Source organism: Mustela erminea, chromosome 9, assembly GCF_009829155.1.
Source record: "Mustela erminea isolate mMusErm1 chromosome 9, mMusErm1.Pri, whole genome shotgun sequence".
Classification (NCBI taxonomy): domain Eukaryota; kingdom Metazoa; phylum Chordata; class Mammalia; order Carnivora; family Mustelidae; genus Mustela; species Mustela erminea.
This window is the reverse complement of record NC_045622.1, coordinates 7151416-7292405: the sequence shown is the minus strand read 5'-3', so window position 1 is coordinate 7292405 and position 140990 is coordinate 7151416. Positions and strand designations below refer to the sequence as shown.

General features: G+C 40.6%; 1 protein-coding gene, 1 long non-coding RNA gene and 1 other non-coding gene across 5 annotated transcripts; 2 read left to right on the top strand and 1 right to left on the bottom strand.

Moving 5' to 3' along the window:
- The first annotated feature begins 11086 nt into the window (after positions 1–11086).
- On the top strand, positions 11087–12608 carry LOC116598270. 2 transcript variants are annotated; one of them, XR_004289019.1, is made up of 3 exons: positions 11087–11127; positions 11959–12164; positions 12264–12608. It is a non-coding gene; the product is annotated as an uncharacterized LOC116598270 (long non-coding RNA). The 2 variants fall into 2 exon arrangements; XR_004289018.1 differs by having other exon boundaries at positions 11100–11134.
- Positions 12609–15705: 3097 nt separating this feature from the next.
- Positions 15706–15838, bottom strand: LOC116600480. The gene has a single exon (XR_004289680.1). It is a non-coding gene; the product is annotated as a small nucleolar RNA SNORA52 (small nucleolar RNA).
- An 8745-nt stretch (positions 15839–24583) lies between these two features.
- On the top strand, positions 24584–112232 carry RDX (radixin). Of its 2 annotated transcripts, XM_032356357.1 has the most exons (16): positions 24584–24693; positions 40561–40629; positions 41273–41344; positions 49149–49232; positions 54268–54363; positions 54883–55157; positions 60326–60409; positions 60613–60759; positions 63440–63536; positions 64028–64191; positions 66782–66912; positions 76776–76936; positions 78045–78137; positions 82778–83020; positions 85117–85277; positions 112136–112232. In XM_032356357.1, the coding sequence occupies exons 3-16, from the start codon at positions 41333–41335 to the stop codon at positions 112200–112202; spliced, it is 1815 nt and encodes a 604-aa protein (XP_032212248.1). In that variant the 5' UTR covers positions 24584–24693; positions 40561–40629; positions 41273–41332; the 3' UTR covers positions 112203–112232. The 2 variants fall into 2 exon arrangements, with proteins under 2 accessions (XP_032212248.1, XP_032212247.1); XM_032356356.1 differs by lacking the exon at positions 112136–112232 and having other exon boundaries at positions 85117–87710.
- The last annotated feature ends 28758 nt before the right edge of the window (positions 112233–140990 follow it).

The window sequence follows — 140990 nt, the reverse complement described above, 5'->3', positions numbered from 1 at the left end:
GAATAACACCCCAAGGCCCGGGCTCTGGTCAACACTAAAATTAATATTCTTTTCCTTAACATTTTAAAGACTTACTGAATGAAGAATAACTTCTAGAAGTCAGCTGGGGAGGAAAAAAGAAGAAACGAGAAAAGCTGATTGGAAACCCTTCGTGCTGAGGCCAGATTGTCAATGGATGGGCCTCAGCACAAGTAGGGGTGCCGCTGTGTCTCTGGGCAGCCCCCCCACATCAGCGGGTGGAAGTCCTGTGCTTAGAGCTGGTCAGTTTCACAGACTGGAAATCCTCCAGTCTCTGTCTGAAGGGTATATGATAAGCCTGCCTCTGCGAATTCTGGGCAATCCCACTAATTATTGTTGAGACTTCAACTTGACCCCCCCAAAACATGCCTTTTTCAGCATGTGGTGGGTCACCCCCACTTTCAGCTATGCCTGGTGTTCCAGAGTTCAAGGCCTATCTGGTTCAGTTTCTCCAGAGAGTGAATGACACCCCCATCTTATGCAGAGGTGAGGGAGGGGTCCCAGGGGAGAGGACCGGATGTGGCTGTTCCACCTGCGCCTTTCTTCCAACTCTCCTGCTGTCAGCCCAGGGCCACACCCCTGCCTTCAAATGTTGCTGAAGACTGCACGCCTGGATCTTTCTGGAACTCAAGGGCAGAATCTACTTCACTTCTTTTTACCTTCTCCCTGTAGGCATTTAAACGATTTGACTGCATGTTCAGAAGAAAAGCCATAAGTCCTTTCTTTTGCTCAGTCTATCATGTTTAACCAAAACCCCTCTTTTTTTTTTTTTTCCTGTACTTCACTTTTTAAAACTTCATCTTTAGCTCATTAAATACTTATTTTGTTGTGTGAAGGGAGATGAGGCTCTAGGTTGAACCGCAGTCCGTGCCAGAGCCAGCCAAAGATGCATCATTTATTCTGCGTCCCCTGTTTCTCTCTTGTTTGTCACACACAAGGGAGCTGAGTGTACTTTGCCTGAAGAAATCAGAAATGGGATCATAAAACATACAACATTTTCTCTCATTTTCTGAAGTGTTCAGGCAGGTAAGGACATGTGGAGGGAAGTTTTGGAAACACCGGAGATGATTCATGGGACTGCATGAAGGGGTGACCGTGGATGTAGAGTGAAAAATAAGGCTGATCAGAAGAGCTTGTACTACACATTAAAGGACATTTGATGCCGTATTAAAAAGTTGGCCTTTATGTGTAGGACCATCGGGTCACAATATAATAAGGTAAGCATCACATTTTAAGACACCCATGAACCACCTTGGGAGGACCTGAGTAAGTGGCCTCATAGTGGTTTCCTTTCCAGTTATATTTAATAAGTCATTTCTTCAGCTTTTACTCTCCCAAGACACTTCTTTGCAATTCTCTCAGCGTCTCATGCGTCTGTGGTTTTTACTTCTTTTTGCATCTGAGTGGGACATTGAAGCATTACTCATCTCCGACGTGCCACGTAAGCTGTCCTCTGACTGGGGAACTACACGGAGGCACAGAGACGACCGGAGAGGGCTCAGTGGAAAGCAAATCCAGGGGACACAGGACCACCGGCCTAGCTTCGATTGTTCTCCTGACCCACCACAGACGGATTAGCAGAGTGTGGGAGCCTCACAGCCTTGGGCAGTTTGACAGCAACCTCTGCCCAGTTTGCTGGCTGACTCCTTGGCTATGCAGATCTCCAATAAACCCTAGGGAGTTAGGCTGAAAGAAATGAAAATTACAATTAAAATCTCAGCAGACATGTCAGCAGCTGCATACTCTGGGGAAAAGAAATTCTGTAGCACTAAAAAAAATTGTCAAAATTTACAGTTGCTACAACGTATTAGCTAAAATGTCCAGTTTTCTACAAAAAAAAAGAGATGTGCAAAGAAACAGGAAAGTGTGACTCATCCTTGAGAGAGAAAAATAGTTGATAGAAACTGACTTTTAGTGAGCCCAGTGTAGGCTTTATCAGGAAAAGATTTTGAAGCAACTATAACAAATACATTCGTATAAGTAAAGGAAATATTACGACAACAATACAACTACTCAAGGATATCAACAGAGAAATGGGAACACCAACACACACACACATACACATACACTCACATTCTAGAGTTGGAAAACACCACACTAACGTTTTGAAAAACTCACTAACTGGGCTCAACACCTGACCTGAAGATTGCAGAAGGAGATATCAGCGAGCTCCGAAGAGAGCAATAGAAATTATTCCGTCTGAAGAACAGAGGGAAAAACAGATTGAAGGAAAACAAAGAGAGTCTCAAAGACCAATGAGATAACATCAAATATCTAATAGGAATTCCAGAAAGACATGAAAGACTGAATGGAGCAGAAAAAGATATTTGAAGATATAACGGCCAAAAACTTCTCAAATTTGATGAAAAACATTAACCTGCAGATCCAAGAAGCTCAAATAATCTTAAATAGGATAAACAGGAAGACGTCTATGCCCAGGCAAGAAGAAACTCTTGAGGAAGGAAAACTTACAGAAGCTTTTCTCTTTGTCTCTGTCTTGGTGTGGACAACTTTGTGACACTTCATGTTCAAAGAGTCAAACAGGTGGAAAGCAGAAGAGTGGGAAGAGATACATAATGCAAGCGAACGATTTGGTAGCGGACTGGATAGATCAGTCAAAATATGCCTTAAGAAATGTATTTATGTATTTCTTATGTATTTCTCGTGCCCTTGGGTTGATAAGTGAATCATGATGTAACACTGTAAAAGGATAATATCTAAAAACAGCCCCAAAATGTGCGAAGCAAAAACTGACAGAAGTGGGGGAGAAATAGACAATTCGAACAGCTGCCACTGGAGATTTCAGTGTTCTTCGCACCGTAATCGATAGAACAACTAGACAGAAAATCAGGTGAAGATACAGACGATCTGAACAGAGCCACCACCCAACTTGACCATATTGATATGTTGAGAACGCTCTACAGATGGTGACTTAGAGTAAAATTTAGAAACTGGGCTATATTTCACCCAAAAGGTAAAGCCTAACAACCCACTCGAGACCAATCAACTAAGCAGAAAGGACAGGATTAGAGCAGAGCAGGACTTGCAAGGCCCAGAGTCATAAAGATTGACCAGGGAGGCGGTGCTGCACATGACCGTCTGAAGACCAGGGGCAGGGTCCTCACGGGTCAGGGAGGGAAATGCTTTTACTGCTTAGAAAGAGAAGCAAAGCTGGACCAGCAGAATCTGGGGAAGGTGGGGGTGGGGTGAGAGAAAATCAGTCGAGCCTCAGGCTGCAGCTGATAAGCCCAGGGCCCATCGCAGAAAACAGACACAGAACCAAGCTCCAGAAGGAACCAAAAATCCTTCCTGAGATTTCACTGGAGATCATTTGTTCCAAAGTATCATTGTTGGGGGTGGGGGGAGCAAAACAACAAAGTAACTTTGGGCCAGAAATCTGAGGAGCTCAGGCCAGCCTCTCCCCTATCTGGCCAGACAGTGTGGAGGCCAGGAAACTGCACCAGACCTCAGCGAACCCCACCAGCAGAGCCAAGCCAACCAGCCTGGACCTCAGTGAGATTGGATAAAAAAACATCGATGTAAACCTATCCCTTTCTCTGCTCTTCTGTTTGCTTTCTTTTCCTTCAGCCTTTTGTTTTGTTTTCATTTTTAATTCCAACCAAGTCCCAGCTGAACCAAGGGGAAACTGATTTCCCACACCTCAATCAGGCTAAACAGTGGCAATGCGCTGGAGGCCACACGGTGGCCACCGTGGCCGTGGCCGTAGAGCAGGGAGCCTGCGGCTGAGAGCAAAGCAAGGAAGTGGGACAGAGAGGGGTCCCGGGCTGTGGGACCTACCTTCCTTCCTAGGGATTTCTACCTTTCCTTTGCGCTTTCCCTGGAAGTCTGCGCCTGCACCGTGGCCTTGGGCACGGGGCCTGTGACTTGCCATTGTCGGGGCAGGAGAAACAAACAAAGGATGGCCTCTGTGGAATTGTGGAATGTTTATTATTCTAAAGAACAGCATCTGTCTTCTCTCACAGGAAATCCTGCGTCATATCTGAGAACGGCCCCCGTAATAAACAATCTTCTGTGCCTTTATTTTGTTCCGACTTTATTGAGGTACGATTGCTTTATCACATCTGTAAGGTTAAAGAGTACAGCACGGTAATTTGATACAAGTGTATATGGAGAAATGATCACCACAATAAGGTTCGTCCCTCATGTTCAGCTGCAAAGTTTCCGGAAGCATGTGAAGGTAGGTGACCCGTCTGAGGGCACCCACCCCGGGGAAGTGGCTCACTGAAAAGCGGGACCCACAGTTGTTCAGGCTTTTGGCCTCGTGACCAGACCCTCTCATGTGATCCCAGTCCTGGTTCCGGCCCTGCCTTTCCTCCTCCTCTTCCCCAGGGAGTGAGGTCAGGGACACAACAGCCTTGAAGAGAACAACGGACTCAGAACTTCACGGACACATATTGCTGTGGAGGAAGCCAGAGAAAGCCAGAGAAAGTTCTCACTGGCGGAGAGTGCCCTGATACTCTAGAGGGACACACGGCCACTTGCACAAGTTTAAGGGACATTTCAGAAGTCTGTTCCTAGCTTTAGAAAAAAATATATTTTCTTCCTTTGCGTTAAGATTTTATGTATTGTCTTCCCTTAATCTCTTCTGCAGAAAATAAGCAGGTTAAGTATGACATTAACAAAAATTTATTATTATTTTCTGTGACTAATATGTAAATATTTATGTTCCTACTTCCTGTCTTTCCCTTCGTTACTTTTCATTTCTGTGCTCACTTTTCAGAAGCTTTCCAAAGGGAATTTAGGAACTGATTGCAAGCTTTATTTGTCTTCCTATTTTCATTGTTCTCCTTTGCAGTCTAGTTTGTAATGGAGATTTATGCACCCAGATCAAAAGGAAACACACTTACAAGTATATATGGGATAATCTGCACGCTGATGTTATCATTGTTTTATAAACCCACATTTAGAGATTGTGAAGATGCAGTTTCGTGGGTTAGAGTCTCACTGAGAAAATCGTTCCTAGTCCTAAAAAGGGCAGAACTGGAGGATTTTGTGATTAAAATGCAAAGAGAAATTTTGGCAAAAGAACTTCCTGAGCCTGGTAGTACAGAACTTACATGGTCCAAAGAGCACAGGACACAATGAAATCTTCATCTTGAGAAGACCGAAGCTGGCAAAGGACTTCTGCAAGAACTTCTCAGGTCCCTTTTTGCTTTAAGGTTCTATAATTTTGTAACACTGTCACCAACTCTGTGTGCTAGATTATTATTTTACGTTTTAACTAAATATGACTTCCTTTAAATAATAATAATTCGTATTTTAGTGAAATCTAAAATGAGTCATTGCCAAATTAAAGAAGGGAGGAAATGTCGCCACCAAAGAAAATGAAGCTGACCTTACTGTTCTACGGTTTTGTAAAACCATTCCACCTGAAGGAAAATTGTAATATTTTCCTCTGTTTACAAATAGCGGACGCTTACCAATTATGTGTGAACCTTACAAATTTTATCAAATATGTGTTTACCACACAAATGAGTTGTCGTTTTGGACAAGGAGAGAGACGTTTAAGCCTCAGACTTGATAAATGGCAGAAGCCCACGTAACTGCTAAAAACCAGTCTGACAGGAATCAGCAACGATAACAAACAGAACAATGAAGGTCCACTATCTCAGAGTTCACAGAAGAATGGCTTGGCTCCTGGCCAGGTGGATAATCAGTCTATTTTAGGGTAAATCGCACAAACCAATGGACTTTTTCAAATAATATTAAATTAGGTGTGGCTGTCTTCTTTCTTTCTTTCTTTCATTTTTTTTAAAAGAGGATTTCCTGGCAATCTGCCCAGAAGTTATGATACTATCTTTGTATATTTTCATTAAATGGTACATAATGCACCTATGATAAGAAACAATGGGTCTTTGGTATCAGCTTTTTTATTCTGGATGTTTGTGGAGTTTTATTCTCAGTGGTTCTTTTGACTTCATTAGTCTACCTCAAGGCTAAATGTACCTTAGTCCAAGTCCCTTAAAATACATCCTTTGTGATGCTGCATCACCACGAGCACAATAAGATTGCCCCGATGCCTCTGTGGCGGATTGGCCTCCACTCAGAGAGGTGTGCGAAGGAGAGACAGTGCTGCTACCCACAGAACCTGAGGTTCCCACACACGTGTCTTTGAAACCAAATATCTGTATTTATTAGCACATTGCAATAATTGCTGCCTAATTAACTTCTCTTCTTGTCAAAATATATCCAAGCTAAAATTTTGTTTGTTGTGGGGAGAAAATGATCCTCAAACTCAAATCACTTAAGATTCTATTATTAAAGCTTCCATAGAGCTGTGAATTTGTTTTTTAATACTAGGGAGAATATTCATTTTTACTAGTTGGAGATACTATAAATCCATTGAAAAATTTACGGAAAGGGTAAATTTTCAGTCAGTGAAACGTTGGCCCTTCGGCTCAGGTCATGATCGCAGAGTTCTGAGATCAAGACCCACGTCAAGTTCCTTGCTCAGTGGGGAGCCTACTTTTCTCTCTGTCTGCTGCTCCCCTTGCTTGTTTAGTATCGACAAATGAATTGATAGAATCTTAAAAAGATATTTGCAGAAAAATTAAGACATGATTTACTCTTATATGTATTTGGTACAAAGTTTAAGGTTATATTAAAGTAATTGCTCAAACTTTGTTTATTTAGTTGTTTTATTTGTTTATTTACTTGCTTATTTATTTAAGTAGGCTCTATGCCCAATGGGAGCTTGAACTCAGGACCCCAACTGAACCAGCCAGATGCCCCATTAATTGCTCAAACTTTAAATAATGCTCAAAATGTTTAAAAATCCAACATTCCTAACAAAACTCTCAGCAAAATACAAATAGAAAGGAATTCCCTCAACCTCATAAAGGACAACCTACAACTAACATCATCATATTTAATGGTGAAGACTGAGTGTTTTTCCCCTAACACCGGGAATGAGACGACAATATCTGTTCTGAGTATTTCTATTTAAGATAGTGCTAGAGATCTTCAGCTTTGCAATAAAGCAGGAAAAATAAATAAAAGGCACACTGATCAAAAAAGAAGAAGTAAGGCTATTTATATTTGCAAGCAACATATGGTTACCTATAGAAAATCCTATGGAATGACAAGAAAAGTTGCTAAAATTAATAATTAAGTGTAACAATGTTACAGATACAAGATTAATATATAAAAGTCAAGTATATTTCTATATACTAGTGAAGAACAATCTCAACTTGAAATTTTTTAAAAAATCAATGACTTCTTTAATAAAGCATCAAAAATATTAAACATTTAGGGATAAATCTGACCAGACATGTTAAGACCTATATGTCAAACAGCATAAAACATTACTGAGGGGCGCCTGGGTGGCTCAGTGGGTTAAGCCTCTGCCTTCGGCTCAGGTCATGATCTCAGGGTCCTGGGATCGAGCCCCGCATCAGGCTCTCTGCTCAGCAGGGAGCCTGCTTCCCCATCTTTCTCTGCCTGCCTCTCTTGTGATCTGTCTCTCTGTGTCAAATAAATAAATAAATAAATAAATAAGTTGCTGAGATAAATTAGGGGGGTCTTAAATTATTGGAGACATGAAGTGCTTTCATAAAATAGAAGAATAAGTATTAAAATATCAAGTCTTCTGAAATTGATCTTTAAATTCAGTGAAATCCCAATCAAAATTAGGATTCCTTTTTTCTGCAGTAGTTCATAAGTTGATTCTAAAATTCATATAAAAATGCAAACTACCTGGGATGGTCAAAACAAGGAATAAAGTTGATAGATATACACCATTTGGTTTCAAAATTATTATAAATCTGCAGTAATCAAAGTTGTGTGGAATTGGCATAAAGTAAACATTTAAGAAGAGAGTGTCCAGAAATAGATGCAATTGGTTTTCCACAAAGTGCCAAGATAATTCAGTGAAGAAAGGAAAGTTTTTTAAATAAATAGTACTGGAATAATTGGATAACCATACCCCTCAAAAATGAACCTCAAACCTACTTCACATCTTAGGCAAAAATTAACTTGAACTGTATTACAGACCTAAGTGTAAAATTAATCTTACAGTAATTCTAGAAGAAAATATAGGAGAAGATCTTAATGACCTTTGGTTTGTTGAAAAGCTCTTAAAAACAATACAAAAAGCATGAAGTGAAAAAGAAAACAAATTAGTAAGTTGTACTTTGTCAAAATAAAAAGATTTTGCTCTTTAAAAGACTGCCCTGAAAGTGAAACAAGAAGACACAAACTGGAAGAAAATCCTCAGAAAACCTTTATCATACAAAGTACCTTATCTAGTATATAAAAATATCTCTTATTAACTAGTCAGAAGATAACCCTTACTTAAAATGTGCAAAACAGGGGTGCCTGGGTGGCTCAGTCATTAAGCGGATGCCTTGGGCTCAGGTCCTCACCCCAGAGTTCTGGGATCGAGCCCCACATTGGGCTTCCTGCTTACCGGGAAGCCTGATTCTCCTTCTCCCACTCCCTCTGCACGTGTTCCCTCACTCGCTGTGTCTTTCTCTGTCAAATAAATAAAATTTTTTAAAAAAATCTTTAAAATGTGCAAAATAATTGAATAGACACTTCAGCAAAAAAGATATATGACCACACATGAAAAGGTCATTGTGAGCCATTAAAGAAATACAAATTAAAATTGTAATGAGCTATCTTACACAACCACTAGAGTGGCAACAATTAAAAAGACTGACAGGGTGCCTGCGTGGTTCAGTCGTTTAAGCGTCTGAATGGCTCAGGTCATCATCCCAGGGTCCTGGGATGGAGCCCTGCATTGGGCTCCCTGCCCAGTGGAGAGCCTGCATCGCCCTCTTCCTCTGCCTGCCACTCTGCCTACTTGTGCTCTCTCTCTGTGTCAAATAAATAAAATCTTGGGGGAAAAAAAAAAAGATAAAAAGACTGACAATATCAAGTGTTAGTGAGAATAGGAAGCAACTAGAATTCTTACATGCTGCTGATGGAAGTGCGAAGGGGTCCAACCACTGTGAAAACCCGCTTGGCAGTTTCTTCATTAGTTGTTCCTATAATTTGACCCCACCTTTCCACTCCTGCCCCAACCACTCTACTCAAGAGAAACGAAAGTACGTTCTACACAAAGATTTATGTACAAATGTTCATGGCAGCTTTATCTACAATAGACAAAACTTTAAGCAACTCAAATGTCCATCAAAATTGGATGGATAAACAAATTGTGATATGTTCATATGGGAAATACATAACAGCACGAATGAATCTCAAAGTAATGATTCTAAGGTGAAAAAAGCATGGCCAAAAAAAAAGTTTCTGCTGAGTTCATTGAAATAAATTACATAAGTTTACATAAATTCTAGGAGATGCAAACTAATATATAGCAACAAAATTTCCAGTCATTGCCTGAAGGTGAGTTGGGGGAAGGGAGAAAAGGCACAAAGAAACATTTGGGGATGATAGCGTCAACATTCCTCATCCACATTGTGGTGATGGTTTCATGAGAGTATAAATATGTCAAAACTCATCACATTTTGTATCTTATACATAAGCAGTTGATCACATGGAAATTGTGTCAATAAAACAAAAAATAATGCTTTGTTAAACACTGTTCTTTTTATTCTGCCCAGTTTGCTTATGAATAAAACCATGTTAGCAATCCAGACTTGCATCGCTTCCCCCAACATTTCAAAATTCTATGCTTCCAGTAGTTAAATGATAGTTACATTGTTAAGTTAAAATGATATTTAAGGTGTCAAAATGTGGTTTAATGATTCTTATTAAAAGTTACTTCAGAAAATGTGGAAAATATTTTTTAAGTATTACGTATATCTCTTACCACTTAGGAGTAACAGCTGCTATTTTTGTTTTCAGACTTTTTCATGCATATATATAAACATAATAATTTCTTTTAATTGGGATTATATTGTATGTCATGTTCTGTATGTAGCATTATATTACAAACATTTTTACATGTAATTGTCAAAATGCAATTTTTTTCTCTTATGTAATAAACATTACATTGTAATGAGTATGCCACAATTTCTTTAACTTTCCTTGTTTGGGGACATTTATGTTGTCCCCAGGATTGCAGTAGTATGTATTTGGCTGTGTAAACATCTGTGTGTGTATGTGTGTGTGTGTGTGTTAAACCATTTCCTTATTTTTCAGTATAAGCTCTTAGAAATGGATTAATGACTAAAGAGCAAGACTATATTGAGGACTCCTGACAAGGTGTCCAACTGGCTTTCAGCAACATGGTACCAACTTCATCTTCACTGGAAATATGTAACAGTATATGAGAGAGCTTATCTTACTATATTCTCCAAGGTGTTGAATCTTACAGTGCTTTTTTATTTTAACACCATTCTCCCCCTCTCATTGTTAAGGAAGCAAGGAAATTCCTTGAAGGAACTTATTATTTTCGTATGACATCCTTCTTAAAATATATGAGTCAGCTTTTCAGAAAAGTAAAAACCAATGCATCACTTTTATGAGATGAGTAGTGGAATTAACATTCATTAACATTGCATTACAATGCTTGTCAATCTCACAATTTTTCTTTTGCTAATATACAAATTACCTGCTCTAAATAATCTCTGATTCTGATCCATGATCACATAAAAATTTTGTAAGATTTATTTTTTTAAGTAGGCATCATACACAGCATGGAGTCCAGCATCAAACTCACGACCCTGAGATGAAGACCTGAGCTGACATCAAAAGTCAGAGGCTCAATTGTCTGAGCCACCTAGGCCGCCTTAAAAGATTTTTAAGGCCCGGTTTGTGAAATGGTGAATTCTTCTTTCTTTCTCATGTAATGTGTTTGGCTTATTTCTTTTTCACTTAATGATAGGTCTCCAGTAAAAACTGTTACCTGGTAAGAAGTGACAATTACTTAGCTACAAATATCAAGTATAATTTTATAGATTTAATAGTTAAAACCAAAGACTTATTCTAGGATCTACAGCCTGTTTAGATCCTTCTTGTAAATAGATATATTTTTTAAATATTTTGTTTATTTATTTGACAGAGAGAGGGAGAGGGAAAAGCAGATTCCCCACTGAGCAGGAAGCCCGATATGGGACTTGATTCCAGGACCCTGGGATCACGACGCAAGCCGAAGGCAGACACTTAACCAACTGAGCCATCCAGGTGCCCTGTAAACAGATTTTTAGATACATCTATATTTAGATAAATCTAAAAAATAGGTTCCCTGTTTTTTAATTGTGTTATATCAGAGACAAAACTAAGACACAGGTTAAGTGCTAGGGTCTTTTCATTTTCGTGAGTTCTACAGAATGCTGAGTCTTCTGGTCTTTCTTTGATGATTCTGACCTTTAACCAAATGACTGATGTGCTCCTGCTGGTCTAGCACCAATGAGTGGTCTAGCCTCAGATAGCCTGTGAGGCAGTAGGGCCCTTGGCCCTCAAGATAATTCGGGCAGGGCCAACATCTAGGGGTCAATGTTAAATCAGCTTTCAGTGGGTATATTCAAGAAGAAAAGTGGTAAAGAAGCAGACAAAAAGTTGTACTGTTTGAAGCCAACGAGGGGTTCAGTATGCTGTGAATGAGGCCTACAGGAGCCTGCCCAGAGGCTGTGATTAAAGGTGATTTAAAGATCAATAATGCATATTCACTAGATATTGCAGGATGTTATCAAACTGTGCTGAGATGATGAAAAGTGGTAGGGAGAGGCTACGTGCACGTCTGTTCCAGCCAGTGCCTGGATGTTTGCAGGCGGAGGTGGCGGTACCTTGGCGTCAAGAAAACAGGTGGAGAGTAAAGCCGCGACCAAGGAAAGACACTTGGACGGGGAAGTTACTGTCAGAACCGCCTGACATGACCTTTGGCATGAAGAATGGCTTGAGGACAGTAAAGAGGAGCAATCTTGAGTTTTCTTTGTCATTTAAATAAATCTGACTTGAGGCTTCCTCAGGTCTCTACGTCAGTATCCGTCAGTGTCCGTACTTTTCCCCACGCAGGCATCCGGAGGAGACTGGGGGCAGTGGGGAGAACGATGCCTTCTGCATCAAAGGAAGCGGATCTCAGAGGTGCCAGCCCTGCGAGGAGGAGATGAGAGATCAGCCGGGTTGTCTGGATCCAGTTTTTACCAAAATGATGGGCCAGAGAAAGAAGGAACCTTAGACAGTCTGACCTAGTTACATTTGCATTTTCCCAGGAAAAATGAGTAAGTGGCGGAACGGTCACACTCTTAAGGCTGCTTCTAAGTTTGAAATTTCTCTGTGATGTTATTTCAACCCCGTATATGCTTTTCTTCTTTTGAAAGCTGTAAAATTCCTCAGAAACACTTGGAGTCGTTTTCTGGCGCAGAGAGGAAGAAGGCGGGAGAAACAATGACACTGCGTTCAGGGCTGAAAAGAGAAGAAAGCTCAACTGGGGAGTGCGGGGCGATGCTAGAAGAAAGCCAGGGTCCCACCTGGCTCCTCTGGGAGAAAAGGATGAAAAAGGGAACTGGCTTGGCAAGGAGACCTGTCCCCAGCCATCTGCACTTGCAGGAGAAGCTGGCCACCAAAGGCACTGCGCGTTCCCAGGCAGGAACGACGGGTGGCACTCGACAGCGGAGAAGAAAAAAATCATCAGATACTGACACGTTCTTTAAGATCATGAAGTTTACTTTCCCCAAAGAATCTTTTTAAAATCCCACACTGATTGGGCAACTTTCTCATTATCATGCCCTGCGGCACAGCAGCACGCAAGCCCTGGGTGGTTTCCTGAGGGGAAATCCCGATCTCCTGGATTACATAAAATAAAAACATACAAGAAGAAGAAGGAGAAAAAGGAGCAGAGGTAGAAGAGGAAGGAGGAGGAGAAGTACAACCTTCTAGCCACGTTTGTTGGGAGGATCCAGTGACTGGGCCTCTGAAGCTCTTAGCGGATTCCCCCGGCCTGGAGCAGGTGTTTGCTCAATGCCGTCGTTGCTTCTACTGACGCAGTTGTGCGAGTATCTCGGGATTAGGCGCTGAGTACCCAGGGCCACACTGGCTTTGTCGGGGAGAGGGTCATCCAAACTCGGTGGAGTGTGGTGGAGACTGCTAGATGTTTTTTGCATCAGACATCTCTTAGGCGATGCTTGAGATCTTTCAGCCTCCTCTGTCTCAGACTTTGGCCTCTTGTCTGGGCCCAGCTGCTGCTGGAGTGTACCAGCTCTGCCCGTCTTCTGACTTCACGCAGATGCCATGTGATGGTCACGCCCCTCAGGACCTGTGCCATTTGAGGGCTGACCCCCCTTGCTGAGGTTTCCCTGTTGTGGAAAGGGTCCTTAAAAGAATGGACATGTCCTTCTCTTTCTCAGAGCATGAGCAGGGGGAGGGCCAGAGGGAGAAGCAGACCCTGCTGAGTGTGGAGCCCAAGGCAGGGCTCGATCCCAGGACCCTGAGATCATGACCTGAGCAGAAGACAGACATCTAACCAATGAGCCACCCAGGCACCCTTAAGAATAGATATGCTTTTCTCTTTTTTTTTCCCCCTCCTGGTTTTGATGTGAGCATGATGGCTGGAGCTAGGGCAGCCCTTCTGGCCACGAAGTAGAAGCCATATGTTGAGGACGGCAGAGCGCAAAGACAACAGGAGCTGGGGTTGCTGCGGAATGGGCAGGCAGCACACCAGGTCTAGACTGCCTATCTGGATATGATTTTGAGAAAGAAAAGTTTCTATCTTTTTAGAAGACTATTATGTGGGGTTTTCTGTCACTCTCTGCTAAGCTGAATCCTAACTATTCAACTAGAAAATTGGCCTTCCATACGAATGAAATGAAGGGAAAGGGAGAAAAAACATCATCAGGTGTGAGTTCAGAAGCATTGAACAGCGGCACTGGATCCAGACGTCAGTGTTTTTTTACCAACATCACATTCTATCATTTCTTCTAAATCGAGGGTATGCAAGCCAGATGCCCAGTGACTTGGTCACCTTTGAGATAACAGAATACTGACATTCCAGACTAGCAAAAAGCAAACAGAACACTCTCCATCCAGAAAGCTGACCTGTCAGTGCTTCTCATCTATGTGTGTTTTTTTTTTTTAAGATTTTATTTATTTATTTGACAGACAGAGATCACAAGCAGGCAGAGAGGCAGGCAGAGAGAGAGGAGGAAGCAGGCTCCCTGCTGAGTAGAGAGCCCGATGCGGGACTCAATGTGGGGCTCGATCCCAGGACCCTGAGATCATGACCTGAGCCGAAGGCAGTGGCTTAACCCACTGAGCCACCCAGGTGCCCCGTTTCTCATCTATGTTAATGTTTGGTATTAGTCGCAGTAGTATTTACTGTGGGTCAGGCTCTGTGCTGAGCTCTCCAAATAGAAAACTCAGGCAACCACGCTCTGTGAAGGATATGTCTGAGAGGGTCAGAGCACTGGCCTGGAATTCCAGTTGAGAAGTTTACCAGCATCCTGGTTAAGACAGTAGCCAAGTTAGGGAGGAGGGGGTGGGCTGTAAGACTCCTTAAGAGATGATATTCACAGGACTTTATGACTGACGGAAGCAAGGGCTGAAGGGGTTCAGAATTATTCTCAGGTTTCTAGGATGGAGGTCTGGCTAGGAGATGGCTTCACAAATTGAGAGGGAACACACACGAAGGAAGAGAAGGAGAAGGAAGGGGGGAGGATGAGGCTTAGCAGAGAAGGTAGAGAAGATGATGGGTTCCACCCTGGGCATGTTGAATGTGAGTTATCCCTGGGCACCAAGGAGAGATGGAAACAAGAAATGAACAGACGAGCCTGGATCTCGGGGAGAAGGCTTGGTTAGAACACTTGTCGAATGATTCTGTAATGTTTTGTTTGTGACGTTGTGCTTCCCAGTAGACTGAGTTTTGTGGGGGAGGAATAGTCTTGCTAATCTTGTATTCCTGGAACTTAGAACTGAGCCTACAACATAGTCAATGCTCTATGAATGTTGGGGCAGTGGTTAGCAGTTAAATAAATGAATGAATGAATTTCAATCCATCAAAAAGTTACACATTTTTGTCATCTCAAGTTGCGACTCCATATATGTTCGAATGGAATCATGTTTACAGAGCTCGGTTGGCTGCAGTGTACCATGGATGGGGTCCATTGTATTTCCATGAGCTCCTGCAGGCTGGCCTCAGCACAGAGCCACCCTTCAGTTATGGCCACAGGAAAAAAGAGAAAAACACCTTTCAAATTCCAAAGAAGCTGATAGCATACCTTTGGACCAAAAGTGACTTCCAAAGAAGCTGATAGCATACCTTTGGACCAAAAGGTCCTTCACTAGTTGGGAAAATTGTTCTTTTGGGTTTTTTCCCCCTGAAGAATTGTCCATAGCATCTAGCAATGCGCCTGGAAGCACTGACTCATGGAGAACTGAGAGGAGGTCAGAGCAGTGGATTGTCACCACTGCATGCATCAGGGCCACCTGGTCACCCTCTTTTCAAGTCAGATCGTTGTGCCCAAAGAAGGAGTTTTGAGGACAGGAACAGAGACACAGCCCAGTGATTTGGAAAATATTCCCAAGACTAATAAGTGGACTAAATCCAGGACCCAAGCAGATTTGCAAAGGGCCTACAGTTTGTGCTCTTCCCCCCTTTCATCACCCGTAGTTATCAGTAACAGCAAAGGATTTCCTGGGAACAGCCAATTCTGATTCAGACCATCTCCAGCTTTTCTGTCATCATTACATAGATGTTATTATCTTCTTGATGAGAAAAGTATTCATACATTCAATTACTAACTTATTTTTTTTTCTTTTCTTTTCCTGAAGTATATAGAAGCTCCCCCAGCACGAGCCCACTGAAGTCTTGCTCATGCCTCTGGGTGAGGCTTCTAGAATACTCTGTCCATGAATGAAACTGGCAGGCCACAGGCTGCCTGACAGGGATGAGGACGGACCGCAGTGACTAAGTCATTAATTCTCATGTTGTGTAAAAGCAATTTGTAGTAAAAGTTGCTTTTGAACTGTTTTGAGTAATGGCAGGTTGTACGCTTTGAGGCTCTCCAGAGAAAAACAGAACCAATAGAGAAATATATGAGAAGATGTATTATAGGAATTGGCTTAGGCAGTTATGGAGGCCAAGAAGTCCCATGATCTGGGGTCTGCCAGCTGGAGAGCGAGGGGAGCCAGTGGTATCCTTTAGTCTGCGTCTGAAGGCCTGAGACTCGGGGTACAGTGGTCTGTCTCCCAGTCCAAGCCTGAACAAAGGGGCTGCTGGCGTAAGTCCTGGAGTCTGGCGGCCTGGGAACCAAGAACTCAAGAAGAGTGCAAGAAGAGAAGATGGATGTTCCAACTCAACAAGAAAGAGAATTAGCCTTTCCTTCACCTTTTGTTCCATTTGGACCCCCAAGAGATTGTGTGAGACCCGCCTACACTGGTGGAGGCAGCTCTCTTCCCTCAGTACCTGGAGCCGAATGTTAACCTCTTCCAGAAACACCTTCACAGACATGCCCCCCGAAATATTTTTTTTAAAGGTTTTATTTATTTATTTGACAGAGAGAGAGATCACAAGTAGGCAGAAAGACAGACAGAGAGAGATGAGGAGAAGCAGGCTTCCCACTGAGCAGAGAGCCCGATGCGGGACTCAATCCTAGCCCCTGGGCTCATGACCTGAGCTGGAGGCAGAGGCTTAACCCACTGAGCCACCTAGGTGCCCGCCCCCTGAAATATTTTTAACCAGTTATCTGGGTACCCCTTAAACCAGTCAAATTGACAAATAAAATTAACAATCACAGATGTATTTCAGGAAATAAGTGGCCAAGTCCCAAAGTAAACAAACCCGTGCGAGCACTTCATTATTTTACTACAGTAACCATACCTAGACATTATAAACCATTGGTGTTGCCAAAAGCAATATTCAAAAAGTATGAGTGATTTTCTCTGCACTTAATAAATGCATTGTGTTGGGACTCAGACTTGAGTACACCAAATTGAGAGCAGCAGATTGTAATTAACATGAGATTTGGAGTCAGGAAATCTAGATTTTAGTCTCACACTAACTTCTCGGGTCATTTCATTCATTCAGCAAATATTTATTGAATATCATATAATGCATCGTGCTAAGTGCTAAGACACAAGAGTGAAAAGAAATTGACATTGTATCCACATTTATAGACTGGTGGTCTAATAGAGAGGACAGACATCAACTTTTTAAAAATCCGTGAATTAACAATACAACTGTTATGAAGTCCTACAAAGACAAGTCACATGAAGGTTGTGCCAGGGTGGCAGGTGGCCCGTGCAGGCTTGACTGGGATTGAGAGCTGAAGGATTATCAGGTGTCAACTAGATCAGTGGGGCAGAGAGAGCTGTATATGCAAACTCCTAGTGGCCCTGGGAGAGGACCGGCATATTCTAGGAATTATGCATGGTCAGAATGGCTTGAGCTTGGAGAATAAACACAAACCAATGACCAATGTTAGGAGGTCAACCAATGGGTCTGGGGAGAGGAAATGGGAAGCCGATGTGAGATAGTCATAACTGCATTTCAGCGCATTAACGATCGGTTCAATATTGGGAAATAATTGTAGGGGGCACGTGAGTTGACATGAGAAGACCAGTTAGAAGCCTATTGCTGGTCCAGGAGAGAACCATCGTGTGATCTGGTTGGAGGTGGTAGAGATGGGAAAGATGAGACTGAGGCAAGAGGAGGTAAGAGCCGTAGGATTAAGGAATAGGTTGGGCATGAAGGAGGTGAAGGAGAGGGCAGTGTTAGGAGGGCTCCTGTATTTCTTGTCGAGACGGAATAATGGAAGCTCCCAGACTGTGAGCTCACAAACTCTGCAGATCCTCATTTCTGCTTCTGCAAAGTGAGGGGCAGACTCTTCTTTGAAGTCCTGTCCAGATTCAAAACTATTTGACTATATTCCAGAATTCAATCACTTTTTGAAACTAAAGATGCCCCAACTTGAGTGGAAATCCTCATAGGTCAATGCTTTAGTTATCTGTCGTTACATAAAAATAGTGCCCAAGCCTTAGTGACTTAAAACAACGTTACCTCCTGATTTCTGTGGGTCAGGGAGTCTGGAGCTGCTGAGCTGGGTGGTTCTGGCGTGGGGGTTCTTTCAAGGGGTGGCATTCAGGTTCTTGGCAGGGGCTGCAGTCGCCTGACTGTTTGCCGGGGCTGGAAGATTCATCGGGTTCCACAGTGGCTTACTCACGTGGCTGTTCGAGGAAGGCCTCCGGTCCACACTGGCTCCCGGCAGGAGGCCTCCAGTTCCTACCATGGATCATCTCCAGAAACTGCTTGAGCGTCCTGGTGATGGGGCCTCTGGTTTGCCCCAAAGCAGGTGATCCCAGAGAGAGCCAATGAGGAAGCTGCAGTGCCTTTTAGGATCTTGTTTCAGGGGTCACATACCATCATTCTACTTTTCTGTTTGTTAGAAGCAAGTCACCATCCAGCCCACACTTGAGGAGGAGGGGAACCAGGTCCCACCTCTGCAGGGAGGGGTATCAGGGAGCCCGCGGATGTATGTGAGAACCACCACAGAAGAGCTTTAAGTCTCCTACGCAAGACCCTTCATGAGGGCCGGACACCTTTCCTCCAATAATAAATAATAACTGTGGTATTACATTTAACTAAATTAAAATACAACTAAAGGGTTACAAACTAGAAAACAGCTGTCTAGAATACTCAGTGCTAAAGTTCTAAAGGGTGAATATTTATTCACTTATTTACTTATATGTTGGGGCACCTGGGTGGCTCAGTGGGTTGAGCCTCTGCCTTCGGCTCGGGTCATGATCTCAGGGTCCTGGGATCAAGCCCTGCATAGGGCTCCTCTGCTCAGTGGGGAGCCTGCTTCCTCCTCTCTCTCTGCCTGCCTTTCTGCCTGCTTGTAATCTCAGTCAAATAAATAAAATCTTAAAAAAAATACTTATATCTCTGTCATGAGAGAAGGACAAAGCTTACTGAGTCATAAACAAATGGATATTTGGGTCAAGTATTATGAAACACTATGAAGTGATTCTCTGTACACAATTACTTTCTGCATAGGTCATAAGATACATAATAAATTCTAGAAATTACTTGTTATATATGAGAACCAAATATTTTACGGGTGAGTCAGAATCTGAATCAGAGTTGAAGAATTTTAGAGCTTGAAGAAAGTATACAGATGGTCAGTCTAATCCAGCTCCCCATTTAATAGTAGAGAAAACTGGGAGTTGATAGAAATTTTTTTAAAAATTGGTTTTTGTTTTTTTTTTCCTAGAGCTTTCACACAGTTAGTGGGTGGAAACCACTTTTGATGGGGTGGCCATTTCCCAGTAATATTGGGAGAGGGGAGTCAATGCTCTTTGAGATCTTCTTCTGGTCCTGAAAATCCCTGAGGCCTTCAGACAAGCTCTAGGCAAGAGGGTCAACATTCTCCTACAACAGGGGTCACATTCTCCTTTGTTTAACACTCTCTGCAAGTAAGTTACAGACTAGCTCATCGCATCTTCCAAGGTCATTTAGGAACTTGTTTGTAGGAATTGGGACTAAAGCCAAGGTTAGGAACTCCCTCATTTAGACTCTCCACTCTTGTTGCTTACCTCTGAAATTCTATTGCCTTTTATCACAAACTAACTGGCTTTTCTATTATACAAGCAGAAAGGATTAAGTAACAACTTTTACCTTGTCATCGTTGAAGAGTAATATGCTCATATCTGCAAACACATTATGAATTATGTACTTACGTAATTTGATCTTTGATAGAGAATAAAGGCAGGAGCAGACCTGCGGTTTCCCGAGTCTTCCTTTTGGTACATTACCCATCAAACCTCTGTTGACTGTACTGAAATTTTATAGCTTATATCAGCAATTAAATTTGTATGGCCTACTAGGCATACACAGCAGATGATAAGATAGTTTTATTTACTTTGTCTCTTTTTACTGAGGGCCATTATATTGGAGAGCACACTGTGAATATGTACTTAAATATGCAGGATAGTGGGAATCGGGTATGAAATACCACAGTTCATAATAGAAAAGTCTATTTTGTGATTTTACATCTTTATAGCTTTTAAAAAATAGTGAATAAATTTTTAATGGAAAAATACATCAGTATATAATGATGCTTAGATTAACTTAATATCTAATATTTAATATTCAAATCCTTGATTTGAACAAAACTGTATTTTCTGAAGACGCAGCTAGAAATAAAAGGCCTGTTTTAAAGATGTTACTGATGTTCATTTATTCAGTGAGAATTTATTGGATGTCTCATTCGCTATAGCTCTGATTTCCAGTTACTGAATATATGCTTGCTCCTAGATTACCCATAGAGACTTCAAATCAGCATCTCTGTAACTTGCCTAATTATCTTCACTGCTCCCTTCTACTTTTTTATACTTCCTATTTATCTTAATGGTACCCATTGGAAACCCTGACATCATTTTCACATATTCTTTTCTCTTACTTCTTGAAGCCTATCTCCAAAAAATTTTTAAAAGATTTTATTTATTTATTTGACAGACGGAGATCACAAGTAGGCAGAGAGGCAGGCAGAAAGAGAGGGGAAAGCAGGCTCCCTGCTGAGCAGAGAGCCTGCTGCGGGGCTGGATCCCAGGACCCTGAGATCATGGCCTGAGCCAAAGGCAGAGGCTTAACCTTAACACTGAGCCACCCAGGTGCCCCTCCAAAATTTTTTAAAAAGATTCTATTTCCAGGTCTTCATCTTTGAAACCTCTCACAGTCAGTCTTCATCCTCTCTGGCCTGGACTTTTACAGCAAAACTAAGGTGTCCCGGACGATCTTACCGATCACTGAGACACAGAACCACTCTTCCAAGTCATCCACGTGGCTGCCTGTTACTTTACTAACACAAAGGGGAACCCATTATTCCCCTTCTGACTACCTTATATGGATTCCTACTTCCTTAAGGATGAAGGGCAAATTCTGATCTTCACAAGCAAATCTCAATTTACCTTTCTGGTCCTAAGCATCCTTATCTCAATATCAACCCTATCTTGCTATACAGTCTTCAGAGTTGATTGCTTTTTCCCCTCTTCCCCCTTAGGGATCCCTCTACTCATGGGTTCAAACCACCCCCCCACCCCCCACTCCCCCTACCTCCCTCCCCCCACCCCCACCCCCCCCCCCCCCGCCCTTCCTCTGAGGGACTTTCTCTTCTCCAGGCAAAGTGAACCACCCTTCTTTTCTGTCTCACTTGATGCAATGTGTCTCTCTTTATTACAGCTCATATGGCACAACTGTTTGTTTGCCTTTCTCATTACAGAATCCAGAGGGCCGGAGACTAGTCTTACTCAAACTACCAAGCGGCATGGAACTCAATGTTTATTCTAGATGGGAAAACCTTCCATTTACAAACCACACTTGCAAAAAGGAGTTTTCTTCAAGAAGGAATTTTATATGTGCTAGTGAGACAAATGCTTTGTAACTATCATTGGACTTCTAGAATCCAGAATTAGTATGTTATGGTGGAGTGCAATCAGATTGTAGCATAGAAAAGTTAGTAATAGGTTGAAATAGATTGCTTTCGGTCTTTTTTTTTTTTTTTTTTTTTAAGATTTATTTATTTGAGAGAGGGGAACTCTCAGGACTCTGAGATCATGACCTGAGCTGAAACCAAGAATTGAACGCACCACCCAGGCGCCCCTGGTCTGTCTTTTTCATGCATATTAGGTAGGGGTTATATGAGTTTTTTTGTAACTACTCATAATATCATCAGATTGTTTTTCTGAAAGAATGTAGTTTCAGCAAATATGTGAACTTACCCCTTGAAATCTGAAATGTTGGGATAAAACTGAGAAAGAAAATTTTCAATTAAGTCACTCATATTTCATTAAAGATGCATATATTTGATGTAAGGAACAAAAGAAAACAATGATGTGTATAGATGACAATTACACTGACCCCTGACTATAAAGTTCTGCCGGTTCAGTTCATTAGTTTTTCACAGAATAACCTCACACTTAGGAAACAGTGGCTTTGCTGCTTTTGTGTCATTGATGATCCACACTATAGTAAAACTAAACTTAAATAATTTTTTTTATACTGTAAAAGTAAGAAAAAAAAAAAACAACCCTGAAGAATAGAATAAAGAAAAAAAAATATCCATAGAAGACTGTGCAGCCAACCCTGGGTTTCAATCTTTTTCGTTTTCCTAACACTTCATACTGGGTTTTTTTTTTTGATAGAGTGAGAGTGTGTGTGTACTTTTTTTTTTTTTTTTTTTTTTTTTTTTGAGAGAGTGTGTGGGCACGGGGCATGGGGAGAGAGGCAGGGACAGAGGCAGAGACAGTCTCAGGCAGACTCCCCACTGAGCACAGAGCCTAAAAACCCTGAGATCATGACCTGAGCCTAAAACAAGAGTTGGACACCCAACCAAGTGAGCCACCAGACCCCTCTTTGTTGTTTCTTTTAAACATATATGTGATCATAATGCATGGATAGTTTTGTAACTTGTTTCCTCCCTCTAATACTACAAAAAATACGCATGTGATACATATCACATTTAAAGTCCTCACCCAAAATGTTACAGAGCATATATGGCTACCTTTAAGATACTTCGTTTCCAAAACAAACAAACAAAAAGACACTTCGTTTCTGTGTTTAATTTTTGCATCTTATAAGTACTATTGTGATCTACAGTTTATGAATAAAGCTTTTGCTCTATTTCGGATGACTTCATTCAGGAAGAATTCCAGATATGGGATTATGGGTTACAAGAGGATGCACATTTTTATAGGTTGAATCACTGTGCCAAATTGCTTTCTAAATAGGTTGTTTCAGTTTACACTCCCACTCACAATGTCTGAGAGTACCCTTTTTATCTCACCACCCTTGAATGTTATCTTTTACTTAAATATTTACTAATATGATAGCCAACTGAAATGTCACATTTTCTGGTCTGTTTGTAGAGTTTAGGATAAAATCAAGGCTCTGGAGTCAAATATAACTAAGTTTGGTCATTGCTCTGCCACTTCCTGGCTGTGTTACAGATTACTTAACTCCTTTGAGGCTCTTTATTCAATGATTTTTTTTAAAAAGGGGGTCAGTGTTAATATTGACCCCAAACATAGGGTTGTTGTAATTATCAAAAGAGATGCTCATGTGAAAAGCCTGTTGCTCTAGTGCCTAGTACGTGACATAGCCTGTTGCTCTAGTGCCTAGCGTGTGACAAACGATAGTGAATCCTTTGTTTTTATTGCAAAAGTATGTAAAAGTGTAGCAACTTCTGCTAAGTATGTATGTTGCATACTTTTGCTTGATTAGTGTACTCTCCAGGAATTTACATAATACTTTGACTATCTTTACTCATGCAGCTTGATTGTGGAAGGTTGAACAATTACCTGGCTGATCCTTGCACCCTGGGGATAAAGTCTGGGAGTAATCTTTTAGTTAAGAAAAAGCACACACCTGGTTCCCATCCTTGAGGCATTTGCCATCTAAAGACCTTAGAGTTTAACTCGAGGGGTTTTTAATTGTTCAGAGAGGTCGCAGAGGGCAATGGGGGAGACTCACTGAAGCTGGGATGGAGCTTAGTGAACCTAATCTGGTGAAAGAGTTTCTGGAAACGCTACCCTCTCAGGGAAGACAAATGCTAAGGCAGGAAGGATAGGAATTATTTGTTCTATAAAAGTTAAGTACACGCTTGAGATTTTGTTATTTGAATCTCAAGTTTGTTCATAAAAGGTAAACTACAGGAAGACTGCAAACGGGGCAAGCTGGACCGATCTGGTTTTGTGCACTACCGTTCATGTTTACTCCTAGCAGGTGTTGCTCTTTGAATCCCAGGAGAAGACACCGAGAGGATGGAAGAACAGGGACTAGGAAGAGTCTGTCTAGTCCCAGCCGCTGACTAAAGAGAGCGGCCTGGGGTTAGGCGAGGACCAACTGTCTAACCTCTAATTCTAGGATAATTTAGGTTTGGCTGCTTTTGGGGGGCCTCAGTTCCAGCTTTTCCTTCTTGGTCAACTCCTTTCAACTGCCCCCCCAAAATGTCGGTGGTAATAAAACATGATCAAATATCCTTGTCTAAAGGATAATAATCTGCACTCGCGACTGGGGACATAACCATCGAGGTTTTGGTGGAGTTATCCGAAAAAGCAAGTTTTCCTAGTTGGGTAAAAACTGCTACAATCATTAGACACAAATTTCTCTAAGATAGGCCGGTTTCCGTCTCCTGGTCCTGCATTCTCCAGCTGAGCGGCCAAGTCACACCCCGATCGGTTCAGGATCCCCTCCGGGTAGAGGAGTCCCTCCTCGGGGGCGATGGAAACGCCCTGGGCGAGTTTTCTGGCACCAGCGGGAGTTTCAAGTTTCCACTCGCGGGGCGGGGGGGGGGTGGTGCGGCGGGCGCCCTCACAGCCCGCGTCCCTCCAGCCCAGTCCCGCCAGGAAGGGCTTCCCGCCGCGCTCCCTGTAGGAGGCCCACCCTCGCGCGTCCCCACCCCGCTCCGCGACCCCCGGCGACGCGGCGTGCGGCGGTCCGGAGCGAGCGCGGGGGGCGGGGCGCGGGCGGCCCTCACGGCAGCGGCGGCGGCGGCGGCGGCGTTGGCGCTCAGGCCGCGGCGCGAGGCCGGCCGGCCGGCAGGGGGAGGCGGGGGGCGCGGGGCAGCCCCGCCTTTCCCCCCGAGGAGCCGCCGGGCGGCCATATTGCGGAGCTGTCTGCGGCGGTGGCGGCGCCTCTCGTCTCCGGCGGCCCAGCGCTTCCCACCGCCGCCTGTCCCTCCTGCCGCCGCCGCGACGCCCGGCGCCGCCGCGCAGCGCCCCAGCCGCGCTCGGGGCGGGAAGGAGCCGCTCGCTCTCAGGGTAAGCCGCCGGCGCCCTCCCTTCCCCCACCCCTGTTCCCCAGGCGGCGCCGGAGACGCTGAGGTGGCGGCGAGAAGTTGCAGGGCCCGCGCTGCCCGGCGGCCGCGCCGCGAGGGCCTCGAGCGTCTCTCTGTTCGCGCCCCGCGGGCCGCGGCGCCGCCGCTCTAACGGCCCGGCGGGCCCGGCCGAACCTCCGGGCCGGCGAGAGCGGCGGGGCGCGGCCCGAAGCAGCCGCCGCGCGTTTCTGCTCCGCTCGGGCGCGCGGGCCGCCTTCGGGGTGGGCCCTGGACCCCCCAGCCCCGCGGGAGCCGCGGCTTCCCGCCGCCTGGGCGCGGCCCCAGCGCGGCCTGGCCGGTGCCTTCAGGGGACTCTGAAAATCCAGCCCGCGCGGGTAGAATTACGTTTTGCAGTGTGTGTGGGGGATTTATTAGAACTTCTTCCCCAACCCACCGCCTCCCCCCCCCACCCCGGCCTCCAGTTTGAAAGTAAGGGTGTTGAATTACTAGAGAGCGTGCGTTCTCCCTAGTGGCAAGAGGGATGTTGCATTCCCGGGTTTGGGGCGCGGAGCGGCTCCCGGCACCCGCACCCGCAAGCGCAGGCCCGCGGCTCCCGGCCGGCCCGCTCGCTCTACCTGCTGCTGCTGCTGGGGCTGCGGCGGCCTCGGAGCCGCCCAACTTTGCCCGGCCCTGCGGGCAGCCCGGCCTGGGGTCTCAGACCCCACCCTCCAAGTTGAGGACCTCACGGTCCGCCCCTCCCGGGACGGCTTCTCAACTTCATTTCCGGGCTCCCTCCGAAAGAGGGGCGCTGGGTTCTGTCCGTTCAGTGAGGCGCCTCGCTTCCCGTACAGGTACGGCAGGATTCTTCAGCCCTTCCCAGCATTTGGTTACCCCCCCCACCCCCCACCCCAAGGAGTGGTGGTGATTGATGAGATTGGGAATGTGAAGTCAGTTTCACCAGAGATAAATTTAAAAATAGAGTTGAGAATGTGTAGAGGACGTTTTAATCAGTCCTGTGGCCCTAAGGCTGGCATGATGCAAATGTAAAAGTCGACGATAATCAGGGTTTATTTGATACAGGAGTACTTGGACATCCACATTGCAATCTATTGTTTTGGAAGCATACATTTTTTAGAACACTAAATACTCTTTTATATTTCAGACGGAGCTCTGAATAAACAATTGCCCCGTTCTTTTGGCTGGGTAAATAAATAATGGCCTAATCCATTCCGCAAAACAGCATTATTAGATTTGAGAAGAGATTACTATTCAGGATTGCACTTTTTTAAAAAAAAATTTTCAGAACTCCGGTGTGTTTTATCTTTCGGAGACTAATAGGATAAAAATGTGACAAATGACAAAGGGTAGAACACTCCTTTTGAAGTTAATAATAATGCTTTAAAAAAGAATTGTCCTGTCTTTATTTCTTTGCTTAATCACTTTTTTATGTAGGATGGAATTTAACAAGCAGTTGATATATTATTATTAAGGAATGAATAGATACGCATTGCAGTTCTTTACAGTTTTATTTCAATGAGGCAAATTTTGATTATGACATTTAGAAATGTTAAATTCTTGCTCTTGTGGATTATACATTGTTTTGTTCCCGCCTGTAGCCCTACACATGGAAGATTGTGTAGGAGAGACTCAGAAATATTTGTAGAAAAAGATAATTAATTTTGGTGTGGGTAAAGTATGTTGAGTCTGTCTTTTGTTTTAGACTTTGTCATTGCTTAACTGGCACTTAAACTGATTATTCTTTTTCCTGGTGGTAAGAGATGACAGACTTGGCTCTTCTCTCCCTGTCAGTAGTCTCAGGGAGGGGAGCAAGGGTTGTTTCTTGTTGATTGCTTTACCATTAGGAAGAGCAGAATTGGATTTTATTCATTTTTATCTTTGGCATTTTGTTGAAATGAAGTCTTTATATATTTTTATTTTAATTTCAGTTCTTAATCTTTTAATATAATTTGTGTAGAGTCTAATTAGAGTCTCCAATGTGGAGTGACGGTGGGAATCTTGTTTTTTCATCCATTTTTAATTTAATGCATTTTAACTTAGGCCATTTAAAAATGGAAAATTTTAACCAATGTTTCCCAAAGACCAAAGCCTAAAAAAAATGTGTCCTGTGAAGATTGCGAAGACTGAGAGACTGAGTTGTGCCAGTGGAGCATACCTGATAGGGTAAAACTAACATAATTTTATGCTACTTCTGTGAATCTGGGAACTCAAGGAAGGCACCCTGTCTTCGAAGTGTTACGCCAGCAGACCAAAAGCTAATGGACACTTGGTAACTACCCCGATGGTACCCATGGGGTGATGGACTCAGGGGACCTGGGTTAAGTTGCTGTGGACTCCCCTCTTACAAGGTTATTTTAAGCCTTGCAGTGTTGTTACTCATGGCTGAGGTTCTTCGGATCATCCCTTATTTTTGCAATCAGTGAAGCTCACCTCTTCCATGATCGAAGTGTCCAGTCTGACCAGAGAGTTCCTTAGTTTTTAGCCTCTTTCACAGACTCCTGCTTTTCTTACTTATTTTAGTTCTTGGTATATTTCTTTATTTTAATTTCTGTTGAACATAAATATTAAACCATTTTTAAAGACTATAAAAGTAATACACTGTATGGCAAACTTTAAAAATCTAGAAACATGTAAAGGGAAAATAAAGTCTCTTCACTCCCCAGAACTACCCCCCCACCTGTTTCCATCATGTTTTTTGTAAGTGATAATTGATATTAGCACTTCCTTCTGTACGGAAAATGACAATACTTAGCAAGGATGAACTTATATTTTATCTCGTATTTGTGATTTTTAAAGTCTATAAAAACAATGTTATTTTGTAACAGACTTTGAAAGGGTATTTGTTTATTACTGTGTTAAACATTAATGTTTCTCAGATTCTTATCAGTTGAATGAAATCACACAATGGGATTTCCTATATGAAATCACACAGTGTGATTTCCTATAATCTCAAAGTGTGTTTACGTGCTTGTGCAAATTTTCTTGCTTAATGATTGAAGGTGAAATTCATTTTTTGCTTTCTCCCTAGAGTATGGCATATGATTGGTAGTGGAAAGTGGTGTCCTTTGAAAATACGTGTCTTTATATTAGGAACTGATTGGAAAGGAAAAATAGTCCATAGGATTTACTTCTTTCCTCATTGCATTTAATACTGAATTCTAGCTTCAGCTTCCTGGAAAAGAAGGGTTCGGTCAGGTTACAAGTTGTATAGTTTTTTTCTTTGAATAACCAGTATAGAAATACTTGCAGATTTACTAATTTAAAATATTTAGTTTTATTCAATAGGTAGATGTTATAAATTTGCATATGCATGTTTTGTATTTTTTCTGTTATAATATGTGTTACTCTATAACAATTCTAAATTGCATTTTGCAGATGTTATATTTAAAGTAAGGTAATGACTTTTTTTTTTAAACATCAAGCACTCTAATATATTTGAGTAGAATGCTCAAGACATGCTGGGTTACTTTTCTACCTAATTTATATACATTTGAAGTAAACTGTTTTTGAGTTTTAGTCAAGTTGATTTGTTTGAGAAAGATACTGTCTTTGCTTTAGTCATTTAGAGGAGAGGTCAACGAACTAGTTGGCAGGCCAGATGTGGCCTGCTTTCCTGATTTTGTAAATGAAGTTTTATTGGAACACAGAAATCCCATTTGGTTACATACTATATATGACTGCTTTTGTGAGCTGTAACGTCAGAGGCCATATATTTTGCAAAACCTAAAGTTTTCATTCTCTGGCCCTTTACAGAAAAAGTTTGCCAACCACTGATTCAGAGGAAAGAAACCTTGTTGAAGGAGTGTCTTAGGTACAGTATCAAAGAAGGAGATAGCAGCACATTGTTTTGTTTTCCCCCCATGATTATAGAATTTGTAAAGTTACAAAATTTTAGTATCAGTAAGTGTAACAGATAGTTTTTTCTGAGTTGTAGGTAGTCTCTATGGGCTTTTGGGACCTTAAATATTTCTTTATTTTTGTGGAAAATTGAAGTTAAATAAGAGTAGCTGCAATGAAACTGTGAAGTGAGCAATCTTTTTTCAAGGACTTCTGTCACGTAAGATACTTTGGCCTCAATAATAGAACATTCTCAACCTGGCTTAAATACTGAGGAAATGTATGATCTTATATAATGAAGTCTGGAGGTTCAAGAATAGCTCAGTAATGACATCAAGGACTCCTCTTTACAGTTCTCTGCTCTGTGGTGTTCCCCCTTAACCTTTATAGTAAGACTGTTTCGTCTTGTTACAATCTGGCTCAGCAGCACTCGCATGCCATCCATACTGCAGTGCTCAGAGGAATGAGAAGGGCTCCCCTTTCCAGAAGCCCCCCAACAGATGTCTTCTTAGTTGCATAGGCTGGGATTGGGATATATTATTCCATACCTAGCTAGTCACTGGTAAGGGTAGTGGGATTGCCCTTTTTTCTTTTTTTAAAGATTTTATTTATTTGTTTGACAGAGAGATCACAAGAGGCAGAGAGGCAGGCAGAGAGAGGAGGAAGCAGGCTCCCCGCTGAGCAGAGAGGATGCCGCTGGATCCCAGGACTCTGAGATCATGACCTGAGCTGAAGGCAGAAGCTTTAACCCACTGAGCCACCCAGGAGCCCCTTGGGATTGCCCTTTCTTATGATTCTCCTCTTACTAGATTGTTTTCCTTATTCATATACCAAGTGTTTTGAATTCTTTCTTTCTCCCCACCCAAAGTCACATCCAGTACTGATCTGTTATACATAATCTGGCATGAATATGTCAGTTCCTATCTTCTTGGGTACTACATTTATTTAAATTAAGAAATGAAAAGCATTGATTTCTGCTAAAATACTTCGAAGGCAGGGGTTGACAAACTGTGGCCTGTTAGCCAAATGCAGCCTATTCCATTTTTATAAATAAAGTTTTATTTGAACACGGTAGTACATTTGTTTACATATTATCTATGGCTGGCTTTCATGCTACAACCCCAGAGTCGTTGCAATAGAGACCATATGGCCTTGGAAAACCCAAGAAGTTTATTTACTTGCCCGTCCCTTTTAAAAAAGATTTTTATTTATTTATTTGAGAGAGCAGAGAGAGAGCACCAACAGGGGGAGCAGCAGAGGGAGAGGGAGAAGCAGGTTCCCTGTTGAGCAAGGAGCCTGATGCAGGGCTTGATTCCAGAACTGAGATCATCAGCTGAGCTGAAGGCAGATGCTTATGAGACTGAGCCACCCAGGTGCCCCTTTACCTGGCCCTTTAGGGAAAAAGTTTGCAGACTTTAAGATAACAAAGGTACATATATACTTCTGTGCCAAATACTCTCTGTATTTGGGGAGTAAGATATTGAGAACTTCACACTAATGGTAATGTAGATGTGCTGTACCATGAAGTGTGGTCACTGCCTAAATGCTCTTGTATGTAGGAACGGGAGTTAATATTTAGTGCATCAGTGTTCTAAGCAGAGTCTTCTGTGATGTGAGATTTGAGTGTTGTTTCCTACTTTATTTTTAAAATTTTCCTATTGTTTGTGTATGTTAACTAGTAACTTTTAATAAGTTGAGTAGGTGTTGTTTATAACCAAAAATCCTGCCTAGTGTATGGAATGAGCGGGCACATGAGTGCAACAAATAAAAGGGAGAATGGGGGTACAGGAAATGTCAGCCATGCTTAATTGAATCTGGAACCGGTTGGCTTTTACTGAGTGTGTAGGGCAGATTAAACTTTGTTAGCCATCATCTGGACTCCTGATATTTAATGATAGAACTGGCATATAACCTTACTGACTGCATGAGAGAGTTTTGTCCAATTTAAGAGATATTTAAGAAACATAATTACTTTATTTCGTCTTGAAAATAAGCTGCTTTAAAGTCCGGTGTTTGGAAACCTATAAAGCGTAGAATTACATGTGAGAATTCAGATCATTTTGGAACTTTGCTTCTTTCCTGCTGCAAAGGTGACTTACGTGAATCTGTTTTTACATCTTTGAAAACTTACTATATTAGTTTTTGGTGTTTTCGTAAGTGTTAAATGAAGTACTTGGACTGGATTTAGCTTTCTTAGCTTTTAGCGTTTAAAATTTATCGATGCAAACGGTAATGTATTGTTTTTCTACCCACCTTGGGAACAATATTGATAAGGTGTTCCTTTGAATTTACAGATTTCTTTTAGAAGAGAATCTGAATTCAGTGTGAAGCTTTTTTTTTTTTTTTAGATTTTATTTATTTATTTGATGGAGAGAGAGATCACAGGTAGGCAGAGAGGCAGGCAGAGAGAGAGAGAGGAGGAAGCAGGCTTCCCGCTGAGCAGAGAGCCCAATTGGGGGGCCCAATCCTAGGACCCTGAGATCACTACCTGAGCCGAAGGCAGAGGCTTTAACCCAGAGCCACCCAGGTGCCCCAAAGCTTTTGTTTTTAATACTGCAATTCTGCTTTATATTTTAAGTTTTAGAAATTTGCTTTGCATTTTCAGTAGCATGTAAAAATTGCTCAAAAATATTGAATATTTCATTTCCTTGAAAATATCCTTGAACAAAAATCACTTTCTACATAAGCAAGTACTTAATACCTTATTTGGAACTGCATATAACCCTTACAGGAAACCCATTTACAGAGGTGATTATACCAGTATTATTTTTTAAGTCGGCTCCTTGCTGGGTGTGGGCTTGAACTCAAAACCCTGAGATCAAGACCTGAGCTGAAGTCTAGAGTTGGACACTTAACCAAGTGAGCCGCTCAGGTGCACTGTGATTATACCAATATTAACCTGTACTTATAATGTTTTTAGAGGTAGTCTTTTGACCCGAAAACAACAGAAGAATGAGCTTTAGCTTTTTGAAAAGCTCTTAAAATTGTTTGAGATGAGCTTAGCTAGAATGTCAGAAAAAAGGCAGAATAGGAAAGCCAGAAGAGCCCTAGGACTAGGGTTTAAAAGGACCTCTGATGGTTAACTAGCTTTATTACTTTGGGCAGGTCATTTATCTGAATATTAAATTCCTTATTAAAAGAATGAGGGATCCTATCTTGGGCAGAGGGAAGAGAGCAGTTATTATGAAGATTAGGTAATAGACGTAAAGATGTCTGGAGAGCGAGTATTCTACGGATACTTTCTTCATTCATGAGCCGTCTCCTTAGTTTTGCCTTTCATTTGCATAATGGAGCTAAAATTTTTTTTGCCCTTTTTGCTTCACTTCGGGAATGACATGGCATTATGTAGCTAAAGGTGCATTAATATTGCTATTAAATTCAGTATTAACACTGAGCTGAAAATACAGTATAGTTCTGTGTATTGTAGAGGTTTTAAGCCTGTGTCTGAACTTGGATAGGGAAAAATGTTGCATCTTTTTAACATGTTTTCTTCCATTATTAGTGTGGGGAACTGGTAGTATTAGCAGTACTACCAATAGAAATTGTAGATATTTTCATAGTCTGTTACTGTTAGAGAAATAAACTCATCATTACTTAGGAGTTTAATCATTAGATCCACTTGTAAATACTTTTATTTAAAGATTAATTAAGCACAGATATTACTGTGTCATAAATGTGTGATTTTAATATTTCGATAATTGCATTCCAATGTAATTGGAATTATGCAATGTTAATGTATTTTATTTTGCTCATTTTAAAATGCTTTTCTAGGAAAGGCTTCACAAGCTTCACCAAAGGGCCCGTCCAGGGGAAAAGTGATTAAGAACTTTTTTATTGTAGATGTTGTTATTGTGTTGGTTTTTGACTTCCAGAGTTACCTTATTAATTTAGTTTATATTTCTCTTTGTCACACTGCTTCCTAATTCCCCAGTAAATTGGCAAAGGAATTCTTTTGTAACTTTTTGGTCTGTGGAGAAATCAGAGCTGGTTCAGAGATTGCTTCTGTGTCTCAGAAGACAGGAAAAAATTTATAGTTAGGCATGGAGGAAAAGGAGATCTTAAGAGTAAAATTAGGCGGTGTGGTATAAATTATTGAAGCTTCAGTATAGGCCAGTATGGATTAGACTTAACACCTGTTTTACCACCTGGCAGGTGGGAAGAGTCTGTTGTGCCACTGACTTAATAGAGCTCAGGGTGTTTAGCACGAGGCTGTTTTTCCATTGTTTGTGGTAGAGAGGAGGCTTGAGGGTCACCCTCAGAGTTAAAGGACAAAAAAGAGAATGTTTCATATAAATGCTTTATCTGTAAACATTGTGTGTATTTTTTTAAGATTTTAATTTATTTATTTGACAGAGAGTACAAGCAGGGGGAGTGACTGGAACAGGGAAAAGCAGGCTCCCTGCTGAACCAAGAGCCAGATGTGGGGCTCCATCCGAGGACCCTGGGATCGCCACCTAAGTGGAAGGCAGATGCTTGACCAACAGAGCCACCCAGGCACCTCTAAACATTGTCTTTAGAGTACATAACCATACAGTTAATTTTCTGGCAATGGGAAATGTGTATGGTCTTAGCGTCTTTTAAAACTACTTGTTGAGTATGTCTTTGCCTTGATTGTGCTTCCTTGCTTCTGGGGGAGTCAGTATGGCAGAGAGATGTAGGGTAAGACCACTTTAAAAAATTTAGGAAGAGTAGGGAGGCGGGAGTAAATTTTTTCTCAGTAATAATGTATTATGAGGGCAGATGGGAGAAGAGTTGATTGGTATTAAGTGTCTCTGATATACAATGGTTTAGGTGATTATATATTATCTTTTTTTTTTTTTTAAGAAAAGAAAGAAAGGAAGACTCTGAAAGACAGTGATTTCAAGATGAATCAGTTAGAGATGGAAACCAAAGACGTATCTCGGTTGTCTTGGTATCTTAGCTCTTTATGTGACATTTTATTAAATTGTCCATTTTGGTACTAACAAATGCTAGTTTCAGGAAAAAAGAAAAAACATAACTAATGCAATCGTGCAAAGATTAGAAATGTATTACTGAGGTTAAATATTATTTTAGTGTTAAGTGTTATATATTTTTCAGTAATAACTAAATACATATTTACATATACATAATACACATACATACTAAAATATATATTTTTCAGTAATAACTAAAAACACAGCAGGATCCTAAAAAGATTTAAAGTGGGATTCTTATATATGTCATATAAGCTCGTAAACTGAGATATAACCAATTTAGAAAATAAGACCCTGATTATTAAGTGGCCAGTTTGTTTCTCAAGATATTTGTAAGGATACCTGTGTTTTACATAATGAAAATGAATGGTTACATAATCACTTATCCTAATGTAAATGTTTATACAATTTGTCATAATACAGAGAAAACCTGTAAGAGTCCATCATGTTATCAGAGTTTCAACATTGTAATTTTAATCATTGGCTTTTATAATGAGTACTGCTGAGAATATCTTGCTACAGATTACTTTCATTTGTATTTCTTTATTTCTTTGGGGTATATTCCAGAAGGAGAAGTTCCTTTTCAGGAAAAAAATTGAGCTTCTGTTAATATTTACAACTTATTTCTTAGAAACACTGAGCCAGTTTATGGTGCTACCAGCAGTATTTATGGTGCTACCAGCAGTATTTATCTACTTTTTTAGCAGTACTGCTTCATCAGCATTGGGATGTGTAATTAATAATTATTTTGCTAGTTTAATGAGATATAATCAGTAATACCTTAAAGCCATTTTGATTTGTGATTTAAATCAGCACAGTTGTGCATTTATTTTTTTTTTAAATTTTTTTTTAAGATTTTATTTATTTATTTGACAGAGAGAGATCACAAGTAGGCAGAGAGGCAGGCAGAGAGAGAGGAGGAAGCAGGCTCCCTGCTGAGCAGGGAGCCCGATGCGGGACTCGATCCCAGGGCCCTGAGATCATGACCTGAGCCGAAGGCAGCGGCTTAACCCACTGAGCCACCCAGGTGCCCTGTGCATTTATTTTGTAAAGAGTTTATAGAGAGTTTGTGTTTCAACCATTTACTGAGTGGGGTCTGAGTGATATCTTTATTAAATATATTAAATTATTTACTTTCCTTAGTAACTTTTTGTAATGACTATTGGATATTTTTTTGTTCCATTACTTCTATTTTGCTATTTATTTTGTTCTATGGGTCTAAGAATTTTAAATAAAATATATTAATCTGTCTTCATCATAAGGTATGTATCTTAGTCATTATTTTCCTCAAAAATTTGAATTTTTAAATTCTCTTTTTGAAAAAAGATTCATCTACTTAGATTTTATTAAATATTATGGTGAATTTCTAGGTCTGACTTCAGTTTATTGGAATAATTTTGTTCTTTCGTTTTAAAGAAAGTGTTTTTCTTATTACAAAAGCTCTACTTTTTTATTTTAGAAATTTACAGATTCGTTTTAATTCATAGAGACTTGATATTTTGGGGTATAATCATACTAGTCTTTACATTAATACTTTAAAAAAAGAAATGTGATGATACTGTACGTGTGGTTTTATAACCTGCCTTTTTAGTAGTTTGTGGGTATGTTCCCATGTCATTTAATATTTTTCTGTAACATTTTGAGGGGCTGCATCGAAGTCTAGCAGAACCTATAGGTATACCATGGTTCACTTAACTAATATCTCAGTATTATATACACTTGTATAAATAACACTGTAACTAGAATCTTTGCAGCTCTATCATTGTACACATTTGTTATTTTCTTTGGGTAAATTTCCACAAGTACTTTTTAAATATCAAGTAGGGAAAGACAGGTGAGTATATAGTAGTCCTCTGGACTCTAGGATAGGTGTCAAAAGACTCTGGCCAGTGATTACCCGCGTGACTGAGAACAAGAAATCTTTGTGCAGTTGTCCTTGTTTCTTAACTATAAAATAGCCATAATGTGACTTGTTTGGTCTTCTCGGATTTTTGTTAGTAGAGAATTAATGTATAAGAGCACACAACTGTGGAGTCTTCTCTAAGTACAGGGCATTGTTGCTCAGTTGGTTAAGTGTCTTCCTTCAGCGCAGGTCATGATCCCAGGGTCCTGAGATCGAGCCCTGCTCTAGCTCCATGCTCAGCAAGGAACCTGCTTCTCCCTCCCCCATACTCCCTGCTTGTGCTCACTGAAACTCTTCTCTGTCAAATAAATCTTTAAAAACAGAACAAAACAAGGTGGAGATTAACCTGATTTTTAAGAGAGAAACAGTATTCTCTGAGAAACAGAAACATAAAAACATGAATTTTTAGATATCCACCAAATCCTTATGGATGGAGGCTTTTGTTAGCCACCCCCACCCCCGCAACTCCCCACAGTTTCGGTTGGGTTAGGTTTGTTGGATTTTTTTTTTTTTTTTTTTTTGGACACACAGATCACAAGCAGGGAGAGAGAGGGAAGCCGACTCCCTGCTGAGCAGAGAGCCCAGTTCGGGACTCGATCCTAGGACCCTAAGACCATGCATGACCTGAGCCAAAGGCAGAGACTTAACCCACCGAGCCACCCAGATGCCTCAGGTTTATTGGAGATTTTGAAAGCTTAGTTCACTAGTGTAAAAAACCTGGTTTTGTGGGTGTTGGCCTATGATACCTTTATTCTTTTATGTCTTCAGAGCTCTCTTCTTAAACCTAAAGCTTTAATTTTTTTTCTTGAAAGGGTCTGGTCCTTTTTATAAAGAGCACAACTTGAAGTAACTCTAGTATTGAAAACTTGGATAAATCATTTTTTAAAGGAAAGGGAAAAAAAGAAAAACCTACCTCTGTTTCATTCCAGTATTAGATTAACCTATAACTTCAGAATTTCTGCAAATCTACATACTTGATATTTATTTACCCTGTGTTTGCTAACTACTTTATCTATAACTTGAGTGCTTTAACTTTGTTTACATACTCTGGCATTAGTTCTTGCTTTCTTTCCCTTGTTCTTCCTTACTGATGAGATTGCACAGGAAGGATGCAACAGGCATGTGGTTTAATAAATAACATGATCGGTGCCTGTGCAGGCTCTCCTGAGTGTCATCAAACTTCTTTAGTGTGTAGCTTTGGCATCAGATATGGTAATGCAATACAGAATGAGAAGTTAAGGTAAAAATTAGCTGAGGGCAATTAAAACTCTTAAAAAAAATCAATCAATTAATAATTAAAGTAATCTCTGCACCCAGTGTGGGGCTTGAACCCATCACCCCAAATCAAGAAAAAAAAATTTTAGGGGCTCCTGGTGTCTCAAGACGGTTAAGCATCTACCTTCTGCTCAGGTCATGATCTCCAGGTCCTGGGATGGAGCCTGCTCCGCAGGGAGCCTGCTTCTTCCTCTCCCTCTGCTGCTCCCCCTGCTTGTGTGCACGCTCTCTCTCTCTCGAATAAATAAAATCTTTAAAAAAAATTAAAAATGATTTAAAAAAAAATTCCTGATACTCTGGTATGAGCAAACCTGAATTAGCTTTGTAGGCTACATGTATAAAACTCAGGGCTTGCAGGACTACTTCATTGGTTAGTGGGTTAGGGACATGAGTCTTCTGTCCTAAATTACAAACTCTATAAAGAAATAAACCATAATGAACTGAAAAAAGGAAAATTTTGTGGTGACAAAAAATAAACATAAGGGGGCACCTGGGTGGCTCAGTGGGTTAAGCCTCTGCCTTCAGTCCAGGTCCTGATCTCAGGATCCTGGGATCGAGCCCCGCATTGGGCTCTCTAGTGGGAAGCCTGCTTCCTCCTCTCTCTCTGCCTGCCTCTCTGCCTACTTTGATTTCTCTCTCTGTCAAATAAAATAAATAAAACCTTAAAAAAAAATAAACATAGGGATCAAAGGAAGATTTAAAACAAATAAAATAGCATAGCATTATTAAATTTTTTTTACAAAGCTGAAAAAATTTCTAGAAGTAAAAATATATAATTACCAAAATGCTGAACTACTGAAGAGATAAAACATTAAAAACAACTGGAGAGAATTAGTGATTCGAGGAATGTTGCAGAGAGAGATAAAGAGCTGGAAAATATAAAAAAGTAGGTTTGGACTAGAGAATAAAATATGTATTATGTGTCCAGTGAGAATTGCTGAATGAAAAGAAAGAGAGACAATGGCTAATAATTTTCCAGAATTTGAGAAAAGCATACATCTTCAGAATAAGGAAAAGCTTACCAAATCCTGAACAAGATAAATATAAGCAAATCCGAAGAATGCCTCCCAGAAAGTTCCTGAAAGCAGAGAGCAAAGGCAGATTATCTCAGAGAACTGAGTTAGATTAACTGTAGATAACACATCAGCAGTAACAGATGCCAGAAAAATCATGTCCTCCAAATCCTGAGGGAGCAACAGTCAATTTAAGAGTTCTGCATGCAGTTGAATCATTACCTTATGGAGGAGGGAAGTATTCACTGGAGAAATATAACAGTTCTAAACCTGTACTCACCTAATAGCATAGCCTTAAAAAATATAAATTAAAAAGTGACAATGTATAAGAAGAAATTAACATGCACAGTCCTACCTGGGAACATTTTAATCCATTTTTTTCTCAAGTTGCTTAAGTAGACTAAAATGAGCAACAGTAGGGAAACTATAAACAAAACATTAAGTACTTGGTCTGGCTTGATCTAATTTATCAAACACAAAACATACATTATTGTCATTTATAGGCAGAAAGTTAGAAATGAAATTTTGTACTAAAGATGAAGTCTGAATGAACTCTTCGGCTATGGTATAGTAAAGTTAGAAATAAATAATAAAAAACACTTTGTTCCCAGACCCATTCCATTTGAAAGTTAAAAAAAGTTTCTTAGTCATGATTAGAGATCAAAACTGGAAAGGGAAATGTGCAGAGCCAATGAAAAAACTGTATATAAAAACCTGGGGGGGGGGAACCACTAAAGTGATATTTAGAAAAATGATATTTATTTTATTTTAATTCAGTTAATTAACATAGAGTAGATTATTAGTTTCAGAGGAAGAGATCAGTGATTCATCAGTTGGATAAAACACCCAGTGCTCATCACATCGTGAGCCCCTCTTCATGCCCATCACTGTTACTCCATCCCTCCACCCACCTCCCCTCTGGCAACCCTCAGTTTGTTTCCTAGAGTTAAAAATCTCTCTTGGGGTTTCTCACCCTCTTTGATTTTGTCTTACTTTATTTTTCCCTCCCTTGCCCTATCATCCTCTATTTTTCTTAAATTCCACATGGGTGAAATCATGTGATAATTGTCTTTCTCTGATTGACTTATTTCACTCAGAAAAATGTTACGGTTTTAAATATAAGGCGAGACATTTTGAAAAATAATCCTGGAAAAGGAGATTTATATTTGTGTTTTTAGGAACTCTGTTGTTGCTTTGTTCTAAAACAGGCACATTGACCTGAAATGCCTTTGGTACATGTGAGTTTGGAAAACTTAGAGAGCTCATTTGGTAGTGGTTTAAGCATTTATTTAAAAAAAAAAAAGGCAAATCTAGAACAGATCTGGATTAAAAGAAAAATACGGTGGTTACACTATAGATATTAAAATACATTCTAACAGTACAAATAGGAAAAAAAAGTTCCCAGTGTTTTATGTGAATGAATAGTGTGGTTTGGGGTAAACTTTTAGTAATAATATTGTATCATTTTGTATTTTATAATATATAAAATACTTATAAAAAGTACTTTTATGATCTGTCTCATTTGTGTGACGAGTTTAAAGAACTTCTGTGTTCTGTGAAATAGATGAAGGAAAAAGTATTGTTTCAATATGTTATAAAGATCATGTTTTTTAATATTTAAGTATACGAATGTTATACCTACATCCTTGATATATTCAAATGATAAAAGTTATTTTAAAATGTTCTGGACAATATGGGGGGATACTTTGTGTATGAAACTGCCTGATACTTGGACATATTTATGACCTTGATGCACATACTAGAAAAGAAAAAAAAATGGGAATTACTTAAAGTTTAAATTTTAGGGCTTAGAAAATGAGCCACAGAGTAAAGCCAACTAACAAAAAGAAAAGTCATGAGGAAAAAGAAATTAACAAAAAAAGAACAATAAAAGAAACAGAAGATCAAGGAAACTAAAAGCTGGCCTTTAGACCAATAAACTAAGCAAACTTCTGGCAAGATTAATCAGGCAAAAGGGAAGGGAAAATTTAATAGTATTAGGAATACTAATAGAAGATTGTGACTGCCAACATAGTAAATACAAACGTCATGAGGAAATACTATGAAACTTTCTAGAAATAACGTCACCAAGACTTGTAGAAAACCAGATTTTGCTATAGGGTAGAGATTTAGCTGTTTTGGCCATGTTACATTTGAGATAATCTAGACATTGAGCAAGGCAAGTTAGCCAAGCATGTTCTAGAAATACAGATTTGAGAATTACTAACTTGTAAATGATGTGAAAAGGTCAGTTTTGAGGATGTTTTAAGACCTGAGATGATGAGGATGAATTAAGACAGTAGTGGGATGAAAAGAAGATACAGAAAGAGAAGATAGGTCTCAAGTACAGTTTAGGTTCATGAAAGCAGGTGACTGACTGTAGGAAGGAGTGTTAAGATTTCCTAGCTAAGACTTAAGGAAATGAATTTCATAGCTCAATTATTAGATAAATATCTCAGGTGAAAGTTTCTTTTAAAGAGAGGTCTCTTTGGCACATGATTGAGTAAAATGTAGGGAAATGATGTTTCACTTTTTTTTAAATTTGGAGAATTTTCTGGTTTATTGTAACATTAAAAAGCAATTGACACTGAAGTTTTAGAACAATTATATATTAATTTAGTTGATGCTAGTATAATGGATGAATTTTCTTGGCAGAGATATTATCAGTGAAAGCTGATTTTCAAGTAGTAATATACCTTACTGAAGGTTTTCGAATTGAAATGATGGGTCATTTTTTCTGAACAAACTAGTAAAGATTAAGAATGTTAGATCCTTCGGTTGGTTTGTTAGCTGTCTTTAAGAACATTTACCCTAAGACAATATAGCATGATGGATTTCTTGGATTAGGATTCACTTGTTTTGCTCTACAGGGAGAAGATAAAATTTAACATTGGCCTCAAGGACAACTCTAAATTTCAGTGAAGGCCATCAGTTTGCTGGTGAGTAGCATGTAGATTGCTAGTGTGTACTCTTTGGCTGTTTAATACACCTTAGGTAAATAAACTACTCAGTTTATTTTAATGTGGTTTTTAAACTTTCAAGAAGAAAAATAATTTTTTTTAAAAGGTTATCTTTTTAGAGTTTATGTTAATCAGAATTTCCTTTTGTCTTTGTCAGTACAGAAGAAAGGTTGAAAAGTATTCTTGAGTTCATCTCTTTTGAACTTGAATCTGTATCTCCCCCTTTTCTGTTCCTCTCCTCTCCCAGGCTGGATGTAGAGGTGAACTGGACACAGACAGAGACAGCATTTGGGTCCTTAGCAGTCTTGATTCGTTGCTATGTGTAGTCTCTGAGTAAATTGAAATTTGGGGTTGGTGATCGGTAGGCTTTAGATTATGTTGTGTGAGATATGTGCTCTTTTAAATCACAGCTATAAATATTTTTAGAAAAGGTGAAATTATAGTAAAAGACATTGAAAATTAGAATAAGACAGTTCTTTTTTTAAAGTTTTTATTTTTAGAGAGCTCTGTGTTAAACTCACAATTTAAAATGTTTTAATTTTTATTCTATACAAATTATTAACATCAAGATATTATATAAAAGTAATAGATATATTATGCTTTCTTTTTTCTGTAACTGCAGGTGACATCAGAATTCATAAAAGTGAATTTTTTTAAAGAAGGTGATAAAAAGAGAAGGAAAATGCCGAAACCAGTAAGTGTATTTTACTTTTACCACTACGTAGTTAATGAAACATCAGTAGCATTAATTTCCTTTTGAAACAAGGCAAAATGTCATGGTAGAGTTGTTGGGAAGAAAAAGGCACGGATACCTCTATTGCTTGTTTCAGAGTAATGTGGCTACAATGAAGTACTCTGAGCCAGTGAAGAAGAGGTAGAGGCAACATTGCAGTGAAGATGGGAATTCGTGGGTTCTGGAGCCAAACTGTCTTAGTTCATATCCTGGCTCTGCTGCTTCCCCTCTGTGACTTTTTTTTTTTTTTTTTTTAAGATTTTATTTATTTATTTGACAGAGATCACAAGTAGACAGAGAAGCAGGCAGAGAGAGAGGAGGAAGCAGGCTCCCCACTGAGCAGAGAGCCGAAGGCAGGACTTGATCCCAGGACCCTGAGATCATGACCTGAGCCAAAGGCAAAGCCTTTAACCCACTGAGCCACCCAGGCGCCATCCCCACCCCCTGCCCCGTGACTTTCGATTGGTTACTTCAGACTCTCCAATTCTTAATTTCCTCCTATAAAAAAAATGGAGACAGTTAGTTACTTAAGGGAGTTTGGTGAGAATTGGTTGAACTTCGTACATATTCACTGCTCAGTATACAGTAACTTCTTGTTACAGGAGGAAGCAATGAGAGGTTGGAAGGACCCATGCATTAATTTTCTCATAATTCTAGCTTTGATGCTAGTGATAACTGATGTTGATATTATGTAGTCTTTTTTTTTTAATTCAAGAGAGAGTATATGATTTTCCTTAGCTTTATAATTACATAGTTCTGAAATGTTTTTAAATTTCATCTAACAATATTGGGTTTTTTTTTTTTTTCAATGTTCCTTTTGCCCAGTTATCTTTTAAGAAAATTATTGGTTATAGCTATTGAAGTTTTCTGGCATGAATATCTCTTTGGGAATACTTTAAAGACTGAGCAGGTAAGGTAACAAACGGTGAATTTGCATTGTTGGAGGAAGAGAAGAAGAATAAACAAAAGGGGTAAACATCAGAAAGGAAGAAGTAAATTTTTCTATTAGTCTGTGGCATAATTGTTTATGTAGAAAATCTTCAGGAATCTGAAAAACAGCTCCGAGAACTATAACTGAACTTAGCAAGATTGTTGGACACAAGGTTGTATTTTTAAAAATCAGTAGTCTTTCTTACATACTAGTAGCAAAATTTGAAAAATGAAGTAAAAAAATCAATTTGTAACAGCATCAAAGTCATAAAATACTTTGGAATTAACTGCTTTGTCTGGGTGTCAGCCAGCAACAAGGGAGGAAAAAGCATAGAGAAGCATGCGCAGTGTTTTATGCCGAGGCTCAGGAGTGGCCTTGTCTCTTCTGTCTGCTCTGTGGGTAAGAACCTAGTCATAGAGCCACATCTAATTGCAGGAGACCTTAAGAAATGTTTACAGCTCTGTAGCCATATACCCAACTGTAATTCTGCTAGAATTTGGGGGTCAAACAGCAAGCAGTCTCTTCTACACTTAATGGTTAAAAGGAGATAAATCATATGAAAAATTCAGAAAGAGGAGTTCTAAGATTGAACAACTATTCATGATTTAAAACAAAACAAAACAAAACAAAAAACAACCCAACACTTCTTAAGCTAGGTATAGAAGAAACCGTAACTGCAAAAGCTCTTTTTAATGTGTTAACAGTGGGAGCTTTTTTTAAAAAAGAAAAATCAAGAACAAGACAAAAGATGCTATCATTGTTGCTGTTTCAGCACTGAACAGGGAAACCTGCACAGAAGAAAAAAAAAAAAAGCTGAAGGACTAGAAGAAACACTATTTGAAGATGTTAAGATTCTTTGTTGTACCAAAAATTGGCAAATTATGGCCCATAGGCCAAATTCAGCTCACCACCTGTTTTTGTACAGTTTACATGCTAATAATGATTTTAGCATTTTCAATGGATTAAAAAAACTACAAGAATAATATTTTACCTGTGAAAATTATATGAAATTCAAATTTCAATGACTAGTTTTATTAGAATGTGGTATGCTTGTTTTTTATCTGTATTATGCTCTAATAGCATAGTTGAGTAGATGAAACAGTCTGTATACCCTGCAAAACCTAAAATATTTACAGTTTGACCCTGTACAGGAAACATTTTCTGACCTCTGAATTATGTAAACACAAGGATTTATGGGTTCATTATAACAATCAGCAAGGGAACTGATAAAATGATCAATATAGAAATCCCTTGCTTTTCTACAAAGGCAAAACAATTTTGGAAAGCTGCTTCATCAAATTCACAATTCTCTGTTTGAAACCCTTTAAGCTAGATGAGTTTCAGTATTTGGAATTTTTTGGATTTTAGAAAAGTGAATATACATATGTCATATGTCATTCTGTCATGGAGCTTCCCTCAAGATCTGGTGTGTCATCTAAAAACATTAATATTTTTATAGGTCATTGTGTGACTGTTCATTTGAAATTGGATAAATTAATCCAACAAATAGTCTCACATCACTTCATGTTAAAGTTTTGCTTATGTAAGGTTATAACCTTGATTTTGATGCTTTTGGGATGTCAAGTGATTGTGGACTTGAATTTATGATAGTGATTTATGAGAAAGTTCTCTAACAAATCATTAGTATGATTTTTATTAAGATTTTCTTTTCTTTTCTTTTTTTTAAGTAATCTCTGCACTCAGCAGAGGACTTGAACTTAAAACCTTGAGATCAAGAGTTCCATGTTCTCTTGACTGAGCCAGCCAGGTGCCCTGATTAATATGATTTTTATGTAGAAAATTATAAACACTGTTTTGAAAGATGCTAAAGAAGACATAAATGCACAGAGAGAACCACAGTCATGGATAAGAATAGTCATTATTGAGAAGCTATTATTTCTCACCTGAAGGGACTGATGACTTTAGTGTAGTTCCAATTTAAATCATAATGGGTTTTTAAAAATATTTTTTAAATTTTTATTTATTTGAGAGAGAAAGTGTGTGCATGAGTGGTGGGAAGGGGCAGAGGGAGAGAGAAGCAGACCTGAGAGCCCCATGTGGGGCTTGATCTTAGGACCCTGAGACCATGACCTGAGCCGAAGGCAGCCACTTAACCGGCTGAGCCACCCAGGCACCCTATGGTGGGGTAATTTAGAAAGTTTATGATTTTGTGTGAAGTCAGGAACAAGAACAAAGAACCAAGAATAGCTCACAAGTTTTGAAGATAATGAGAGGAGACTTTCCCTACCATTTACCAAGACTTATTTAAAAATGTTGTGATTAAGACAGTGTGGTTTTGACAGAACAGTCAACCAGTGCAACAGAATAGAGAACACAAATTCAGACATCATACCTCATGAACATGGGATCTGTGACATAATTGTCTTTAGGAAGCTAATTAACTAATCATTATACATCATTTAGATATTTTAAATCCCCATATCATTATCCTGTAGAGATTTAAAAATGAGATTGGAACTCTACCTTAAATCATAAGCAAAAATCATTGAAGACAAATTAAGAAAAACAACTTTAGGATGAAATTTAAGAACATCTTTATTACTCCAGAGTAATATTCTCCAGAGTAGAGAAGGTTTTCTTAAATATGGCAAAAAAAATTTGATACCTGTATGTAAAACGTTGATAAAGTCAATGTTAAAGTTAAGAATATGTTCACCATAGGGTGCCTGGGTGGTTAAGAGTCTGCCTTCAGCTCAGGTCATGATCCCGGGGTCCTGGGGTTGAGCCCAGTGTCAGGCTCCCTTCATAGTTGGGAGCCTGCTTCCCCTTCTCTGTCTGCCCCTCCCCCATCTTATGTTATCTTTTGCTCTCTCTCAAATAAATAAATAAAATATTAAATGTTTACCATAAAGAAGATGTAGAATGACAAACTATGAACTGGGAAAAGATTTTTTTGTGATTTAAATAACTGACAAAGGGGGGCGCCTGGGTGGCTCGGTGGGTTAAAGCCTCTGCCTTCGGCTTGGGTCATGGTCCCAGGGTCCTGGGATCGAGCCCCACATCGGGCTCTCTGCTCAGCAGGGAACTTGCTTCCTCTCTCTCTCTCTCTCTCTCTGCCTACCTGTGATCTCTATCCGTCAAACAAATAAATTAAAAAAATCTTAAGAAAAAAAAACTGACAAAGGATTAGTATCTAGAATATATAAAGATTTCCTACATAGTAAAAAGAAAAAGACAAACAGTCTAATAGAAAAATAAGCAATAGATGTTAACAGATATTTCCAAAGGTGGGGAGACTGAATGGTCAATAAATGTACCATTTAGTTTTCTGTTAATCTGTGACAAATTACCACAAATTTAGTAGCTTAAAACAATCCACATTTATTATCTCACAGTTTTGTAGGTTAGGAATATGGGATGATGTAACTGGGTTCTCTGCTCAGGGTCCCACCAGCCTGAAATCAAGGTTTAGCCCATCTATTTTCACCTGGAGCTTGGGGTTCTCTTTCAAACTTACTCCTATTGGCAGAATTCATTTTTTTGCAAAAATGATCTATCCTTCTTTACTGGAGGATGAAGTCCCCCCCACTTTTTTTTTTTAAACTAGTTACTGGCCAGGGGTCGGTCTTCGCTCCTAGAGGCTGGTGCTGGGTCCTTGCTCCCCGGTTCCTCCAGCTCAGTAAGGAGAACTCTCTTAGGTCAGATTCCTTCACACTTTGAATTTCTCTGACTTCTTCAACCAGTTAGAGAAAACACTTTGCTTTTTTTTTTTTTTTTTTTTTTAAGATTTTATTTATTTATTTGACAGAAATCACAAGCAGGCAGGGGGCGGGGGAAGCAGCCTCCCCACTGAGCAGAGAGCCCGATGTGGGGCTCAATCCCCGGACCCCGAGATCATGATCTGAGCTGAAGGCAGAGGCTTAACCCACTGAGCCACCCAGGTGGCCCAAACACTTTGCTTTTAAAAGACTCTTGTGAATAGCTTGATTCCACTCACATGATCCTCTCAATTTTGAGGTCTACTGATTAGAAACCTTAAGTACATTTGCAAAATCCCTTTTGTCTTGTGATGTAACATAATCAAAAGAGTAACACTAGGGGATGGAGAGCCTTGGGGCTGTCTTAGAATTCTGCATACTATGTCTCAGCCTCTTTAGGAATCAGATCTCTGCCCAGTAAGACCATATTGAGATATCATTTTACATCCACTAGACTGTAAATATTTTTTAAAAATCTGATAATACCCACTGTTGGTGAAAATATAGCCCCGCAGGAATGCTTGTGAACTATTGGTGGAGTGTAAGTGGGTACAGTCACATGGGAGCCCAGTTCACTTTTACGTGGTAGAGGTGCAGGCTTTCGTGCTTTATCACCTAGGAGTTTGTCTGTGTCTGTACTTCTAGAGAAACTCAGATGTATGTCACTAGGAGACATACACAAGAGTGTTCATAACAGTATTGTTCTTGATAGCCAAAAGATTAGAAATAATTTAATATCCATTGACAAGAAAATGGGTAAATTATTGTTCAGCAGTAATTGTATAGCAGTAAAATTAAATGAATTTCAACGACTCACAGAAAAATCAGTGAAGCTTAGAAATGGTGAAAAAGCAAACTGCCATGTGGTATAATTTCTGTTTAAATTTTTTATTGAAATAGAGTATACATACGGAGATGAATGTATTTGTGTAGTTGATGAGTTTTCATAAAATAAATATAATCATGTAACCATTGCCCACATCAAGAAAGAAGACTTTCTTAGCCAGTACTGTACAATTTTAATACACCTAAAAATCAAGAAAAGCTACTTTACATGGAGATACCTACATCTGTGCTGAAACTATTCTTTTAAAAAAAGGAATGACAAATAGAGAATTCAGGTTAGTGCTTACCTGTGGGGGATTGGGACAGATAAATTCACAAGATACACATTGGGATCTATAGCATTATTTGCCATTTGTAGTTAATAATTTGAATGGTAGATTTATGGGTAACAAAACTTTCTCTGTACTCAAAGTTTCTGTGTAAGTTTTCCACATCAAGCGTTTCTCTACTTCTATGTAGACCTCAGTATTGTATTCTGCAGTTTAACTCATTCTGACACCAGCCACCCAGATTAGCACAGACGCTGCAGGTAGGGGCTCAGACCCTCAAGACCACTGTCCTCTTCAAACACCAATCACAAGTAGTGGGTCCCCATATTACCCACATTTCTAACTTGGCTATGCATTGGGGATTCCCATGATCCCCTCCTCGGGTACTGTAATTCCCTGTAACAGCTCACAGAACTCGGGAAAACACTTTTTGTTACTGGTTAATACAAGGGATATTAGGGGTACTAATGAAAGATAAAGATGAAGAGGAGGTACATAGGTACATAGGGCAAGGTCCAGAAAGGTCCTGAGCACAGGAGCTTCTGTCCTTGTAGAGTTTGCAGTCCACCTTTCTCTTTGAATGTGGATGCATTCACCACCTTGGAGGCTCTATGAACTCCTTTGTTTAGGCTTTTAATGAAGTTTCCGTTATGTAGGCATGATGGATTAAACTCTTGGCCGTTGATGATTAACTCTCTTCCGCTTCTCCTCTCCTTGGAGGTTAGGGTGGGGCTCTCATCACATGGTTGGTTCTTCTGGCTACCTACCTCCATCCTGAAGGTCCAGAGGGGTCCATCATGAGTTATTAGGAGTTACTAGTGTAAACTGAGGTACGGTTGAAAGGGGATTATTATGAATAACAAAAGGCTCCACTTATTTCTATCACGGAGGACATTCTAAAGGTTTTAGGTGCTCTCTGCCAGGAAACGGAATGCAGACCAAATATATATTTATTATATCACAAAAGGTTTTGTGATTTCTAAGACTTGTTTGATTAGAGATTGTATTTCAGATAAAAGCTACATGTGCAGAGCCATGGTTGTTACAATGAGTAAGAAAATAGAAAGGAGGGGCGCCTGGGTGGCTCAGCGGGTTAAAGCCTCTGCCTTCGGCTCAGGTCCTGATCCCAGGGTTCTGGGATCGAGCCCTGCATGGGGCTCTCTGCTCCGCAGGGAGCCTGCTTCCTCCTCTTTCTCTGCCTGCCTCTCTGTCTACTTGTGATCTCTGTCTGTCGAATAAATAAAATATTTAAAAAAAAAAGAAAAAGAAAAGAAAAAATAGAAAGGAGAAATAAGTCAGATTTAGAATTCATGTGAATTAAAGTTAAGAAGATCGAGTTGTACCATATGATGGTGAATTCTAAGTGAAGATGCTACTCCAGAGTTAAAATTATTTTAGTTAAGGCATGCCAAGTTTTGGGTGAAATGTCCAGCTACAAAGGTATTTATAGAAAAAAAGAATTTAAAATAGAATCTAACAAATATAGGTCAATTGATGAATTCTTTTTATAAAATGAATATTTTTGCAATAGGATAAAACAGTATCTGAATCTTGTGTTGAAAAATATGGAATAGTGAATGCCATTCAGAGAATTTGTAGTTAATGTTTCTCCTGAAATACCTGCTCTGCTTTGATATCCCTATGCCCTTGGGTAAGTAATGGGGAACTCTTTTAGTTTCTGTAGACATGACATATTTCCTAGTATTGTCACAGTGGCTTAATGAAAACATGGAAAGCTCATGGCCTAGTGCCTAGTGTATGCCAAGTATTCAATAAATGTTTTTAAAAGAGGACTTTGTAGGCTCTTTCTTTTTAAAACAGATTTAAGATTTCCTGTGATTAAAATCAGACATTATCACTTTAATGAAGAAAATCTTAGGTACAAATATGGTGTAGTTTTTCATTGCCTGCGTATTTACTTTATTTTATAAATCAGATAAAAATATTGCTGCTAAGTATATTTTCTTTCCTAGTGATTTTTCCTTCTGTTTTTATTGTAGATCAACGTACGAGTGACCACCATGGATGCAGAGCTGGAATTTGCCATCCAGCCCAATACCACGGGCAAACAGCTTTTTGACCAGGTATCATTTAGCCACATGAAGTATGCAGCTTTTGACAGCATACAATGTGGAAGCTGTTGCAACTTCTTTGTATGTTTTCCTCTAACTTTACTGCTATTGCAACAGTGTCGCACTTAGAATTTTTCATGGTATCTTTTCAGTTATCTGGAAAGCTATAGAGCTATTATTCTTTCTCGTTTCTAGATGGGAAAGAGAGGACTTTTAAAAGGTAACTATCAACGGATATTTCTTTAACATCCTCTAAGTAAAGCACTGTGATGAGGACTCAAAGAAATGAAAAGATAGTGTCCCTAGCGGGATGGTTGAAAATCCTAGATAGAGGGGATGTCAGGAGCAAGGCCTGGGGAATTACAGTCTACAAGTAGGCACCTGACAGCAGTTCCATGTCATAGCCCCATGATAAGCTAACATGGGTGTCATGTTGAGGAATTTGGACTGCTGGTGCTGTCTTTTTCTCACTCTTGAGTGCACATTTGAGTCACCTGTGGGGCTTTTGAAAGAGAATAAGGGTAGTGCTTACAGACTACATCCAGATACTCTGATTTCAAATTCTCTGGGTCCTACTGGAAATCATTAATATCTTATTTGTTTATTTAAGCTCCCCAGGTAATGCAGTAAGTAATGTTGTAGGTGATGTTTTATTTGGAAGGGAAGGAGAGAGATTGGTGCCCTGAGGCCAAGTGATTAGGAAGGTGACTTGATGATTACAAGTGGAATGAGGGTGATTGGGGGTGAGACTCAGGGGAGGATGTTTACAGGGACTTACATTTGGGCAGAAGAGTAAGGAGTCTATGATCAGACCTCCTTGACCTTAGAGAACAGAACAGGAGGCAGAGTTTCTAGTACACAGCAGTAAATTACCTAGAGATATTTTGGGTTTATTTAGGTATCTCACATAGATCTAAAATACACCAAATTTTAAAATTCCTGGAAAGTTGTTTCTTTTCTTGACAAAATAGTATACGTAATCTTCCTGATAAGTTAATTGATTATCTTGAAAGCCCTGAGAAGGTCTTTTTATAAGATGAAAGGTTTTTGGTAGAGTGAGCAAATTCTTAAAATCATAAGCAGCTACAAGCACCATGCATACCTTGTACATGTTTTACCTTGTGAACTGTGAGCTAGTTCTGTTGATTTCTCTAGGCTTCCTGTTTGTAAATATATCATCTCTCTTACTTGAATATAAATGTGAACGGAGTTAGCATTCATTGTACTTACTTCTTAACAAGTTGAAATCTTATTTATAGTGAGTGAAATGTTTTTGATGGTCAAAAACTAATCAGCAAGTGGGCTTCTTTGGTATTATGAACTGAGAAATAAATTACTTGCTTTTTATCAAGTAGAATTGCTGTAGTTTAGACACCAGGAGAAAGGAAGCCTCATTTTTATAGTGCAGTACTGTGTAGTAGTTAAAAGTGTGGGTTCTAGAGTCACACTGCCTGCATCGGAGTCCCCGCTCTAGCTGTTTGACTTGGAACAAATTACTCTTTGCCTTATTTTTTTCACTTGTACGCTTAGGATGATGATAGTATTCTTCCCTTAGAGGGTTGTTGTGAGAACTAAATGAGAATCTGTGTTAAGTACAGAGGACAGCATTTGATGCACACAACACAGCATTTCATAGTGTAAATGAAGTTCTAGATTAGGGAGTAGTATCTGTAATGTGCTCTCTGAGCAGTTAATTCTTAAAGTCACTGTTTTTCCCTGACAGCTTCTCTTGAGCCCAAATCAAAGGATCTAAAAGCAGGCTTTACCTTGGGTATAGGGAGTATGTGGAGTGCGTTGGCAGGTAGGTAGGTTCAGGGTTAAGGCCAGGAGCAGACTAGACACAGGAGTTCTCTCAAATGAGGGTACATAGCAACATGAGTCCAACTGTAGCAAAGCCTCACTTCTCATCACGATGCCCTTGAGGCTAGCTGCTGTGTGTAGGGGGCTCTGTTTGAGTGCTGGAGGTCCTTTGGTTTGCTCCCTGATTCTTCTACACTGTCATCCTCTTCCAGCTTCTACTTGTGGGATTAGAGAGTATTCTTACCCCTAAGAAGTATTCAACATGATCTGTTAGGATGCAAGAAAAAGGGGCTCCTGGGTGGCTCAGTCAGTTAAGCATCTGTGTTCAGCTCAGGTCATGATCCCTGAGTCCTCGGACTGAGTCCCGCATCCAGCTCCCTACTCAGGGAACCTGCTCTCCCTCTCCCTTTGCCCCTCCCGCTGCTCCTCTGCACTCCCTCGCTCGCTCGCGCTCTCTCTGCATGTTCTTGCTCTCTCCAATAAATTTAAAAAAAAAAAAAAATCTTTAAAAAAAGGATGCAAGAAAAAAATATTAAAATGTTGGTTTATATTTTTATCTTTTTAAAGTTACTTTAAAAGTAAATGCTTTCTAATGTATGTGTGATACAGCATTTTATAGGTAAAAATACATATATTGTCGTTAATGCCCAAGTATTTTTTTATTTATAAAAATATGTGATTGAAAGTTTCTGAGAACGTTGCCAGAAGTAGTAGGGAAAGAATTTCACAGCTGAGCTCTCTTGTTCCTGGTGTTTGTTGTGATGGTCTCAAGCTAGTTACGGTACTATCCCGTGTGCCCACTATGGCAGATCCCACCTTTAGTTCGCCAGCATCATGAATCACACACAACCTAGAGGGAAAAATAGGCTAGAAACTTTAACACTTCTCTTACTTGCTCCTGACCTGTGAAAATTTCCTACTCTACCACTCTGAGCTGGAATCTTTTCTGTGGCTATTCGGCTGAGATAGCCTGTCTTTTGCCAAAGTTGAATTATTTGGGATCTTCTTTGTCTACATTAAGGGGTTGGTGGTTTGGTTTTGATCAGTTTTTGTATCAGTTGGGAGTCCTGATGATGTATCATCCAGAAATTTCTCACTTTTTGTTTTTTTGGTGGTAACTTTTCCTAGCACAGCTAAATGGTTTTTTATTCTTAATTATTTTGGTGTGTGTAATTTCAGTGAAATTTTTCAAGAGAAGGAAAATAAACTTTCTGAAAGGTTCAGTATGCTCTCTTGAAATCAAATGCCTGATAAATTTCCTTAGATATTAAAAAAAAAAAAGCCAAGAGTATTTATCACTTTATTTTTTTTTAATTTAAAAAAAAATTTTTTTTTAAAAGATTTTTATTTATTTATTTATTTGATAGACAGAGATCACAAGTAGGCAGAAGGCAGGCAGAGAGAGGGGGGGAAGCAGGCTCCCCGCTAAGCAGAGAGCCCGATGTGGGGCTCGATCCCAGGACCCCGAGATCATGACCCAAGCCGAAGGCAGAGGCCTAAACCACTGAGCCACCTAGGCGCCCCGAGAATATTTATCACTTTAAAACTAATGTTGAGGGAGCACCTAGGGGGCTCAGTCGGTTAATCGTCCACCTCTTGGTTTCAGCTCAGGTCATGATCTCGGGGTGGTGAGATAGAGCCCTTCATTGGGCTCCATGCTCAGTGAGGAGTTGGCTTGAGATGCTCCCCCCCACCGCTCCTCACATGCTCTCTCATTCTCTCTCTAAAGTAAATAAATAGGGGTTCCTGGTTGGCTCAGTCGTTAAGCCTCTGCCTTCAGCTCACTTCATGATCCCAGAGTCCTGGGATTGAGCCCCACATCAGGCTCCCTGCTCAGCCGGAAGCTTGCTTCTCCCTCTCCCACTCTCCCTGCTTGTGTTCCCTCTTTTGCTGTGTCTCTCTCTGTCAAATAAGTAAATAAATCTTTAAAAATAAATAAATAATAAAATCTTACAGAACTTTATTTTTAAAAAAACTAATGTTGAATCTTTATGTAAAGCTTTAAAAATATTAAAAACTCTCACCTCTCCTGGGTCACTTCCCTCATTTTGTTTTAATATAGATCTAGAAAAAAATAAGCTTTCCAAGCGCTGATACATTCTTGGGTGGGTCCTAGCTTTATTTATTTATTCTGCTACTTTCGAGTACCTGCCACAGGCTAATCATTCTTTAAAAGGGCATGATTAAGATGACTAAGGCAGTAATTTCTGTTCTTTTTTTTTTTTTTTAAAGATTTTTTTATTTATTTGACAGAGATCACAAGTAGGCAGAGGGGCAGGCAGAGAGAGAGGAAGGGAAGCAGGCACCCTGCTGAGCAGAGAGTCAGATGCGGGGCTTGATCCCAGGACCCTGGGATCATGACCTGAGCTGAAGGCAGCGGCTTTAACCCACTGAGCCACCCACGTGCCCCAGTAATCTCTGTTCTTAGTTTTAAGCAGTGAAGGAGGGTAAATAAAAACACTACTAATCATACAGTTACTTATGATAGAGTAAATGTTCTAATAGTATAGATAGAATACTATGGGAACATCAAGGAATGAGTGATTAATTTTATCTATATAATAGGATAGCTTTATTCACAGAAAACATGTTAGTTGAACTGGGGCTTGAGGAATAAATTTTTCAATGGGTGGTAAAAATACAGAAGAAACATTCTAGGCAAAAGAAAAGGCATGAACAGAGCTGTAAGGATAAAATTTGGGCATGTTCCAAGAATGGTTTCTTGCTCAGTGAGGGAAGAACAGAATATTTGATAGTGAAGGGTAGAAGTGGGTGTGAAATCACCAGTTGGATAACCTGGTATGGCTTTTAAATGTCCTCAGAGACTCTTATCACCAAACGGATACTATTTGCCTTGCCTACCCAGTTGTGTAGTCACACTGAAATAGGAAAGTGGGATTAGTTGTGGGGGTACACTGAAATAAGAAAGTGGGATTATGACAGCTTTGTATCTGCTTCCCAGACTTGTTATCTGTTGGGGTCATGATGGGAGATGAGGAAGAAAAAGTGGTATAAAAAAAAGCGTGGATCAAACAAGATTGAAATGACACTACAAAATATAATATATACAAAACCTGAATTTAAGTTTTTAGAAACATCCCTGTAATTAATGTATTAAATTTAAGAAAGAACTCTAGAGCAAAGAAATATACCTATAATACCTATGTAGTTTTGTTTTTCTTTTGAAATATAGTACCATTTACTTTCACTGTGAATGTTGACCTGAAATTGAACTTTTTTTTTTAAGGTGGTGAAAACAGTTGGTTTGCGTGAAGTTTGGTTTTTTGGGCTGCAGTATGTGGACAGCAAAGGTTATTCTACGTGGCTTAAGCTAAATAAAAAGGTAAAATACATATAAAATTCAGCTGATAATTAAATTACTTTGAAGTTATTGTGATCATGAATTTGTATTAGAAAAGCTCAGGGTCTGACTGAATTCAGTCAGACCTCCTTTTACAATTATCTCAATTATTAAACGTTTCATGTCTTTTAATTCAGTAAGTTACCATTAACTCATCTTAGAGAAATGTTGATTCATTTTTCCTGTTTGAAAACTTAACACATAATAAATATGAGGTGTAATTGAGTACTTTGATTTTGGCTCAAACATTACAGGGTAAACTTCTTAGGGGAAGTTTCAACTTGGTTATTAGACAGGACCTGTGAGTTACAGATCACGTTCATTAGCGCATAGAATCTTTTTTTTTTTTTTCACATATCCAATAAGTTTAGAATCTTACACACTAGAGTCTTAGTTATGGATTTAGAATCTTATTTGGGTTTTACATGCTACTTTCTTCTAAAAAAGAATTTGATGTGAATTTAGGATTTTTGTCGATTATGCTTGAAATTACTGTTGCAGGTGACACAGCAAGATGTTAAAAAAGAGAATCCTTTACAGTTCAAATTTAGAGCTAAATTCTTTCCTGAAGATGTTTCTGAGGAATTAATTCAAGAAATAACCCAGAGACTTTTCTTCTTGCAAGTTAAGGAAGCTATCTTAAATGATGAGATATATTGTCCACCAGAAACTGCAGTTCTTTTGGCTTCCTATGCTGTCCAAGCCAAGTATGGAGATTATAATAAAGAGATGCATAAACCAGGATACCTGGCTAATGATAGACTCCTACCCCAGCGGTAAGTGAAAATTGTTTTTTACGTTAAATTGTCTGAAAAAGAAATTTATAAATAGATTAGGACAATTTTTTAAATTGTTAGAGTATATTCTTTTAGAAGTCATGACCTGTAGCTGCATAGATTTCTATATGCTGTAATTATTCAAAGTTTCTACCTCTTCTCCTCATTCCCACGGATAAGCGGTAAATGGAGGTAGTGGTAATTTGGGTTTGGGGGAGGATGTGACTATTGTTGCTTGATAAAAATTCTCACTAAAACAGGCAGATAGATGGTTCTTAAATGCTTTGTGAGTAAGAAGTGTCATGCTTGGGAAAAATAGAAAGTCAGATGAAAAAAGCAACTAAAGTCCTAGAAAATAGTAATATTTTTTTAAAAGATTTTATTTATTTATTTGACAGACAGAAATCACAAGCAGGCAGAGAGAGAGAGGGTGAAGCAGACTCCCTGCTGAGCAAGGAGCCCGATGTAGGACTCGATCCCAGGACCCTGAGATCATGACCTGAGCCGAAGGCAGAGGCTTAACCCAACTGAGCCACTCAGGTGCCCCCAGAAATGTAATTTTAAACTATCCAATAAAGCTGGAGGAGGAAGGGGGAAAAAAAATCAGACGGGAGAAGTGCCATGCTCTATTTCCTCTGTAGAGTTAGAATTCAGTTTCCAACTTTTTAAAAGTTTGTTTTTGTTTTGTTTTTAATGTTTAATTAAGTAGTCTCTACACCCAACATGGGCTCAAATTCATAGCGCTGAGATCAAGAGTCTCATTTTCCTCCAACTGAACCAACTAGGCACCCTGTGAAAGGTGTTCTAAACTCAGTTTTCAGACTCCTAGTCTAGTGCTCTGTCCTCATATGCAGTATATTGCTGCTTCTGTAATCGTCACTTTAAAATAGCATGGCATAGGAAGAAATCATTAGGCAGAAGACCTAGAGTTTGAATGTTAGTTCTGCCCTTTACTACTTAGGTGACCTTACGTGCATAATCTGAAATCTCAGCCTCTGTATCTGAGTATGCGAAGTGGGGATAGTAATCCTGCTATCCTACCTTATGGTTTATGACTATAGAACAAGAACTGTTTGGTTTATAGTTTTAACCGTAAAGTGTGGTACAAGTGTTGGTTGGTAGTAGTATTTATGAGATCTGAGAAGTACAGCATCAAATGTTACTTTAAAATATCTCAATTCATAATTAGAATTGCACACCAGAATGTACATGGAGATCTTTTTAGAACCTGGGAAGAAAGTGTTACTCTCTTAGTCAGAATTCCTGAATTTTAAAATTTCTGTTCAAATGCAAAATTGTGTATTAGTAACCTAAAATTTCACAGTTAGAATACTTAACAGTATTTAAGCTGTTAGATGGTAGTTTCTTTTTCATAGGTCATAAATGTGAAAAAGGGAGACTACTTCATGTCCACTTTTATTCCATTTGGTTGTGGGCATTAATGTTTATTTTTTTGGAGTAAGTTGAGTTAATATATGCTTTATAAGGTATCATTAAGCACAGTAGCTTTAATATTTGATGATTAAATGTTACACTGTTTATTACTGTTACACTGTAATGCTGTTGCAATGATAGTTTTCTTGGAAGGTAAAATAATGCATACTGTTCACCAAAAAATCAGGAATATGAGACACCTTTTAGCCTCTAGGTTTAATTTTGATTCTTATTCCAACTCCAAACTCTTGGTCTCAGATTTTTTTTTAAGCATTGAATTAAATAGCTGGTTACTGGCATAGTAGACTTTCGTTTCAGATAAGGATTAGTTTCTATCTTACTTGAGGTTTAATTTTTTTATATATTTTTATTTTTTATTAAAGTATAATTGGCACACAATGTTACATTAGTTTCAAGTGTACAGTACAGTCCATAGCTCTGTACCAAAATTGAGATATAACTTATGTTTAGTAAAAGGCACAGCAGGTTAGGTTTTAAATCAGCATATAAGGTAAATATTATATATAATCAAAATTGCCCTTGAAATTTCCTAATTGTTCATAAAAGAATAGGCATGTCTTGTCTCAGGTATAACACAGATGGTGGTTCTTTGAATGTGAGATTAGATTGCTGTTTGGTTGAGCATGAAGTAATTGGCTTACTTTTAATAGTTATGTGATTTTAAAAAATACTTTAAATACTGGTATCACACTTAAGCACAATTAAATTTCTTTAATTTAAATGCATGTGTGCTATAACCCACTTTGTTTAAAAAGAAGAAAGATAGCACATGCTCTTTAAGATTTAGTCTTTAATTTTGAAGATCGAGATAGGTGTTCTTCAAATTGGTAGCCTTTGGAGAAGTATTTCAAGGTATCTAAGCTTACTCGTAAGCTTACTCATAAAATCAGAATACTAATTTTTCTATTTAGAATGGAGGAAATACCTTCACAGTGATTTACTTATTCTATGTATGTGGTATAGCATACTTTCTCTCACGATCTTAAGTACCTGAGCCTGGAATTAGTAATCAGGTTATTTGGTGGCCATAAATGACATACAATTTGATGATTTTGATGGATGCTTTTAATTCTTGTAGAGGAAAGAAAAAATTATTATATAGAAAAGTCCAGATAAGCAGTCTGTTCTCCCACAGTACATTTAGCTGTCCTGTCTGGTGGTGTGCATTATCAGTTCCACCAGATAACATTGCTCTCTCCATGGAAAAGAGCTAGATAGACATGAGTTTTTATGTGCCAGGTTTCTCACTTGGACATATAGGTAGCTGGGGTTTAGAGAACCTTTTTCCAAGATAAAGGGAAGAAGAGATACATTTTGGAGAAGATTTCAGTTTTGAATCCACTGGGTTTGGAACCTCTGCAGCATAAGCAAGGAAGATAGCCAGTATTCATTGGTAGGCCTGGATCTGGACCATGGAGAGCAGAACTATACATAGTTTTTGGAATAAGCAGCAAATAGATAATTATCCTATGGGAATGAAAGAGGTGGACCTGAAAGTACGTATAGAATGGGCAAAGGGCCCAGGACAGATTTTGTTGGAACTTAATTAAAAGTACAGGGGAAGAGGCTCCTGTAAAGCAAACTGAGAAAAAATGGCCAGAGAGCCCTGTAAAGGTGCAGACAGACAGATTTAAAGCCAAGTAGAAGGGATTGGCCTTGGCCATGAAGGAAGACTCTTTTCTGGACAGAAGAAAGAGAGCATAGGCATTTTTGAATACTTGCAAACAGGTCATGCAGATGAATAGTACAAGTACATTATGTAAAATGCAAACAAACGAGATTTGAAATGCTGGATGTAAAAAGCTAGAACTTATATAAATCTTAGTGGCATCCAATTGAATTAATCCATATCTCCAGATTTAGTTAATGTCATGGTACCAGCAATTGGCTACACTCATTATGCCCGCAAGGCTGATGGCATTCCTTTTGGTGAGCAGCCAAGGCCAGGCAGCAAAAAATATAAAAATAAGAAAAATGTGGAAACTTAAGTCATATAAGGGGAAGACAGAACTCCTCTCCCAAAAAACCCAAGAGCTTAAAAGAGGATATACTGAGAAAGGAGCAGGGCATAGTAAGAACGTAATAGTGTGTCTGAGACCTCATTAAGGAATCTATTCTAAATAGTAACTTGTGCAAGGAAAGATAACATTCTGAGATTCCTTTATACTACCAAGACATTCCTAGGTTTCATGTAGAATTTTTATACAGCTAAACAGTAATACTTTTTTAAAAAGATTTTATTTATTTGAGAGAGAAATATTTTGAGAGAGAGTACACGATCAGGTAGGAGAGGGAGAAGCAGGCTCCCTGCTGAGCAGGGGACCAGACATGGGGCTTGATCCGAGGACTCTGGGATTGTGACCTGAGCTGAAAGCAGACACTTAACCAACTGAGCCACCTAAGTGCCCCATAAGCAATAATATTTTAATGCCACAGCTTTTATTAGTAGTAATGTAGGATCTGAGGTTTGAACAACAAAGCAAAATATGTAATAATCATTATATGACCCAAAGAGAACAAGTAAATAATCTGTTGTGTGTAGAGCAGGTAAATTGTGTATATGTTGAATTTGCTGATTTGATGTTAAAATATCAATAGTAGAGAAAATATGTTTGGTTATATTTGCATGAGGATCACTGGGAGGATAAAAGAGAAACCAATGAAAGATTATTTGGAGGACATGGGGTGGTAGAAAGTGTAACTTTCCACTTGTATAATTTTATTAATTTTTTTAAAAAGATTTTATTTATTTGACAGAGATCACAAGTAGGCAGAGAGGCAGGCAGAGAGAGCGAGGAAAGGAAGCAGGCTCCCCTCGGAGCAGAGAGCCCGATGCGGGGCTCGATCCCAGGACCCTGAGATTATGACCTGAGCTGAAGGCAGAAGCTTTAACCCACTGAGCCACCCAGGCACCCCCCACTTGTATAATTTTATATAAAATATTGCCTGTAGAGGGGCACCTGGGTGCCTCAGTGGGTTAAAGCCTCTGCCTTCAGCTCAGGTCATGATCTCAGGGTCCTGGGATCGAGCCCCGCATCGGGCTCTCTGCTCAGCAGGGAGCCTGCTTCCTCCTCTCTCTCTGACTGCCTCTCTGCCTACTTGTGACCCCTCTTTCTGTGTCAAATAAATAAATAAAATCTTTAAAAAATATATTGCCTATAGAAAATAAAATTAAATTTGACACCAAGAAAAGTAAATATGTAGAGTAAAAGAAGTTTATTTTCTCTCTCTTCCCTAATTTTTTCTATTAATAATGAAGAAAGTCATTTTCCTTTTTTTGGTCCAGTGGCTTATTTGCTTGAAACAGTTTAATTCCCATAAACAGTCTGTATAACTATCTTAAAAACATATAATCTTTAAAATAATCTCAGGATCCTAGAAACTTGTTGAGATAATTATGGATTCACATGCAATTGTAAAAAATAGAGGGATTCTGTGTATCCTTCTCCCAGCCGTCCCTAATGGTAACATCTTGTATAACTAGTACCGTGTCACAACCAAGATATTGATAGAGTCCACCAACCTGATTCAGATTGCATCGGTTTTATATGCAGTCATTTGTGTATGTATATGTGTTTACGGTTCTATGCAATTTTATCGTGTATATAGGTTTTTATGACAGCCATTACAGTTAAGATATTGAATGATTCTGTACTTTTAAATAAATATTAATTTTGAATCATAGAAACATTTTCATATTTTTTTTCTTACAGTGTTTTGGAACAACACAAACTGACAAAAGAACAGTGGGAAGAAAGAATACAGAACTGGCATGAGGAACACAGAGGAATGCTGAGGTACTTGGGTGGCTGTTGTCTTCGTGTTTTTCTTTGAAGTATTTTTATATCCTAACACTTACTAGTACATCACATTATCCCCCAAAGATCATTCACTTTTTATGAATAAATATAAAGCACTAAATTTTAATCCAAAGTATTTTTGTAAATTGTTTGGTATTACTTTTACTTAAGTTATGTTACAGTAAGCTTTCTTTTAACAGGGAAGATTCTATGATGGAGTACCTGAAGATTGCCCAAGATCTAGAAATGTATGGAGTCAACTATTTTGAAATAAAAAATAAAAAGGGAACTGAATTGTGGCTAGGTGTTGATGCTTTGGGTCTGAATATTTATGAGCATGATGACAAGTGAGTAAATTTAGTTGCACAGTGAACTGGTCATTAATCAGTGATCTCTATGGCTTTAATCTTACGCTGTGTTTGTAAAGTTCTTTTTTGGCTTGATTACTCTTGCTGCTTCTTTTTTCTCCCTACTTAAAAGATTAGTTAATGAGACAAAGTTTTTAGATGTCATGTTTACATTTTTGCAACACCTTGTAGCTTTAGCATTCCGCTCAGCGTATTTATCAGACAGGATTTGGTGTCTCGTGAGTTCTGTCTGGTAATTTAATTGAAACTTATTCCCTTTATAGGTGAAGAATGATTGCTTAAATATGTCTGTCATTTGGGGTGAAATTGAAATTAACATGTATAAGAAATAGCAATGAGACAATGAAATTAATAGATATATGATTTATTATATTTGTAACTTTTTAAAGACATTTATAGGAATTTTGAATATTTTCAGACATCAGTAAAGTAGAATATCACTGTATTAAGAATAATGGACAGTGTTATTTTGTTTCAAAATTAACCAGGTGTTGGGACGCCTGGGTGGCTCAGTTGGTTAAGCAGCTGCCTTCGGCTCAGGGCATGATCCCAGGGTCCTGGGATCGAGTCCCACATCGGGCTCGGCAGGGAGCCTGCTTCTCCCTCTGCCTCTGCCTGCCTCTCTGTCTGCCTGTGCTCGCTCGTGCTCTCTCCCTCTGTCTCTGAAAAATAAATAAAATCTTTAAAAAAAAAATTAAAAAAAACAAAACAAAACAAAATTAACCAGGTGTTAATTTTTATATTATATTAATATATATATTAATATGGAATATGTCAGACTCTCATAGTACTTTAGGAATGCTTTATACTTTCTTTATTTGCTATGCCAGTAATGCCACCTTCTAAGGCATTTCTCTTTATTCTAAAATTCTAGAATTTTAGTTTCATTATTACAAATATCTAATAAGATACACTTTTCTAACACTATATACTTACTAAGTCCAAAAGAGAGCATTTTAATTATTTTACTCTGCTATGTATTTTTTATTTACAAAGCAACTTAACAACACTCTATCATTAAGAAGAAAATATTTTGAAATTTTTGAAAAGCAAAAAGGACTTAGAGCCTAATTTTTGTGGACCAAATCCTTTTTTTACTTTCTTCTAAAAATTATTGAATTTTTATCAGAGTACCCATTATAGATACATTACAGATAAAGATGGGGAATATGAAAGAGAGGGGATTAGCTCAGAATGGGAGGGACTGATACGGGAGATTGGTCTTATCTCTACTGGTTCCCTTTTTTTTTTTTCCCCCTTAATTTATTTGACAGAGAGAGAGCATAAGTAGGCAGAGAGTGGGAAGCAGGCTCCCCGCTGAGCAGAGAGCCCGATGTGGGGCTCGATCCCAAGACACTGATATCATGACTTGAGCCGAAGGCAGAGGCTTTACCCACTGAGCCACCCAGGCACCCCTCTACTGGTTCACTTTTTAAAAAATAATTAAAATCTATTATATTTCCAAAAGATTAAAAAAAACCAAAAAAGTAGGGTACAACTTTAAAAGCTCAGGTTCTTTTACCAGCTCTGCTACTAATTGCCTTTGTGATCCTGGTCAAGTTATTAACCCTCTGAAATTCATATAACTGCCAAGCTTACTTTACAAGATTGTTGTGAGAATTACATGAGGAAATTGCTTTAGAATTTTCAAAGTAACATGTAAATGTAGTATAGCATTACCTTAAAAATGCTATGTTCCAGCAGGCTCCTTTTTAAACTGATAACAGTGACATCTGAAGAGCCATTAGGGGGCAGTATAACGCATAACTATTGAGTAAAGAAAGCTTTATGTAGAAAAATTACTTGGTGTGCTGCAGTTGGTAATCTTAAGACTTAAAAGGACTATTAATAGGTAGAAATTCATACTTTGTTCTTGGAAGACTAACTAGAAAGACACCTTTTGGCTAGCATGGGTATCATAATCATTTTGCACACTGGTTATTGGATAACAGTGACACATTTGATGGGTAGTCTGAAACAGTAAAATTCATGAAAAACAAAAACAAAATTACTAGTCCATTCTGGTTCCTTGAATTTTTGTGTGCAGTGTGGCAAAGTGGTGGTAACTTATATTTCTTAGAGTTGGAAATCCAGCTCTTCCATTTATCCAAACATTTGTGTATGAGAATGTCTTAATTTTTTTCTGTTGAGATACAACTCACATACCATAGAATTAGTGCTTTTAATGTTACAAATCTCATTTTTAAGCTAAACAGAGGAAGGAAATAAATTTAGTATTTAGTAACATGTCCATAATTCACATGAAAACTTACCAAGACTTTTCCTCCCTCTCCCTTCTTAAACACATTTAAACTAATATTTGTAGTAGCTTGAATCTATGAAGAGCTAGTACAGAGCCCCAAGGGAAGTTCAGTTCTACACCTTAGGTTGCTAGTGTTTTTTAGGTAATTTTAAGAAAATAAATGTAATGCTTTCAAGGCTTATGACACATCATGAAATTTTTTGATAGTTTTATGTGGCTTAACTGATCAAATTTCCCCTTAAAAGATAATAATGTCAATAGTATCAGTAAGCTGATGCATTTGAAAATCTAGCTTTCTTAAGACTGGTCATTTAGCTAATTTGGCCCCAGAATGTTTTGCACATTTTGTGTTTTGTTTTCTGCTTTTAATTAAAGGAATGCTTTCATTTTTTTAAGGTTAACACCAAAAATTGGTTTTCCCTGGAGTGAAATCAGAAATATTTCATTTAATGACAAAAAATTTGTTATAAAGCCAATCGACAAAAAGGCACCTGTAAGTAAAATTCTGTTATAAGTGTTTTCTGTATTAACTTTTTAAAAATTTCCGCCATTTTGCTGTGATACCATTTGAAGAGTGGCCTTGTTCGTTTATTGATTTGCTCCTGAGAAACATTCCCTTTTCATAGTTTAACTTTCCTGCTGATAAAATAATGAATTATTAAAAATAGAAGGTTTTGATCTTTTTATAACATGTGCATATTAGTTTTACTTTAATTGAGATTCAGCTGTAAGGTGAGTGATGTTTATTAGGAGGTGATTGAAAATAATCACCATTCCTAAGAAGCAGTTAAAAACACTTGTTTGTTGGTAGCCTTTACAGCTATGTGCAAATATGGCATACTTACTAGGAATTAGGAAATTCTGTGACTTCTAAACTATGTAATATGACATTCGAATTCATACTGCATATTGAAATTTAGTAGAGATTATTGTGAGAGAGGCTGTCCTTCAGGAAGATTTTAAATTCAGAAACTTTATGTTTAGGATTTTGTTTTTTATGCTCCTCGTCTGAGAATCAATAAACGGATTTTGGCTTTATGTATGGGAAACCATGAACTATACATGCGAAGAAGAAAGCCTGATACCATTGAAGTGCAGCAGATGAAGGCTCAGGCGAGGGAGGAGAAACATCAGAAGCAGTTGGAAAGGTATGGAATTTAAGGTTTTGATTCCTAATTGAGTAGGTGGTTTAAAATTTAAGAATGCTGTTTCTTTCTCCTTTTTTTTGTCACATTTTTATTACTTACTTATTTTTTTTAAAATTTTATTTATTTTTTCATTAACATGTAATGTATTATTAGCCCCGGGGGTACAGGTCAGTGAATCGTCAGGCTGACACACTTCACAGCACTCACCATAGCGCGTACCCTCCCGGTGTCCATAACCTCACCACCCTCTCCCTACCCCCCTACCCCCAGCAACCCTCAGTTTGTTTTGTGAGATTTAGAGTCTCATATGGTTTGTCTCCCTCCTAATCCCATCTTGTTTCATTTAAAAAGAATGTTATTTCTTTAACATACTCTGAGTTTACATTTTTACATTGTTTTCATCGTATTAAAATTGAGTGTTATGCTTATACTCTTAAAATGTTTTACTTTTCAAATTGGAAGTCTTTGGTATTTTTGAGAAAGTAGCTTTTTATGAATTCATAGATGTGCTTTATTTTTTAAACATGCTTGCTTTTCACTGATTGACCTCGGTTTGGGTAGTTTGGGATTTTTCAAGTTTGTTCTGCTTATGACTTTTACTTAATTTTTCAGAGTAAGAATTGCTTGAATAAAAAAATCTGCCTTATTTTTGTTTATTTTTTAAAAAGTATTTTATTTATCTGTTGAGAGAGAGAGTGCACATGCACAAGCAGGGGAGGGAGGAGGAAAAGAAGACTTGGTGCTGATCGTGGAGCCTGATGTGGGACTTGATCTCACCACTGTGACCTGAGCTGAAATCAAGAGTTGGACACTCGACTGCCTGAGCCACCTGGGTGCTCCGCTGAATATTTTGCTTTAAAAGTGTCGTTGACACTGTAGAACTCAAGTGAAAAGTTACTAAAAAGTTTGCAAAGCACCTGGTGTTTAATAAATAGTACCTCGTATAATAATTCTTAATATCATTAATGCATAGTCTGATTAGAAGCTGAATATAAATTAGCTTTTAATTTTCACTTAAGAAAAATATATTTGGGTTCATCTGATATTCTTTAAAAACATTTTCTGCATGTTAGTCCAGGGAATTCATAGTTTATTAATATGTTATTTCTGCTCAGACTACGTGGTCTTTGTGCCTGAAATTCAGATGGCAGTGATGTCATTTTTGGGGAATATTTAGATGTACTCAGATGAGTATCAGAGATGAAATCATAACTGATTTTAAGCTAAAAAAAAGTTATTCCCATTAAAACAAAGGGAATATTGAATATTGATTAAATTTGTGAAATAGATAATATTACCTGGTAGTGCTTCATCTAATTCTTACTCATATTTATATTTCTTTATAAATAGAGAGTCTTTATAGAGTCTGACCAATGGTAGGCTCTTGGTAGTTATGTGATGAGAGTCTGGCTATGTTTAAAACAAACAATCTCTGGGGCGCCTGGGTGGCTCAGTGGGTTAAGCCACTGCCTTCGGCTCATGATCCCAGGGTCCTGGGATCGAGTCCCGCATCGGGCTCTCTGCTCAGCAGGGAGCCTGCTTCCTCCTCTCTCTCTCTGCCTACTTGTGATCTCTCTCTGTCAAATAAATAAATAAATTCTTTTAAAAAAGGAACAATCTCTTTAGGCCCCTGGCGGTTGCCGCTGAGGGAGGGAGGTGGTCTTTCCCGTGAGCTCTCAGGTGGATCTGTCTTAAGCAGCATTTGACATCTACTGTCATTCTAATGGAGTTGTCAAAGGAGATAAAACTGGTTTGCCATTTGTATATAAGATTAAATTGGTACTACCTTAGGAATTAATAATGTGTCAATTCATGTTAGTGATTGAAAATTCTTATCCTCCCAGGTTACTTTACTTAAACTGCCTAAAGTAAAATTATCTTGTGTGCTCCCTTCCAAGCCTTTCTTACTTCTCTCAGTGGGAAATGTGCAGTTAACTGCTTTTGTGCTGGCCTGTGATTTATTGTCAGAATTCATCAAGGATACACGTGATAAATCTCCTCTGATTTTTTCCCACATTCAAGTCTGCCTCAAAAACATGCTTTGCACACAAGGGGTGTATTTGACAGTTTTACTTTCCTAGTTGTTCTGTAAATTTATCGCTTGAAAATATTTCCAAATTGTCTTAAGTTTTTACTATCTTTTTTTTTTTTTTTTAAGATTTTATTTATTTTGAGAGAGAGAGGGAGAGAGCACTAGTTGGCGGAGGGGCCTAGGGAGTGGAAGAGGCAGACTCCCCTCTGAGCAGGGAGCCCAACGAGGGGCTCTATCTCAGGACCCTGAGATCATGACCTGACCTGAAGGCAGATGCTTAACCAACCAGGTGCCCCTTTTAACTTTTGAAACAATCCTAGACTGCATATTCCGTGACCCCACAAAAAGAAATGCATTGTATTCCAGTGTATGTGCATGTAACAGGGCAGTCCTGTATTTTTAACTGGATGGGTGTTTTTTTAAAGTCCAGCTGAGTATAATGGAGATTCTTAAAATATTTATACTACGTTTCTTTTTAGTGGACTCAACAGTACTTGGGTTTCATGTAAATATTTCTGTGTATTCATTTGTAACTGAGCAATTCTAATTCCTCTTCAGGGCACAACTAGAGAATGAAAAGAAGAAGAGGGAGATAGCAGAAAAGGAGAAGGAAAGGATAGAGCGGGAAAAGGAGGAGCTGATGGAGCGGCTGCGGCAAATCGAAGAGCAGACGGTGAAAGCCCAGAAAGGTAGCAGTTTCCTTTTGACATTGTGTTCACCCTTGTTCCTCTTTGTCCGATACTTCCTCACTGCTGGATAATCTCATTTGTCCTTACAATAATTGCACTTAATTGTCACATTAATACTTAATGGAATCACATCAGAAACATGTTTAAGGGACACGCAACATTCATGTGCTAGTTTCTCTTTCATTTACTTAAATACACAGGTGTTTTCATGTGAAATGACTGTAGATATTAATTTATTCCTCTTACGGTTCAGGGTTCCATAAACAAACACGCAGGTTTAGTACTCGCCAGCATTTAAACAAAAGCCGTTCTATTTGATGCTTTATGGGTATGTAAATATTTCAAAGCATCTGAATACTTAAAGGCATTTTAAGCTATTCTGACTATAATAAACTCTTTCGGAACTCAGTCTCTAAATTTTATTTTGGTGTATTAAAAAAAATACACAACACATAGAAGTGGGTTGGTTTTTGGTAACACCTTGGTCAGAACCTACTTCCTATGAAGAGTGTAACCAAAATGCTACAGTGTATAGAAAGGGTACATTTGGTTTCCAGAGTGGTTTACAGTAAATAACTCTAGGATATGCTGCTTTCAAACAACAAATCGTAGGAAGAACAGAAGAAAAAAGGTATTGAGCAAAATAAGATTTTTTTCCTTCTTAAGCAGTAGAGGTTCATGGGGGGGGTATAATATGAAATATATACTATTTGTAAAACTAGAATTAATACCTGCTTTCCTGATAACTAGTAGAAGCAGCCATTAGTTTTATTATTCTAAGTAGAATAATAACCTTAAAGTTTATTAAATAATAACCTTATTTAAGGTTATTTTCATTCCTTACATCAGGCTACCATAGTGGGGAGATGCTCTTGAGCAGTGGGGAGAATAATTTGCAAATGGGTAACTAGAGGAGGAAATCATGGAGATTGCTATAAACCCACAAACTGGTAGATCATTCTAATTTCAAGAGGATTGGAAATAATATTTCTAAGAGAAGAAATAGGAAAACATACAAACTAGGCTTTATTCTGACCTTAGAAGCCTCACTTCCCAGAGCTAGAAAAGACCTAGAAAATTACTTAGTTCAGGGGTCAGAGGTATTAAACAGATGTGCTTGCAGACTGTAACACCAAGGCAGAACTTGTTTTCTGAATTCCAGCTTCATCCTGTTTCTACTACTCCAGATGCCTTTTTCATCAATTAAAGTAGACCTTTATGAAGTGCCTACTTTGTGCTGCATTTTAGGAGTACAAATAAATCGGATGCATGGGAGGGAAGTCTGTGTGGTTGGCAGAAATAGATAAATTCATAAAAATGTAAAGTGAGGTAATGTAAATGCCATGTGAATACAATAAGCAGTACTTTTAGAGGCAGAATGCTGTAAAAAAATGAAATGTATGTTTCTTTAAAAAGTTTAAAGAAATTTATGATACTGGTATATTTTAAAGAAAAAATTGAGTGATAGAGTTTTTTTAACTTACATATATCTTTCTGAGAGAACAGCTACCTATTAAACCTTTCAATCTTATTTATTTAGGGTGCATAATAAAAATATTAATGATTTACACACAGAAAACTACTCAAGTCAAGAAGCACTAAAGAATATAAGGAAGATAGAACATAAGAAAGAATGTAGAGTATCACTATCAAGACAATTTCAAATCAGTCATCTTATGACAAAGGACATCTGATTTGTTTCTTGAGGTTTTTTTTTCCTAATAATAAAGCGTTGCCAGGCTGTCCTGAAATATGAATTGTCTTGTAATTTATGCTAAATTCTCACTCAAATGCAGTAACTCTGGTCATATCTAAGTCATAATATATAGTAGATAAACCTTTAAGTTCTTGTTTGAGAAGAAACTTTTCTATATTTCATTAAGAACTTTTTTGAAGTCATTATTATTTGAAATGAGTTATGAATCATTAAATAGAACTATTCTACCATTTACATTTCCATGGTTCACTTAACTTTTATCATTTTTAAACCAGCTCTGAAGGTTTATTTGAGAGCCAGACTGGGATTCACTTACTGTCCTGGCAAATATCAAAGTGAAATCCCAGTAGTGATCTCATGCATCCTCTGTACTTATTAAGCACCTAGTGTGTACGAGGCATTGTAGGCATTGGGGATACGATGCTGAACAGATAAGGTCCCTGCTCTCATGTGGCTTACATTTTATTGAGGAAAGACAGAGTAATAAAATTAACAGATAATCAAGATCATTTTATGTTTTAAGTGCTTGGGGGGGAAGTAAGCATGATAGTGTGATGAAAGCTCTTGTGGGGAATAGGGGGCTTGTCAATTTTATGTATACATTGTTTATATTGGAATTAAACAGTCAATTTAATTCTGTCATTAACTTAGAATACCTTTAGCAAGTCATTTTAACCTCTCAATTTCCTTAGATTCCTAATTACTAGAATGGAAGTAGATAATCCCTAATTTAATTTTCTGAGATTTTTTGGAAAGTTTTTTTAAAAAATGTGTTTGAAGTATAGCATGTATATAATAATGTGCATGCCTCTTAGGTATTAGGTATCAAGCTTAATGAATTTTTGCCAAGTGAATTTATTCCTGTGACTACCTAGAACAAGGTGCAGAACATTACCTGCACTAAGGGACTCTCCATTGTATCCCTTCCCATTTCTTCACCCCAAATGTGACTTATATCATTCTGATGTATGTCATCATAGAGTTTATTACTTTTTTAAAGATTTATTTTTGCAAGAGAGAGAGCACATGTGCATGAGCAGGGGAAGGGGCAGAGGGAGAAGCAGACTTCCTCCTGAGCAGGAAGATCCCTTCCAGGGATCTGGGACCTGATCTCAGGACTAGGACCCTGGGATCATGACCTGAGCCGAAAGCAGGTGTTTAACCGACTGAGCCACCTGGGCACCCTCATCATAGAGTTTAGTCTTATTTTTAATAGTTCTGTTGAGGTATGAATCACAATACCACACAGTTAATGATCGAAAGTGTTTAACGGTTTCTAGTATATTCAGAGTTTTGCCACTTGATGCCACAATTTTAGAACAATTACATCACCCCAGAAAGAAATCCCATACCCATTAGCAGTCACTTCAAATTTTTCTGAGTCCTCCCTCCCCCAGTCCTAGGCTACTACTAATCTACTTCTAGCTCTGTAGACTACATGTGCTGGTCATTTCTTATGAATGGAATTGTGTAGAATATGGTCTTTAGTAACTGTCTTTCATGGAGCATAATGTTTTTAAAGGTCATTGTGTTGGAGCTTGTATCAGGCACTCATTCTTTTTTATGGCTGAATAATGTTTCATTCTGTGGATATATAGATATATGTATATATATAGATAGATAGATATAGATGTTATATACATATGATCTACACATACGCACACATATATACATACATACACACACACACTACATTTTATTCATTAGTTGGTGAACGTTTGGGTTGTTTCCACCATCTGACTATTGTGACTATGTTGCTATGAACATCTGTGTACTGGTTATTGTTTTCATTTCTTTTGAGTATAAACCTGGGAGTAGATTACTGGGTCATATGGTAAATTTATGTTCAACTTTTTGACAAACTGCCTAACTGGTATCTAAAATGACTGTACCATTTTACATTCCCACTATCAGTGGATCATTTGGATGACCCCTAACCTCCCAGCACTTACTAATGTTAGTCTTTCGGAGTGTGGTCATCCTAGTGGGTGTGAAGTGCTACTGTGGTTTTGATTTGCATTTTCCAAGTGGCTAATGATGTTGAGCATCTTTCCATATGTTTATTGGCCATTTATATATAATCTTCTTTGGAAAGGTGTATTTTTGCATTTTCTTCCATTTTTCAACTGTGTTGTCTTTTTGTTGTTGACGTGTTAAGAGTTCTTTCTGTATCTCGGTGCAGATGTCTTATGACGTACCAGACGTATGATCTGCAGATATTTTCTCCCATTCTGTGGGTTACCTTCACTTTGAGGATGATGTTCTTTGAAGCCCAGTGCTTTAAATTTGGATGAAGTCCAGTTTTGTTTTGTTTTTTTCTTTTTAAGATCTATTTATTCATTTGGAGAGAGAGAGGGAGTGCACAGGGGGGGAGGAGGAGAGGAAGAATCTTAAGCAGACTCTGTACTCAGCATGGAGTCTGATGTGGGGCATGATCTCATGACCCTAAGATCACGACCTGAGCCAAAACCAAGAGTCAGAGGCATAACTGACTACACCACCAACGGCCCTGGAGTTCAGTTTATTTATTTTTTGCTTGTGCATTTGGTATCGTGCCCAAGAACAGTCTTGCTTGTTTTTGAGCTGCGTGTAAATGAATTCATGTACTCTTCTGCTTGGCTTCTTTTTGTTCAAAACTTGTGCCTGGAGCTGTAGTTTGTTGTTTTACATGGTAGTGTAATATTCTGTTGCATGTAGATAGCAAATTGTACTGATGATAGACATTTGGGATAGTTTTGGTTCTGGCTATTATAAAATAAGGCTGCTGCGAGCATTCTTAAGTGTAGCCCCTGGGTATTAATTTAGGGGAGGTATCTGTACCCCAGAGTGGAATTGCTGGGTCACTGCTACAGTTTTTCGTAGATACTGCCACTGTTTCTACAAAGTGATTGTATCAGTGCTCATTCTTACCGGTAGTGAATGAAAGTTGATTTGCCCTGTATCTTCATTACTTGATGATTTGTTTTACTGTCAGGGTTTCCTCTTGCGTCGTTTGTTTGTTAGTTTAGCCATTCTGGTGAGGACAGTTAGTACAGTGCGTTTTCTTGATGACTGATGATTTGATTTTAAGCACTTTTGCAAATGCTTATAGCATATCCATAAAGTGCCTTTTCATGAATTTCACCTATTTTTAAAAATTGGATTTTCTTTTTTTTTTTCTTATTGATCTATAGTTCTTCTCATATTTTGTTAAAAGAAAATCTTTCTATGGTTTACCTTTTTTCTCTCTCAATGTAAGTTTCTTTTAATGAAGAGAAGTTCTTTAAGTTCCATTTATCACTCTTTCTCTTATGGTTGTGAATATATTATTTTTTACAACCTTGTGGATACTGCTTTACCTTTCACGTTTAGGTCCATAATCCATATGTAACTGATTTTTGTAGGAGTCAGTGTTATTTCTTCCCATATGTATTTTCAGTTGACCCAGAACCTTTATTACAAGGAGTGTTCTTTCCCCGTTTAGCTATATCCATCACCTTTATCACAAATCCAGAATATAATATGTATGTAGGTCTACTTCCAGACTGTTCTGTTCCACTCAGCTATTAGTTGATTTTATTGTCAGTGGACACTGTTCAATCACCAGTTGTATCTAGAAAAACTTGAAACTGACATACCTTATAAGTGCATCATAGGTGTACAAGAAAGTACATGTTGTACAGTGGGAAGCACGTTTCAAAGACAAGGGCAAGTTCTTAGGCTTCCAGATTATTTAGATATTACATTATCTTTTATGACTTTAGTTGTTAATGGTTACACATTGCATACTTTTATAAATTATTCTGAAGTTGAGAAAAGGAAAACAATTAACTTGAAAAAGTTATTATAGGGAGCGATTAAGTTTATAACAGGACAGATTAGAGCTTCAGAAGAGTTTATTATATGACAAGACTGACCTTTCGGTGGGAGTCAGCAGTCTGGATGTTCTGCATATCTCACAGCACAAACTTTTCTGTGGTATTGTAAGGTGATGCACCTCCTGATCATTCCTGGGTTGGTAATTTCTCTTTCTGTTTGCCATACTAACTGTGCTTTTCCTCTCCTCCCATCTCCTATTCATAATCCTTTTCTGAATAGAGAGCCTCTGGAAAGGAAGTTCTGGAGATGGATAGTCCTAGAGAGGAAAGTTATTAGCTACTGGGATTTCTTGGCTGCACACTTCTGTGGGTTGAGGATTTGGTAACAGTGGCTGAATGTGGTGACAAGCTCTAGCACTCTGATCTACCAAGTTGACATTTATTTTTAGCTTTTCTGTTGGGCTCCCCACTCCCCCCGGCCCCCTTGAAGCCTTGCCTTTTCAGTTTCTTTCCTTAGTATTTGTTCTAAGCAGCAAGAGGAACTTCACATGCTCTTCAAATTTGCAGTTTTACTGGTTGGTTAGTGGTGATAAATATTTTATCTTTTGGGGGGATGGTGCTTCAGTACATGATTGTACTCACTCAGGATTTTGCTAAAATAAAATTAGTAGTGTATCTGTGTCCCTGTCAAAGACCTCCTGAATTTTATGTTTCTTTATGGGTGCTATGCATGTGAACCTAAATGTTGAAGGGAGAATGAAGTGTCTAGAAGATAGCATAACCATAAGGAAAATATTAATAACTTGAACTTCCAGGATTATAAAAGGGACTCTGGCCCTTGACATCTCTGCAGAGAGTTGTAGGATGCCTAAAGATCTGCTTCTGCAGTGTTGTCAGTGTTTCTCTGGATTTTGCATCTCTCCTCGTTCTTTGCTTTTTCTTCCGTTTTCCTAGGTAAGCAGTATCTTTCATAGTTATGTTAACATCCTTGTTTGCTAACTGCACTACCTGGATAATCTTTGGGCCCACACAGTAGTAGTCTTTCTTTGGGGGATTTTAGGGGTGTTGGAAGGGGTCATTTGGTCCCGTCTTCCCAGTATGCCTTGTAATTTTGGTTGCTTTCCCAATGTTGAGTTTGAAACATTAGGGAGCCCTAGAATGATGTTATTTAACTTTAGAGAGGATTTAATATTTTTTTTTTTTGCCAGGCAGAATATGTGCAGGTCACTGGTGGAGTTGACCAAGGTTTCAGGCTTTGTTAAGGTTGGTCTCTTTGTGTTTTTTCCCTCCCTGCTAGTCTGTAGACCCTTCAGGGTGTCTTCTGAAGGACTGCTCATTGACTAGGGCCCTCAATGCCAGCCGTTGACCCCTGGCTGCACGACAGTGTTGATCTTCCTGCTATTCTGTAGCCAGTTATAGCTGTTTTTTGTTTGTTTCCCTAGTTTTCTACCTCATATGTGTACATTTTAGGAGTTGGCAAACCTCTTGGGGGGAAATAGCATGCAGATTTTAGAGCCTACCTTTCTATTCACTCCTTTTAAGGATCTTGATCTCCCAAGCCTTGGATGCCTTGATAGCCCCCAAATCGCAAGCTGTGTCTTTTTAGCCTGACTTAGTATTGTAGGCCTAGGGCTGCTGTGTGCTGGTTCACTTCTATTCCGCTCCGCTGAGAATATTAAATGCCGTTCTGTTTTGTCTGTTTTTTGTGTACAGAGTAAGCAAATACACGATATCCTCACGAACCATATTCTTGTTTCCTCTTCTTTCTTAAATAAAATGTAGTATCTTGCACGTATCCTTCTGTACCTTGCTGTTTTTAGTTAATGCACACTTGAATGTCCTATGTGTATACTCACAAAGAGATCTTCCTTACTTTTTTTTGTATGATGGTATAACACTCCATTGCTTAGATTTAGGATAGATATTTTATAATTGCATTTTTAGTGAGTAATTGATATATAAATTCTTAATTCTGTGAATTCTAAAAATTAATGACAGTGGAACTTCTTTGCTTTTTTTTAACAACAATATTCTTTTCCTATGGAAAAAAATGTGATACTTCATAAACTATTACCTTAGACTGAGAAAAGGAAGAAAACTCTACAACTTCTGGGATATTTAATTCATTAATTTATTTTTTACTAATTCTTGTGTAGTTACATAGTTTCTAAGCTTTGCCCATAAGAGATCATTTGGCTTACAAAGCCCTAGACCTGTCAGAAATCAAATTTATGTTCAAGCTCGACTGAGAAAGAGAGACTTCCCCCAATTTTATTAGCTTGAGCTTAACTTCTTGGTTCTAAACACCATATCCATCTGTATCAATGCAATACTGTTAATGAGAGAAGCAGCTTATTCTTAAAACCTTAATCTTTATCCTGAAAGAGCAGATCTTCTAAAAGAAGCCATATTCCTTGGTACCCTCTTAGTATGTGTCAGACCTCAGAAATTGTAGGTCCTAGATTTTTATGAACCAGAGAGGCAAAATATTGATGTTCTTTATCTTAGCTAATCCTTCCCTGCAGGTGTTCCAAGGGGATCCAAGGTCTTAGAGGCGTGTTTGTTTCATAAAAATATTCTAATAGGTGGATTTGTAAACCTTTCTGCACAGGGCCAGATAGTAATACTTCAGGCTCAGCAGGCCACACGGTTCCTGGTGCAACTGTCAGCTCTGCTGTTGCAGAATGTAAGCGGTCTTGTACTGTACATAAACACGTGACGGTATTGAACTGAGTGAGGGTATGCGTGCCTGTGAAACTTTACTTACAAAAACAAGGCATTGGGTTAGTGGGCCATAGTTTTCCAGTCTCTGTTCTAACTCTTCTAACTGGGGAGGAAATAAGTAAGTCATTTCAAAACCTTCCTTTCTAGAAGAGACTAGAATAGATTTGAAGTTTTCCGATTTATTTTCAACATTTAAAATAATTGACACTTTTGTATAATTCTTAATCACAAAAGAGCCATTGCCTTGTCTATGTTCTTGAAAATGATATTTATTGAAACAAGTTGATAGAAAATAATGAATATTGGGAATATTTAATTGAAGATTTAACTTTAAAAGCCAAACTTACTTTTTCTTTCTTCCTTTATTGTACAGAAGAAATTTTTATTATGAGAGAAGAAGCAGTGTTATTTTCTTTTGTTTTTTGTTTGCTTGTTTTGATGAATGATACAACCTTGAGTATTGTGTGCTTTATTTTATATATTAATCAAATCAACAAGTTGGAAAGAATGATCCTAAGAAAAGTTTAATAAGTTAGCTTGATGTCCCAGTTTTAGAAGGCAAATTCTAAAATGAATAATCCTAGAATTTAGTTGTGACAACATTCAGTGTTACATACATTGTTCACCCTTATAGCCGAAGAGCCACATAAAATATTTACATTATTTTATTGGGAATTTAAAATTTAACCATTTTTCTTCCTACCCCTCTCTAAGCCTTGCAGATTTTAACTGCAATTAACTAAATTAATTCTGACCAAGAGCAACAAAATTGAGAGTGGTAAGAAGCGTGTATGTTACAGCTAGCTTTCAAACCTTATGACAGACATACAGATTTTTAGTTTTTTCTCCTCTCTGGAGTATAGAAAAAGGGAGAATCATTTTTTTGTAGGACATTGCACCCTCTTAATAGGTGACGTTCTATTATCTTTTGTCACAAAATGTCCTTGTTTTTAAATAAGAGTTCTCAGAATAATGTTTAAAATTAGTAGTTTTAAGCTTATTTAAGTGCTAGTAATATTTGTGCTAATAATATTTTCCTTTCTTATTCAACTCACTGAAAAAGAGAACAATTAACTTTATGATCTGTACACTGCAAGATCAAAATTGATGTCATTTATCTCCAGGTATTTACTTTGTCTTCATGCCTGAAGAATGGATATATACCAATAACTCAAAAGTTATAGTAATTCATGTGATTCACATCAGAATTCCTCTTCTGAATTAGTATTGTTTTCAGTCTTAATGCCTTGGGTTTACTCATCTGATACTTAAATAAGTAAAACGTTATATGTAAGTTTTAAAGTGTATTGTTTTATAGTTTTGAAACAGATGACAAGTTCTGTAGGTCAAAACTTTGTAGATCATATTTTTTAAAACTAAAGATGACTTCCAGCCTTATGATGTGAGTTAAATTACAAAGTATTTTCATTTCTTCAAGTTTTTTAATTGTGTAGTACTTAAAAATATTTATTAGGCTTTTGCCAAGTTAAAAACAAAGCATATGTTCATTTGCAGGTGTGCTAATTTTAAGATAGATCCTTCGTTAACCTTTTTGGCTTCTTCTTTTGATAATGAGAATAATTGGAATTAACCTTTGTTGTGGGGGGTGTACATATATTTGACAGAACTAGAAGAACAGACTCGAAAAGCTCTGGAACTGGACCAGGAACGAAAACGAGCAAAGGAAGAAGCAGAAAGACTTGAAAAGGAGCGTCGAGCTGCTGAAGAAGCCAAGTCCGCTATTGCAAAACAAGCTGCCGACCAGATGAAGAATCAGGAACAGCTGGTCAGGAACCTGTCTTGGTTCTATCTCAGAGAGAAAGAAAAATTTAGACAAAAGCATGAAGCAAAGCTTGTAAAACTAAGTATATTAGATCTTCTGGAAAGTAAACCAAAGATACAAGTAACCTAATCACAAAGTGTGGAAATAAACCTAAAAATTTTATTTCTGCATGAAAAAAAGAACCCAAAAAACCTAAAGATAAAACAATGAGATGTCAGTAGAGTCTATTGCTAACAAAAGATTTCTGATTCACTTAAACTTTGCATAAGCCATTAGTGTGTTTTACTTTAGATAAATTGACAGTATGTTCTGATACCTTCTTAAAAGATAACTATAGGCCGTAATTTATTGGGTGTTTGTTTGTGTAGTGGACTGCAGATATTGAGTAGGCATGACATTTAAAAGATCCTGGAATTAAATATTGGTTCAAACATTTACTTGATATGTGGCCTTGGGTCTTTCTGAGCCCCAGATCCTTCCCTTTGAAAAAAGGAATAAAGGCACCAAATATGATTGTTGGGGAATCTAATGAGCTTATTTGGCAGCATACTCTTTAAGTTATAAAGCATTATATAAAATGCAGTTTTTTCCTTTTGTGGGGTTTAGCAAGTACTTTATTGATCAGAGTTAAAATGTGCAATTCAGGTGCTGTTTTTTAAGTTCCTGCTATTGAAACGGGAAGAACTGCTTATCCATAAAATAATAAAACTGCTTTCACTGTCTTCTTACTAGTGGATTAGACCTACTATAAATAAGATGCTTATGATCTTAAATACTAACTTTTTTAAAAATGAAAGACTAAGAGAATCATAGAAAGTCTAAAGCATATACATTAAAGCTTTAAAGACAGAATTTTTTTTTTTTTTAAGATTTTATTTATTTATTTGACAGAGAGAAATCACAAGTAGTTGGAGAGGCAGGCAGAGAGAGAGAGAGGGAAGCAGGCTCCCTGCTGAGCAGAGAGCCGGATGCGGGACTCGATCCCAGCACCCTGAGATCATGACCTGAGCCAAAGGCAGCGGCTTAACCCACTGAGCCACCCAGGCGCCCCAAAGACAGAATATTTTTGAAAAAAAATTTTTATTATTGGTAATTATGTTCTTTATTTTAGGCAGCAGAACTTGCTGAATTCACTGCCAAGATTGCACTGCTGGAAGAAGCCAAGAAGAAAAAGGAAGAGGAAGCTACTGAGTGGCAACACAAGGTGATCATTTGTTTTCCACTCGGTATCATTTATTAAATATCTTTTTTTTTTTAAGATTTATTTATTTGACAGACAGAGTTCACAAGTAGGCAGAGAGGGAGGCAGAGAGAGAGGGAGAAAGCAGGCTCCCTGCTGAGCAAAGAGACCAATGTGGGGCTTGATCCCAGGACCCTGAGATCATGACCTGAGCCGAAGGCAGAGGCTTTAACCCACTGAGCCACCCAGGCGCCCCTAAATATCTATTTTTGTACCCAGCAGTCTGCCGAGTTTGTAGAGGTATATAAGATACTGTCACAATTTAGAGGGAAAAGATACGTGTGTGTATGAATGTGTGTGTATTGTCATAATTACTAATCTGTTGATGCAAGCTAAGAACGGAAGAGGTGATTAATTTCTGTGGGAATGAAGCAGGTGTTGGGGAGACTCTTGTAAGTTTTAAGTGGGATCTTAAATAATAAAGTCAGTTTGGGGGTAGAAAACATTGTGAGTGGTTAGAGACTACAAAGGTCGTCATTCCAGACAGGGAACTGATGGGTATAAGAAGTTTGGAAGTACATGGCAGACTTGAAGGACAACCAGTAAGTAAGCAAAGCTTTAGGGTATAGGTTCAGGAATCTTGAGAGATGTGGCTGGGGAGTTACAGAGGAAATAAAGCTGTGAAGGGCTTTAAATAAATTGCAAGATGATAGGGAGTGTCTGTAGACATTGGGCTTTTAAGATTTTGAAATAGGATTATAGTATGATCAAGTATGGCTGTATAAAAATAACTTAAAGTAGAGAATGGATTGGTCTAATGGGTAGGATTACCTAAGAATGAAGAGGAGCAGGGATCATTGAGAAACATCTTGTGGTAGACTTAGCAGGGCATGGCAACCAAATAATGGATATGAAGAAGTCGAATTAGAGGGATGCAACGAAGATGATACATATTGAGTTTTTAAAAAAGATTTTATTTATTTGTTAGAATGTGAGCGAAAGAGCGAGCACAAGTCTGGAGGGAGGGCAAAAGGGGAGGGACAAGCAGACTCCCTGCTGCGCAGGGAGCCCAGCACAGGACTCGACCCCAGGACCTTGGGATCTTGACTTGAACCGAAGGCCAATGCTTAACCAACCTAGGACGCACCTAGGCGTCCCATAGTAAGATTTCTAATGTAAGTTTCTTAGTAGATGAAGCCACTGCTGTCTGAAATAGTACACAAGTGAAAAATCAGAGTTTAATTCAAACTTTAAATGTTAACTCTTCAATGCAACTAAAATAATTTTTAACACCCGAAGGTATATAGTTTTATGACTTTTTTGCAATGAATGTGAATACAGTTTTCTTTGCCTCTTAAATTTTCTTTGTAGCAATTTAAATTTCATAGGGAAATTTTGATAGTGAGAATTATGTATATGTGTATATATGTAACTCTCAAAGCAATAGAACTTGGTTAACCCATTGGACGACTTTCTTTTTTTTCTTTTTTTTTTTTTAAAGATTTTATTTATTTATTTGACAGAGAGAAATCAATCACAAGTAAGCAGAGAGGCAGGCAGAGAGAGGAGGAAGCAGGCTCCCCGCGGAGCAGAAAGCCTGATGCGGGGCTCGATCCCAGGACGCTGGGATCATGACCTGAGCCGAAGGCAGAGGCTTTAACCCACTGAGCCACCCAGGTGCCCCTGGACCACTTTCTTTATTAGAATTTCTGAGACACATAAACTTTTTTAGAATTAATACCAGGGAGGCAAATCCTGTGAATTATAGAAATGAGGAAGTGACACGAGAAAAATCACATTCCCAGAAGCCAGGATCACTGTTTTAACACCTTAGTGCAGATCCTTCTAGGATCTTTTCCTGTTTGCGTGTATATATACATACACACTTATGTGTTCAGAATGAGGTCATACTGTACATATGCTCCCATTTTAGTCAACTTCTCATCTCACCTGTATTAGACTATATTCATTAAATTTTAAAATTCAGATATAATTGATGTATAACCTATTAATTTCAGGTATATGACTTTGTTGTTTGATACTTGTATATATTGTGAAATGAGTTAACACCCATCACAAGAAAATTTTTTTCTTGTCATGAAAACTTTTAAGATTTACTCTCTTAGCAACTTGCAACTTTCAAATATACAATACAGTATTATTAACTGGAGTCTTCATGCTATTTGTATATTACATCCCCATGACTTATTTATCTTATAGCTGGGAGTCTGAACTTTTTTTTTTTTTTAATAAGATTTTATTTATTTGAGAGAGAGCAAGCATGATTTAGGGGGTGGGCCAGAGGGAGAGGGAGAAAATCTCTAGCAGACTCCCCATTAAGCACAGAACCTGATGTGGGGCTTGATGCCAGGACCCAGAGATCATGACTTGAATCAAAGTCAGATGCTTAACTGACTGAGCCTCCCAGGCACCCTGGGAGTTGGTATTTTTTAAACACTTCTCCCATTTGCTCACCCTCCCTGCCACCTCTCACTTCTGGTAACCAGGACTTTGTTCTCTGTATCCATGAGCTCTGTTTGATTTTTTTTACGTTTACGTATAATTGAGATCATATGGTATTTGTCTTTGATTTATTTCACTTTGCATAGTGGCCTCAAGTTCCATCAGTTCAGACACAGACAGCTAGATTTTCTTTTTTATGGCAAAATAGTATTCACGTGTGTGTATACAGCACTTTTCTTTACCTATTCATCTGTCAGTGGATCCTTAGGTTGCTTCATATCTTGGCTGTTATAAGTAAGGCTGCAGTGAACATGACGGTATATATCTTTTTGAGTTAGGGTTTTCATGGTGGGGGATAACTACTTAAAAGGGAAATTGTTAGATCATAATGGTATTTCCATTTTTAATTTTTTGAAGAACCTCTGTAGCGTTTGGCATAATGGCTGCACGAATTTACGTACTCAGTAATGGTGCACACAGGTTCCCTTTCCTGCATATGTTCGACAACACTTGCTATTTCTTATCTTTTTGATAATAACCATCTTGAGTGGTGTGAGGTGGTAGCTCATTATGGTTTATATTTGCATTTCTGTGTTGATTAGTGATGTTGAGCACCTCTTCATGTACCTGTTGGCCATCTGTATGTCTTGTATGGAAAAAGACCCATTCAGATCCCCTTGCCATTTTTTAGTCAGATTGTTTTTTAACTGTTAAGTTGTATGAGTTCTTTATAATTTGGGTATATGATTTGTAAATATTTTCTCCCATTCAGCAGGTTGACTTTTCATTTTCTTTTTCATGGTTTCCTTTGCTGTGCAGAAGCTTTTCAGTTTGATGTAGTCCCACTTGCATATTTTTGCTTTTTAACTTTACTTTTGGTGTCAGATCCAACAAATCATTACCAAGACCAATGTCAAGGAGCTTGTTCTGTGTTTTCTTTTAGGAGTCTTACGGTTTTAGGTCTTTTGTTCAAATCTGATTATTTAGGGTTGATAATTTTGTGTGGTGTAAGATAGTGGTCTAGTGTCATTGCCCCTGTTGCATATTCTTGGCTGCTTCATTATAAATTAATTATGTTTGTGTGGGTTTATTCCTGGGCAGACTGCATTCAAAATTGATCCAGAATCTTTTATAGCTGATTTGCCAGGCCAGGGTCCAAATTAGGACTTTGCATTGTGTGTGCTTGCTTGGAGGACAGGCCATTTTATGATACTGAGTTATTGGAAGGACCTGCAGATTGTCCCTTTTTTTTTTTGTCTAGTTGTTTCCTCATGGTGTTATTCAGCTTGTCCTTGTATCCGTATTTCCTGTAAATTGGAAAACAGACCTTAAAACTTGAAGGATTCAAGTTAAGAAGTTTTTGGCTATGATGCCTCTTAGGTGAGACCACCATATAATTTATCATCCAAATTAGAATGTATTTTAGAGTGAAAGGTGTTATTATTAATAATTATACAATGACAACAGTGTAAAGCCGGACTTTTTTAGACAGAACAACGCAGTATACCACCCAAGCAGTTGGTATGTTGGATACTTCCTATTGCATCATCTCAGAAGAACACTTAGTATCTGGTTAACCTACCATGAGTGATTTTAATTGATCACTGGATTAGAGTAATGGTGGTCTGATTCCTCCATTTACGGTGACTTGCTTCCCCTTGTGGCTAAAATGTGATCTCTTAGACATGGCATTCTTTGGCGTTTTACTAGTACCATTTCTCATCAACCATTTGTATAACAGTTTTTGCAGCATTTGATCATTCTTGCCAGTATTAACAATATTAATAGGTTTTGCAAAGTTATGTAATTTAATTCTGTCACTCCTCCTTGCTGGCATTCTCTATAAAAACAGAGCTTTCATCAGTAAGGCTTATTTTCATTACCCTGAAATATATTTTCTTTTAGGAAGGAAGGATAACTTGATTCTTTTAATTACCAATTTTCTTTTTTTTTAAAGATTTATTTATTTGTCAGAGAGAGAGAGAGTGAGAGCGAGCACAGGCAGACAGAGTGGAAGGCAGAGGCAGAGGGAGAAGCAGGCTCCCTGCGGAGGCAAGGAGCCCGATGTGGGACTCGATCCCAGGACGCTGGGATCATGACCTGAGCCGAAGGCAGCTGCTTAACCAACTGAGCCACCCAGGCGTCCCTTAATTACCAATTTTCAAAAGGAGGTTGCTGATAAGCTTATTTTTAATGTTCAGGCTTTTGCAGCCCAGGAAGATTTGGAAAAGACCAAAGAAGAACTAAAAACTGTGATGTCTGCCCCCCCTCCACCTCCACCACCACCAGTCGTTCCTCCAACAGAAAACGAGCATGATGAGCATGATGAGAATAATGCTGAGGCTAGTGCTGAGTTATCAAATGATGGAGTGATGAACCATCGGAGTGAAGAGGAACGTGTAACAGAAACTCAAAAAAATGAGCGTGTTAAGAAGCAACTCCAGGTATTTAAAATTTGCAGTTGAATGCACATTAATAATATGGGTAGCATTTCCCCCGTTTATTGAGCTAAACTTATTAAATGGGAACATTTTATTTTTTTAAAGTTTTATATATATATATTTTTTATCATGTTCAATTAGCCAACTTATCTCATTATTTTTTGATACAGTGTTCAGCGATTCATTAGTTGCTTATAACACTCAGTGCTCATCACCACACATCCCCTTAATACCCATCACCCAGTTACCCCATCCCTCTCCCCACTCCCTTCTGTAACCTTCAGTTTGTTTCTCGGAGTCCAGAATCTCTCATGGTTTGTCTCCCTCTCTGATTTCTTCCCATTCAGTTTTCCCTCCCTTCCCCTGTGGCCCTCCGCACTATTTATGTTACTATTTATATTCCTTATGTTCCACATATGAGTGAATCCATGTAAGTGTCTTTCTCTGTTTGACTTACTTCGCTCAGCATAATCTCCTCCAGTTCCATCCATGTTGATGCCAGTGAAGGGTATTCATCCTTTCTGATGGCTGAGTAATACTCCATTGTATATATGGACCACATCATCTTTATCCATTCACCTTTTGAGGGGCATCTCAGCTCTTTCCGCGATTTGACTGTTGTGGACATTGCTGCTACGAACATTGGGGTGCATGTGCCCCTTTTTTTTCCATTACATTTGTATCTTTGGGGTAAATACCCAGGAGTGCAATTGCTGCATCATAGGGTAGCTCTATTTTTAACATCTTGGGGACCCTCCACACTGTTTTCCAGAGTACCTGTTCAAGCTTGCATTCCCACCAACAGTGTAAGAGGGCTCCCCTTTCTCCATTCCCTTGCCAACATTTGTCATTTCCTGTGTTGTTAATTTTAGCCTTTCTGACTAATATAAGGTGGTATCTCATCATGGTTTTGATTTGTATTTCCCTGATGGCCAGTGATGTTGAACATTTTTTTATGTGCTTGTTGCCCATTTGTATGTCTTCTTTGGAGAAGTGTCTCTTCATGTCTTCTGCACATTTATCGACCAGTTATTTGTTTTTTGGGTGTTGAGTTTGGGAAGTTCTTTACAGAAGAACATTTGGTGTTTTTTGTTTTTTTTTTAAGCCTTTACCACTAGCTGGCCTTGTGGTTGGTTTGTGAGTGGTTGGCCTGTAGTTACCTTGTTTTATTTTTTCCATTGTAGCAAATGTTTGTTAGCCTTGGGTGATTAACCCTTAACTGGTAAGTTATTCTTTAATTACAGCTTGACTCAACGTTAAAAGGTAGGAAGTATTTTAATGCTGTCTTTTTTTTTTTAAGATTTTATTTATTTGACAGAGAGAGATCACAAGCAGGCAGAGAGAGAGGGGAAACAGTCTCCCTGCTGAGCAGAGAGCCCAATGCGGGGCTCGATCCGAGGACTCTGAGATCATGACCTGAGCTGAAGGCAGGGAACCAACCACTGAGCCACCCAGGCACCCCTTAATGCTAATTTTAAAAGACAAATAAATTTAGTTTTTAACCAGTGAAGTTTGCATTAAAAACATATAATAGACTACCTGTATGACATTACATAATCTGAATTATTTGTTCACATTTTATAATGGCAAAAGATCAGTTTATTAAAAGCACATAATTAAACCAAAATAGGAAATTTTAACTTTATTAGACCTTTTTTCCATATAAGTTCTCTAATTTTTTAATTGGTGAAATCTTTAAATAGTAATAAAAAGTGATCGGAGAGTTTTAATAAATAAAGACTTTGGAGAAAGTTTCTCTGACGGCATAGATTTCAGATCTTAAAATAGCATTCTGTAATATTTCCATTGAACTTTTTTTGTAAGTTATTTCAAGTATTGTATGAGAAAGTTAAGGAAATGTAGAATAGTACACAAAGTCATCATGGTTGATGAGTGGAGAAATGAAATGCAAGGAGGGTACTCTTCCCTCACCTCTACCTGTGCTGTGACTACAAGCAAAACAGAGTTTTTGACAAGGGGAATTTGACTATGGGAAAATGTAAGATTTGTGATTTGTGTATTTTTGTCTTTAAAACTTTTCATAATCTTTCTAAAACCTACCAAAAAAAATAAGTCATTTTTTTCTTTCTTACCTATAGGCACTAAGTTCAGAATTGGCCCAAGCCAGGGATGAAACCAAGAAAACACAAAATGATGTTCTTCACGCTGAGAATGTTAAAGCCGGCCGCGATAAGTACAAGACTCTGCGGCAGATTCGACAGGGCAACACCAAGCAGCGGATTGATGAGTTTGAAGCCATGTGAGAGCTGTTATTTTGCATACGTGTTCTTCATAAGCTGAACCACCAACAGAGAAAAGCAGGCCTTTGCAGATGTGATGGAACGCATCCCACCTTGCCAAAGCACTTACACCAATTGACTGTGGTGGCTAAAGACATACTTGAGGGGAGCTCTTCAGCATTAAGGCAGTGTAATGTCATGCTTGATTTTCTTTTCCTTTTGGCCCAGGGAGTGGAGGACAGCGTTCCATCGCCTCCTGTCACATTTTCAGTTTCCATTGTTTTTTTTTTTCTGTTGGAGATTAACACTAAGGATCATGTCTGACAAATGTGTATGCGTGATTTCAGCACTTTGTACAGTTCAAAGGATGATGGTGACTTTATGAGTGGTTAGCTGGAGCGCCCTGTTTTCTTTTGCCCCTTCCATATTTTGCCTGTGTGTATTTCCACATTCTGTCTCACTCATATTTCCCCAGCGTGCCCTTCTCCTTGCTGTGCTGATAGCCATCATTCTGCCATCATACAGGTCATCGGCATGGCTAAAATGAAGGTAGGCAACAGGATAGACAGACAGTCTTTGATAATTGTGTAGAAGACAGCTATGAATCATGAAAAGGATTAGAATGTTTAATAGTGTAGGATGCAGCTGGTGGTTAATGTTTTAAGTTCCAGTTATATTATTGGATATTTGATATTTGCCTACTTAATTACAGTCATCTTCGACAGCCGAATTGATTGGGGTTTCATCTCCTTTCGTCTTTTGGTTTTCTTTGCTTACTGTTCACAAAGGTGTAGACAGCAGGTAGTAGTTCCCTGGGAGAATTTATTGATGAAACACTACCTGCAAATAGTAATTGTCTCTGAAAGATTAAGAAGTCTGTTCTTTCATACACTGATTTAGACAAACAGGTGTTTAATTAAAAAAAAATCATTTGTTGGTAACTTATTGTAATCATAAAAAAAAAAAAAAAAACCAACCCTGGACCTTTCTGGAAGGGCAGCACATGAAAACATCAGTTCCAAGGAGGGGACAGTAATACTACCTCACTCCTACACCTGTGGTGATTCTTTGTTCCAACCCAGTGGAGTGTGTAAGCTCTGTGTTCTAAAATACATACCAGTACTTTCAATCATGCAAGGAGTATTTCTGAGATTTCCTTCAGAATATCTTAGAGTGCTAAATTTTTAACTGCCTTTGTTGAGCTTAATTGCAGGACCAGCTCTCTTGGAGGGATGTTGTATGTCCAAGGAAGAGAGAGAGAGAGAGAGAGAGGGAGAGAGTATGTGTGTGTATGTATGTGTGTGTGTGTGTGTGAGAGAGAGATTTGCCCTTGTAGCATATGAATGTCTGTACCTTCATTTCTTGATATAATTGTTACATAATCATTTCAGCAGATTTGGTTTCTAAATCATTGTGCTTATTTTTTTCATTCTCTAGCTAAAAATACGTAAATTTGGTTTGTTAATCCTACTTTAGAAATTATAATTTTAGGTTATATTGAGTTCAGCTATGTCTTAAGAAATCTTTCCAGTTGAAAGATGTTCTAATATTTACATGTTCTGGTATTTTCTTTATTGTAAAACATCTAGACTTGGAGATAAGGAAAGCCTTGTTTTCTCTGTGTGGTTCAGCTACTTTTCATTTGGTATTATGCACTCAAATTTACATTTATCTATTAAAATTGCCATTTTGTTAAGCATTTTTCATGCACAGTAGATTCAAGTTGTGTCTGAAAATATCTCTTGTGCTTTTTTGATTTTGCTGACTATAAAAGGATTAATCTGGGCAGACATGAAAAGGAAAGGCTTCGCTTAATATATTTTTTTTGGACTTTGTAGGACAAAAGATAACTGGTTAATAACCTTGAAGTGACTGTTGTATGGTAGTTGTGCACATGCTTCAAAACACTGCAGAAGAAAATATTTCTCCTTGCAGCACATTAGAGGAATAGACGGTGAACTCTGCTCTTCATGCTTTAAAGCATAAGTGTTCACTGTTCCAAAGCATCAGGGCCATTGCCATAATAAGTGGAAACTTGGACTTCCATTGGATTTTTATTAATTTTCTACATTTTGAATTGTGTGCACTACCATTGCTACATCAGTTTGATATCAGTGTTGGAAAACTACCAGTTATATTTGCTGTTTATAATCTATTTGTAGATTAGGATTAAAATGGATTTAATCCATTTTTAAAGCTGTGTGAATTTTTCTAAACAGGAACAACTATTTGCAATATGGTTTCATAGTGATTAAACCAGTTATAACTCTTATTAGCAGTTGAGAGCACATGTTCATATAGCAATGTAAAATATATTAATGAGTATTTGGTAAATTCCAACAGACTTTTCCATTAGCATAATTTTGTGTTGTACAATTAAGTTACAATTACATCTATAATTTTGGATAACATTCATTGGTTAACAATAAAGTGACAAAAGCTCATGGCTTCAAGGTCCACTGTTGTTATTTAACATGGATTTTTTTTTTATATTTCTCAAAATTAGGTTCTCTATAAGACCCATGAATCATCACATCTTAAAAGTGAGAAATGGATAGGGAAAAATTGCAAAATCCTCACAGATTTATCTTCCGCCAAATTATACCTCTTTTGGTATGGAAGTAATAGTGATTATTAATTTTGTGAAAAATTAAATTGTTAACTCTTTTGATAACAGAAATCATTTAGGATTTCCAGTCATTGCTTTAATTGTATATTGTTTATAGTTTATTTTTCCTAAAGAAGATATAGTTTCATTGTCATTGATTAATCTTGCTATTAAAATACAAATGTTCTTTAAAGAACTATATACCAAGTGCATTTATTTAAATACATATTTGTATTTTTAAGTGACATTACAGCACAGTTACCATAAATCTAGAAGGTTATTGTCTTTAAAAGCTTCTTCCTGATTTTTAACATAAAGATTCTTCTTCTTAAGTCATAAATCTGTTCTAAAAGGAAAAGCTGAGAGTCTGCTCAGTTTATAGTAAACTGAACTGTTAACTGTCTTAACTGTCACTTGATTATTTTTTTCTCAAAGTCAGGTAGTGATTTCTTTATTCCAGTCTTTTCAGAAAAGAAAGGGGAATTTTATAGGATTGCTTTATATCCACAGTTTTTCTTTAAGAACTACAATTACCACTTACAAAGTTGTCTTAGACTATATTAGAATTCTCATTCCTAGTGATTATTAGAGAAGAATTTCAGTATTAGTGTTAGGATTAAAAATTAAAAATGTCCCTAGTTTCTGTCTCAATTTTTATTACTTTGTTGATTAGTGACATTTGTAGAAATGAAAGTGAAAATTTTTTAGATTCAGAAACATCCCATTCTATGTATGCATGAGAAAAACAATAGTTTTTTTTTTTTTTTTAATCTAAAGCTGTAAACTGTTAAGCTTTAAGTTTTAAGTTTAAGGAATTCTAGCCTTTATCATTAATTTGCTGAACTGATTAATAAACCAAAATTTAGATATCCTTAAGAAGGATAAGGGAATCTTTTTAATAGGGAGCTAGCTATACTCATAGATCCCTTTTTTTTTGGACCCCTTCCTCTTTTAAGTTGTTTTTTTTTTTTTTTAAAGATTTTATTTATTTATTTGAGAGAAAGAGCTGAGTGAGGAGAAGGTCAGAGAGAGAAGCAGACTCCCTGTGGAGCTGGGAGCCCGATGCGGGACTCGATCCCGAGACTTCGGGATCATGACCTGAGCCAAAGGCAGTCGTCCAACCAACTGAGCCACCCAGGCGTCCTCTCTTTTAAGTTTTTTAGATGAGCAGAACTCAAGCATTTTCTTTTTCTGCACTTCATTTTTGTAATTAGAAGATAATCTATCAAATACACTATTGTGGTTTCTTATGTAAAAGGGCAACATTCTAGTACATTTGAAAAGTTCAGTGGATTCTGCAGATGTTCCCATAACTTCATAAAATGTCAAGGCAATCCTCACATTCAACATTGGTGGTGAGGAGACCTTGGCTCATATAGTATTTCACATATTAAAGTATTTCCCATATTCCACATATTAAAGCTTATCACATTCTCACCTTGACTTTTCTTTTTTTAAGAAAAAATCTTAACTCCCATTTTTTTCCTACTGGACCTACCTCTTAATATATCCATCTTTCAAGATTTTAAGAGCTGCCATTTTCCTTCCAGAAAGATCCTGACTCCTTGCTTTGTTGCCTCAGTATTTTGACTTCCCTTAAACTCTGTGATACACAAGTTACCTGATTTCAGATTACATATATTGCTTTAGGAGTTGGAGTAGCCATCATTTAACGACAGAATTTTAAGGTAAAAAGTTATGACTGAGATAATTACCCAATGGCACATCTTTTAAATTCAGGTTTATATTTGGCTCTGGAGTTTTCCAGATTCTAATTTAAAGACCTTAATTTAGCTGTTATATTTTTATATGCTATACTCTACATATGGCAGCAAGATTAGAATGATGGTGATTCTGTTTTGGACTGTCTTACAATGTGAAAGTTTCAATTCTAATTTCTCTTACCTCTTAGATCATTTGCATTAATCTGATAAAATACTAGATTTCTCTTAAGATGGCAGCATCACTTTGTTGATTCATGTTGTTTGTATGCCCAGATTCCTCCGTGCTTATATGAAGTCAGTTGCTTCCATCCATGTAATTTATTATTTTTATTACTTGGTTTCAGTTGTTCACTTTTATTTAATGATCATTTTAAAAAATTAAGATTCACTTTGATATTTATGCATGTCATTTAGTTTACTCCTAAAAGTAGTTATACTGGTTTTCAGTACTGTTGACTGAATCTAAAGAGCTAATGTCTGTCTTCCTACTGATAATACGGCATCAGAATCTCTGAAATTTAGGTGATGGTCCTTGGAAAAATTCCTTTTGATAAAATATGGATTCATTATGTGGAATTCTTTGTTGTGTTACAGCATATGCTATGATAACCCTTTTAATTTTTTTTTTCAAGTTAAAATGTCTTAACTTATGTGTTAGACCTAGAAATGCACGTGTATTTTAGACTTAGAAGGCAATACCTCCTCCCTCCCTTTCTTTTGGTTTAAACTGAAAAGTCTCTGTAATTCAAGTCTAGCACTGGAATCCTGTACTATCACTCCATTTATGTCATTGTTTACTTTAAAATTTTAGCTGTTTTGGATAAAAGATACAGTTGTATGATGAAAGAAACTATAGCATAAAGAAGGTCAGTAGAAGAAATTAATGAATAAGGGTGAGAATAAGAATGCAGAGTCGAGTTTTTCAAGTTTGCTTATTCCCTGATGAATTACTTAATTTTTATTGCATCAGTCGAATTTTAAACACTGTATTTAAAGCTTTTTTTTTTTTAATTTGAGAGAGAGAGACCAGAAGTAGATGGAGAGGCAGGCAGAGAGAGAGAGAGAGGAAAGCAGGCTCCCTGCTGAGCAGAGTCCGAAGCGGGGCTCAATCCCAGGACCCTGAGATCATGACCCGAGCCGAAGGCAGCCGCTCAACCCACTGAGCCACCCAGGCGCCCTAAACACTGTATTTAAAGATATCTTTTTAAAAGTGCCTAATTGCAAAAGTTTTTCTATCTTTGTAGTAAAACTCGTTTTATATCCTACTGACACACCAGTCAAGCACAGTAATTCTTAATATTTGTGTTAAATGTTAGAAGTTTCATGGAGTCAGTTTTCAGTTGAATCTTCATTTTTTTAGTTGTTAAAATATATAAAACATAAAATTTACTATTTTAGTTGTTTTCAAGTATGTACTGTTCAGTGACATTAACTACATTCATGTTGTACAGCTGTCGCCAGCTGTTCATCTCCAGAACTTTCTCATCATGCCAAATAGAATCTGTACCAAACACTCATTCCATCCCTCCATCTTCCCAGTCCTTGGTTACTGCCACTTTCATACTTTCTGTCCTCTGAAAGTGACTGCTTTAGTTACTCACGTTTGTCCTTTTGTGTCTGACGTCCTTCACTTAGCATAATGTTTTCAAGGTTAATCCATGTTATATGTATCAGAATTTCACTCTTTCCAAAGGCTGGTTAATATCCCAGTGTATGTGTGTGTGTGTGTGTGTATACATATATATATACATATATATGTATATATATATATATATATATATATATATATGCCATGTTTTTTAAAAAATCTGTCAGTGGACATTTAGATTGTGTCCACATTTGACTTGTGAACAGTGCTGCTGTGTACATTGGTACACAAATATCTGTTCTAGCCCCTGTTTTCAGTTCTTTGGGGTACATATTCAGAAGTAGAATTGCTGAATCATGATCATCTTATATTTAATTTTTTGAGGAATTGCCATGTTATCTGTGCAGCCACTGCTCCATTTTACAGTCCCATCAGCAAATGCATAAGGGTTCAGTTTCTCCACATCCTCACCAACAACTGTTATTTTTTGTTTTTTTTGTTTTGTTTTGGAGAATGGCCATCCTAATGGGTGAAGTGGTATCTCATTGCAGTTTTGATCATTTCCCTTTGATGCAGTTCTCTGATACTGAACATCTTTTCATGTGCTTATTCACCAGATATATACTTTCTTTGTGGAAGCATTTATTCATGTTTTGTCTACTTTAAAATTGAGGGGGTTTTTTGGTTTTATGTATTCTGGATTTTAATCCCTTGTCAGATAATATGAGTTGTAAATAATTCCTTGCTAGATAGAGGAGTTGCAAGTATTCTCTTCCATTCTTTGGGTTGTCTTTTCACATTTTTGATAGTGTTTTCTTTGTTGCACAAAAGCATGTAATTTTAATGAAGTCAACGTATGTTTTCTTTTGTTGTGCATGTTTTTTAAGGAGAAAAACATTTTTTGACTAAAGTGTTCCTGAAAAGATGTAAAGCAGAGGATGGTTTTGTACAGTGGTTCGAGTCTATAAAGAGTAGGCTGTCTTGACTGGGGTAGGAAATGTGATTTCACTGTGCACAGACAGCAGGATGGTGAGGTCAGGGTGGGCTAGGCCAGGAGTTTATGGAGCCTTGACTCCTGTGCTGAGGTGGTTTAGTTTGATTTGAAGACATCTGGTGCTTTTTGGGAACACAGTTACTAAGGGAACAATAACTAAACTTTGCTCCAGAGGAGAATTCGTGCTGCTGAGTAAGATATAATACTAGAGAGTGTGGATATGTAAGGAAAGCTTAGTAAAGAACTTCATATCCAGTAATTAGCCTGAAGAAAGGCTGTGGTCATGGTAAAGAATTGTATTACTGCCGTCTGAGAATTTAAAGGAAATACCTAGATGTAATTTACTCTCATACTTGCTATGTGTAATTAATATTTTTTCTTCTGCTTATTTTCCACATGATCTCTTTGAGGACAGTTGAAACCTCTGTTTTCATTCTTTTATCTGTGACCTTTTGGAGAGTTTCTTCAGTGGCACAAAAAGAATCAAAATTGAAAGACGTTCAAGAACAAATGGATTGGATTCTGAGTGCTAATACCAGGTCTTACACTCTCCCAGTTTTGTTTTGTTTTGTTTTTTAAGGTTTACTTATTATTTTATGGAGACAATGCAGTGGTTGGGGGTGCAGAGGGAAAGGGAGAGTCTTAAACAGACTCTGTGCTGGGCTTAATCTCATAATCCCGTGATCACCACCTGAACCAAAACCAAGAGTCAGACGCTTAACTTACTGGGCCACCCAGGTGCCCCTGTACTCCAGTTTTTATTAGCAGTTACAGAGTTCTGAAGTTGATGGTCTGTTTCAGCATATTTCTCTGGAATCTGATTCAGACGCTTTGATGTAATGCCTGACCAAGGTTAATATCCATGTATTTTGAATCACTAATACTTGTTTATAGTTGAAAACTCTTAATGCAGGTGCACCTGGGTAATTCAGACAGTTAATCGTCTGCCTTTGGCTCAGGTCATGATCTCAAGAGTCCTGGGATCGAACCCAATGGATCGAGCCCTAAATTGGGCTCCCTGCTCAGCGGAGAGACTGCTTCTCCCTCTGCTTCTCCTCTGGCTCATTCTCTATCTCTCTGTCTTACTCTCTCTCAAATAAAGTCTTAAAAAAAAAAACTATTAACGCAGAGTGTGTTTACAGCAATCGTGGCGTCAGTGTCGTTTCTGCTTCCCATTGGTCCTGATGATGTAGTGACTGGAAGAAAGAGGATTTTTTTAAATAGGTTTTAAGGACTTAGAAAAATAGTCCTTTCAGATCAGTATGAAGGGGTCAAATTACTTACCAAACAACTCAAGATTATCTGTTGATTATTTCAGAATATACATATGAAATTATTCACTGGCTGTGACAGCTTTGAACAACTTTGGAAATTTCTGTAGGTTTTTAAAAGTTGAGATTTTACCCCCCTCCTCTTTTTTTTTTTTTTTTTTGCTTTTATTTGCCCAAGAAAGAAAGAGAGCACAAGCAGGGGGGAGTGGCAAGCAGAGGGAGAAACAGACTCCCCACTCAGCAGGGAGCCTGATGCGGGACTCGATCCCAGGACCCTGGGATCATGACCTAAGCTGAGGGCAGACATTTAACCAACTGAGCTACCCAAGCACTCTAAAAGTTGAGGTTTTAAAAGTTAAGATTTGATTATGCTTCATCTGTGTGGCTTTTGCTAGAGGTAGGATTTGATTCATCTGTTTATGCCCAAATAATACATTAGGGTTTTTCTTACTTTTTGTTTTCCCCAGATAATCCCTAATATATTTTACTAATTAATTTTTAGGCCATAAAAGTTTCTGGACATAAGGAAGTACAGCCTTTTGGTAATCTAAGTTGCAAGTGTATGGTTTTCTTTTCCACTAACTTTAAGATACAATACCTTACCATTGTAGCTTGAATGTAGAATGTTACAACTTTTTAATTTGTGTTTTATTTTACTTATTTATTTATTTAAAAGATTTTATTTATTCATTTATTTTAGAGAGAGACAGCGAGAGAGGAAACACAGCAGGGGGAGTGGCAGAGGGAGAAACCGGTCTCCCGAGGAGCAGGGAGCCCAATGTGGGGCTTGATCCCAGGACCCTGGGACCATGACCTGAGTTGAAGGCAGATGCTTAACCAACTGAGCCCCCAGGTGCCCCTTAATTTGTGTTTTAAAAGTACTTTCAGGGACACCTGGGTGGCTCAGTTGGTTAAGCGGCTGCCTTCGGCTCAGGTCATGATCCTGTTGTCCTGGGATCGAGTCCCACATGGGGCTCCTTGCTCAGTGGGGAGCCTGCTTCTCTGTCTCTGTCTCTGCTGCCACTCTGTCTGCCTGTGCTCGCTCATTCGCTCTCTCTGACAAATAAATAAATAAAATCTTTGAAAAAAGAAAATAAATAAAAGTACTTTCTGTACTTTCACATAAAATATTTCAGTGTATGTAAAAGGAAATAATTCCAAGGCCTCTTTACTTTCTAAATAGTATTTGCAAATGTGGTATCAAACAGTGTTTTTAATAAACCATAGAATGAGAACCTAGAACCTAATCATCTGTATACTGTATAGTCTAGTATTATATGCTGGGCCACATTATATTATATATATCAGCTTATAGTATAAGCTGATGCTTTAAGGATGTTTATAAAGAAGTTGGGAGACATAGACTGTATTAGAGGCTCTGCATCAAAGTGTATAGAAAATGTATTCATTGGGAAAATAGTTTTGCATCTTTAGGGGGAATACTGGCGTTAACATTTTTGGGGTGTTCTCAAGCATTAGAACTGGAAGTGAATGTATCTTCTCGATTACTGGTCTGATGCTTTCAGGTAAGAAAATGTTCTCTACCACCTTTTATTTTTGAGCCATTGTGCTTTAGGCTTTAGACATGAGAAATTTAAAAGTCTTTCAGTTCAGTGGTGTTACGAAGGGAATGCTGCGTGGGAGACAAAGGAGGCATGGCTTTTTTCCATAAAGTGATAAGACTATTACATATGCACTTGCACATTCATTCTGCCAGGGATTTGCAGAGCAATTGCTGTTTGTGCAAAGCACAGTTAGGGGTTGGCTGAGGCCCTTTGACTCTGTTGTCAAAATGGTAGTCAAGTCATGGAGTTGAGCCATGGACCCAAACTGAGATGTAGAAAGTCAAGTAGTAAATAGCAGAAGTAAAGGTGCAATAAAATGTTGGAAAGTTAGTTGGGAGTTAAGTTAGAGGTTGCTTACTAGGTCCTAATTAGCAAATAAGAAGCATGATACCGACTTGAGTGATCTGGCCGGGAAGTGTTTTCTTCATTTATAAAATGACAGCAGCTTGGGGAGCAGTGAAGTTTATAAATTCATCACTAGGCAGGCTAGCTAATATTTTAGATTTGTTAACTTGCTTCTCTGCCACTGAGGAGTTGCATATTCCTTAACATCCAACATAAATGTGTCTGATTTTCTTACAACAGTTTATTTAATATAAGCCATCTTATTAATAATGGTTTATATTAGGATAGCCAGTATTGACACATAATTTAATATTAATGAACGTTTTCATTCTATTGGTTTTAACTTGCTATTAAGTTTAGCAGTTTTTACTACAAAACCTTTTTTTTTTTTTAACCTTAAGTAAATATTAGGATGTATATTCCCTCAGCAGTACAGCAGTACAGGTAGGGTTTTCTTCTGAAACCCTTGTTAATTGTGTTGAGTTTTGTAAATTTATAATGATAATGGCTTATAACAAAGCATGAGAAAACGGGTTTTTTAAAAAAGATTTTTTTTATTTATTTGAGAGAGTATAAGGAGGGGAGGGTCAGAGGGAGAAGCAGCCGCCCCGCTGAACAGGGAGCCCAACACAGGACCCGGTCCCGGGACTCCAGGACCATGATCTGAGCCAAAGGCAGCCGCTCAACCAACTGAGCCACACAGGTGCCCCCAGAAAACAGGTATTTCAAGATTTTTTGGTAATTTTTCTTTGGAGACTTTTAAACACTAACGTGGCCCAGTTATTGTCAATTCCTTCCTATTCTATTAAAAAACAACAAAAATAAACTTTTCACCATGCTTAAAGAAAATTGTTTAAAAAAGAAAAAAAAGAGGGTGCTGGGTGACTCAGTTGATTAAGCGACTGCCTCCGGCTCAGGTCATGATCCTGGAGTCCCAGGATCTAGTCCCTCATCAGGCTTCCAGCTCAGTGGGGAGTCTGCTTCTCCCTCTGACCCTCCCCCATCTCATGTGCGCTTTCTTTCTCTCTCTCTCTCTCATTCTCTCTCAAATAAATAAAATGTTTAAAAAAAAAAAAAAACTAGGAAAGCAGGTATTAAATTACAAGTGTTTTTAGGAAAACTGTGTTTTTCATTGGCTTCCAGTGTTAGCTTATCATGTGTTGAAGTTGCCGAATTCTGAGAGTACTCTGCACTTTAGGTGCTGTTTAGCTACTGTGGCTAAAGCCTTATTTTAAAATGTTAAATCACTAGAATTTTTAAAAAATAAGTGATCTCTGAAACATGGAGCAAGTCAATAGCTAGACTAGGATAGCACTCAAAAAAGCCTTCTTTCTCCATCCGCTGATCTCCAGCTCCTCCCAGAGGTCACTGTTGTTTCCACCCATGCCTCCTCTTGGAGGTAACCTGTAATCAAGCGTGTGTGTCGTACAGACTTACTGTGGCTCATGTTCACCCAAGCCTTCTGGACGCATGGTTGTGCACTTCTCACTGCACAGTGTGTTTTGGAAATCATCACCTATTGTCCAAAACTCCTGTAGCATTTCATTGTACAGCTGCTGCATCACTGCTGGGAAACGTTCTTGTTTTTACCAACCCTTTGCTGTGGTAAACAATACTGTCACGTATTCTTGCACAAATACTGCTTGTGTTTTATTCCAAGAAATTGTGTTACAGTCTAGGGCATGAGGTAAGTCGACAATATCTTTTGTGTATTTTAGGTATTCCAAAATGATATGAGATTATGGTTTATTTAAATGTGGGTGTACTTTTGACATTTAACAAATTTAAATAGTAATATGTGCTTATGGAAGCACCTTTAATAGGAAAATAGACATTTCTCCTCTCCCTTAATTGAATTTCTGTGTATTAGCTTTACTTCAAAGGTAGGTGACCCAGCTATAATGGTTTTAACATTTCACTTTTGGGGCCCAAGTGAGAAAGATCTGCCAATAACTAAAACTTCTCTGACTTCTTCAAATTCTGTAGTCAGAAAATGTTACTTAAAAAACAGTCAGTAGGGTAGGGTTTTCTAAATGTATGTTGGTGGCTTTTTGGTTCTTGATTTCCTTTGATTGCCACCATATCCTCAGGGGTTTGAGTCTGCTTTTGCCTATTTCTGTTAAAACAGCAACAACAAGCTCAGGTCCTCGTAAAACACTTAGTGATCTAAGGTACTTTACCAGGACACCAAACAATAATAGAAAAAGTGTTACAGGCAATTTGATTCTGTGAGGGTTTTTTTTTTTTTCCAGTTTTAAGAACGTAGGTCAACTTAGTCGTTTTTTGAACCTGTTCAAAAACACTTCTAAGCTACAGTGTTTGTGTGTCTTCTCTTAATTCAGTGTGCTAATGTGGTCTTTCTGAAGTTAAGAAAATGTACTTTGATTTCAGAACTTTCTTTTTAGATCCAATATTGCTCTTGTGCCTTTAAACTTTGACCTAGTTCTTAAATGATTTTCTTGGGCCACAAATAATTGGGAGTGGGGCATGTAGCCTAGATGTTCAAAAGTGCTAATGATATTTCATGTTAATGAGATAGAAGAAACCTTGACCTTCATGGCTTGTGGTCTCCCTTTCTTCCCCTTTTTCTAGGAGACTCACAGTGAATTCTAGGCTGATTTCTCGGGAAGGCCCGGAAGTCCATAGTGGTCGCCATTTTCCATGGCTCTTCCTGCTACACTCTGCTTGCTCCTGTCTCTGTCCTTTTCCCAGTCAGTGGAGGGCAAGTCCATTCTTTCAGTGAATCAGGCCCAAACCTTGACCGTATCTATTACTCTTCTTTTTTTTTCATACCTGCATCCAACCCAACCACAAACCTGTTGGCCCAATCTTCAGAGTGCATAATGTGTCCAGAATATGACCATTTCGTGCATCCTCCCCAGCTGGTCCCCGATTCCTACTCTCCAAGGTTGCGTGGGTTGTTGCTAGAGCCTTCTGATGGGTTTTCTTGATTCCTATCTTGCTAGTCTACAGTTTCTTTTTAAGACAGCAGCCTTAAAAGGTAAGTCAGATCCTACCACTTCTGCTCAAAATTCTCAGGGCTTTCCATCTCAGAGTAAAAGCTGTAATCTCAGTGGCATCCACAGCCCGAGATCCGGTCCCTTGTTGCTTTTGGACCTCCTTGATTTCCTCTCCTCATAAATGGAAGTCTACTGGCTGCCTTCTTAATCTTTAAACTACCTCAGGGCTCTTACTACCTTAGCTTGATATGCCTTTTCCCCCCTAGATATTTATTTAACTTACTTCCAGGTGATCTCCAGGATTTTGCTTAAATGTCCCCTCACTGTGGCCTTCCCTTACCACTTTATTTAAAATTGCACCTTTCTCAGTATTTCCTACACATGTCTTTCTGTTATCTTTCTCTATAGCACTTACCATCTAGCATACTATATGTTTATGTTTGTATGTGGATCTTGCTCAGCTTATATGGGGTTACATCTGATAAGCCTATTGTAAGTTGAAAATACCCTGAGTGGAAAATGCATTTAATACACCTAACTTGCCCAACATCCTAGTTTCCCCGGGCTGACCTCAGACAGGCTCAGAACTCTTACAGAAGCCTGCAGTCGGGCAAAATCGTGTACCACAAAGCCTACTTGGTACTCCAGTGTTGACTCGTGTAATTGGCTGAAGGCTACACGAGGCAGAGACAGAATAGTTGGGTACAGAACGGTCGTCAGTGTATGGGTTGGTGACCTTGGGGATGGTGTGGCTGACCAGGAGGTGTAGTGTTGCGCACCGCTAGCCTACAGAACTCACATTTTGAAGTCGGTTTCTGCTGAATGTGTAGCATTTTCACATCACTGAAATGTCTGCAGCATTTATTGCCAGCCTTCTCCCCCAGAACTTGAGCTCCCCGAAGACAGGCATGTGGTGCACTCCGGGCCCAGAGCCATGACTGGCATGGGCCGTGCTCGGTGTTGCTGCTGAGTGAACAGGGCACAGTGTGGGCGCTCTGGAGGAAAGGCCCTCATCCTGCCGGAGGGCTCTGGGCGAGAGACGATCCCTGAGCCAAGTTGTTAAGAATCGGGTGATTCCTAATCAGGGGGACAAAGACAGGAAGACTCTCCGGACAGCAGGAACTCCCTACACAAATACACGAAGGCACAACAGGAGTGATTGTGGTGGGATTGTTTGTTTACGGTCTAGAAGCATGAAGTTCGAGATTCGGAAAGTGGTGTCGGGCAACCTAGAAAATCATGAGGGGAAGCAGTCACGTCTGTGCCCCTGACGTTTCTTTTTGGACAGCTGCAGTTTGGGATGCGGATGGAATGTCCAGTGAAATCTGCCAAGGTAGAGTGTAATGAGAGAGACCGCGTTTCGTACAGAACCTTGATGAGAGTAAGGCATTCGAGCACTGCCGAAGCAGGAAGAGGGGGGATGGCCCCCCGGAGAGCACCACACAGCCCCTCCACGACAGCGATGCGGGTGGCTGCTGGCGTCCTAGGAAAAAACATCTGTCGCAGCATTTCAAGTGGACACTGGTTTTCCAACAGCAAGGTAATTGAGAAGAGGACTTGCCCTGCAATTAGAAGTGTTTTCTTTTTTCACTTACCAGTACAGTGTCTTCTGGAACTTATTCCCACAAACTTCTGCATATGCGGGAAAATGCTCTTCCTGGCAGCGTCCTCCGTCACCTCCAGACATCTGACGCGGACACTGATGAGGACCCCACCCGGCACCCCTGCTCAAGTCCATGAGATGATGTCTGGCAAATGAACGTCTGTCTCCAGGTCTACCTTCTGGGGATGCTCCGTGTAGCACCTGAATGACTGAACCTACATTAAATGTTTGTTAAATACTTGAAGAAGCTTGCGGATTCACAGATCCTTTCAAAAATTCATAGTCTAGAGAAGGAAACAGAGGAGTTAAGAAACAGTGTGACAAAGAGACAAGTAAACAAGAGAACACGTACAAACATCTGGGCAGCAGCCAGCCTGCTGGAGACATCTGCAAGCCTATGGACGCTGTGGAGATCGCCAGCAGTTATCTCCGGAACAAGCACCCTTCCCCAACCCCATCCCGCTTCTTTTTAAGGCTGAAGGAACATCTCAGTGGATGTCAGGTGGTTGTCTCAATGCTCTCTGCACAGGAAGGTCCCACCTTCCAAGTCATTTCTAATGCTAGAGCTAGGGGTGTTAGCTGTGGGCAGAGACTGAAGTCCGGGACCAAAGCCAGCTCTAGAACCCAATAGGGGGCACTGCTGAGTAGTGGTAGGACTGTCCTGGGGTGTGGATTAGAAAAGTCCGCTTCGAACTTGGGCTAATTCTAGAGACCTCAGGATTTTGTGTATGTTCTGGAGCTGCTAAGGAACTTTTGGTGGGAGGAGTCCTTGCATTTATTCACCCAGATATTTTAGTACCTACTCCCCTCGAGGCACAGTGTACATATCGGTCATTGAGAATGTAAGAGTCAGTAAGACCAGATCATTATCCTAACAGACTTACTTCCTACAGAAATACAGGAAACACAGGCTGAGTAATTAAAAGTTTGTGAAATAGACTGAGTTGTGAAATTGCCAGTATCCAACCATCTTTGACCTATAAAAGCAGCAGATTTGTATCAACACTATGAAAAAAAAAAAACAAGCGACTGTGTTGGGGAAAATATGAGGATAACTGGGGTTAGGAAAGTCTGAAAAAGCCTCTGCAGGAGGCGGTATGTAAGTTGCCCCCTGAAAGAAGAGAAGGCTGCCTTCTCCCTTTTATTTACATGGGGCGGGGGCGAGTGCCAGCACGGGAGGGGTCAGAGCAGTGCCCTGGGCCTGGTGGGGCTGGTGTGTCACCAGAAATCTGCTCTAAGGAGCCCCGCCGCGTCTCAGATGCAGGAAGCCCACTGTTGCTGTACATTCTGGTTTTCCAAGATAAGCCAGAAAACAGTTTTTTTTTTTTAAAAAGAACATTCAAAGAATGATGCTTGAGATAATTAAGTTGAAATATAATTTTTTTAAAAGATTTTATTTATTTATTTGACAGAAATCACAAGTAGATGGAGAGGCAGGCAGAGAGAGAGAGAGAGAGAGAGAGCAGGAAGCAGGCTCCCTGCTGAGCAGAGAGCCCGATGCGGGGCTCGATCCCAGAACTCTGGGATCATGACCTGAGCCGAAGGCAGAGGCTTTAACCCGCTGAGCCACCCAGGCGCCCCTGAAATATAATTTTTATGTGAAATTTTCTACGTTTTACATGTCAGCTGTATCAAAAATTTCAGAAAAAAATTTTTTTTTAAGATTTGATTTTATTTGAGAGAGCAAGGAGCAAGGACTAGCTGAGAGCAGAGGGAGAAGCAGACTCCCTGCTGAGCAGGGAGCCTGATGTGGGGCTCAATCCCAGGACGCTGGGATCATGACCTGAGCGAAGGCAGACGCTTAACCCACTGAGCCACCCAAGTGCCCCTAGAAAATGTTTTGTAAACCAGACAGTGTATCTGTTTGCCTAAAGTGGCCCCCTGGACACCAATTTCCAATCCTTGTTTTAAAGCATTCCAGATAGAGGGAAGAGCCTGTGTGAAGACAAGAGGCAAGAAAGGGCTTGACTTGTTGGAGGGCAGTCTAGGTCCAGAACTCAGCCCAGAGGAAAGTGTATGAGATGAAGCTGGAGAGGAGCCAGGGCACAAGTGCAGGTGTAAATTCAGGGTGCACACAACTCAACCAGCGCATACCCTGGGGCCACACAGGCACAGCTGTCTGGAGGAAAGGAGACTTTCCCTCATGCACACAAAGATGTCCTAAATGTCCCAGGTGTCCTTGAAGGTAGGTGCGTGACTCCATTGCACAGTCGAGTCAGCTGCCTAAATGGAACCGCAGTGCCATGGTCTGCATTTGTGTTTGGTTTTCTTTGGAGGTCCCAATCCTTGTAACTACAAAACACCAAGAGAGGGAGGTTTATGTGACACTGCCCCTTGGTGGATATTCTTGTCTGCATGGCTCAAAGAGGATGTGTCCATTAATTTAAAAGCCAAAGAAGAGTGCTTTAAATGTGAAGTTGAATACAGAGAAACAGTGACCTGAAGATCAAACCCCACAAAGTTGAAGACCAGACTTATTTATTCAGCTGTTCCATGTGGGCTACTAACAGCAACCTGCCAAGAGTTTGGTGCTCCCATTTTCAAGATAAGTTGAATATCACTTAAAGCTGAACTACATGTTTTACTCTTGTGGGGGTGAGAAAGCATCCTTTTCTTTGTATTGAGTGTTAAAGACTTGGAAATTAAAAGAAGGATCTGTCTGTACTCAAGGGACCTCAGACATTTAGATACAAGTGGATCAGAGAAGTGAAGATGAATGTGGACAGAATAGGCTTCAGCCACACGCTGGGCATTGAATAAAAGTTTCAGGATCCCGGTGAGCAGGTCCTGAGTGATAAGAGCTGAACTCAGCCTGGAAGACATTCAAGAGGTTGGAGATCAGAGGGAAGAAGGCTCTTGCCCGGAGAGTCGTCGGAGGAAGAGGGGAAGGCGGCTGCGGTGGAAAGCCCGAGAAATGCAAACCATGAGCAGCATTCAGGACAGGCAAATTCAGGCAAAGTTCCGCCACCTGAGTGAAGGTCTGCCAGCGGGGGTTGCTAAAGTAGCTTTCAGAACGGGTGGGGCGTGAGAGAGTGTTTCATTAAAATTTACCAGTCGCTTCTTTGTCACTTATTAGAATATTCAAAGAGAGGAAGTAGCATCATTAGTAACAATTTCCAGATGCTCAATGTGGGTTATTTTTTTTTTAAAGATTTTATTTATTTATTTGACAGAGAGAGATGACAAGCAGGCAGAGAGGCAGGCAGAAAGAGAGGAGGAAGCAGGCTCCCTGCTGAGCAGAGAGCCCTATGCAGGGCTCGATCCCAGGATCATGATCTGAGCCGAAGGTAGCGGCTTAACCCACTGAGCCACCCAGGCGCCCCTCAATGTGGGTTATTTGATGTACTTTATAGATAAAAGTGGATCTGATTTAAATTTCCTTAGGATTCTTTGAGCTGCTAGATCTTTGCAGAATTAAAAATGAAAATTGCATTTTTAAAAGAAATCACTGTGATTGCCTATATTTTGTTTTCAGATTGGTAGATTCTAGTTATCAAATAAAAGTAGAAATTGGCAAACTCTGTCTGTACAGGTCCAGAAACTAAACAGTCTTGACTTTACGTGCCAACTAGTTCTTTTCTTTTCTTTTTTAAGATTTTATTCATTTGTCAGGGGGAGAGAGAGAGAGAAAGAGCACAAGGAGGGGGAGGGGCAGGCAGAGGGGAAGGGAGAAGCAGACTCCCCACTGAGCAAGGAGACCCATGAGGGACTTGGTCCCAGGACCCCGAGATCATGACCTGAGCCGAAGACAGATGCTTAGCCATGTGAGCCACCCAGCCAAATAGTTTCTATCAGTGACACATCTATGCTGTTGTGAGAAAGTGCTGTATATAGGCATGTGTAAATGAATGAGCAAGGCTGCCTTTGGAAAAAACTATGTATGGCATGCCTAGGTGGTTTAGTCTGTTGAGCTTAAAACTTGATTTCCTTGAGGTCATGACCGCAGGGTCCTGAGATCGAGCTCCTGTGGGTCTCTGTGCTCAGCGTGGGGTCTGCTTGTCCCTCTCCCTCCCCATCTGCTCCTCCCCCTGCATGTATGCACGCTCTCCCTCTCTCCCTCAAATAATTAAAAAATCTTTTTAAGAAAGAACTTTATGTATGGACACTGTAATCTGAATTTCATTTAATTTGTATGTATTGTGAAATATTCTTCTTTTGATTTAAAAAATGTGTGTTAAAATCATGGTTTCTTCCAAAATGGGGGTGGGGGGAGGGCTGAATTTGGTCCATGAGCCGTGGTTTGATGACCCCTGAAATGAAAGGATTTGAGAATCAGTCATGTTCTCCAAAGGCCCGTGGTATGGTTTTCCTGGCTGTCTAGAATTTTGTTTGATCACAGAGAGGTCTTATGTTGTTAGAATGAAAAGGGTTTTGTTGTTTTTGGTTTTTTTACACATTTGAAAAACTTTCAGCAGTGGCTCTCACTAGCCTACATCTCACTTGGAGAGTTTGTTTAAAATGCTGATTGCAGGCTCCCCCCCCCCCCCCCCCCCGCCAAGTATTTGAGTCAGTGAGTCCACATGGGGCCCAGGAACTTGCATTTTTAGCAGGTGAGGCTGATGCTGCTGTGCTGGGACCATTCACGGGAAGCACTGACTTCAGGGCTGAGAATGTCCAACCCTGGGAATAACGTGGTTGCTTTTACTCAGTGTCCTTAGAGTAACTATCGACTTTTCTACCAAGATGGTTTCTGTGAGACCTTCAAAACTCGAATGGTTTAACAAAGATGATTGATGAGGTACCTGGGTGGCTCAGTCGGTTAAGTGTCTGCCTTTGGCCCAGGTCATGATCCCAGAGTCCTGGGATCGAGCCCCATATCAGGCTCCCTGCTTAGCGGGGAGCCTGCTTTCTCCCTCTCCCTCTGCTGCTTCCCCTGCTTGTGCTCTTTCCCTCTGTCTCTCTCTCTCTTTCTCTCTCTGTGTCAAACTAATAAACTCTTTAAAATATATATATATAATTGGTACCAAATCTATAACTTCCCTATCTGTTGTAGTATTTTTCCTTCATTAATCTCTGACTTTTTTGAACACTTAAAAACTAGAGAATGTTTTATCCCAGTGTTAGGGAAAGAAATATGCCTAGGAGAAATACACACACACACACACACACACACACACACACACACGTATATATGTTTATATGTGTGTGCATATGTATATTCTCATATATATTATTAAAGTATTAACACATGTTTCTATTATAATATTACACAGTTGACCCCTGTACTACATGGGGGCTCAGGGTGCCCAACCGCTGCTCAGCTGAAAACCCATCTGTAACTTCTGACTCCCCCAAACTTACCTACTAAGAGTCTACTGTTGAGTGGAAGCCTTACCAAAAACCATCATTTAACACATATTTTATATGCTATGTATATTATATACTGTGTTCTTGCAGTAAAATCAGCTAGAAAGAAGAAACATCATGAGGAAGGAAAATACATTTACAATACTAGAGTATAAAAAAAACTCCTCCTGTAAGTAGACCTGCACAGTTCAAACCCCTGTTGTTCAAGGGTCTGTGTATATATAAAATAGATACTCACGTGTTGGGTTTTTTGGGTTTTTTTTTGTTTTTTTTTTTTGTTTTTTTTTTTAGGTCGGGTAGGGACAGAAGGAGAAGGAGAGAGGGAATCTTTTTTTTTTTTTTTTTAAAGATTTTATTTATTTATTTGACAGAGAGAAATCACAAGTAGTCGGAGAGGCAGGCAGAGAGAGAGAGAGGGAAGCAGGCTCCCTGCTGAGCAGAGAGCCCGATGCGGGACTCGATCCCAGGACCCTGAGATCATGACCTGAGCCGAAGGCAGCGGCTTAACCCACTGAGCCACCCAGGCGCCCGAGAGAGAATCTTAAACAGACTCCGCACCCAGTGCAGAGCCTGATGCAGGGCTTGATCCCACCACTCTGAGATCGTGACCTGAGCCAAAATCAAGAGTCAAATGCTTAACAGATTGAGCCACCTAGGTGCCCCTCATATATCAGTTTTAAAAATAGTACATTGCCAGTAACTTTGACATTCTATAGCCCTTCTCTTATCACATCAGCCTTGCCGGTTTTACAAAGTTTGTATCCACAAGTGATATGATGTCTGGTTTATGTGATGCCTAGGTTTGCATGAATACGAGCTTCGTGTAGTTTCACCACATGGACAAACACATCCGTTTGGATGACTATAGCCATGGCTCATTGGCTCTGTGTGATTGTGTTTACTTTATGAATGTACTGCCATTTATCCATTCCCCTGATGAGGGACATCTGTCTTGTTTCTAGTATTTTTTATTTTCAAACAGTACAGCCATATTTTTGTGCATATATCTAGTGATTGTGAGCCTGAGACCTAGGCAGGGGAATTATTCAGTTACAGGGTACACCCATTTTCAACTTGACTCTGTAGCCATCAAATTATTTTTTAAAGTAAAGATACATTCACACCTTTACTACATGTGATAGTACTAGAATTTTTAAAAAATTTTTAAAAATTATTTTTATTAACATACAATGTGTTATTTGCCCCAGGGGGTACAGGTCTGTGAGTTGCCAAGCTTACACACTCCATAGCACTCACCACAGCACGTACCCTCCCCAACGTCCATAACCCAACCACCCTCTCCACACACGCCCCCCAGCAACCCTCAGTTTGTTTTGTGAGATTAAGAGTCTCTTACATGGTTTGTCTCTGTCTGGATCCCATCTTGTTTCATTTTTCCCTTCCCTACCCCCCAAATGCCCCACTCTGCCGCTCAAAGTCCTCATATCAGGGAGATCGTATGATAATTGTCTTTCTCTGATTGACTTATTTCACTCAGCATAATACCTTCTAGTTCTGCCCACGTGGTTGCAAATGGCAAGATTTCATTTCTTTTGATGGCTGCATAGTATCCATTATATATATATACACCACATCTTCTTTATCCATTCATCTGTTGATGGACATCTAGGTTCTTTCCATAGTTTGGCTATTGCGGACATGCTGCTATAAACATTCAGGTGCACGTGCCCCTTCGGATCGCTACATTTGTGTCTTTAGGGTAAATACCCAGTAGTGCAATTGCGGGGTCGTAGGGTAGTTCTATTTTCAACTTTTTGAGGAACCTCCATGCTGTTTTCCAGAGTGGCTGCACCAGCTCGCATTCCCACCAACAGTGTAGGAGGGTTCCCCTTTCTCCGCATCCTCACCAACATCTGTCGTTTCTTGACTTGTTAATTTTAGCCATTCTGACCATTATGAGGTGGTATCTCTCTGTGGTTTTGATTTGTATTTCCCTGATACCGAGTGATGTGGACCACTTTTTCATGTGTCTGTTGGCCATCTGGATGTCTTCTTTGTAGAAATATCTGTTCATGTCCTCTGCCCATTTCTTGATTGGATTATTTGCTCTTTGGGTGTTAAGTTGGATAAGTTCTTTCTAGATTTTAGATACTAGCCCTTTATCTGATATGTCATTTGTGAATATCTTCTCCCATTCTGTCTGTTGTCTTTTGGTTTTGTTGACTCTTTCCTTTGCTGTGCAAAAGCTTTTGATCTGATGAAGTCCCAGTAGTTCATTTTTGCCCTTGCTTCCCTTGCCTTTGGCGATGTGTCTAGGAAGAAGTTGGTGCAGCTGAGGTCAAAGAAGTTGCTGCCTGTGTTCTCCTCAAGGATTTTGATGGATTCCTGTCTCACACTGAGGTCTTTCATCCATTTAGAGTCTATTTTTGTGTGTGGTATAAGTAAATGGTCCAGTTTCATTCTTCTGCATGTGGCTGTCCAATTTTCCCAACACCATTTGTTTAAGAGACTGTCTTTATTCTATTGGACATGCATTCCTGCTTTGTCGAAGATGAGTTGACCATAGAGTTGAGGGCCATTTCTGGGCTCTCTATTCTGTTCCATTGATCTCAGTGTCTGTTTTTGTGCCAGTGCCATACTGTCTTGATGATGACAGCTTTGTAATAGATCTTGAAGTGTGGAATTGTGATGCCACCAACTTTGGCGTTCTTTTTTAACATTCCTCTGGCTATTCAGGGTCTTTTCTGGTTCTATATAAATTTTAGGATTACTTGTTATATTTCTTTGAAAAAAAAATGGATGGTATTTTGATAGGGATTGCATTAAATGTGTAGATTAGTTTAGGTAGCATAGACATTTCCATAATATTTGTTCTTCCAATCCATGAGCATGGAACGCTTTTCCACTTCTTTGTGTCTTCTCAGTTTATTTCAGGAATACTTCATAGTTTTTAAACTTGTGACAATTTGATGGGTTTAAAATGGTATCATAATGTGTTTGTAATTTGCATGTTCTTGATTACTAATATAATTAAGAGGTTTTTTCCCTCATATTTATGGGAATTTCATGTCTCCTCTTCCTTGAAATGACCTTTTTTTTTTTTTTTAATGCTTGTTTTCTATTACCTTCTTGATCTTGGTCTAATTGCTTCAAAGAATTTCTTTATATTTTGGTTATTAATCATTTGACAAATGTTTTACAGTTATCTCCTTCCAAGTTGTAACTCATCTTTTCACTTTTCTATGATTTTTTGATCGATAAAATTTTAAATTTTAGTGTAGCTTAAGTTACAAATCTTTTTTCTTATGATTTTCTGGCAGGTTTTTGTGTGTGTGTGTGTGTGTGTGTGTATCTTGGTTAAGAAATTCTTCCTTTCCTTGAGATCATGAAGGTATTCTGCATTTTTTTCTAAATGTTTTGAGTTTTCAAATTTTCTCTAAATGTTTGGTTATTTTTACACTTGTGTCTTTAGTCCAGCTAGAAATAACTTTTTGTGTGGTATGAAGTATGGATTTGTTTTTTTTTTTTTGTTTTCTAGCTAGATGACCAGTTGTCTTAATGCTTGGACAGTCCATCCCTCTCCCACTGATGCATCCCCACTTCTTCCCTACATCAAGGATACACACATACAGTCTGTGTTCTGTTCCAGGGGTCAATACCATTCTCTCTTAATTTTAGCCTTAGCTTTATAACAAGTCATAATATCCTGTAAAGCTTTCTTTTTTTCTCTACCTTGTTTTAATAATAAACTCTTGACTAGTTTTGGGCCTTTGTTCTATTACATAAATTTTACTGTATTTTAAGTCGTCTCCACACACCACATGGGGCTGAAACTCACAACCCTGAGATCCAGAATCACGTGCCAGCCAGACACCCCTTGTACCACATTAATTTTAGAAATCATTTAAATTGGGAGCACCTGGGTGACAAGGTTGGTTAAGTGTCCAACTCTTGGTTTCTGCTCAGGTCCTGATCCCAGGTTGTGAGTTAGAGCCCTGCCTTAGGCTCAGTGCTAAGCACAGAGTCTGCTTAAGACTCTCCCTCCCTCTCCTTCGACCACCCCCTACTGAGCACTCTCTCTGTCCCTAAAATAAATAAATTTTAAATTAAAAAAAATTAAATTATATGGGGGGAAAAACCTTTTGTTTGGAAGTGTATTAATAATAATTGATATTAATTAGATTAATTCAGGGAGAAGTTACATCTGTACAATATTAAATATCCTTAGGAACTTGTTCTAGTTCTCCATTTATTGATATCTTCCTTAATGCCTTTCGGCAAAGTGTACATTTTTGCCCTAAGATCCTACATATCTTTTGGATTTATTACTAAGCACCTTCATTTTTACCATCTTCTAAAAGTTACATTTTAAAACTATTTGTGGGTGGTATACAGAAATAAAATGGATTTTTGTTTGCTGTCCCTATATTCAGGAACTTTGCTTAGTTCTTATTGTTTCTAATAATTTGTGACGTTTTGGGGGCTTTCTATAGAAATGGCCACCTACCAATAATGTCAGTTCTAAATCTGTCTTCTCAATCCCTATAATGTGGATTTCTTAGTCTTATCTTACTGAGCTGACTTGATCGAAATTTTCAGTACAATGTTGTGCATAAGTGACATCTCATTTCTGATTTAAGAGGAATGCTAACATTTCTAACATTTGCTGCTATATGTTTGCTCTAGAGTTTTAGCTCATGCTTTTTATGGGGTTAATGAAACTTCCTTTTATATACATATGCCTATTTTGCTAGAGTGTCTTTTTTAATATTGCTGCCCCTCCATAGGTATCGACACCCCCCCTTCCCCTTCAAGGGTTGCGGTCTTCTACCAAGTTCTTTTTAAGCTCATGGTGCCACCTGGTGGCGTTCTTTGAAATTTCTGGCTTTGATTATCTTCCTGTATCTTTCAGGGAAATACATGGATATAGTTTCTTCTGTTTACATTGACACCCGTCATTTAATTCTGTTTTCTTCCTCCTCCTTTATATTTCTCCCATTTGCTCCCCCATCATCCTTTTCACTGGTTCTTCCATACTTCCTCAATATACTCATGCAAATAATTTTTTCCTTCCTTAGTTTTCTTCTTTTATGAGTGTAAATCTGCCTCACTTACTGTTACTCGTGGTAACAGTGATGCTGGTGACTAAGGGGAAAAAATGCAGCACATACTTTTTAATGAAATCTGATCTAATAATGTTCCATCTCTGCTAACTCTCAAAGTCCTTGAAAATACTTAAGGTCCCCTTTAAAAACATTCTCAAATTTCAAGTACTACTTAATCATTTAATTGATTTTGCCCAGTTTAACATGAAGTATTACAGAAAAATTTAAAAGATTTTTAAAACCGTTAGTAAGTTTCATTGTTTCTCTGTTCCTTTACTGTCAGCTTTGACAAATTTGGGGTTTCTTTTTCTTTTTTAAGATTTTATTTATTTTAGGGATGGCTGGGTGGCTCAATGGGTTAGGCCTCTGCCTCTGGCTCAGGTCATGATCTCAGGGTCCTGGGATCGAGTCCCACATCGGGCTCTCTGCTCAGTGGGGAGCCTGCTTCCCTTCTCTCTCTGCCTGCCTCTATGCCTACTTGTGATCTCTCTCTCTGTCAAATAAATAAATAAAAATCTTTAAAAAAGATTTTAATTTACTTTATTTGACAGAAACAGAGATCACAAGTAGGCAGAGAGAGAGAGAGGAGGAAGCAGATTCCCTGCTGAGCAGAGAGCCCAATGCGGGGCTCGATCTCAGGACCCTGGGATCAGGACCTGAGCAGAAGGCAGAGGCTTTAACCCACTGAGCCACCCAGGCACCCGACAAATGTGGGGTTTCTACTATATTTTACTGCAAAGCCTCAGTTTTTCATGGGTTAAACTGCAGTACGGTTGATCTCCCTGGGAAACAGCCCCCCACAGATGCTCTGTGGGCACATAACTGATCAGTAAGGCAGAGCCATCCACTACCTGCATTTCCAGCTGCTTAAACCACAGCCTAGAAACTACTGTCCTCAGCATTCTCCCCAGTCAGGGACCTCACGCGTGGATAAGCTTGGCTGGGTTAGTGGTTTCTTTGTAGAGTTCATTGTGATCTCATTTTTGGTGTCTCCGAGGGCTACCCCTGAGCATGGCAGGTGAAACAGACCTGAGACAGTAGGGCTGACACTGACCTCTTTAACCACTGGAGGGCCCTGTGGCTAGGGCGGAGGTGGTTTTTACTGTTCCTTGGTCTTAACCCAGCCCAGGCTTTGAGCAGGCAGGTGTAGCCTGTTGAGAATTTGCTTAATCAAAGACAGGAACATGGCCCCTGGAGGGCTCACTACTTAAGCGACTGACTCTTGTTTTCAGCTCAGGTTGTGGTCTCAGGGTCATGAGATTTGAATCCAGCTCGGGCTCTGTGCTTAGCATGGAGTCCACTTGGGACTTTCCCTCTCCCCCTACCCCCTGCTCTCTTTCTCTCAAATAAATAAATCTTAAAAAAAAAAAAAAAAAAAAAAGACCGCAGCTATTGATTTCAAAGGAAGTACCACCAAGTGTTTTGGGCCTATAAATGGTTGGTGCCCAAAGGACATTTTAAGAGTACCTAGATGAATCAGGAGAGAGTCTTCAGTGTTATTCTAATACTTAACAAAATTTGGGTGTGTATGATTTTGAGATCCATCAGTATTGGTGTAAAACTGACTCGTTTGCGTGGGGTTGCAACAACAATTAGAATTCTAGCATCCATCTGAAAGGGAGATGTCAAGTTATCCTCATTTCCACATTGTCATAGTGCAGATTCAAGACTGGATTAGGAAAAAAAAAAAAGTTAATATTTGAGAAGATCGCTCTGGCTTGTTGGCTGCCCCATTGGCTCTCCCGGATCCAGGGTGATGAGGGCGCTTCTGTCATTCCGTGCTGTCTGACTTCCTTCTGTGTTCTTTTGCTGAGTGTTTCCTAACCCCTTGATGTCTCTTTTGAAAGGTGGGGACCCAAACTGTATGCATTGTTCCAGATGCGTTCTTGCCAAAGCAGTATAAAGCAAATGTAACGGTTAGGAAGAAGGCTCCCTCCCTCACTGGGTAAGTACAACTGGCCGCGGGAGCCAGCCCACCTCTCCATGAGGCCAGCCACGCCTCTCCCCTGCCAGGACCCCATAAAACCCAAACCTGTGCATCCACAGCCCAGAGCCTTTAATCTCCTGGAGTGAATTCCCAAAGGAGCCCCCCATAGCAGCCTCTGCCATTACAGGTCCTAGTTCCACCGCTCCCCGTGCTTTCTCGGTTGTTTAACTCTCTTGGGCTTTCGGCCAATCAGGAACATCTTCCTCCCGTGTAATAATTTTGATGTCAGATGAAATGAGATTTTACCTGTGAACTATGTGAACCGATGGGACGTGCTACTGTAGACTGTTCTCTTTGGTGACGTGGAGTGTTACAGTGAAAGTCCCCACATAGGATACCACGTGGTGCTGGAAGACTTTTTGTCTTATCTTAAAAAAATTCAGATATATTTAAAAATGAAGGGAGATATATATGTGTGTGTGTGTACATGTATTATATATATATATGTATATATAATATATAAGATATATATATATATACATATATATATATATGAGGAAATCTAGAATTGGTTCAGTAGCCAGGTTGGTGTTCTGCATTGATCTCAGTTCGGAAATACTTTAACATCATGGACCAACAATCATGGATCAACACGATTACCTTGAAGCAGGTTATTTTGAAAAAAAAATTTTTTTAAGATTTTATTTATTTATTTATTTGACAGAGATCACAAGTAGGCAGAGAGGCAGGTAGAGAGAGGGGCGGGGGGGGGGGGGAAGCAGACTCCCTGCTGAGCAGAGAGCCCCATGCGGGACTCGATCCCAGGACCCTGAGATCATGACCTGAGCTGAAGGCAGAAGCTTAACCCACTGAGCCACTCAGGTGCCCCTATTTTGAAATTTTTAATTTCTTTGGCAGAGACTGTTCTGACCCATCCCATTTCTAAGTAAAACCAAAGCATTGATGTTTACCTTGTTTACCATATGATGGTATAAGATACAATCATATCTTGAATGATATATTTGAGTTCTCCCAAATTGCTGATTAATCTGCTCCAAGTTCTATAAACTTACTTCTAGCTGGATGAGAATGTGTTTGAGGTAATACTTTAAAATGTGAATAAATGTCTATAATAACAATATTATCTTTCAGATTTTTTTTTTAAAAAAGTGACTTTAAAAAATGATCATATATGTTCAACTCTGGGTGGGAAGTTTTAGAAGTGATTTGCTTCTTTGGCCTTGAATTTTATTTTATTTTTTTAAAGATTTTATCTATCTATTTGACAGACAGTGAGAGAGGGAACACAAGCAGAGGGAGAGGGAGAGGCAGGCTCCTCACTGAGCAGAGCGGGGCTCAGTCCCAGGATCCCAGGACTGTGATCTGAGCCGAAGGCAGAGAGGCTCAACAACTGAGCCACCCAGGCTCCCCTGGCCTTGAATTTTAGATTGCTTTGTAATGAGTTTAAGGTTCTGCAAGCATCTCTGACATTCCATGACATCACCAATACATTGCTACTGCGTCAAAGGCCATGTGAAGGGCGTGTGACACATCTGTCATCGTGAAAGCAGTATAGCCGTCATAAAATGGGAGAGTCCTGTTTGTCCTACTGCTGGGATCCGAGCTAAAATCCATACTTCAAACCTGTTCTTAACATTCTGTACATAGCCACAAATTGCACTCTTCCCAGTTACTTGACTTTAAGCCATTTCTTCCAACACAGGAATTTATGTCACTCTTTTCCATTTTGTTAGGTGATGGGTAAAAAACCCCCAATTAAAATTTACCTGGTGTTTTGCAGTGCTTTCTCATGGGTTGTCACCTGTTCATGTTTTTGCTTTTTAGAGTGAATCCTTTGAGTGAGTTTAACTGTGTGCTCTTGTCATAGAAGTAGGAAAAGAAAGTTTCTGCATGACTCACCAGAAAAGTCAAGATCAAATGATAGAGATTCTTGATTCATCCAGAGATGAATTTATTATAGGATCAAAGGAGCTGGCAAGCGCCACATCCCTCAGCTAGAAATGTCACCACCAAACTGGCGGCCTTGGAAGAACTCCGGGGCCCCTCTCTGGCTGATTACAATGCTGCTGACCCAAGAGGAAGGACAGGGACTTCCGAGTGGTTTCCGGCCCTTCTCCCACCGTCCTTAGGGTTTCTCTAGCAGAAGTCAGCCTGTGGGATTATGGTGATGAGGAATTAGAGGCACATCTATAGTCATGGGCAAGTGAGAGCCAACCGGGTTCTTCAGGGATAGAGGCCCCGTAGCCTCGGGTTTCAGGGATCGCTTTGCCCACTATTCCCAAAGGCCTCTGGTCGTCTGATGTCTTCCAACTCCCAGATTTCTTGCTCTCATCCTTCAGGCCTTGTCCTTTCCCTGATGTGCCAGGCCATTTGAGCCTCAGAGGCTGTGTTAGACTTGATCTGAAGACCCTCCCTCCCTGGCTGGATCCTGAGCGGGAAGAGGCTTGAGGAGGGAAGGCATAGCTGCTAGAGATGAGGGGCGCTGGGGGCTTGCGCGCGCCTGCCCCACGGGCCACTCACCTGGCTCTCCTGTGATTCCCGGCGTAGCGGTTTATGGAACCGTGACGCGAAAGGGGGTGGGTTTCTACCATGGTCTCAGAGCCACTTCACAGTCCTTTGTCTGAGCACCGCAAGATCCCCTGTTAGATCCTCTCTGGGATCAGGACAGTATCGGGGTTGAGTGGAGGCTCCGCAGAACCCCCCGTGTTTTGGTGCAGCCCGCATTTCCCCGCACCCCCTGAGCACTCAGTCCCCGCTGCCCGATCCCACAGCACACTCCATGATGGCCAAGGGTTACCCGAGACACGCAGGGGGACGTCTGGGGCCGTGTCCTTTTCGCCCTAGTGTGGTCCTATTAAAGTGTTGTCTTCTTTCCTGCCTAACCTTCCTATTGGCTGTCTGTCTGCACACAGGTCCCTGGCATCTGACACACAGCGAGCTGTAGGATAAGGACACACCGAGGCCGCCTGCTGTCCCGAATCCACAGCCTCCGCGGGAACCCGCCGGACAAGCCTTCCTTCCACCCGGGCTCTGGCTGTGGTTCTCTTCACGTCTCAGTTTACTGTTGGTTTTCCCTTTCTTGGCTATTCTGTCTCTGTCCAAACCCTTCTTGATTGCCTTTCCTAGGGACAGACCTTAGAAAGGTGGGCCAGGACTTGGGGTTTTAGCCCTGCTCTCTGCAGCCCCAAGCCCGCAGCCCCTGCCCCCACCCCGTCTTCAAGGCACCACCCCTTAAAGAGATGCCTGAAGGCATTAGCTTCTGAGAACCCACTTTCTTTCTGCATGACTAGCTTGTAAGGAGGGATCTAGGGAGAGAATTTCCAAGAATTTTCCACTTTTTCAAAAAACGTATATGACTTATTTTGGGCTTTGAACGGAGAGCAAACTTTGTGGCATACAGCTCTGTGTACTTGTGTTCATCTGTGGGATCCAGAAAACTCCATGCAGCACCCCCTTTCCTGTCTGGGCTGTTTGTATAATTGTATATACATGTAGCAATAAATACGTTCTAACATCAGCCTGGGGCATTCCTTTCCACTTGGCTGTGCATCCCCACAGAAGGCCGCGGGGTCCGGTTCTCGGTCTCGCTGATCTCACCAAGCGTTAGGTGTGGAGTCACCTGGTGTTTGGAGAAAGAGGCTTGAGGGTCCTGGTGGCAGAGCTGGGATAGGAAGTGGTGTTATGTCACTAAGGGGCACCAGTCCTGGTGCTCTGGGGTATCTCAAAGGTCCAAGGCATGAGGCTCAGAGGATCAGGTGACCGTTTGCCTTCTGAGCTATGTCAACAGTCCCTCCAAGAAAGTCTGGGGCTACAATGATAGGACAGACACCTGCGGGTGCACAGTTACCTCTTAAAGCTTTTCAGGAAACACACACCCACAAAGCACGCTCTATGATACTGAATTTTGCATCTGTTCCTGATGTTTTTCAAAGGTACTAAATTGTTTCAGAAACAGTATCCTCCTAAAGGGGACATGTGAGCAAATAACTTCCTTATTTGGCGGGGGTATTGCTGTTTGTCATACGAGGAGACTTTGTTCCCAAGCGGTCTCATGGTTCATTTGAAATCTTTGGTTCTCAGGCATTTTTTAGAACTTAAAAAGAGAATCACATACATTGTTGTGGTTTTCTCATCAAATTGCTATTTCTCTGTCCCTTCTTTAATGATGAACGGAAATCCAGGTAAAAGGTGAAACCGTTCAGCACCTGGCCTGCGGTGGGGCCAACCGGGCCGGTCTTAGGTCAGCATTTGAAAAACAACTTTTTCTGGATTAAAGCCTTATGGCCTGAGCGCCCGAGGAAACCCTGCGGTGGGGCTGGGGAATGGCTGATCAGATAACGCGGCTGGTCTCCACCTTGTAACAGACCCCCGGGCACCTGCGGCCTGGAGACCGAGGTAGAGAAGGCACAGTGTAGGCTGCGCCTCCCACCGTGAATTCCCGCGAAAGAAGACCGCACAGACCTTCCTACACATGGAGTCTGGCCAGGACCTCGGGGTCGGGAGGAGAAGGGTGTTTAAAAAGACAAATTATCAGTTGCTTCGGGTGGTAGGGTGTTAACAGATAAGCCCTGCCCCAGAGCCTGCGGTGTAGCCCACGCTGCACAGGCTTGTCCCCGGCGCCCTGGAGGCTGGGGGAGCGCCCGCCTCTGGTCTCACACCTGGGCACAGCCGGCAGGACCTCTGATGGGGTGTCAGGGCCCGGCTGTGTTTCTCCAGCCTTCCGCACCCCATTCGTCTGCTGCAAAGTGCAGTGTTTGCCCTGAGTAGTTTCTGAGAACCCTTCTGTTCTTCGAGCCTCTCCTCCTTGGGCCAATGGAAGGGGGGGGCATCCCTTCAGTGCTCCAGGCGAAGGCGGTGGGGATGGCAAAAATGGGCCACTGAGAGGCAGGAGATAGTTAGGAAGGGGAAAGGCCAGTCCAAGCACCGCCCCTCGGACCACCTGTGAGGAGCCGAGGGCCTGGGCTCTCACTTTGCACGTGCCGCGGGCTGGCTCTCTTCTCCGGCTATTCTGCGGAGAGCAGCAGGATGGCAGCTGACACGTGTCCTTGGGACAGACAGGTAGGAAGCAAACGCCACCTTCTTCGCGAACCGCCCACCCCTACCATGAAGGGCTCCGTGGGGCCCTTGGGTCCTGCTCACGCAAGCTGACGGGACGTAGCAGCCGACAGGGAGAAAGGCTGGCTCCTTCCAGTTACCGGCGGCCACAGCGCAGTGAGTTAAGGACCGCGTTGGTGCGCGGGGAGGGGCGTCTCCCTCCGTGGGCCGCGCGCTGCGCTCAGCGGATCCGCCTGCGTCTCGCCCACCTGTTCCTCTCCAGGCGGGTGGGATGAGTGCGCTCGGAGAGGAGCGCGGTACCCGGGGCTCGCCTCCCCTCCCATCCCCACTTTGGGGGGTGCTCTCTGCGGGAAGCTCGCTCAGCGTGTCCGAGGGTGGCTCTGGCGCGGCCGGGACGCAGGGTCGCCCCGCCCGAGCGCTCTCGCCACCGCCCGGGCTGATGCGCGGTAGCTGGGATCCCCGCGCTCGCCTGCGGCCCCGCACCTGCGGGCCGTGTTAAAGCGCCGACGCCGGCTCCGCTCTCGCACCTTCGGACGCACGGGCAGGCGCGGGGCTCCGGGGTTCGTACCTCGGATCAACTCCCCGGGGCGCCTGCGGGCCGGGGGCCCCGTTTCCAGACGCGGGGAGCGCGCGGCGTGGAGAAGGCGGCCCCTTTCCTGCCCGCGAGTCTGGGACCGGGTGTTCTGGCAGCGGAGTCGCGTCCTGCGGCGGCCGGAGCCCGGACCTTCCCGGCCGGCGGGAGCAGCTCCAGAACATCAGTGTCCGCTCTCACCGGGGCCTCGGGGAGGCTCCTGCGGGTGTAAAGTATCCTCCGCTCGGTTCCAAGTAGGATGTGGGGGGAGTCGGCGGCGGCCGGACGTCAGGCGGGGAAGGCCCTGTTCAAAACACGCTCGGAGAGGCCCGGGCACCGGCGGCCTTGAACCCCGGCTTTGCAGTCTTGCGGGAGCGGCTGCCATTTGAAAACTTTTCACTGACCAGGAGATACCAACGTGCGCCTATTAACGCCCAGGCTGAAGACTTCAAAAACCTGAACGTACCCGTGCAATGAGCGTAAAACCGGTGGGGGGGAAATATGTGAGCCCCAGAGTGTCACTGGCTTTTCCCAGGCCCCAGACCCCCTTCTTCAGGTGAGTGCCGCTGCACAATTCTAACCGGGAGAGAAGCTTTACCCTTGGTACTTTACAGAAATGCAGACATGCAGCGTGTGAATTCTTTAGTGTCTGGTTTCTCCTACTTAAAAACTCAGGAATTCTTAAAAATCACTTTTCCCCATCTGCCTTGTTGACTCCCGCACAGCCATCCCCCTCACCCCGCCCTGGTCGGGTCTCTGGGCCTCTGCTCAGGCTGCACCTGCTCTTTTCCTTCCTTCCCCACCCATGCGGCCCTTCCAGCAAAGCCAGCCTCCTGTCGCCCCTGTCAGCAGTTGGACTCCCCTACCCTCCCCACCCACCCGACCCCAGCACCCCCCTCTCCCCGCTCCAGGATGTTGGCCGTGTCTGGATGTATTTCCCATGGTTGGGCACCGGTGGGCAGGATGAAGGAGCTCCCAGGCCCAGTGTTCATAGTGGCACGACTGGGCACCCTCCACCCACACGGGGCGGGGGTGTTCCTGGTACACAGGAGCCATGTCCTCCTCCCCCCAGGGTGACACCTGTGCAGGGGGATGGCCACACAGGACTAAGGGCCGCCGCCTGTGCCCTCGAGGGGGCCCAGTGACAGGAAAGGAAGGACACACAGACATGAGCAGGTTATGGTTTGGTGGCAGAGGAGGAAGGGGCTGAGCTGGGTATGGTACCCCCTCCCCGGCCTAAGGGAAGGGCTGCTCGTCCAGCATGCTTCTCCCTGCCCCCAGACCTCGGGTGCCTCTGGGAGGAGGCGTGTGCACCCAGACCTCTCGCCCCTGCCCCTCACTGTGACATTCCTGGGGTTGTGGTTAGACCAAGGAGAAGGCGACCACCCAGTCCCTCTCCTCTCTGGCCTCACAGTGGATGTCCCCAGGGCTCTGAAATGAGCCTTCCTTGAAGTCCAGCTCCACCATTTTCTCCACTGTGGCTTGGGGCAACTCGTTTAACCTTTCTGGACTTAAATTCGTTCTCCCCAGATCAAGTCAGTAGCGGCTCAAAACCTCATTTTGGTTCCTTTTGGCTGAAATGAACTCAGCAATGTTCGTTGTACACCGTTCTGGGGCGGCCTGCTCTCCTCGCCCTATCGCCCTCGCCCCGCAAGGACGACAAGACCCCCTGGTTCGGATGCATCTTCTCTCTCTTCTCTCTCTTTATTTCCGCAAGTCTACACACTTATATACGCTTACATGACCAATCAGCAAGCAGGGTACAGCAGGGAGCGAATCAGGCTATGCACCTAAACGAACAACTTCGCTAGCAACCAATGCTGTTTACTTCCTCTTTGGGCGTTCCGCTTAGTCTCACGAGGCAATCCTAACCTGGCAACTAGCCAGGCGCCATCTTTTAATGGCGGAGGCCGCCCTGGCCAGGGGCCTGCCTCCGACATCGCCCCAAGTGGCTTGTTCCGGAAGGTGCCCTACAGGCAAAGCCAAAGAGCTCTGGTATCCACTCTGATGAACAACTTCCCCCCCTGGCCTGACGGAACACTCGTCTCTGGTTTCTTCGTCCCACTGCTGTGCTTGGGGCCGGGGAGGAGGCCGGCGCGCCCTCACCGTAGAACCGGGAATTGCCCCCTGTCCTCCAGGGAAGCTACCCCCACAGCCAGCCTCGCTGCTCTGTCCCCTCCCATCGTCTGCTTTCCCTCAGGCTCTGGCCTAGTCCTGAAGTCAGCCAGGAGGTTGAGGGGGAGATCTGGGGGAGACAAGGAAGTGCCTGGAGTGTGGGGATGGTCCCGAGACACATGGCTTATCCTCAGATCATCGAACGTTGACTCCGGGGTCCCTGTGTCCTGAGCCTGAGTGTGAGGTTACCAACCGTGTCTGGGAGTAGAATCTGCCTGTTTCTCCAGGCGGCGGCTGTGGGGGCTGGGCTGTCCTCGTGATAACCTTGGCTGTGTGTTAAGCAGGCCCTGATGCCTGCTTGTCTGTGCTCTGTTGGGAGACATTGGACGGCACATTCCAGGTCCTGATTGTGCCCCTTGTCCTCTCTGGGGATACCCTTCTAATTCCTACATCTGACACGAGGGTATGGGGCCATGACCTCTTTCCTAACCAGGCCCCAAGGCTCTGCCACCAATCTCTGCTCTTTCTGCTTCTTGCTGCCTGAGGAGGAGGCAGTGGAGGGTCCTGGGGAAGAACTGGGTACCCAAGCGGCTCATGGCCTTAGAGCCGAGTTAGGACCCATTGCCCTGAGACCTAGAGTGTGTGCAGGTGTGTGGAGCCTGGATCCCGGCCCCTGCCCAAGCTGTGCTCCCTCAGCCAGACCTAGACACATTTGAAAGTGACGCCTGGAATGCGGCCACAGGGGAAATTTGTCCATTGGTTCATCGCCTATGTACTGAGAATGAAGTAAATCCCTCCCTGCCTTAATGGAGTCTATGTTCTAACCCAGGGAGATGAGCAGTAAATCAACCACATGTTAAGTCAGAGGGTGGTAATTGCTCCAGAGAATGAGGCATGTCCCAGCGAATACTGGCAATGCGATTTTTAGAACGCTTGTTATTGAGGTAGGGCTGACCTACAATGCTCTGTTCATTTAGGGTGCCCAGGACACTCCACAGTTCTAGACACTATGCAGTGGTCAGCAGCACAAGTTTAGTTGCCTTTGGTCCCTCTGAAACATGGTTATGATATCGTTGACTATATTCCTAGGCAATACTTTGTATCACTGGGACTTATTCTAGAACTGGAAGTAAATACCTCTTCATCCCCTTCACCTAGTTTGCTGATCCCACCATCACACCCCCAGCCTGGCAGTCGCGGTTTGTTCTCGGTGTTTGGAAGTCTGTTTGTAGTGGTTTGTTACTCAGATCGCACGTATCTATGATCTCCTCTGGGATTTGTCTATTTCTGGATGACAAATTCCACTTCAGCCTAGTTCCCTGGAGGTGTGTGCATGTCGCCAAGAAAGGCAAGACTTTAACCTTCTTTATGGCTGAGTAATGTTCCACGATACATATACCAATGTTTTTTAACCATTTATCAATGGTCACAGGTTTCTTCCCTAATTGGCTAGCGTAAATACTGATGTAATAAACATATAGGGAGATACATGGTTTTGAATTAGTACTTTTGTTATGTTTGATAAGTACACAGCAGTAAAATTACTGGATGGTATGGGATATCTCCTTTTATGGGATTCTTCTTCTCCTTCTATGGGATTTTTGGAGGGACCTCCATATGGTCTTCCATGGTGTCTATACGAATTGACTTTCCCACCCACTGTGCACAATGATTCCCTTTTCTCCACGTTCTGGCCAACACTTGTTAATTTCACGCTTTTGATATCAGCCATTCTGACAGGCGGAAGGTGATATCTCCGTGTATTTCTCAACTGCATTTCCCTGATGAGTGATGTTGAGTGTCTCTTCATGTGTCTGTTGGCCATCTGCATGTCTTCTTTAGAAAATGTCTGTTTGGGCCCTCTGCTTGGTTTTCCATCAGATCATTTATTGGTTGGTTGGTTGGTATGGAATTGTATCAGTTCTTGATTGATATTTTGGATATTAAGTCCTCACGGGTTATATCATTGGTAAACATGCCCCAATCAGTACTTGGCTTTCATTGAGTTGATGGTTTCCTTTGCTGTGCAAAACCTTTTTATTTTGTGTATCTCTAGCATTTATTTTTGCTTTAGTGTTTAATTTTTATTTTGCCTGAGGAGACATGTCTCGGAAAATGTTGCTGGGCCGATGTCTAAGAGATCACTGCCTATGTCTTGTAGGAGTTTTATGGTCTCAGGTTTGACATTTAGATCTTTAATCCATGGTGGGTTTATTGTTGTGAATGGTGTAAGAGTGCTTCCTTCTTTTGCAGGTGGCTGGCCAGTTTCTCCCATGCCATTTACTGTAGAGCCTGTCTCTCCCCCGTTGTATGTTCTTGCCTCCTTTGTCTTAGGTTAACTGACCATGAGTGTGAGTTTAATTCTGGGCGCTGGTTCTGTTCTATTGACATATGTTTCTCTTTTTGTGCCAGTAGAATACTGTTTCGACTATGCTAGTTTTGCAGTAAACCTTGAATCAGGGACTATGACATCTCCAGCCTCTTTGTTCTTCCTCCTGTTTGCTTTGGCTCTTTGGAGTCTCTTGTGGTTCCATGGACAATTTAGGATTACTTATCCTTTAAGGAATGCTATTGGTGTTTTGATACAGATGAGTTGGGATCTGTAGGTTGCTTTTGGGAGGATGGACCTTGGAACAAAATTCTTCCATTCCACGAGCATGGCATATCTTTCCATTCGTTTGTGTTCTCTTCAGTTTCCTTTGTGTGTGTTTTGTAGATTTCAGAGTACAGGTCTTTAACCTTCTTGGTTGAGTTGATGCCTAGGTATTCTCTTTGATGCTTTGGATCTGAAATAATTTTCTTCATTATTCTATCTGCTACTTGGTGATTAGTATAGAGAAATGCAAGAGATTTCTCTGTATGAATCTTGCATCCTGCCACTTTCTTGAATTCACATCTTCTAATGTCCTTTCGGAGGAGTCCTTAGGGTTTTCTAGGTATAGTATAGTGTCATCTGCAAAAAGTGATGGTTTTCTTCCTCAGCAATCTGGATGCCTTTTATTTCTTCTCCTTGTGGGGTTGTTGTGGCTAGGACTTGATACTACTTTGGATCAAAGTGCTGAAAGTGAACATTGTCCTTCTGTTCTAGACTTTTCACCACTGGACATGATGCCAGTGTCTTTGTCACACATGGCTTTTATTATGCTGAGGTATGTTCCCTGGAAACCCACTTTTTTGAGTTTTTGTGATCAACTCATGCGGAGTGTTGACATTGCTATTTTTGTATCTATGGAGACATTTGCCTAACTGTTATCTTTCATTTTGTTAATGTGGTGTATTATTTATTTATTTTCTGCTAACATCCTCGTATTTCTTGGAATAAAGAATTGTTCGTGTTGAGTGATTATTTTAACATAATTCTGAATGTCGTTCATTACTATTTTATGGAGGTACTTTATGTGTGTTTATCTGGATATTAAGTTATATTATTATAATAGTTCCTTTTATTATAATAACTGGTTTTGGCCTTGGGTAATTTTTCTTTTTAAGGATGTGTTTGGAATATTTTTTTTTATTTTTTAGAATAGCTTGAGAATAGAAAGTAATGCTTCTTGAATTTCTCATTGCATTCGCATTTTAACCAACGTATCCCTGGACTTGGATTTGTTGAGGGTTTTTTTTTTAATTACCTCTTCAATTTCATTATTAATTTTTCTATTCAGATTTTCCATCTATTTTTTGGGGAGATATTGTTGTAATCCTTTGTTTCCTTTTTGTTACTGGATATTTTGGTAGATATAAATATACATATACGTGTATATATATATCAAAGTTGTCTCTTCTAATGGTTTCTATTTCTATGGTGTCAAATATTACTTTTGTGCTTTCACTTCTGATTTATTTTCCTTTTTTTTTTTTTCCTTCATGAATCTAGCTTAAAACTTATCAATTTATTTAAATTTCAAATATCCAGCTTTGGTTTCATTGATTTATTTTCCTTTAGTTTCTTCTTTCATTATTTCAACTCTGATTTTTTTTTTATTTTAGTTTTTCTATTAATGTGATTCATTTGTTCTTCTAGTTCATTTAGTTGTAATATTAATTATTTTTTGCCATTTTTCTTTTTTTGGCTAATTTTTTTTTATTAACATATAATGTATTTTGTGATTGAGTTCTAGTTTCAGAGCATTGTGGTCTGAAAATACGCAGGGAATGACCCCAATCTTTTGGTACTGGTTGAGACCTGATGTGTGAACCAGAATTTGATCTATTCTGGAGAATGTTCCATGTGCACTAGAGAAGAATGTGTATTCTGTTTGGGATGGGATGTTCTGAATATATCTGTGATGTCCATTTGGTCCAGTCTGTCATTTAAGGCCTTTATTTCCTTGTTGATCTTTTGCTTGGATGATCTGTTCATTTAAGTGAGGGGTTGTTAAAGTCCCCTACTATTATTCTATTATTGTCAATGTGTTTCTCTGATTATGTTATTAATTGGTTTATATAGTTGGCTGCTCCCATGTTAGGGGCATAGATATTTAAAATTGTTCTTGTTGGATAGGTCCTTTAGGTATGATACAGTGTCCTTCCTCATCTCTTATTATAGTCTTTGGTTTAAAATCTTAATTTTTCTGATGTAAGGATTGCCACCCCAGCTTTGTTTTGATGTCCATTAGCATGGTAACCAGTTTTCCACCTCCTCACTTTAAATCTGGAGGTGCCTTTGGATCTAAAATGAGTTTCTTGGGGGTGCCTGAAGAAGCCTCTGCCTTCAGCTCAGGTCATGATCCCAGGGTCCTGGGATCGAGCCCTACATTGGGCTCTCTGCTCCTTGGGGAGCCTTCTTCCTCCTCTCTCTCCTCTCTCTGCCAGCCTCTCTGCCTGCTTGTGATCTCTGTCAAATAAATTAAAAAAAAATCTTAAAATGAGTTTCTTGCAGACAGCATATCAATGGGTCTTGTTTTTTAATCCATTCTGTCATCCTGTGTCTTTTGATTGGGAAATTTAGCCCATTTACATTTAGGGTAACTATTGAAAGATATGAATTTAGTGCCATTGTATCACCTGTAAGGTGACTGTTACTGTATATTGTCTCTGTTCTTTTTTTTTTAATATTTTATTTATTTATTTGACAGACAGAGATTACAAGTAGGCAGAGAGGCAGTCAGAGAGAGGAGGAAGCAGGCTCCCTGCTAAGCAGAGAGCCCGATGTGGGGCTCGATCCCAGGACCTTGGGATCATGACCTGAGCTGAAAGCAGAGGCTTTAACCCACTGAGCCACCCAGGCGCCCCTATTGTCTCTGTTCTTGTCTGTTACTTTTTAAGCTCTCTCTTTGCTTAGAGGACCCCTTTCAATATTTCCTGTATGGCTGGTTTGGTGTTTGCAAATTCTTTTAGTTTTTGTTTGTCTCGGAAGCTTTTTCTCTCTCCTTCTATTTTCAATGACAGCTTAGCTGGATATAGTATTCTTGATTGCATATTTTTCTCATCTAGTGCTCTGAATATATCATGCCAGTCCTTTCTGGCCTGCCAGCTCTCTGTGGATTGGTCTGCTGCCAACATAATATTTCTACTGTTTTATGTTACAGACCTCTTGTCCCAGGCTGCGTTCAGGATTTTCTCTTTGTCACTGAGACTTGTAAGCTTTACTAGTAGATGACAGGTTGTTGACCTATTTTTATTGATTTTGAGGGGGTTCTCTGTGCCTCCTGTATTTTGTTGCTTGTTCCCTTCTCCAAATTAGGAAAGTTCTCTACTATAATTTGCTCCAGTATACCTTCTGCCCCCCCTTTTTTTTTCTTCTTCTGGGATCCCAATTATTCTAATATTGTTTTGTCTCATGGTATCACTTATCTCTCAAATTCTCCCCTCCTGGTCCAGTAGTTGTTTGGGTCTCTTTTTCTCACCTACTTTATTCTCCATCATTTGGTGTTATATATCCCTGATTCTCTCTTCTGCCTCGTTCATCCTAGCAGTAAGAGCCTCCATTTTTTTATTGCACCTACATTAGTAGAATTTTTATTTCAACTTGGTTACATTTTAGTTCTTTTATTTCTCCAGAAAGGGATTCTCTAAGTATCTTCTATACTTTTTTTTATTCCAAGCTAGCATCTTTATAATCATTATTTTGAGCTCTAGTTTTGACATCTTACTAATGTCCATATTGATTACATCCCTAGCCATTGGTACTGTGTGTTGTTCTTTTTTCTGAGGTGAGTTTTCCCATCTTGTCATTTTATCCAGATTAGAATAGATGAATGAGAGAACAAAATACCAAAAGGATAGCAACAACCCCAGAAAAATATGCACTAACCAAATCAGAAGAGACCTGAAACTGGGAGGAAAAGGAGAAAAAAAATATATGTATGTGTTTATATGTATGTATATGTATATATGTATGTATATATACATATATATGTGTATGTATGTATATATACATATATGTGTATATAAACACATACATATATACACATACATATGTGTGTGTGTATATACATATATACATATACACACATATATGTATGTGTATATACATATATATAAAATGTACATATGTATTATGATTAGACTGATGAATAGAGAAGAGTCACACACTTGATTTTGGGTGTAGTTTAGTCTGTTAGAAGAAAATGCCTTTAAAGAAAGAAAAACTTACATATATACAAAAATATGGGTGAACATGATGAAGGGATGGAATATGACTGTAAAGATGCAAATTAAAAAAGATTTTAGGGGTGCCCGGGTGGCTCAGTGGGTTAAGCCTCTGCCTTCTTCTCAGGTCATGATCTTGGGGTCCTGGGATTGAGCCGCACATTGGGCTCTCTGCTCAGCAGGGAGCCTGCTCCCCCCCGCCACCTGCTTGTGATTTCTGTCTGTCAAATAAATAAAATCTTTTTTAAAAAGGTGGTTTTGGGGTGCCTGGGTGGTTAAAGCCTCTGCCTTCAGCTCAGGTCATGATCCCAGGTTCCTGGGATCAAACCCCACCTTGGGCTCTCAGCTCAGCAGGGAGCCTGCCTCCTCCTCTCTCTCTCTGCCTACTTGTGATCTCTGTCAAATAAATATATAAAATATTTTTTTTAAAAAGGTGGTTTTAGTAATGCATGGGTAAGACCTGTGGGCAGAAAGAGCTGCCTGTGTAAGGCTGGTTTAGTGGGGGATAAACTCTTTTAATTTTATGTTTGTCTGGGAAACTCTCTCTCTCTCCTTCAGTTCTGAATAATAACTTTGCTTGGATTGTGGTTTTGGTTGTAGGTTTTTTCCTTTACTTTGGCTATATCGTGTCATTCCTTTCTGGTTGTTGCATTTTCTGCTGGAAAATCAGTTGATAGTGTAGCTGTTGATAGGGTTTCCTTTATACATAACTAGTTGTTTTTCTCTTGCTGCTTTTAAAATTCTCTTTCCATTTTTAATCTTGACATTTTCATTATTATACACTATGGCCTAAACCTCTTAACATTCGTATTGTTCAAGTCCCTCTGTGCTTCCTGAACCTAGACATCTGTTTTCTTCTCCACATTAGGGAAGCTTTCAGCTCTTGTTTCTTCAAATAGATTTTCTATTGACTTCTTCATCTTTTTCTCTTCCTTCTGGAACCCCCAAAACATGCATATTCTCTTAATATTATCCACGAGATGCATTCATTATCCTCATTTAAAAATATTCTTTCTTTCTTCTTTTTGCTGTATAGCCTGGGTGCTTTCCATTACTCTGTATTCCAGATCATGGATTCTTTCTTCCACAGTCTCTAATCTGTTTGTTGATTCCCTCTGTGTATTTTTCATTTGAGTTATTCTTTGATTTTGACTGTTTCTTGTTCTCATTTGCGATCTCTTTGTTGAAGCTGTCATGGAGCTCATTCACTCTTGTCTCCAGTTGGGTAAGCATCTTTATGTCCATGTCTTTGAACTCTTTATTGGGTAGGTTGCTTTTCTCTGTTTCATTTACTTCTTTCTGAGGTTTCTACCATGTTTTATTTGAAGCATAGTCCTCGTTCTCCTTACTTTGCTTGACTTTCTGTGTTTGTTCCTGTGAAATATGTGGAACAGCTATTACTGCTAAACTTGTAGGAATGATTTGTGTATGGGTGTCCCATTTGGAGATTTTGTGTGTTTGGTGATATTGACTGGCTGGCTTGAGCTGTGGCTGGCATCAGATGGGGGTCCCGGGGCACTCTGTGCTAGGGTCTGCATGGTGTGATGGCCGGAGATGACCTGGAAGTGAGCTGGGGTGGTCTCTGGTCTCTCCACACAAAGAGTTCCTGGTTGGGCAGTGGAAGCCAGTTGGAGCATATTTGGGGCCGTCCCATGACTCTGTGTGCAGGGTGTCCTGGCAGGAAATCTGAAGCCTGAGCAGGTGTAACCTGGGTAGCCCCAGGACTATCTCCCAGAGGCACCCCTTAAGGATACATGAAGCTGAAGCAGGTGCAGGCCAGGGAGGTCCTGGCGCCCTCTGTGCTGAGGATGGATGGCCTGGGTATCCTGAGGTACTCTGTGCAGGAGACACCCTTGTGGGGGGGCTGGACTTGATGCGGGTACAGGCTGGGGTGTCATGGCATGCTATGTAAAGGGGGTGCTCTGGCAGGGTGATGTAGGAAAGGTAGGTGTGGGTGAGGGGATCCTGGTACAATCCTGGCCAGACTGCTGAAACTGAAGTGGGTGCATGCTTGGGGGGTTCTGGAATGTTCTGTGAGTCCTCTGGAGCTGAGCTACTGTGGGCCTAGGTGTTCCGGGTGGCTTTGTGTCTGTGTCACTTGGGTGAGATGGTGGGAGCTGTAGTTTAGGGATGTCCCACTGTGGATCGCTCTGGGGCTGGCTTGGTGGGATGGCTAGAGCTGGCGTGCCTCGAGGCCCGGGTCTCACTGAGCTGGTCGGTCAGCTGTGGTGCCCAGACCCTGCTCCAGCTCCTGCTGTCGAGGTGAAGGGGTAATGTAAACAGTGGTGCTTGCCAGTGTCTCTAAACCTCAGAAGGCTCAAGAGTTCTAGAGCTGGATTCTTTCTATTCTTTTTTTTTTTAACTTCATCTTTTTCCTGTGCCTCAGGGGATCTGGGGTCAGGGCCTGGGGCTTGCTGATGTGGTGGGCTGACAAGGGTGCTGGGACCCATTCCCGTCTGCACTATCATAGTGGAGGGGAGCATAAAAAATGGTGTTCACTGCGGCTTGGGGGTCTGCCTTGGGGAGTCTGGGGCTGGTGGGGGTGGCAGGCAGAGGGGCGCGCTAGAACCCTGCTCCTGTTTGTGCCATTGGAGTGCGGGGCGGGGGGGGTGCCAGCTGTTGTACTCACCAGCACCTTGACCCTGGAGAGCGTTCCAGCTGGCCGTTCAGCAGATGCTCTAGGGCTGGTTGCTTTATATTCTGGTTGTCCTTTTCAACTGCAACTTTTTTTTGTAGAGCCCCAGGGCAGACAGATCAGCTCTGGGTCCTGAGTCCTGCCCCTCTCTGCTGCATTGGCGACACTGGGTGGGCTATGTCTCTCCCACTGTTCTCTCTGTGTCCCCTTGTCCTTGGGCGAGCAGAAGCTGTCCTGTCAGCCGTCCGTTCTTGTTCAGGAGGAACTGCCTATGTGCAGATGTAGATTCGGGGTGACTTGCGAAGGTACGGTGAGTCCACAAGGAGGGAAATTCACAGTCTTCTGAGTTGCCATCTTGGACCCTGCAACTTTGCAACAACAACCTCAGGGCTGGTGGTCAGGAAGGCTTCACTAAGAAGGGGACACTTGAGGACAGACTGCAGAAGTGTGGGTGGGAAATGTGCAGGGACGTGGGGACAAGCGCAGGGTGGGGAGGGCAGCCGGCAGAAATGCCCCAGGGGCGCATGGAAGGCAGCTTGGGAAGCTGCCGGGAGGCTGGGAAGGGGCCGGGTTTCCCTGGAGTGGCATCCGAGAGACCCTGCTTCCTGGGGTGACGGTGCTGCTGTCGACTGCCCGTGGAGCAGCGGGGGAGCCAGGTGACCGTGAGGGGTGGGACCTGTCCTCAGAGAGGCGACGGAAGACGTCTCTGCGAGGGATGCTCCCAGCATGGGAAGACTCAGCTCTGCACCTAGGGTGGGGAAGGCTCCACAGACGACTGTGGGGAGGACCCAGGCCAGCCTGGGGTGGGAGCAGATCCGGACACCCCGAGCCATGGCCGGCGCTCACCCTGCTGATCACTGATGGGCCGCCCGATCTAGACATCTGGCCTGACCTTTTGCGACCAGGTGGCTCTCACCCAGAGCAGTGGGGTGAGGCCTGAAGGATGAGTCTGCAAAACCTACCCTGGGGTTTCCAGTGTGAGAGTGACCTACCTTACTCACAGCAGTGAGAATATTCTGGTTGCTATGCGGAGGGGGTGGGGGAGAGAAGAATTAGGAAGAAGGGGTTCATGTTCTAGAAGTTTCTTTAGAGACCCGGGCAGTCCAAATATTGACATTGGGCGGGCTGCCCTGGACCCGCACAGTGCTCAGGATGGTGGCCTTGGGTGACACTCTTTGTGACTGACGTAGGGTCTTACATGGCCTGGATGGGCATGTGGCTAAACCCTCACCCACCACCACCCAAATTAAAAGTCTGACTTGAGTCGACTTCAGAGGCGAGTCCCTGCAAGGGCTCCTGTTCCACACACTGAGTTCATCTTCTTGACCCTCTCAAGGGAGGGGCAACCGTAGCAGGCCCCCCTTTGCCGACCGTCTTCTAGATTTGTCTTCCTCAAAATTGTGATCCACCATTTGCTTTCTGTTTACAAACCTCCAGTATTTTTACTGGACCCAGTATTACTTGTTTGCAGGGACTTCACACCCCAATTCTTTCTTTTCTTTTCTTTTTTTTTTTTTTTCACAGCATCAGGTATTTTATTTATTTATTTATTAACACATAATGTATTATATGTTTCAGGAATACAGGTCTGGGATTCATCAGTCTTACACCATTCGCAGCAGTCACCATAACCTTCCCAATGTCTGTTCCCCAGCCACCTTATCCCTCCCCCTCCCCCCCAGCAATACTCAGTTTGTTTCCTGAGATTAAGAGTCTCTTAGGGTTTTTCTCCCTCCCTGGTCCCATCTTGTCTTATTTTATCCCTCCCTACCCCCCACGACTCCATGCCCTGCCTCTCTAATTCCTTGTATCAGGGAGATCATATGATAATTGTCTCTCTGGTTGACTTATTTCGCTCAGCATAATACCCTCTAGTTCCATCCATGTCATGGCAAAGGGCAGGATTTGGGGGTTTTTTGATGGCTGCATAGTACTCCATTGTATATATATATATATATATATATATATATATATATATATACCATATCTTCTTTATCCATTCATCTGATATTGGACATCTAGGCTCTTTCCATAGTTTGGCTATTGTGGACACTGCTGCTATAAACTTCGGGGTGTACATGCCCCTTTGGATCACTATATTTGTGGGTTTTTAAAAAGACTTTATTTATTTATTTGACAGACAATGAGAGCAGGAACACAAGCAGGGGGAGTGGGAGAGGGAAAGCAGGTTTCTTGTTGAGCAGGGAGCCCGATGTGGGGCTTGATCCCAGGACCCTGGGATCATGACCTGAGCTGAAGGCAGATGCTTAACAATTGAGCCACCCAGGTGCCCCTACATTTGTATATTTAGGGTAAATATCCAGCAGTTGCTGGGTCATAAGGTAGCTCTATTTTCAACTTTTTGAGGAACTTCCACACTGTTTTCCAGAGTGGCTGCACCAGCTTGCATTCCCACCAACAGTGTAGGAGGTTCCCCTTTCTCCACATCCTCGCCAGCATCTGTCATTTCCTGGCTTATTAATTTTAGCCATACTGATTGGTGTGAGGGTGTATCTCACTGTGGTTTTGATCTGTATTTCCCTGATGATGAGCACTTTTTCATGTGTCTGTTGGCCATTTGGATGTCTTTGCAGAAATGTCTGTTCATGTCTTCTGCCCATTTCTTGATTGGATTATTTGTTCTTTGGGTGTTGGGTTTGATAAGTTCTTTCTAGATTTTGGATACTAGCCCTTTATCTGATATGTCATTTGTGAATATCTTCTCCCATTCTGTCTGTTGTCTTTTGGTTTTGTTGACTGTTTCCTTTGCTGTGCAAAAGCTTTTGATCTTGATGAAGTCCCAATAGTTGATTTTTGCTTTGCTTTTGGTGATGTTCCTAGGAAGAAGTTGCTGGGGCTGAGGTAGAAATGGTTGCTGCCTGTGTCTGTGTTCTCCTCAAGGATTTTGATGGATTCCTGTCTCATCTTTCAGCCATTTTGAGTCTATTTTTGTGTGTGGTATAAGTAAATGGTCCAGTTTCATTCTTCTGCATGTGGCTGTCCAATTTTCCCAACACCATTTGCTGAAGAGACTGTCTTTATTCCATTGGACATTCTTTCCTGCTTTGTCGAAGATGAATTGACCATGTTGTTGAGGGCCATTTCTGGGATCTCTATTCTGTTCCACTGATCTCAGTGTCTGTTTTTGTGCCAATGCCATCCTGTCATAAAGCACTTCAATTCTTGAGGCAGGCATGACAAAACGGAAGGGCTGGTGGTGAGGGCTTCAGTCCAAGCTGCTCACACAGGGGCATGGGCTGTCTGGCCTCTGTGTATCTCCTAGCTTGATCCCCATGAACTCAGTAACTCAGCCAGTCCAGAAGCACCTGGGTGGCTCAGTTGGTTAAGCATCCCACTCTTGATCTCAGCTCAGGTCTTGATCTCAGTGTCCGTGAGTTCAAGCCCTGCACTGGGTATGGAGCCCACTTTAAAACAGAACAAAGCAATTCAGCCACTCGAAACCCTCTGTTCTTGGAAGGTGCTCTGAAACACGCCTGCCCTCTGTGCATGTTCCTTCTGACTAGTATGTTCTCTTGCTCCCTAAAGCCATCGCCTGACTGCCCGAAGCAGCATCACTGGTCGTAAGCCTCCTGGACTGCTTCCCTTGTTCCCTTTTCCCTGGACTATGATCTTTCCTGGGCAGAAGCCAAGAGACATTATAGCTAACTTGCAACCCTGAACATGTAACCCTGAACATGAATTAGGTGGTCATCCATTCTCTCCAGGTATTTTCGTCTTCAGCACCTGCCTCAACAAGAGCTAATTTAGCAACTGATGAATGAATGAATGAATGAATCAGTCATAGGGCAAAACTGAGCCCAACACAGCCACTGTTCTTGAGGCTCACTGACTTGGCCCAAGGGAGAAAGGCCTTGGGTCAACCAGCCAACTTCTTGAAATCCTACAGCCCAACCCCACAGAGGCCCGTCCTAAAGGAGCGTGGGCCTCTTCTCTGTTAGAAAGGCCAGGGAAAGCTGTAGGGACGGCTAGGGTTTGCTGTGGAGCCGGGCATTCTGTCTGGTGGAGGCTGGTGAGGAAGGGTTGCCTGTAGGGTGCTGTCTAGAGGGCTCGGGGCCTTGCCTGCTGCTGGTTGGGAAGGGTCAGGGGTCTCGAGTCTGCAATGGCTGTGGGGTGAGACAGTGCGTCTGTTGGTCACCGGGACTGGGCGGGCTGTGATGATATAATAAGGTGTCCTGCCTTCATCATGCAGGCACTGTCTGTGGTGGGGAGGAGCTGGAGGTGGAAGTCAAGGGCTTCCAAGAAGCGCATCAGGAGAAGCGTAGCTCCAGGGAGGCCCACGTTTTGCTGTGAGCTGCCATTATCTGCTTTACGACCGGAGAGAGCCAGTGTCTCTCAGAATGTGCTCTTTTCCTCTGGGAGGACCGCCTGCCTCAGAAACGCAGTGTCTCTGAGGGTCGTGTGGGCAGAGCTTAGCGGGTGCTGCTGTGCTGTGACCCAAGGCTGAGTCAGGTACCCCTCCAGGTCAGCAGAGAAGGGTTGGAAGGCACCCTGGTGGCAGTGCTGCCTGTTGATAGGGACATACAGCCCCCTACAAGATGGCCAGCTAGGAACACCCGCCCCTGGCTCCCTAAGGGCCAAGGAAGCGAGCTGCGACACAGCTCCCTGGCTTTGGCTGGGACACCTAGAGCCTGGCTGCTCGGTCCTTGATGCACATATATCTTTGCACCATGACTGAAGCTCGTGGCTGGATTCCCATGTTCCTTGCATCACCTTCTTAGCTACGGGGCATTTTCTGCTTCCATCTGGAAGGTGGCCTTGGATGTCTGTATATTAAATTCATTTTCGAGGGATCAGGATCTTCCCAGGCCAGTTGCCAGGGTCCTCTTTCCCCACTCCCATGGCCACTGCTACCCGGTGATCTCAGTGTCACCAGGAAGCCTCTGGAGGGGTGGGGTTGTGGGGGTAGAGAAGGAGCAGAGTGGAGAATCCTGATCTTTCTGGATGACTGGGAACCAGGGGGAGCTGGGGAGGGCGGCTTGTGAAGGCAGGGAGGATGGAGGCACCGATGTTTTTAGGCCCCTGGGACTGGTGGTGCATCGCTGTGCTGCCCCGAGGCCAGGGGCGGCCTCCGGTCCCACTCGGGTCCCGTCCACGGCTGTGGGCCCCGCCCATGGCTGTACACCTCCCTGAGTGCACAGAGGCCATGAAGTTGAGCTTGAGCTAGAAGAACGTGCATGTGCTCTGCATCTCCCTTGATGGATTCTGAATTCCCGGCATCTCCAGGTGCCTTGCATTCGTGCCTTGCAGCGTGCTGGGTCCTCGCCGTGTTCATTCGGTGTCATGCACAACAACCCCGCAGGTCTCCTCCCGGGCTGGACTGAAGAGCTCTTCGGGCGGTGACGATTGTGTTTGCCATCTCCATGAGTCTTCCCATGTGCATACTCGAGCGTTGCCCGAAATGAATGATAATTACGGGTTTGGAAAGTGGAGTGGGGAGAAAGGAGTCATGAAGCCTGCGGGTGGAGAAGCCCATGTCCTGGCGCCCAGTGTGGGGTGCTGGCGGGGCTCACGGGGCCAGGGGGTGGCCCAGCTGGGTCGCTGGCCCACAGAGGCTTCCGGGCAAGAGCGAGAAGGGCAGGGCATTAGGTGGGTGAAAAGTGCATTTCGTAAGCTTTGTACTTCCTGCGTTTGGAGAATTCTGCCCCTCACTGAGCTCTCCCAGGGAACCGAGGGGAATCTGCTGGGCCACCTAATTAAACTTGTCTGGCTCTAGTCTCAGGCTGGATTTGTGCAAATAGAAGGCCTGGGAACTGCCAATGGCAGCCCCTTCATATGAAAGGTGTCATGTTTACGGTGGGCATTGTGAGAGCCCATGCACTAAAGGGGGCTTCTCAAAGGATGCCTAAGAAGGGCACTGCGCATGATTGGAAACAGAAAAGAATGCACTGCCTTCTACCGTTTATGTGCTTCGCATTTGCAGAACCAGGACTAGGTCAACTCTCACATGCATGTGCGAGTGCAGAGGGTCTGACTTGGTCCTAACAGGCCACAGATGAGGTGGTGGTTCTCTCTGGTCACTAATCTGCCCGTCTCTGCACACAGGGGGTGGACGCCAGTGCCAGTTCTGAGAGCGGCACGGAGAGGAATGCAGTTCTTAAAAAGTTGCTTTAAAAAAATCTTAAGGCCAAGTAGTGCCCGGGTGGCTCAGTTAAGCATCTGATTCTCCATTTCAGCTCAGGTCATGAGCTCAGGGTGGTGGGATTGAGCCCCGCCTTGGGCTCCGTGGTGGGTGTGGGGACTGCTTAAGGTTCTCTCCCTCACCCTCTGCCTCCCCACTGCTTGCTTTCTTTCTCTAAAACAAACCTTTAAAATAGCATCTGTGGCTGAGGCACAAATGTTCATAGGTGTTGAACTGGTGAGAGACCCTGTGATAGGTATTGTTGTTGTAAATAAACTCAACCTTTGAGTTGCTGTCTCAACTCTCCCTTTTTCCAGCATGACTTGATTCATCAGGATGTGAATCCTCGCTCTGAGGAAGGAGCAATGAGACGGAGGAACGAGACGGGGAGGATTAAGCGACGGGCGCTAGCCCACGGGGCTGCCTCCTTGGGCGCCTCCCCGGAGCCTGCCCCGCCCCTCCGGCCTCACACAGACTTAGAACTTGCTGCCTTCTCTGCCGCTACAGCTGGGCACCACAGTTAGATCTGCTGCCGGTGAGGAGAGGAATCCCCTCACTCTGGATCCCAGGTAAAGAGCTTACGGGGAAGAGGGAGGGGGAAAGAAAACACCTGACAAATGGTGATTGTAGCAAAAACGAAAACAAAAACAAAAACAAAAAAACCAAGAAGCAAAATGAAAAACTGAAAAACAATGGAGGGAAAAAAAATCCTGATCTGGAAATAGAAGTTCCTTAGACATAGACCTAGAACATGAATATGCTAGATCCTGAAGATCAGGAGACCATTTTGGATTTGTGACTACAGATGACAGACTATTTTCAATTCCCAGTGGGTATCAAATGAGAGGTGAACCTACTTAGAGTAGGCATTAGTGGGATCCTAAGCTTGATTCATGCCAGGGAGGGAGCAGCAAACAAGACACATACAACAGAGACCTCATCAGGTCACAAGATGATGCAGAAGGCCCTAAGAAGCTTAGGTTAATGACTGGTGGGAAATTATTAGAATAGTGAGGAATGACTAGTTATCTTTGGCCTTTAATTCCAATTTTCCCATGAGTTAATGATGGCTCTGACCCATTGGTAGTGAACATGTGTGTATCCTGTGTTCCTAACCACAGCCTGTAGGCAAACGGCGGGACTAGAGAAAGGGGTTCCTGATTACTTAGCATCTGTGCTGCTGTAGGAGGTCAATGTTGTCATGACACAAAAACAAACCACCATTAAAAAAAAGATATTTTTAATTTTTTTTTTTTTCTCAGTGGCAGATTCACATCGCTGTTCTGATACGGATTTCCAGTAAGTCTAAAATACTGCTTTTTGGAGTTGTAAAAATTCCATGACAGAGACACAGAGAACAAACAGAGGATAAACAGAATTGCATCGGTTTGTTGGATGGTTGTTCTAAACATTCTTTACCTTATTTTCCTATAAGAAAAGTTGGAGGGACCAAATTGGAAATTCCATCAGCATAGGACTAGGGTTGGGGGCGGGGCGGGGACAGTCTAACAGGAAACAATGAGATCCGTCATCCGGTTTGCGAGCAGCGGTGGGTTTAGGTCTCTGAGGAGGTCTGCGTGTTTGTGGGTATTTTGTGTTAGGTAGGAAACATATAATTTCAAAAAACAGAAGATCTAAAACATACACTGTATAAAAACAAGCCATTGTTTTTCAGTCTTATTTTTTTTTCTTCCCTTGAGACATACGATGCTTTAAGTAAGAGAGGCGTTGAAAGCTTTAATGGACAACAGTTATTCAACTGAAATACCTTATACAGACAGTTGGCCAACTTGGTACGTTTTAAAAGTGAAGTTTTGCAAATTTTATCAAACTGAATTAAAAGATGGACAGACTTTTCAAAAAAAATTAACTGCCAAAGGTTCAAACCCTTAAACTGTTTTTAAATCTTCAGACTAGGGACCATATGGAAAAAGCTACTCCTAATACATAACAGTGTTACTGTGACAAAATAAAGAGAAGGTTAACAGATGGCATTTAAAGAAAAAAATAACCATTTTGAACCGTAAACACTTAAAAAAGCTAGCGTTGTATTCCAATTTTAAAGAAAGTATGACTGAAGTGGATGGTAACATTCAAAACTATTTAATGATCTTATGAAAATGTTATAATGTCAACACAATTTATCAAGCACTGAGAACAAACACGGTCAGCAGTGTGTAGTTTCAATGAATTTAAAATCACACATGATCATGTCAACAATATCGTTCACCAACGACAGTCCTAAGGTGTCTAAAAAGATCTATACTAAAGGTCTGGACAGAGAAAGCAGGGATACGCTTGGTTTCTTAAGAGTCACAATACAGCAAATGCACATTTTAGCTACAATTACACTAGTCACAATTTTTAATCTTACAGAATAAAGCTATAGTATGTGAAATTACAATATATTTTTCTTCTTTAAAACCATTTTTAAAGAAGGGCACATCTGTCATTTTTTAGAAGTCAAAAAACCAGAAAGATGTAACTGACAAACACAGTCTTTATAATATTTTGTGGCTAATTACATGCTAATTGTCAAAGTACAACAGAATTTTTGGTCCGTGAGGCCCTTAAAAAATGAAATGTAGGTAAGGTATTCCCATTTATCAATAGAAATACAAAGTTCATGAAAAAACTTCAATACTTATTAAAACATCTGTTGACAGAATGCTATTTTTGTGTGCGGTTTAACACTGAGAAGTATCTCTAATAAGTAATGGACAGGACAGAAGAAACAAGGAAATTAAGATGCTTTAATAGGGCCATCTCGAAATCCTCTTTTGAAGGCCATCAGTAATAACATTGTGTTTGAATGTCAACTGAAACACTTCTCATTTCTTGTATTAACATGGGTCAGGACTTCCGGCTGAGCCATGCTGGGTTTCCTCCCCCTGGGACAGGGACGCTCGAACTCCTGCCCACCAGCCCAGCCCACACAGCTACCCTGCTCACTGACACTCTGGTCTGCGGCGGCTTCTGTGCCGTGCGAGCAGCGGTGAGCAGGTTGGAGAAACCAGAGGATTCCCCAGGCCCGGACTAGTTCCTGCCTAATCCGTGACTGAGAGAGTTGGTCAGTCCCTGTCCTCGGGAGCTGGCCAGGCCCATCGGAAACACCGCATGTTTCTCTAACTTTGATCAGCTCTGCTTTCTCTGACGCTAATGCACACGTGTAGTTCCTGGATTTGACACTTCATTTTTATTTGTGGGTGTTAGACCTAGAAAGCTCGCCTTGAGTAAGTCAGTCGGAGAGCAAAAACGAGAACAGAAACAAATCTACCTTAGGGCCAGTGCCATTAAATGGCGGGGGGGTGGGGGTAGGAGGAGAGGGGACAGCTTGAGAGTTTTCAAAGCACACACACATACGTATCTCGAGCCCTATCTAACCTATCACAAACTAAGAGCTACAACGTAAAGTATATTTGTTTTATAAATATATTACTGTCCATATACATAGATACAACCGTAAAAGACATGTTAAATAATTATCTGTATAATCAATACTACTTTAAGTTTTTTGTGTGTTTTAAAATTACACATTCTATTAAAATTATCAAAATAACTCTTTAAAAACACCAGGAATAAAACCACTGAAGAGTTGCTTTCCATTCAAGTGGTTCTAGAATCTTATGGTTGGTCCTCCAGACTCCAGGCTTGGTCCTCCACAAGTCAGACAGAGTCCAACGGAGGGAACGAAGGTGAGCCACCAACGGCGTGACACCCTCTCCCGTCTGTAATACTTCAGGACAAGTATGTAGGCATGTATGTATATACATATAAAAAATGCTCTTTTTAAAGTTATATTACATATTCTCATAAAGGAAATTTCATAAAAGGCACAAAGTTCAAGTTTCTACCAGTATCCTCACACACTGGGTACTGGCGTGCGTTCTTTCAAATGTTGAGGTCAGAGACAAACTCTATCAGGATACAGAGGTCATAAACGGACGGAAAAACGGACGTATCGCGCGCAGGGAGGAAACCGTGAGGGCCAGGATTTGGCCAGCTGCATGCTGCTCCCTCTGTACGGAGACACAGAGACAGTGAACCGGCTAATTACTGGGGAAAGGACAGTCAACTGTCCAGCGTTCGGGGGCAGAATATTCCAATCCGAATTCTTTCTCTCCGATCAGTGGACCACTCTGGGCAGTTTCTCTGCTAACCTCTCCCTCTCCAGTTACCTACTAGCACGGCTGGTAGAAGATAGGATTAAGGTTAAAGTTTTGGCTACAATGAAGGTTCGGAGTCAGCTATGGATTTAATTTAGTGATGGATCCTTTTACTTATTGCTTTAGAGAATTAAGAATTTGCTGTATCAAAACTCTGCCAAATATCTCATTCTTAAGTTCTGAAAGCAACACGGGTGTTTTAAAAAAAAAAAAAAAAAAAAAAGAAAAGAAAAAGGGAGGGGGACACCTTGTCCGCTTGACCTAAGAAAACTGCTCTTTCTTCCCTCACAGGTCACTATACTGAAGGATTTCGGCGTGAGCAGTTGAGGGCTATTCACTTCGGGACAGGTAGTGGCGAGCTGCACTCCCCTCCCCCAGTCCGGAACCCACGGGGCGGCGACAGACAGTAAGCGGACACCACGAAGAGCTCAGACTAAGAGTGAGATCCGCAGCACAGGCGATCTCACTGAAACGGGTTTAGTGCACTTTGGCAGAGTCTTCAGAGAGTGAAAATGCTAACGTGACGAAAATGGGAGTGAAACCTACAATTTAAAAAGGATTTCATACTGAAAAAAAAAAGAAAAGGCTTAGAACAGGACTAAAAGAAAAGGTACTCCACATCTGTAACCCTAGTTTTGGCACTCGTTTACTCCTACACTTAAACTTGTTCTACGGAGAGTGACCGACGGAATCAGGGAGAAGAGCTTGACAAAGCGAGCAGGGTCGCCCCCAGACCTCGCTCAGATGGTGTGTGTGGCAACGTCTGCATTGTTTCTGGGTCCAGAGGAGGGCCACACTCAGCTCCACAACACCAGTAATTGTGTAGAACACCACTTTCCTGAATTAAGTTTGCTGAACACGGTTCAGATTATTGGATATGTCAATATGCACAATGCCTTTTAGAAGCATTTACTGTATACCCAAATCCTACTTCATGCAACACACAGTGTCACACAAGTAGTGAAAATGTTATCCTAGTCAAAGGTGCTTGGACATTATTTTCAGGCAGCATTTTACCTTTATTTTTAAGTTCTCACTAGGTAAGTTTTAGGAGAAAGAAAATGCCAATAACTGTATTGAATATATTTTAATATAGTCTATAAAACTAAGACAGACACTTTTATTTACCTAAATTGTTACTTTTATTTTTCTACCCTATCCTAGACCTCAATTTTACTTTAAAAATTTGTACTTAAATAAGGGATAAAATGTTGCCCAAAAGTCTAATCATAGTTACACATTTGTGTTTTCACTAGATCTACAAATCAAAATAGTTCTTATAGTTAAAAAGATACAATTTGTATCAACAGTAAAAGGTACTTTCTGGCTTTTTCAGGGCTTTACTTCCAACTGTAGCATGGAGAATGGTCAGAATACCCAGGGCATCGAGGCAGACGACAGACACAGACTAGGAGTCTGTCGTGCAAAGTGAAATTCGGAGCCTGGAGGCGACAGTGAAGTCGTGTGAGGTACACGACCCTC

What these genes read in the sequence shown, in the direction of transcription:
- RDX (XM_032356357.1), top strand. An exon ending in GCAAACAGCTTTTTGACCAG is followed by an intron (nt 49,233 to 54,267) that starts GTATCATTTAGC and finishes TTTTTTTTTAAG; the next exon opens with GTGGTGAAAACAGTTGGTTT. An exon ending in GATAGACTCCTACCCCAGCG is followed by an intron (nt 55,158 to 60,325) that starts GTAAGTGAAAAT and finishes TTTTTCTTACAG; the next exon opens with TGTTTTGGAACAACACAAAC.